Raw genomic sequence first — 115,204 nt, 5'->3', positions numbered from 1 at the left:
CTACCCTCCCCCATAGCAGGGAGAAGGGCTGGTGTCAAAAGCAGCAGCTGAAATCCTGACTCAGAGATGCCCGCACCCTTGGCGCCGCCTCATAGCCTAATATCAGAGGCCCCCTGGTGGCCACAGGCTGCTAGTGCAATGAGGAGAACCAGCAGCAAGGACAGCTGCAGTGAGGAAGGACCTGGACACCGGAAGGGTGGGCAGGCACAGCTGCCGGTCCTCACAGCAGCCCACAGGGCACCAGCTCCATCTCTTCCTCCAGACTTGGAGAAGAAGGCCCTTTCCCAGGAGGGAGGGGGAGGAAGAAGGCTGCCCAGGGAGGAAAGGGTGCCCTCCCCAGCCCCCCTGGGCTGCCTCGGGGTTTGTGCCTCCGTGGCCCTCTGACCAGCTCCTCAGGACACCCCTAGAGGTTTAGGCTACAAGCTGGCTTCCAGAGGGACTGGTTTGGGCAGAGCTCTACCTGATGAAATGACCAATGTGCCCGGACACTCAGTTGACTGGTTGACTTGAGTTGCCCTCCCCTCGCCCTGCCCCTGGGTAGGTGATGCTGGTGGTGGGGGTGCTGACTGACCGGTGATGGTGGTGATCGTGATGGTGATGGAATGGCACTGGTTGGGGGTAATGGTGATAGTCACGGAGAGAACAGTGTGGGGATGGGTGCTGACATTGAGATTGAGAACGGTGACAATGATTGTGAATTAATGTTTGACAGTGACAGTGATGAGACCCTGATGGAGCCTCCTGCTGAGTCTGAGAAAAGCAGACAGTTGGACCAAATGTTGGCCTGGGCAACAAAGACATTAGTGGACTGCTAAGATGATCCGTGTGTAAAATATTGGCTATTCAGGCAGAGGCAAAGAGGATCTTACATTCAGAGTAGACCACAAGTTATTAAAAAGGAGCAAGGGGTGAAAGACCAAAGCATCCTAGTAGAGAAGGACCCTGAAGTAATTTGCCTGAGGCCATTCTCCAGATTCTAGATTTCATTCCAGAGAAGCCCCCGTAGCTATCTAGCCAAAGGTCTAGAAGAACAGGGACTGTGAATACTTGAAGATGAAAGGTGAAGCCGCTAAAGGGGCCATCTCCATCAGCTTCTAGAAAACAAAATCCAAATATGGGACGGGAGTGTCCTCACTGTCACCAAGTCAGAGGATAGCAGAAGACGAGGACGGGGAGGAGGTGACTGAGGAGAGCTACGTAGGGCAAATTGGTAGGCTAGACCTCACTTTCAAACCCACCTCCTCTTGGCTCTTCTCCCAAGCCCCTCCCTCAGTGTCTCTCAGGAGTCCCCCTGAGGAAGGACTGGGCAAACCCAATGTGGGCAGCTCTAGTTGGTCCTTCCCACCCCTACCAACCTCTGACCCTCTTGAATGGGGTCCGTGGCCCTCAACTCATGCCATGCATCCATTTATGCACCCGCCTGTCCTGTCCATCCTCACTGCCTCTTTCCTCCATCCATCCCCCACCCTCCATTCAACACCCCAGGCATCTGTCCATCCATCCATCCTCCTGCACACCCCTTCCATCCACACCTACTTACCTCATCCATCCTTCCACCCATCCCATCCTCCCATGCACCTATATTGTCTATGCACGACACCCTGTAACTTCCCTCCATCCATCTGCTGTCTGTCCATCCACCCATCGTCCAGCCAGCAGGCAGCCTCTCCTCGGCTCCTGTAAGAAGCAGAGAGCAGAGCCCCAACTCCTGGCTTCCCTGTTGCCTGGGGCAGGAGCCGGGCTTTCCTCGGCGTGCGCGCGTGTGTGCATTTTATCCGCCCCCCCCACCCCGCGCCCTTATCTCGCTCCCCTCCCCCACACCCGTCCCCCGCTCGCGCTCCCCTCTAATGTGTGATCTGGAAGCTGTATAAAGCCTGATGTAATCCGTAATGCGGTCTCTGGCTCCCGATTCGGGATCCAGTTTCAGAGAGCGAGAGATTGGGGAGCGCCGGCAGCCCGGCGGGGGAAGCAGCTCGCCTCTTTCCCCTCCTCCTTCTCCCGGTCCTCGGCCTCCTCCTCCTCGCGCCGCCCCGCCCCCGGCTCGGCTTGGCTCGCCCCCCCTCCCCCCTCAGGAAGGGGAAAAAAGGCGAGAGGAGCGGGGCAGGCGAGAGGAGCGGCGCGGCGGCGGCGGCGGCCGGAGAGGGAGCGGCGGGCGCAGGCGGCGTTGGCGGCGGCCCCAGCGGAACGAGCGCGGAGCCGGCGAGTCCGGGGCACAGTCGGCCGCGCCGCGTCCTGGCCGGGCCCGCGCGCTCCGCATCGCCCGGAGCCGGGGCGTACGGACCTTCCCGGCGCCGGGGGGTCTCCAGCAGGCGGGGGGAGGAGAGGGGGCCTGCGTGCACCAGCGGGAGCGCTCCAGGGGGCGTCCCGCTAGGCCTGGAGCGGGCCGGGGGCGGCAGCGGCAAAAGGAGCTCCCCCACTCCGGTCGGCCGGCCGCCGGCGACGCGGGGCGCTCCTGGGGATTTGCAACTCGTCGGATCAAGTCTTCACCAGCGTGGCCGCTGCTGCTGGAGAAGGTAAGGAAGGCTTGGGCTGGGGGCTGGGGGAGCGGTGAGAGGGGGCGCAGCTGGGGGGGCGGGGGAGGAGCGGGCGCCCGGACTTCCTAACTTCGCCGTTTGGGGCTTCGCAGCTCCGAGGTTTGCGCTCGGAGCTCGGGAGTTTGGACCCCATCACCACCACCACCACCACCACCACCACCGCCGCCGCCGCCGCCCCCTGGCTCCTCCAGCGGCGGCGACGGAATCTGGCAGGTCTCCGCGAGCCCACACCGGGCGGGCTGAGGAGGGGGCGACCCAGGATGTGGGAGAGGCCCCTAACACTGCTCACCTCCCCAAATCTACTCGCACGCAGCCTGGCCAGGCTGGCAGGCTGGGCTGGGGGAGGCGCCCCTTCCCATCACATGCACAGACCCAAGGCAGGCTAGGGAAGGCGTTCCCGTGATGTCCCCAACACATACAGACGCTGGCAGGGGTCTTTGAGAGCCCCAGCTGTGATCCCCACAGTCACACGTAGACCCAGGTGGGCTGAGGAGAGACACCCCAGCGTGTCCCCCTTCCCCTAAATCACACCAAGAGCCCCTAAAGACATTTTGGAGGCTGAGGTGGCCTTCCCCCACGGACAGAGCCCCAGGGCTGCTCGAGAAGCCCCCGGTTTCCCCCTGGCAGCCCTCACCCATGGATCCAGCATTGTAGGTGGAGACTCCCCAGAGGTTCTCTTACCCCAAATTGGGAGAAGGGCTACCCTAGCGACACACACACACACACACACACACACACACACGCACACACGCACACACAAACGCCCTGGCTGTTCCTTTCTCGTATTCTTTTCCACTGGGTCGGATAGGCCGCGCGGATAAGCCGCTTCGAACTTTGGGTCGGCCCTGGGCCCTCTCCGCGCCCAGCATTGAGGCCAGGCGCCGGGCGCCCCTCGGTCTCCATTCTCAGCGGGCAGAGGCCGCCGGCCCTCCGCTGCCACTGCGCTCATTCGGAGCAGCCTAGAGGAATGGACATGGCCCCGCCGCCTCCCGGGGAGGCTGAGGGCTCTGGCTCAGCCAGGCACCCTCTAGCCCGGTCCTCGCGGACCCCTGAGCAGGGCAGAGCGCACCTCGGGCCTGCCTCGCGAGGGAGCAGCAGAGCTGAAAATCGCTGCTCGGAGGCTGCGGCTCCGAGCCCAGGTCTCTCCGCGGGGCCGCGGAGGCTCCTACTGGGTCACTTCCCAGGCCGCCCAGAGAGAGCGCCCAGCCTGACACCCAGACCCCGGGCGCTGGGCACCCATCCCTTTTTACTTTTATTTTGGGCTTGCAAGTTTCCCGGACCGCAGGGACCAAGGATGGAACCGCAAGAGTCCTATCCCACCCGTCCTCCAGTACCCTTTCCCTCCGTGCGCTCCCCATCACGTCCCATTCCCCCGGGTCTAGTGCGAGGATTCCTTAGCCGCAACTCCCTACGAGTTGAAAGGTGTGAAGGCGTGTGGGTGGGCAGGGGGCGCGCACTCTCGCCCGCGAGGAGCCGCTTGGCATGTGTGTTGGGGAGGGGGCTGTGAGGTCTGCGCTCCCACCCCACCCTCGGGATCCAAGGAAACCTACGGCGCCCTCCCCCACGGACACAAACACACGCCCCCTCGGAGCAAGAGCCTCCGCCCGGGACCAGCAGCAGCCGCGCGGGTGGGGGTGGGGGGATGCGAGGCTGGGGTCCCTTTTCACATCTTGGAGGTGATATACGATGTGTGGGGTCTGGGAAGGCGGCCATCGAGTCTTCTAGAGCCCTGAGCCATCACATTCCTTTGCGACCCCCGCAGCGGAGGAGGCAGCGAGGGAGGTAGAAGGAGAGAGCCGCTCCCTCCTGACCGCAGGCGGCAGCGAAACTCTGAGCCCGGACGCCCGGGTGCCGCGGGGTCCGGCTTTGAGTATCCTAGCAAGGTCAAGCAAGCGTAGGAGGGGGCGGCGGCTCCTGGGCGCGTCCCCGCCCTCGCGGAGCAGGAGCCTTGGGAGCGGGTGTGGACCGCCCGCGGAGTCAGCCCCCTGCACCCAGGTCCCTGGAAGCGGACATGGCGTGTGTTCGGGGATCCTGGAGCGCCCCGCGCCGGGCCCGGCGCCTTCCCTCTCGGCTCCACGGCTGCTCCTGGGCGCTGCTTTCAGACTTGTTGCGCCTGAATCTGGGGGGGCGGAGGCCGGCCTGGAGCTCTGCAGCCCGGGCGGCGGGGACCGAGCCCCGAAGCGTGCGGGAATGCGCCAGGGGGGCGCGCGGCTCCGCGGACGGGCATGGTGCGCGGGGCTCGAGCCGGGAGTTTGCCGCCTCGGATTCTGGAGAAGGGCGCTTGTCGCCGCCGCGCACCCGCGCGGGGGCGGATAAGGCGATGCGTTGCTCTGGGTATCACGCCGCACTCCCCCGGACCCCGGGCCGGGTAGGGGACGCAGCCAAGTTGCCGAGCCCTTCCAGTCCCTTCCCTTGCCCGCAGACTACGGCCCCTGGCGGACCTCGGTGGTCGCATCCGTGAAATCCGGGCGCGGGATATGCTCTCGGAGTCCTTCCGGCCCAGGCCCTCGTCCCGGGATCCAATGTACTGGGCCCACAGCATGCTGGGCCTGCAGAGTCCCGGCCGGCAAGGTCCCGAGGCAACTCGGGACCTGCAGACACGGCCGCGGGACCGGGCGAGCGGCCTGGGTTGCGGGCCGCCTCTCGTAGCACCCTCGCCCCGCGGCTGGCCGGCCCGGCCCCGCCTCCTGGAGCGGGCCCTGGGGGCCCCGAGCCCGCCCCCTGGGAAAGTCTCCGGCTCCGGGTACTAGCCGCTGGCGCCGGGCTGCGGTGGCAGAGGGCGGAGGGCGGCGCGCTGCCTCGGATGCGCGGGAGAGGGCGCCCGCGCTCGCTCGCCGCCCTGCCCGCCCCTTCCGCCCCTTCCGTCTCTCCTCCGCGGCCTGTGGCGCTCGCCCCAGCGTGGGCAGCCCCAGCTGCTTGCCGGTCCCTCTGCTCCCCTGTCAAGTCCGGTCACTCGCGGCTCAACCCAAGCCTCGGTCACCCATCTCTTCCCAAACTCTCCTGGCCCCGTGCATTGTGCACAGGCGTGAGGGAGCGTGTTTGTGTACATGTGTGCATGAGTACATGTGTGCCAGGCACGCACATGCGTGTCCAGCCACAGGCTGCGCGCATGTGTGTGCAGGCGTACAAACTGCCATATGTGTGTGCGTGGCGAGATACAGGTCTTGTGTGAATGGCAGTGTTTAGTAGAACCGCGTTTTCCCTGAGGGCAGCTCCTGTGTCCAAGCTGTGTTGTCTGTGAGATGGACCCCTGGGAGTGAAACTCTAACCCCCCATGAAGACCCCAGAGCCTGGAGGGTTTTGTTAACTCCATCCGTGCCCGCAAACCCCCTCTCTCCTTTGTCCTCTGGTACCCTCCAGCCTCACTGCTGCAGCTGGGCCATGGGGCAGAGCTGTGATTTCTGGGTAAATGGAGGACTCCGGGATCCCTGTGCACAGCCTGCGTGCACATACACACTAAACGTGTGGGTGCCCAGGTGTACACACTCCGAAGGGTGCACTGCACTCAAGGCTGAGGGTGTGGTCCCCCCACCCGCAAGGCTGGTGGGAATATGGGAGCAAAGAAGCCCTGATAAGCTCTGTGAATGGACTCAAGGGGTCGAGGACAGCCACCTGCAGGAGTGCAGAGGTGGTGCTCCTGAGAGGCTTCCACAGGGAAGCGGCAGCTCAACCGGGACCCACAGAGCCGTGGGTGGGGGGTGGGGCTAAAGCGGTCAGGAGGTTCATGGAGGGAACAGCCATGCAAAGGCCTGTGGCCGGTGAGAGCGCAGATTTGAGGAGCAGACAGGAGTTGGAGAGGAGAGTGGCTGGCAGGACGGGGCTTCGGAGGGAGCTGGCACAGACCTCAGAGCCCCGTAGGCTCCGGGCGATGTCCTGGGAGCCATGGGAGGGTCTTAAACAGGAGCTGATGGACAGGCCAGAGAAATGATGGGTGCTCCTGGGGCAGCAGGATCGCAGGGGGCAGAATGCCCAGGGGCCTGCCCCACCCACAGCTGCACTGCACTGCACACTATTCACCCTAACAGAATGGCCACCTGCCCTCCCCACCCCCCATCAGTGTGGCACACGAGCAGACGCACAGTGCAGCACACGTGCCCCATGAAGAAGAGGGAGGCAGTCATTGCATGACAGTGAGCCACTGCCCAGATCTGGGCCCCTGCAGAGGTCCACCTCTGTGGGATGTCAGGCCTGGCGAGGCATGGGAGGGCCCCTCCTCCCACCACTGCCCATTACAGTTACTGGGATAAGCAAGGCCTGAGAGGTAGGAGCTTCATTGGGAACTCTGATGCCTGGAACTCAGTACGTGCAGGTGCAAGGGGTGTGAACCCCCTCCCCCACAGGAGACCCTAAAATCCACAGATGCAGCTAAAAGTAAACCCTGGGTGCAGATCTCGGTTCTGGCAGGAGATCTCCCGGCACCTTCCCTGCACCTGTCTCCTCGGCTGTGGGTGGGGACGCTGTCTGCTGTCTGGGGTACACAGGACTACAGCTGGGGGTAAAGTAGAAAGAGGCTAGGAAGGGCCCTTTATGTCCTGCTCTGCGCCCCCATCCCCACCCGCCTTTTTCAGACGAACTCGTTTCTATTAATTGAAAAAGTGGCAAGTGCTGGGGTTGGCACCAAAGGGTTAGAGTGCAGAAGGAGTCCCCTTCCACCCTAGACCCCAGACCCCCCATCCTGTATCACCCTGTTACTGGTGCCCTTGTCCTTCCAGAATGTTCTGTGCCTCCACAAGCACAATCCTGTGTGTCTGTCCTGTAAGTGGTTTAGACAAATGGAAGTGTTCTGTTTACCCATGGGCACCTGGCTCACCCCACCCCACCCCACCCCACCCCAACCCCCTATGTCATCTCACCCCCACCCCCATGGCCCCCCAGCACCCTCCACCACCCCCTTGGCATCCCTATCATCCTCATCGTTATGCTGGTCCCACCGCCGTCTTCCTGCCCATGTGGCTCTGTGGGCGTCCTTGAGGGCTCGTTCAGAGGGGTGCACATGGGGTCCCTGTGGCCTGCTTGGCCCTGGTGGGTCACTGTGGGATCCCAGCCCACCACTGCCAGAGGCCAGGAGAGGCCCCCAGGACAGGCGGCCAGAGTCGGGCTCTGAGGCTGGTTTGGGGGGTGCTGACTTGGCTGAGAAGTGAGCTGAGGCTCCCTCGGGTGGTGAAGAGGCAGGGGAATGGAGGGGAGGGGAGGACCCTGCAGTGAGGGGCAGCAGGGCCTTGGAGATCTGCAGGGTCATACAGAGGTAGCGTGGCCCTGCCACTGAGCCAAACCTGGGTGGGGGTGGAGGGAGTACACAAAGCCCCTGGCCCCACCCCCGAAAGTCTGTCCGCCACCCATTAATACTGACTCACTCTCCCGGGGCCCAGAGCCCCCACACCCCCCACCCCCAGACCGACAGGAACCTCCCTCCTGCCTGGCAAGGTGACGTTGACCAGCGACTGGGTGATACTTGGGGTCCTTCTGCCCTGCCTGAGTGTGCCCTGAACCAGAGAGTGCCGCGTCTGTGGGGGATGTGCTGTGGAGAGCAAGTCTTCGTGAGGACCCAGTTTGGCTGGGCGGACATCCTGTCCCCTGAGGAATGTGTGACTTCAGAACCTGAGTGGAAAAGAGCAGGACTCAGTGAGAGGGAGAGAGCGCCCTCTGCCACCGCACTGCCCTGTCCCCAGGCCGTACCTTCTTCTCCACAACAGCACACACACTCGCACATGTGCACACTGGCCACTCACAGGCTGCATGTGCCCACAATCCCACAGACACACTCGTCCTGGGACACTTACACTCGCTCCTACACTGCACGTGCACACGCCCACAGTCCTCCGTGCCCAGCCTGTCCCACCATGGGCTCCGCAGTCCTGCCCTGGGTCGAGGCTGGCTGCCCACCCCATCTCCGCTCAGAACAAGGGGTGGGGTTGGCAGTAGGCCTGAGACCGAGCGCCGTACTCCGTTGTTCCCCTCTTCTCAGCCATCCCAGACAGAGGCACTCCGTGGGTTTTGGGAGGCCTAGGTTGGGGCCTGCTCCCCAAGGGACAGCCTCCAGCTGGGGAGCCTCCATTCCTCTGAAGACTGGGACAGCATGCCTGCCCTCCCTCCCTCTTAGGATGGTCAGTCCTGCCACAGCCGAGGGTGCTGCTGGGGGCATCGGGACCCAGGGGACCTGGCTTCCATGACACACATCCATCCTCAGTAGTGCCTGTCTGTTCTCATCTCTGCCCACGCTGTCAGGACCTTGCTGTCTCTATCCTCCAGGCCTAACCAATCAGTGTGGCACATGAACAGTGTGATGTCCTGCCCCTGGGACCTCATCCCTCCCAGGGCAGCCCCAGGGCCCAGCCAAGTAGCCGGACCCCTTCCTGATGGCTTCTTCCGATCTTGTCTCCATGCCTTCTCCATGTGACCTTGGGCAGGTGACCTTGGACGAGCCCCTCCTCCTGGGGACCTCAGATCCTGGTGTGGTGTGGTGTGTGGCTGGGGGCGTCTCATGGGCTGGCAGCTGGGCAAGCACTGCAGCAGAGCCTCTGTCTTAGGGCACCATACGGGGGGACATGAGAGGAAAGCTCAATGACAGGTGACACCCAGATTCCAGAAGCCTCCCCTCCTCCTGAGTCCCATGGGACTAACCCTATCACTGTCCCCACTTGGGGCTCTTCCCAGGGGAGTGTGTCTGCATGTGAGTGTGTCGTGTGCATGGCTGCAAGCACGCATTGCACGTATAGAAATGCATGCGTGTGCACGCATTCTTGGGATGCAGGACACAGTGGGAGCACCGGGAGGGCACGTCCTCGCTTGGGAGTCCCTGCAGGCTTGGGAAGGCTCTCTCGGGCAGCGCCTTGCCCTGTGTCCTGAGATGAGTGAGTGTGTGCCAGGCAGTGGCAGCAGAGGCAGCCCAACGAGGGGCATGGCTGAACCAAAGGCCCAGGAGCTGGAGCGTCTTCAAGGCCTGCAGGTGGTTTGGGGTAACCAGGTCCTGGGCGAGAGGAGGTGTGAGGAGGCTTAGAGCCTCCGAGGCCCATCAGAGAGCTGGCCATTGACCCCAGGGCCAGGTGGTCTGGGGCAATGGGGTGGCAGTCTCTCAGTCTGTCTGCCTCCTTTGTGAAGTAGAGGTGATACCAAGCTTGCTGTCTGTGGGTGGGGGAGCAGGTGAGGGTCTGAGCAGGGCGGCCTGGAACAGAGCCAGCCCCGGACAAGGCACCTCCCCCTAGCCCCCAGCAGTGTACTTTCCAGGGGTCTCCTCCTAGGCAGTTCTGTCTGGCTTCTGGCCAGATTGCCCCAGCGGCCCCTGGGCTCAGGCAGGCAGAAGGAGGCCCTCCATGGGGCTAGGCCTGGCAGGTGTGGTGGGCAAGTGCCCCTCTCAGGAGCCTGATGGTAACCCAACCCTTCCCGGGGTTCCCTGCCAGCTCCAAGGGACACCTCATTGGTCCTCACCCAGGTCTTTGCTGTAAGTGGAATAAGACCCGGGGGCTCTTTAGGGCCAGCCCAAGATGCCCCACAGCCAGCCACAGTGGTCACTGGGGCGTGGTTGGCAGGCGCTAAGGGTGGGGCTAGATAGTGGCCACAGGGAGGGGAGGCTGGCTCTCCCAGGGCCCGCCTGGCTCTGTGCTCACGGAAGGAGGCCTGCCCAGCTCTCATGACCTCTTCTTGTGGCCCCAAGCCCCTGAGACCACTCAGGGGTCCGTGTGTCAGGGGTCCCTGCCGGAACTGCCTCTGCCTACCAGGCTGCCCAACCTGCCACAGCCCAGGAGGCATCTGTGTGGCCCATGGGGCACCCTGAGCCGGGAGGGCAGGCTGCCATGGGCTGTGGTGGTCGGGTACCCCAGGCGGCCTCTCCTTGCTCTCCCAGCCCCCACCCGCCCACCAGCCCCTGGGCTGTCCTCGGTGCCACGGGTGCCCACCGCGCCCCTCCCCCAGTGCAGCCTTTTCCCAGGACACACAGGCGGGCACTGTTCAGAGGGCCAGGCGGGACAACAGAGCGCCTTTTGTGGCTGGTGTCTGGGGATGCCATTGGTGGCCTGGGGTGGGTGGGGAGGGGACGTGGAGGCTGAGCCTGGGGAGGAGGCTCAGACGGCATCACTGAGGTGAGGCTGGAGCACGAGGGGCAGCCCCAGCCCCTGCCTTTCGTTGTCAGCAGGGAAACCGAGGCACCAGGGCTTCTGACTGGGGGGCAAGGGTACAGCAGTCCGCATGTGCGTGGATGCGTCTGGGACAGGTGGGAGGTGGGCACAGCATCCCTCAGCTGCTGGTGACTCTGCGAGCCATGATGTGGGGCCGTGAGATGAACAAGGCGTGGGGTGGGGGTCTCAAAAGATCTCAGACCCGTTCCTGGTGTGCGGTCAGCGGTCAGTAAATGACAGTTATTGTCACCCTTTCTCTTTAACGTCACTCCCAGCTCCTCGTCCCCACCTGGCGTGGCTGGCACTCAGGTCCCCCACCTCCACTGTCACCCCGTCCTGTCTCTGGTGGCCTCCACCCGTCACCATGCTCACTGCCCCCACCCCTCACCTAAAGGCCAGTCTGCAGGCTGTGGGAAGCCGTGTGGCAGGAACGGAGTGACACTGGCCAAAGGCATGGGGGCAGGACACCAGGAAGAATTTCCTGGAAGCAAGGGCAGTTTGGCCCTGAGGAGGTGAAAGGAGAGGCGGGTCCCCAGGGAGCTTGGGCGCGCATTATCCTTGGGAGCTTAAGACGGGCAGTGGCCGTGGAAAGCTGCAATGACCCAGACCAGGGTATGGGGAACCAACCACCAGACAAGCAGCCTGTGGTTTGGGAGAGGAGAGTCACCCTGTGAGAACTGATGGGGGAATGAGCAGTGACTCATGGACCCCCAGCACCGGGGTCAGCATCCACCAGCCTCTTGCAGCCCTCACCTTTGGCGAGCAGGTGCGGAGAGTTCTGACCCCCAGCGGAGGCCTTGGTGCTGGCTGTGGCTGAGGGGAGCCAACCCGCGGAGCCAAGCACACAGGGCACCTGGGATGCAGCCTGCCACCCACTTGGCCAGGACCTCCTCCTCTGAGGCCCTGCCGTGGGCTCCTCGGGGCTCCAGCCTGGCCACTGGGCTCTCCCTGAATGGTCCTCTCCAGCAGGGCCGCCTCTCCCAACCCTGGTCCCTGTCCCACTGCCCCCCACATCCCTGCACAGCTAAGCCTGGCTCTCCTTCTGCCGTGTGACCTTGAACAAACATGCTACACATGTATTTGCACACACAGACACATGTGCATGCGCACACACATATATACACACAAAGGCACACGCATGGACATACATGGGCTGTGCACACATGTGCACTCCCCCTACCTCAGTGAGGGCGCCCGCCACCCATCAACCACTTGTCCACGCTGGAAGTCTGTTTTCTCCAAGATGCTGTCTCCTCTCTAACCGCCTTCCTGACCCAGATGCCACGTCCTCCCAGCTCTCCCCACCTGCCTGCACCCCCAGCAGTCAGAGGGACCCTGCCCCCCAATCCTAAGACCCCTTCCAGGCACTGCCCCCTCCAGGAGACCACCCGGGTGCCAATTAGGGTCAGGACCTCCTCTGCATGCCCCTTCCCCATCTCGGATCCAATCGCCCAGGCCTGGGATAGACTCCACACTGATCGGCCTCCCCCAGGGCTGCGTGACCTGGGGCCTCACACTGATGTACCCCTGGCCCGCCCAGCTCTCTGCCCACCTGAGCCTGCCTCGGTGGTGAGAAGGCCCAGAGCAGCCTCTGAGCCGCTGATCCAAGGCCTTTCTGGAGGGTCTCAGGCGAACAGTTCCTGGGGGTGAAGGAGCCTCAGCGCGCTGCAGGGGACCTGTGGGTCTGTGGGGGCAGGGGCGTGGGGTGTGGGCAGGTGGAGGCGGAGTGACTGCTGGCAGGTGGAGGAACCGTCTGCACTGACAATCTGGGCCTCCAGCCCAGTTCTGCTCTGTGACCCAGCCAGAAGAGGCAGGGCTAGGCCAGCTCCGTGGTGCTCAGGGTCGTGGCTGGGACAGTCTCTGGCCAGCAGGGCCAGGGCATGGCTGTGGTTCAAGTCAGAAACGTCCTCGAGGGTGCCAGGAAGTCAGCTCAGTCCTACTGTTCCCCTCCCACACCTGGCTCCCTGGTGGACCTGGTGGTCTCCCCAGTGGGACTCCAGGGCTCCAAAGAACCCTGTATGAGAACCCCAGCAGTGGGCACTTGTAGGCTGTCTTCTGGCCCCAGAAGCCTGTTGGAGGCTCACTCCAGAGCCTTGGTCTCCGTTTGACAGGTGGGGAAACTGAGGCTGGGAGGCAAGGGACTTACCCGAGGCCACGCAGCCATGAGGGGCAGCCGGAGTCCAGGCCTCCAAGCTCGGCCTGCGGAGCTCCCTGCTCCGTCTCCAAGGCCCACACAGCAAGGACGCTGGGAGGGGACTGCAGAGCAGTGACCTACGTTGTGTCGCCGGCCAGCTGGGCCCAGGCAGCAGGAAGCGGCGAGTCCCTGTGGGCAGGCGGCTGCTGTGTGCACGGTCAGCAGAGCGGAGGCCCTGGCACCAGGAGGCCAGGCGGCTCTGGGCGCTGGCGGCCGCTCTCTCCTGGCCGGCCAGCTCAGCTGCTGCGGGTCGGGATAGATGCACTGGCTTGGGAGGCCTGGGCGCCTCCATGTCCCTGCTTACCACGGGCCCGAGTGGCCTTCCTGTCCCCGGGGTGTGTGCAGCAGGAGCAGGGAGTGATGCCAGTGGCACAAGGTTGGGGTCAGTCTGAGGCTTTACATGTCGGTTCTCCAGCCCCCGCACTGTGACCTTGGGTAAGTCCTTACCGCCTCTGAGCCTCAGTTTTCCCATCCTGAAATAGGCGTGGGGGGTAATAGCTCCAGCCTCGCAAACGAGGGGTCAGTGCAGGCCCAGCTGGACTCTGGCGGCTCCAGGACACTCCATGCCCCCGCCCTCCCCACTTGGAGGTGCAGGGCCTGAGAGGCCAGGGGATCCCCAGCACAAAAGGCAGGGAGCATGGCTGGGGGTGGGGGGGCTGAGAGGCTGCAGTGACAGGTGGGGACCAAGGAGGAGGTGGGTGGATGTCTGTTACAGCCTAGGACCGGGGTCGGACCCCCACCCCCACCTCTCAAAGAACTGGGCAGTCCTGCTTTGAGGAGGGGTCTCTGCTCCCGACCCTGGGCGAGGCTTAGAGGTGCTGCAGGACCGCCAGAGGCTGGGAGATGGCTGCAGTGACCTTGCTCCTCTGCTCCCTGTGTCCCACTTCCCTTCTTGTCAGGTCTGCAGGGGGCGCAGGAGAGGGGGAGGTCGTAGAGAAAGGTGACTGAGGTAAGGGCAGGGCCGGGAGAGAGAACCAGGCCTCCTTCCCCCCAGAGGCTCATAGACAGTTACGGAGGTCCAAGGGGATGGGTGGCCACTATGGCCGAGACGGGGTGAGTGGGCAGGCAGCAGGCCCAGAGCCCGCAGGAGCCATGCCAGGCTGCTGGCCAGACAGGCACAGCCAGGGTCCCTGTGGCATGTGCCCTGGCCTGGCGCTGCCCAGCAAACCCTGCTCAGGCCTGAGTGAAGGAGGGGTCTCCCGTCCCCCTGGCTGGGCCCCTGCAGGTGGCTGATGGACAGGTGGACAGGGCAGGTGCCTGGGAGCAGTGCCAGGGCCCGTGTCAGCTGCCCAAAGCCCAGGGTGGGCAGTGCCCCAGCGTGCCCACAGTCCCAGTCTCCCCGAGGGGGCTCACACGTCTCCCATTCTGCTTTCTCTTTCAGCTGCTGCCAGTGGCCACAGGCTGGTGGTAGGGCCCTGGACGTTAGGAGCCCCCGTCACTCTCTCGGTCGTCTGAAGGCCTTTCCTCCTGCCCTCACTCAGAGATCCTGTCCTCTGGTCCCGGCCCCTGGCCTGGCCCACTTGACGCTGGACCCTGGCATGTCCAGGCCTGGTGGGAGTCTGCCTGCCCAGCCCGCGGAACCCCGGCGGCCCCGCGAGCTAGGATGAGGGGCCAGGCCCCCGCCCTGAGCCCCCGCTGGACCCTGGGCCCATTGCTGCTGTTGCTGCTGCTGGGGCGCCGGGCGCGGGCGGCCTCGGGGGCCGACTCAGGACCAGGGGCTGAGCCGTGTGCCACGGTGGTGCAGGGCAAGTTCTTTGGGTACTTCTCGGCGGCCGCCGTGTTCCCGGCCAACGCCTCACGCTGCTCCTGGACCCTGCGCAACCCGGACCCTCGGCGCTACACGTTGTACCTGAAGGTGGCCAAGGCGCCCACGCCCTGCGGCGGCCCCAGCCGCGTCCGCACCTACCAATTCGACTCATTCCTGGAGTCCACGCGCACCTACCTGGGCATGGAGAGCTTCGACGAGGTGCTGCGGCTGTGTGACCCGGCGGCACCCCTGGCCTTCCTCCAGGCCAGCAAGCAGTTCCTGCAGATGTTACGCCAGCAGCCGCCCCTGGAGGACGTCCCCAGGCCCCTGGGCCCCAGCCATGACTTCTCCGTGGAGTACCTGGTCGTGGGCAACCGCAACCCCAGCCGGGCCGCCTGCCAGATGCTGTGCCGCTGGCTGGACGCCTGTCTGGCCGGCAGCCACAGCTCACACCCCTGTGGCATCATGCAGACCCCCTGTGCCTGCCTGGGCGGGGACACCAGCGACCCTGGCTCCAGCCCCTTGGTTCCCCGAGGGGACGTCTGCCTGAGGGATGGAGTGGCTGGTGGCCCTGAGAACTGCCTCACCAGCCTGACCCAGGACCGGGGCGGGGATGGCGCTCCAGGTGAGTGACAGCCGGGAGAGGACCCAGGGGTGGCTCTCTGGGCAGAGGGTCTTCTCTTAAGGGCTGTCCTGGCTGCCCACCCCCTGAGCACACCTTCAGGGAAGCCAATGCGTAGAGATAAGCTAGCTACAGGTGGCTCAGGACTGGTGGCCTGAGTGCTGGCCACTAGCCCCTAGGAACCAGTATGTGCCCAGGACATGGGAGGTGCCCAGGGAATGGAGAAAGGAAGGAATGAAGAACAGGTCTGATCTCTCTCCGGTGATGTGGTTTTAAATTCCTGGCTGGGGAGCCTCCTTACTTTTTCTCAGGCAGGACAATCTAACGGGCCAGCAGGCTGGGGTCTACAGGGGCCTCTTGGGATGCATGCTGGAGAAAATGTGAGCAGACAGGTGTTTGGACATGTCTGGGGAGATGACATTTGGGGATTGAGTGTGGTGTAGCCGTGGAAATCTTTTGTCCAGCAGTTAGTGACTGAGTGCCTGCAGGTGTGTTCCAGGTACCACGGAGAAGGCAGTGACAACCCACAGCCCAGCCCCGCCCTCAGGGAGTTGTGGGGCTACGGGAGCTGGCAAGGAAGGCCCTATGTTGGGGACAGTACGAGGGAAAGGTCGCCGGTGCCTGAGGTCAGAGGTGCAGGAGAAGCCCGCGGGTGTCAGGACGCACTGCAGGCCCAGGGCAGGGCAAAGGCTGGAAGTGGGCATGTGCTCGCGCCAGCAGAGAGGGCCGGGGCCTGGGCAGGAGGATGCCATTAGCGGGATGGGACATGGGGTGAGGCTCCACAGGCAGTGGGGTCAGGAGGCGCCCCCCACCCCCATTGCAGGATGCCCAGGATGTCCTGGGAGCATCTGTGAGGCTGGAGCAATGGCTGGCGGAGGGACAGCAGCAGGGGTCAGCTTGAGACACCAGGCAGGCAGCTGAACACACGTGCCTTGCATCCAGGGGCCAGGCCAGACTGGGTGTCCATGCTGAGCTGGTCACTGTGGGGCCAGATTACATTGTCCACGCCCGATGAACTACTTCTCAGAATAACATCTTTAAAGGCATAAAATAAGCATGTGGGGTATAAAGGAACCCAGTTATCCTGGAATCCAGTTCTATTCATGGCCCCTGGGGCCTGGATCCCAGGTTAAATGCCTCTGTGAGCTGTGAGCAGAGCTGGAAAGGAGTGGGGGAGAAAAGGGAGGTGACGGGCAGAACCTCCAAGAAGTGGGGGTAGGTGGGGTGTCCAGAAAACCAGCAGAAAATGCCCCATCAAGATGGGGAGACCTCAGTTGCGTCAGCCCCCAGCAGTGGGGTAGTTTTCTGGGAGCGCTGACCTTGGGGCATGGCAAGGTAGAGGTCACTGTGACCTTGGCTTGGATAGCTTCTGAGGAGCAGAGAAGTGGGCAGAGCTGGTTTGAGAGTGAGGAAGGCACAGGAGGATGCATCCTGCTCGGCCACTCCCCAGTGGTCACCTGTCCCCTGAGCCTCGGTTTCCTCCTCTGTGAAGTGCTGACTGCTTTGCAGGACCATGCTGTCACATCGGAGCTGATGGCCCTGGGGCCGGGCCCACGTTGGCACCCAGGATGTAAGAGCTGGTCTCTGTGAGCGTTGTGGACCAGCGGCCATGCTGGGAAATGCCCAGTGCTGCTCAGAGCCGCGTGGAGATGCCAGAAGGAGAAGGTCAAGAGGACAGGGCTGGCATCCGTGCCAGAGTTTGTGTGCCGGATGGAGCTAAAGCCCCACTCCCCACGGAGCACCTACTTTGTGCCGTGCCGAGGCAGGAGCTGGGGTGCCAGGGGGAACAGGCCTGCTCTCCCCGGAGAGCAGAAGGGTTGGGGGCGAGAGCCTTAAGCAGAAGAGTGCGGTTATTTGAGCTGTAACTGCAGAAGGGTGTGGCCCAGAGGGGATTATTCCTGGACAGGGAGGGGCGACTGCAGGCCTCCAGGAGGGGCTGACAGGAAGGAGGAGGGTCTCGGGTGGAGCTGATGGACTTGCTGATGCAAAGATGTGGGTGAGGAGAAAGGACGTCACCAGACCACTCTGGATTTCTGGCCTAGAATAAGGTCGTTCACCCAGGTATCCAGTGAGGATGCAGTGGGGAGGAACAGGCGGGGGAGGAAGACCCAGAGGTCAGAGTGGGACTTGAGCATGAGATGCTCGTGGGTCATTCCGCTGGGAATGTCCTGTGAGCAGGGCGATCGGGCGCAGGACCAGGTTAGGTTCAAGTCCCAACTCACTGGCCCCCAGCTGCTCCCATCTGCTCTTTCATCCCCTCAGGCCCCTCATCTTTAAAATGGAAAGAGTAATACCTGCCTTCCTTGGTTGCTGGGAGGAATGAGAAGTGGGGTGACAGTTAGTGGTGACCCCAATACGTTCATTGACTGGAGAGTTTGGGGGGCAGAGACAGTGCAGGTACTGGCAGTTGGGTGGGGCAGTGGGGGCCTTCGTGGAGATTCTGAGGGGAGAGTGGCTGGTGGTGGGGACAGAAGAGGGTAGGGAGGTGTGTGTGTGGGTGCGTGTGTGTCCATGTATGTGTGCACGTGAGCGTACATGTGTGCAGTACCTAGAGTCCGTGTGCATGCATGCATGTGTGTACACATGTGTGCTTTGAGGCTGGGTTCTGTGCAGGGCCACCTTTGGCGATTTTGACCAAGCACAGTGTAAGGGCCATGGCAGGGACAGGTGGCCTTGTAGGAAGGCAGTTGGTCTGCACTGGGCAGGAGGGAGGGACCATGTCGTCCAGGCCCAGAGATGGCTGACCCCAGTGCCTGTGTCCTGGACGCAGACTGCGTCTGGGACCCGGGGCCTGAAATGATCTCAGTAGTTGTGACAGCAGCCATGTTTGGCGTGTTTACTTTGTGCCCAAAGCATCCACATATGCACTGGTTTGCTCTTCCCAGCAGCCCCTGAGGCTGGCTCTCCACCCGGGCACCCTCCTGCCACAGGTGTTCCCTGTCTAGGAACGCTCTTCCCCAGACCCCAAAGAGCTGCCTACCTCAAATCCTCGCTCAGCCATCCCTCCTCCGTGAGGCTCACCCAGACCGTGCTGGTTCAGGTGGAAAGAGCCTCAGCCCCAGCTCTCCACCCCACACGCTGTCTGTTTTCCTCTTTCCATCTAGGTATCTATCACCTGTGAACACACTGGATAACTTCCGGTATTGGTGGGGTTCCTTCCTCATTCTCTGTCCCTGCTAGGCATGGGTGTTTGCCCACTCCCTGAAGTAGCCCCCAGTGTGTGCAACAGTACCTGGCATACAGCGGGTGCTCATAAATGCTTGTTGAGTGGAATGAGGCATAGAGGCATTAAGGCAGTAGCTAGGGTCACAAAGCTGGTGAGGAGTAGACTGACAGCAGAGCCAGCTCTTGGCCACCTGGCAGTACCCCCTGCACTGAGTTCTGCTGGGAGGGTCCTGTGCACACGTGTGTGCATGGGGATGAGGCACGCATGCACCAGAGAGGCCCAGCAATCATTCAGAAGACACATGGCAGAGCTGGGCCAGGCACCAGACTCCAGATCGTGCCTGCTGAGCCCTGTGCCCAGTGAGCTTCACTGGCCAGGGGAGGCTGGGACAAACACATCCCTCCGTGTCCTCCCCAGGAAGGCTGTGTGCAGCCAAGCCAGGGATCGAGCAGGCGGCCCAGGCCAGCCTGTGGCCCATTTACAGCCCTGCGCCCCGCCTGGCCTGTCCAAACGCCACATGGCCACGTCACGCGCCGCCTGGGCCAGCATTCCTCAGGCCAGAGCAACTGTTCCCTTGCCACTGCGTGGCCGCCTGGCTGACCCTCTCAGGCGCACCCCCACCAGGGGTCTGTGCGTGTGTCTCTGTCCCATGCATAGTCTCTCTGTGCATCTTTCTGCCTCTGGTGAGATGGGGCCACTTCTCTCAGGGGTTGTTTTAAATATTCATGTTTTAATTAAAGAATTTTATTGCAGAAGTGACATGTAAGATAATGAAAAAGCAGTGTCCTGGGGGCTGGAAGCAACTGTGTGTGTGTCTGTGTGTGTCCCTGACTCTGTGTCTGCCCCCTTGGGCGGCACGGGGTGGGGAATGGGGCTGAGCTAGAGCCTGAGCAAGTGAAGGACGTCTGGGCATGTGGGTCTGGAGGGCTGTGAGGCTGTGATGCTGGGCTCAGGGGCTGTGACCCATCCAGGACCACACAGCTGCTGAGGGAGGGGATAAGTCCCCACCCTGCCTCCGGGCCTGGCACCACTGAGCGGGTGGCCCCTGCCCTGACACACACACCCCTGCAGGGCGTGGAGAGGTCCCCCTGGAAGCAGTGTCTGCAGGGTGTGGAGAGAGGCTGGGCCTGGAGTGTGTGGGGGAGTTCCAAGTGGGAGGGCTATGTCTCTGAGCCCTTGGGGGGGGTGCACGGGGAGAACGGGAGGGGCCCCCCCGCCAGGGACTTTGGTCTGATCATGTCAGCCACAGATGCTGCTCTTTTTGCACAAGGACCAATTTAGAAAAGTCTGGAAAACAAAGTGTCCACTGGCGACAAGGCTCACTGCAGATAGCAGGTTATGGCCCCAGGACCGTGACGTGCACATGTATGCCGTCACCCACAGTTCCCCACGTGAGGCAGTGACCCCATGCTGCCCGGCTGCCAGAGACCCTGCTTGGGTTCCATGTCCCAGAAAGATGGGAGAAGGGATGTCAGCCGTATGGTGGAGGCCCAGCGAAGGGAGGGGACTTGCCCAGGTCAGCCAGGGCCGAAGGGCAGAGCCAGGGTGGGGCCTGGGCCTTCATGCTTATAATAGGACACCATTCTTGATGGGGAGCACCTGCCCGAGGAGGAAAGGAGCCAAGGACAAAGCGAATGACCTTGCAGACAGGACCAAGTAAGCTAGGTCGGCAAGCCTGTTTCCCGTCTGTGAAGTGGGATGGGACAGGCCTGCTCACGTGGTCTACCCGAGGTTGAGGGCGATGCAGACACAGGTGTGGGAGGAGCTTTCCTTGTCCCCCTCACCTGGAGGTGGCCCGTGGCGGTGGGCGCGGCTCCCTCGGCCCATCCTGAGATCCCTTGTCACCTGCTACAGCTGGGCAGGCTGCTGCCGGTTCCTCCAGGCTGAGAGTGGGAGCTGCAGGCCCCCTGGAGGAAGGGCAACGCCAGGGCCTGCGGGGGCGGGGGGGGGGGGGGAAATGGGGGGGGAGCCGGGGGCAGGCCCTGTGGAGCCCGTGGTCTGGTGGAGGAGGGTTTCAGGAAGCCGGCCTAGCTCCTTTGGTCTCCATTTGCACATTCATGCAGGAGGTTCAGAGGAGGAGCCTGGGTGCTCTGGGACAGGCCTTAAGTTGGTGGGGGTGGGGTAGGGGTCTTCACAGGAGCTGGACTCCGCAGTGGGTGCCTGGGGAGCCCCGCCGGGCAGGCCTGTGGGAATGGGCAGGTGCTTGGAGACCTGCTGGACTGGGGAGACCTCTGCTGGACGAGATGGAAAGTGCACAGTTCCCTCCTCCAAACGGGACCACCAAACACCCCAAAGCCCAGCAGGGGCAGGGCCTCCCCCAGCGCCCCCATCCCAGCCAACTTGGGGCACAGGGGCCTGAGAGGTCACAGCCTCCAGGCGCCAGGGTGGGAAGGAGGCCAGTAGACCCCTCTTCGTGAGCCCCCTCTTCTGGGTGGCCAGGCTGCCTAGAGGCCATTAATTGGTTCTATTCATCCTGTAATGAGATGGAAATGAGGCTTCCACACAGAGGGGGCATTGAGCTGGGTAAGAATGGCGGTTTCTTTCTGGACCTGGAGGGGCATCCCACCCCCGGCCTTGCCCACGCCTCTGCTGCCCCCTCGAAGCCCACCCAGCCCAGGAGCCCCTTGGCCACCCAGCAGAGGGCAGCCTGAGCGTCTCCAGGCCCCGCACTTCGGGCCCTGGGAGTCCTTCCTGGGTGATTCCCCCCGTCATGGACACACATTTATCAAGTGTCAGCTGTGTGGGGACACACATTAAAAATACAAACGATAACAAAAATAGCAGCTCCCGTTTCCTGAGTGCTCGTTAGTGGCGGGAGTGTGGCCGAGGTCGGGCATCAGTCTGTGAGGGGATCAGGGCTCAGTATATGCAGAGAATCAGGGATCCTGGCCCCGGATCAGAAGGCCGACTAAGGAGAGGAGCCAGCTCAGGATGTGACCAGGGTCAGGGACAGGGCTGGGGGCAGTCTGTCCCCTGAGCCCGTGGCCCCCTCCTCCTCCTCTCCCCCTCTACATCCTCACCACCTGGGTCACCAAGGTAACCAGCCCTGAAATCGTGGGTGTTTTGGCAGCTGAGGCCTAACCTGAGTCTACCCTGAAAGACGGAGCTCTGCAGCAGTTGCCATGGGAACCGAGTGGCATCCTCCGATTAGCCTGGCTTGGACACCCTCTCTCTCCCACCCACCACTGGTTTCCACGTCACTCAGGCTTCCGTGTGGGGGCTGGGCTGGGACAGCAAGGGGCAACAGGCAGGACATGCCCACCCTGACCCCACCAGGTCTGTGTCCCTAGACTCCGGCCCTCTCTGTTCCTTTGTCTCGGTGTCACGGGATGTGGTGGCTTTGGCGGGTGAGACCACTGAGGCCTGGAACACTGGGCTGGGGCCTGTGGTTGGTCACAGAAGGTGGCGTTAGTGGGGGGTGGGTGCAGGGAGAGCATTTGGAATCTCACCGTGGCTTCCAGTGCCCGCTCCTCTCCTTGCCAGCCCTAGGTAACTTGGCCTCCCTTTCTGCACCTGTGAAATGGCCGTGGTTCTGGGCCAAGATCACCCGAGTGAAGGCATGTGAAGTGCAGCAGCAAAGGCCCACTCTGGGCAGCCTGGGCTGTCACACCTGCCCTGTCCGTGCAGGTGGACACATGGAGGCCGTGCTCGGGGCCTCTTTGGGGTGCTTCCATGGTAACTGCAGTATAAGACAAAATGGTATTTATGTAGTACCCTCCGTATTTATAGTTCTGACTCAGCGGTCCTCTTCACCCCTCGGTGCCAGCTCCAGGGCAGACCCGCCTGGGCATGGCCTTACTCCCAGCCCCTGGCTGTCTGGACCACCCCTCTTTGAGCCTGTTTCCTCCACTGTAAATGGGATGAAAATGCTGCCTCCGGGGTGGATGAGACTTGAGGTTCCTGTGTGCTGAGGTGCCTGGCACAGAGCAGGGCCAGCTGGGGGCAGGGGAGGGTGAGAACACCTCTGCCCGAGATACCCCCAGGAGGGCTGGGCCGGGAGTGGGGGACAGACAGGCTGTGCAATCCTGCTCAACCTCTTCCTAGCTGGGGGCACGGGCACTCCTTCACCTGGGCTGCCTCAGTCTTCTCATCTGAACAGTGGGAGCAGAGAGGGCTCCCTGTGGTAACACGATGACTGCCAGATGAAGGCGTCACGCCCAGACCCAGGAGGGGCTCAGAGCCAGGTCTCCACCCCAGAGGAAGGGTCCGTGTAGAGAGCAGCCCTGCCCCCGCTCTGTGGCTCTGGCAAGCCCCTCCCTGGGCCTCGCGCACATGGGAGATGCATGTGAGTGAGAGACAGAGCAGGGTCCCCACCCAACAACTGAGGGACAGCCACCTGGCTGGGCACAGAGGACAGGAGGCATGGCTGCTATGTGCCCTTGGCAGAGGTGCCCTGCCTCTCTGGGCCCCGCGGGAGGGTGGGCTCTATGAGGGAAGGGAGAGGAGAAGGTTCCACAACAGGCTCCCCTTCTCATGCTGTGCACCCAGGCCAGCGGCTCACATCGGGGAGGTTCCTTCCGGTCCGTGCCTCCCATTCCTTGGCCGCCGGCGCCCCCTGCTGTCGGTTCCCAGCAGCTGCACAGGGGTGATGAGGCGGGAACTCCGGCACCGCGGAGTGAAGGTGCCCCTCCACAGAACAGAGTCACGGGACACTGAATTTGCTGCAAATCAAAGTGGGTTCTCTGGAGTCAACTCTGACCCCAGTGACCACCCCCATACCCGTCCTTTCTGAGCCTGTTCTTGCCATTTGGCCTCAGTCCTGGGACAATGCTCCATATCCTCAGAAGAGGGGCGTGAGGTCAGGACGACATGGACTTGACCATCCCACAGCTGGTGGGTGGTGGGGCCAGTATGTGAACCTGTTTGGGGGCCCACCCTCTGGGATCTCCCAAAACCCTCATTCTCACCCCGCAGTGGGGTGCACTCCCGCAAGCCACAGGCAAGCCGGAGCTCCCAGATGCACTAGAGACCCTTCTCATAGGCCCTTTGCGACCTGCCCTTGACCAGCCTGGCACCCCTGCTCCAGCCTCGGTTGAGCAGGACTTGGGGGGCAATGGCCCAGCTCTAGGGCGGACCCTTGTGCTGAACTTTGGCAGTCCTCCTGGCTGCCTCGCTCGTGGGCGCAGAGTTGTGTGCTTGTGCAGGATGCCCACCGCCCATAGGTGCTGGTGAGGCTGCCCGCCGCGGCAGAGTGCACCCTGGCCTGCGTTGCTGGGAGTGCAGGGGCCTGGGTGTCCCCCAGGACAAACAGGATGGCAGCAGCTGGAGTTCCTCGCAGTGGGAGCCACCTGGGCAGCCTTAAGCATGGTGTTTGAACAGAAGGCCTGGACAAGCGGCCCCTTGGCCCATCAGTGCAGCCACCAGGCTCTGGCCCGGTGACCTCCCTGCTCCTCATCCCTCAGTGTCTTCCCTACTTTGAGGCTGTCCTGCTCAGTGTCCTTGTGGTACTAGGGTTACCAAGGGCTAATTGTTGGGGGGACAGGATGGAGGAAGATCCATGAGGGGCTGAAAGGGGGCAGCTGGGGTCAGGCAGGGGTGGCTGGAGGGGCCTGGAGGCCCAGGTAGAGGCCTTTGTCGCCAGGCACCCTCAGCAGCCAGTGGCCAGTTTTACCAGGTCTGGGGAGGTGTGGGGGAGCTCAGCCTGGCTGGGCCCTGAGTTTGAGGCCCCCCTGGGCCACCAGGTGTGGTGTTCATACCTGGGTGGGGGATGATGAAGAAACAGGCTCAGGGAACTGGACTGAGAACCACGGGGGGCCTTCCGGCAGGGCTAGAGGAGCTGCGCCCAGGAATGAGACTCGTCAAAGGGCCCTCTCTGCCCTCAGCCCATCTCTAGGACCTTATAATGCAGCCGCTGAGGTGGGCATGGGTGTCATTCATTCATTCATTCATTCATTCTTCAGACCCCTCTGGGGCTCCAGCTTTGTCCCAGCCCCCACGCTAGGGACCTGGATTCAGAGCCAGGAGAGACCCTAGCACAGATGCCTGTGGACAGAGAGCCCAGAGTACTGGGGGCAGGGACCAGCCGAGGAAAAGGCCCAGAGGGGATCAGAGGGAGTGGGGTGGGCACCGCACAGCCAAGGCTCTCCCTGGTCAGACCCTTCCCCTGCACCTCTACCTCCCCACCACCTACCCCACGCAGGCCCACACTTGGCCTCCCAGCTGACCTCCATTGTGCTGGTTCCCAGGCTGGCCCTCACAGTTCGGGTCTCTCCGCGTGGGCCGCTGTGGCCCCATCCCTGCCTGGGAGACCCTCCAGAGGTCACTCTGAAAGGCACCCTATCTCTTTGTCCCCATCCCTGGCTCTGACCCCTGCCCTCTGGTTCCCACCAGGCGGCTGGAAGCTGTGGTCGCTGTGGGGCGAGTGCACGCGAGACTGCGGAGGAGGCTTACAGACACGGACGCGCACCTGCCTGCCTGCAGCTGGCATGGAGGGTGGCGGCTGCGAGGGCGTGCTGGAGGAGGGCCGCCTGTGCAACCGCAAAGCCTGCGGCCGTGAGTGCAGGGGTGGACGGGCGGCCAGTGGAGGGAAGGGTCTGGGGTGGGGCCAGGTCAGGAGAGGAAGGGGCGCGGGTCGAGTGGAGGGAGGGACGCAGGTTGGGGCCGGGTGGAGGGAATGGATTTGGTCTGGGCAGGATGAAGGCAGGAATCCAGGACTAGCCAGGTCAGGAGCGGAAGGGGGCACCCATGTCAGGGCCAGGCCAGGTGAGGGAGGAGACGGAGAAGAAGGATGGCCTTGGGGCAAAGCCTGGAAAAGGCAGGCGGGTCACCTGTGCTATGAGGGGCGGGACCTGATGCGAGGGCCGGCCACAGGGTAGAGCCTGGCCAAGGGGGTGGCCAGGCCTGGTCCTGGGGGCGGGGACCAGCCGAGGAAAAGGCCCAGGAGGAGAGGTGGGACGCAGAGGTAGGGGGGACTGCATGGGACTTTCTTCTCATCTGTGGATTGATAATTTTGAGGTGCTCGCTCCCACTGCCCCCTAGTCCTGGCCAGACCTTCCTGCCCCAGGCCAATCCTGCCTCCAGAACGTATTTCTCTAATAAGACTCCCTAATGACTTCATGTATATTTTAGCTGCTTCCATAAAGTTAAATCAAGTTATAATGAGACTGTCATTCTTTGGGTTGCTTATTTCCTTGATGAACTTTCCTGGGAGAGGAGCTCATCTCAAAAGACTAGGGAGGGTGTGTGTGTGGGGGGGGGGGGTCCAGGCCACAGGAGGCAGGGGAGCTGTGGGATGCTGAGCAGGGGAGGGCAGCTGAGCATGGGAGGGCAGCAGCCACTGAAACGTGCTGTCCCGCAGGTGCAGACCCTGGAGGAAGAGAGGCAGAAGGGCAGGGTGGGGGAGATGATACCCACAGGAATGGGCCAGACGGGTTGGCGCCAGATCGGGGTGCCCTGGTCCCAGGTTTCCCAATTGTCCAGTGGGGTCAAGCAGCCCTGGTGCTGTGAAGCCCCGCCCCACTCTGGCGGGGGACAGAGGGACCCAGGGCCCAGAGCAAGGCTCTTGAGCACCACAGCCCAGGCGCTGACCTGAGCCCGTCTGCAGCAGCCGGACGCAGCAACTCCAGGAGCCAGTCCCTGAGGTCCACTGACGCTCGGCGGCGTGAGGAGCTGGGAGACGAGCTTCAGCAGTTTGGGTTCCCGTCCCCACAGACAGGTGAGCTGCAGGGCTGGATGGGACTGACATGTGAGGACAAAAACGCTGTAGAGTGGGGAAGGTCGGTTTCACGGGACTAGGTCTTTGGGCAAATATTTTAAGTTGTTAACTGCTAATTATAAGAAATAACATTGATAACTACCACAATTAGACTATATCTTCTCTGGTGCCAGGCTCTCCTCTCCAGGCCAAATGGCTTTAGGGAAACTAGAGCCCAGGGCCCCGGAGACCCAGCCCCATAGCCTTGCAGGGGAGGGCAGGTCCTGAGATCAGCCCGGCTTCCAGCCCTGCGAGCTAAAGGCCTCACAACCACCAACGGCTGCTCAGCACCGCGGCCCTGCTCCTGGGCGTCCCCCTGAGGGTCTGACCGCAGTCCTGGCAGAGAGGCAGCGGCAGGCCTGTAACGCTGTAGGTCTGGGCCCATAGGTGACCCCGCGGCAGAGGAGTGGTCCCCGTGGAGTGTGTGCTCCAGCACGTGCGGTGAGGGCTGGCAGACCCGCACGCGCTTCTGCGTGTCCTCCTCCTACAGCACGCAGTGCAGTGGGCCCCTGCGCGAGCAGCGGCTATGCAACAACTCGGCGGTGTGTCCAGGTAGGCGTGCGCGGTGGGGCTGGGCGGCTGAGCGGGACAGCCGGGCGGGAAGGGGGTGGAGGCGGAGCATCAGAAGCAGGGGTGGGACGTCTGAGGGCGGGGCAACCAAGGCCTAGGGGAGCAGGGGTGGGGGCGGAGCATGGAGCGAGGGCGGGGCATCAGGAGCGGGCCTGAGCATCATGAGCGCAGGTGGGGTAGCCAGACTCGGGGCCAGGGAGCCGGGAGCCCTGAGCGGGATATTAAGGTCCAGGGGTCGCAGAGTTCAGCAGCGCCCTCCTGTCCCTCCACAGTGCACGGCGCCTGGGACGAGTGGTCGCCCTGGAGCCTGTGCTCCAGCACGTGCGGCCGCGGCTTCCGGGACCGCACACGCACCTGCAGGCCCCCCCAGTTTGGAGGCAACCCCTGTGAGGGCCCCGAGAAGCAAACCAAGTTCTGCAATATCGCCCTGTGCCCTGGTAGGTGAGAGGGAGGGCGCTGGGGGCACATAGGGAGGGAGGGGATGGGGAAGGGTCCAGTGGGTCACTGGCCAGCCCCAGGAGTCCAGCTTTGCCCACCCAGAGACACCTGCTTGGGCACTCAGAGCTTGGAACCTCAGGCTATGATCAGGCTGGAGGTTGGAGGCCCTGGGGAATTATCATCCCTGTACCCTTGGTGCTGGAGTGGTGGCCCCCAGGCCATTCACACTTGTGGCCCAGCCTTCATGGTGGGATGGTGGCCCCTGGGGGTGTTTATACTGCATCTCAGGCTAGGTGTGGGACCCTGGGTGTTCACGCTGGTTCCTGTCCCCTTCCTCCCCTGGGCCGGGCAGTGGATGGAAACTGGAACGAGTGGTCAAGCTGGAGCACCTGCTCTGCCAGCTGCTCCCAGGGCCGGCAGCAGCGCACACGGGAGTGCAACGGGCCCTCATATGGCGGTGCCGAGTGCCAGGGCCACTGGGTGGAGAGCAGAGACTGCTTCCTGCAGCAGTGCCCAGGTCAGTGCCACACGTGGGGACTGTGGGTGGGGACCTGGCAGACGTGACCCATAGAGGAAGGGCGAGGCCTGTGGGGGTTAACTGTGAACCCTGGCATGTGGCCACCAGGGCGTAGGGGGATGGTGGGATGTGAAGGCAGTCTTGAGGGGGGCTCAGTGGGATGGGGGGCGGTCCTGGAGGGGTCTGTGGGATTGGGGCGGTCCTGGAGGACAGTGGGATGGGGGCGGTCCTGGGAGACAGTGCATGTGAGGCACTTGGTTTTCTGTATCAAGTTGATCTCTGCTTTCTCCATCTGTGGTCTCAATTTCTTTTCTTCTCATGGCTTACTGCTCCTACCTCCTTGGTCCCCGCGGCTCTGTGTGTCTGGCCCTTCCTGTTTTCTGCGTCTCCATGGCCCTGTGTGTCTGAACTTTGGTTCCTACTGGACCTGTACCCTCCTTGTCCCCGGCCCTGTGCCTTCATACCTGGCTTGCCCTGCAGTGGATGGGAAGTGGCAGGCCTGGGCGTCGTGGGGCGGCTGCAGTGTCACGTGTGGGGGTGGCACGCAGCGGCGGGAGCGTATCTGCTCGGGGCCCTTCTTTGGGGGAGCAGCCTGCCAGGGCCCTCAGGATGAGTTCCGCCAATGCAGTGCCCAGCGGTGTCCGGGTGAGTGTTCTCCCTCCCCCCACAGCTGGGCTCCAGGAGGGCACCCTGAGTAACTGGGGGGGCTTGGGGCTGAGCTGGCTGGGGAATGTCTTCCTCTTATGACGGTGGATGTCCTGGGGAATCTCGGCCCCCTGACCTTACTGCCAGGTCTTGGCACCCCTTCGCAGATCTTGCCTCCACTCACCATCTCTGACCCCTTGGCAGAGCCCCATGAGATCTGTGATGAGGACAACTTTGGCACTGTGATCTGGAAGGAGACCCCAGCAGGAGAGGTGGCTGCAGTCCGCTGTCCCCGGAACGCCACAGGTGAGGGCTGGCAGGCAGCCGGTGTGGGGGGGCTCCTGTGCTGTCCTCACAGAGCTGTATGTGGGGCAGTGAGATGCCCACACAGGCTCGCCCCGAGGGGCTGTCAGAGCAAGGGGCGTGTCCGTTTCTGGTTCATGCCTCCTGTTGGGTAACAGGATTGTGTCAGTTCTCTATTGTCATCAGCACTGTGTACTCACAGCTGTGCCTTGTTCCCTGACTATTTCCTGGCAGTAGGCTCTGGGTCACAGGTGTGCCTGTGTTTAAGGCTGTCACTGCCTGATACCAAATGGTCCCAAAGGCTGCCCAGTGTCTCCCACCATGGGTGGGGCTGAGGTGGGGCCGAGGCTGTGGGCTCTGGGTGGGGAAATGCTCTAGGAGAGGCCCCAGGCTGAGCCTGAAGCCCCCCACTCCACCAAGGACTCTGCCCCATGCAGGTGGGTCCCTGAAGGTTTGGCCTCTGCCAGGTCACTGCAGCAGCCACTCAGAAATGTTCTGAAGGAAAGAGAGCGGGGAGGCCTGGCCCCCGTGCCAGAGGGAGGCTGTGGGCGAGTCTCTGCTTCTGAGGCTGAGGGTCCCATCCAGAGGGGCTCGGGCCTGGGAGTTGTGGGTGGGATTCCCGCACCAGAGGTGGGCATCCAGCTGGGAAGTAGGAGGCAGAGCTGCCCCCTGCCTCCCCAGGCCTCATCCTGCGACGCTGTGAGCTGGATGAGGAAGGCATCGCCTACTGGGAGCCCCCCACCTATATCCGCTGCGTCTCCATCGACTATCGAAACATCCAGATGATGGTGAGGACTGGTCCTGGGTCTCCTGCCCAGCCTATCACTCGAGGACACTCCTCTGCCCTATGTCCTTAGGCATAACCCTGTGTCCTCAGTGACATGCCCTGTGGACACAAGTCAGCTGTGGCCACTGGCTGGGGGCTGCAGAGGGTCCCGTAGGTGTGGGAGGTTCTTGGTACCTGCTGTGACATATCCTGCAGGATCATGGCACCCAACCCTCCCCATCTCTCCAGACCCGGGAACACCTGGCAAAGGCTCAGCGTGGGCTGCCCGGGGAAGGGGTGTCGGAGGTCATCCAGACATTGGTGGAGATCTCCCAGGATGGGACTAGCTACAGCGGGGACCTGCTCTCTACCATCGATGTCCTAAGGAACATGACCGAGATCTTCAGAAGGGCGTACTACAGCCCCACCCCTGGGGACGTGCAGGTGGGCTCCCAGGAGGGTGACCCAGGGGAGGGGCACCTGGGGAAGTAGACGGGGGGCAGTGCTGGACCCCAGCCTCCACTGAGCCCAGACCTGGCCATAGGCTGGGCCATGACCTCAACCTTACAGTGAGCACCAAAGGCTGCCCAGTGTCTGCCCCTGGCCACATACTGAGTACTGACCCTGGTCACACACTGAGCCGTGATCCTGGTCACAGGCTGAGCCCTGACCCTGGTCACAGGTGAGCCCTGACACTAGTGCCTTGCTCTCTGCTCACTGGTCCTTTCTCTTCGTTCCAGAACTTTGTCCAGATCATCAGCAACCTGCTGGCAGAGGAGAACCGGGACAAATGGGAGGAGGCCCAGCTGGTAAGGGCAGCAGTCAGGGGTCGCCATTGTCGGAGCAGCAGGACGGGCACTGGCATCCACGCTGCCTCCCTAAGTCCCAGGCAGCCCCAGGTGGGGCCCTGGATTCAAATCCCAGCCCAGCCTCCGCCTATTGTGTGACTCTGAGGAAGGCACTTAACCTTCTCAGCCTCAGTTTCCCCATCCATCAGAGGATGGCTGGATGTGGCAAAACGTGTTGGCTGCGTGGTGCTTGTCAGGATGACCCGGATGTGGTGGTTCTTTCTCATCTGAAATAAGGGTCCCTCCCTTCCTCCCAGACTGACCTGGAACCTGCCATTGTTTCTGTCCCCCGGGCAGTACCCAGTGTGGGGACAGTGGATACCCAGAGACCCCTGCCCTCCTCCATAGCCTGGACCCCTGATCCTGTGCCACGGGCTGTAGCACAGTGTCTGGGCTCAGTGTTCTCGTCTACGCATGGCGCTGTGCCCTCAGAGGTTCTGACCCGCTTCCCATCAGGTCCAGGGCCTGTAGTGCTAGGGAGTGACCCAGACACAGAGGGGACAGATGAGGAAGGGGGTGGGAGGAAGCAGAGAAACGAGAAGGCCTGTCCCCGACTGGGGGTGCAGGGTCCTTTGGTGACACCCTCATTTAGCTCTGGCGTTCCTGACGGGGCCGCTCCCCACCGGCTCCGAGGCTCCCTGACCCCACCCCTACCTGCCCCCAGATGGGCCCCAACGCGAAGGAGCTCTTCCGGCTGGTGGAGGACTTTGTGGACGTCATTGGCTTCCGGATGAAGGACTTACGGGACGCGTACCAGGTGACAGACAACCTGGGTAAGCCCACGCCCCGCTCCTCTGAACCCCCCACCACCGTGCCCCTGCTCTGCAGCTCTGGGCAGGGCCTTCCTGCCTCAGTTTCCTCGTCTATATACACAGGTAGCGGCCAGAGCCTCTCCAGGGCAGCCTGTTTGTCCAGGTGCACAGACCTGAGAGTCTTGGTGGCTGGGGTCTGACCTGACCCTGGGAGGGGTCAGCATAGGCCCGCTGAGACGCAGACATGAGCCCGGAACACCCCAGGAGCCCCAGTGCACAGCCAGCCCCTCGGGGGTACCTCCCTGGGGCCCAGGTCCTACTTTGACTTGTCAGCCCCGGTGCCCTCTCTGAGATTTGAAGGCAGGGCTGTACAGCACCCCCTGCTCTGCCCTCCACTCCCAGAAGCGTCATGTCAGAGGGGACTGGACCCCACCCAGCTCCCTGCATTGACCGAATGTGTAACATGAGATGGTGACAGCTCACCTCACGGGGACGAGAAGGGTAAATGGGCCAGAGACCTGGGGGTCAGTGCCTGCACACTTACACCGAAGGCCTATTCCCGGTGTGCCCGTCGTGGCTCTCACGGGACACACAGCCTCCCTGTTTGGGACACCTCCCCAGACTCTGTCCACACACCCCTCATACACCCCACACACCCCACAGCCTGCACACCCTGTTCCTGCAACACCTGCCCCAAGAATCCAAGCAGCCCAATCCCCTCCAGGCCTTTATTCAGTCGCCTCCCTGGGGAGGACTCCAGACCACCGTGTTGGGAAGTGCGCCCCCATCTCCCGCAGCCCAGCCCTGTGGTTGGCACCGCCTGTCATTCTCCCCCACTCACTGACAAGGCCAGGAGTTGTCTCTTTGGTACTGCCACACTTCAGCACTGGGACACCTGGCATACAGTAGGTGCTCAGCGTATGTGTTGAGGGCATGACTTGGTTCCCTATTCTCTCATTGGTGGAGGACTTAGGGTTGGTCACTCAGAGAGCAGGGGCCTGTCCCTGTCCCCAGGGCCTCTCGTAGGGGACATGCCATGGTCCCCAGTGCTGACCACACACGGAGGGCATGGCCGGTAAGCCAGGCACAGAGCCGCACTGACCTGTGTGGTGGGTTTCTCTTGGAAAGAGGCCCCAGAGCCGGGCGAAGGCCAGGTAGCAGCCAGGCAGGTGGAGGCTGATTCCTTGGCCCCTCCCCCTTTCACCCCACACCTAATGTACCCCTCATGTAGACCTCAACCCAGTCTGTGGGGTGCTGGTAAAGGGAGCACAGTGTTTGCCTGGGTGGGTGGGCTGGAAATGAAGGGGACTCAGGGGGCCAACCCCCCCACACCCAAGTCCTGTCCCCCCAGGCCTCTGTCTGCCATTTGTCCACGCGATGCCCGTGGTTGGGGGTCTTCAAACGTGAGCTTGGCTGGGGCCCAGGTGGGGCTGTGGGTCTTCAAGATGCTGGCCAGACCCCAGGGCCAGGTTCCCACAGGGAGAGGCTGAGAGGAAAGGCTATTGGTACCAGCAACTGTCCCCGAAACCAGCTTCTCTCCAGAGGCTGCATCCCCCTTCCCCGCACCCCGCACCTTCCTTCCAGGTCACCCCTCCCACCCAGCCCATCTGTTGTCTCCTTACCATCCTCGGCCTGGGAGGTGGGGTCTGTCCCTGTCCCTTTTTTAGAGCCAGGGTGAAGGGGAAGCTAGGGGGGTGCCAAGGTGGAGCGCAGTGGCTCTGGGATGCAGCCGACCCAAAAAGCCTATCCAGGGGCAGTGCATATGGGAAGGGCAGTTGGTCTGCAGCTTGGGGCCAGGGGCCTGGCAGAGAGGCCCAGAAGGCAGGCGCCAGGCCCTGGGCCTCACCAAGCAATGCCTCCTGTCCCTCTGAGCCGTGAGTGTCCCGAGTGGTAGTCCTGGACTCCTGGGCCCACTGTGGCGTCCCAGGGCTGAGGCTGCAGGTCGTGTAACCACTGTCCCTGTCTCTGCTCCCTCTTGCCCGCTGCCCCCACCGCAGTCCTGAGCATCCATAAGCTCCCGGCCAGTGGGGCCACGGACATCAGCTTCCCCATGAAAGGATGGCGGGCCACAGGCGACGGGGCCAAGGTGCCAGAGGACAGGGTCACTGTGTCCAAGAGCGTGTTCTCCACGGGGCTGGCAGGTGAGGAGCCCCGGGGCAGGGGAGGGGCCCTCACTGGAGACTCGGGTGTGTGAGGGTCCAGCCCCTGAGAAGGTCCTTCTGGAGCCTAGCCTGCTGCCCCAAGGACCAGGCGGCACCCATGTTTCTTCTCAGTGTTCCCAAGGTCTCCCCTTCCTCCAGGAAGCCCTCCCTGCCCTCTCTGTGATGAGAAGCTCCCAGGCCATCTTCGTTGAATAGACAAATGGACCTTCTCCTCACAGGGAGGGACAGGATCTCACCTGGATTCACACAGCAGGCGACAGGTTCCCAGGGAGTAAAGCCCTTCCCTGCCTGCCCCCGACTCTTGGAAGTCACTCAGGGGACCCTAGGCAGTCACCCCCGCACTCCACCTGCCAGGCTGCATCTGTGGTGGGGGTGGATATGACCACGGAGCCTGGGCCTCCCCCCAGGGACACAGGCTAGAGCAGGGCCCAGGCTTGGGGGCGGTCAGGAGGGTGACTGGCCCACTCTCTTGCAGAGGCTGATGACTCGTCTGTGTTTGTGGTGGGCACCGTGCTCTACCGGAACCTGGGCAGCTTCCTGGCCCTGCAGAGGTGGGCACCGTGGGGCTATGGGGGGAGGCCAGGTCTGGGGGAGATGGGGATGCTGGGCATGGAGGCCACAGGGGTACAGGGGTGTCAGTGGGTGTTCAGGAAAGGGGTCCAGAGGTGGGCCTGTGCCTGCAGGAGGGGCGGCTCCTGGGTACCTGACGTGGCCTGCTGGCACTCCCCAGGAACACCACCGTCCTGAACTCCAAGGTCATCTCGGTGACGGTGAAGCCACCCCCTCGCTCCCTGCTCACACCCTTGGAGATCGAGTTTGCCCACATGTACAACGTGAGTGCCCTCTGCCTGTGCTTGTGCACGTCCGTGTGTACGTGGCTTCCCATCTGACCACGCATGGGGCTGTGTGCTCTGGGGTCTCACCTCAGCCTTGCAAGAGAGCTGCTTACATCCCCGAATGTCGGTGGGGAAACTGAGGCTCAGAGAGGTACCATGACTTGCCTAGGGTCACACAGCAAGGTGATGTGGGAGACAAAATTCAACCCCCGTCTGACACCACTGCAGTGCTAGCCACATCGGCCTGGTTGCTCCCTGAGGAAGACAGAGCCACCCCTCTGAGAACCGAGCCTGCCCTGGGTCCCAGGCCCTCCATGCCCTGAGCCTTGAGGCTCTCTGTTGGGCCTCGGGAGAGCTGGGCCGAGATGCGCTGTGGACCAGCTGAGAGCCAGGAGCCCAGGGGTCACCCAGCCAGGACAAGGCAGCGCCAGGCCTCGAACGCCAGCCCTGCTCCTTCCTTCTGCGTGGCCTTGGGCGAGTTGCTCAACCTCTCTGTGCCATGGCTCCCTCCCTTATCAAATGTGAACTACAAGGTTGTGCGAGGACTAAGTAATTCCTACCAGCGTTTAAAGCAGCTTCCCCCATGAGTGCAGGAAACTGCCTTCATTACCTCTCCTATCGCCCCAGTGCTGGTAAACACAGGTCAGGGGTGTTTGCTGAGGCCCTCCCTCTGCCCACCTGACCCCTGCTCACTTACCCCCCAGGGCTCGCCAGGAGGGGTCTCCCTGCTGCCCCATCTTACGTTAAGCTGGTCCGGCCATCTGGGCATCCAGAGATGTGCTTCAGCCGCCTATGCCCAGCTGTGCTCAGCGGGGCCGGGGAAGTCTGAGGCCACACAGCAGTGGGGCGGGTGCTGGGCCAGTCCCTTCCCTGCTCTGGGCCTCAGCTGCCTCCTCAAACACCTTCTCTCGGAGGAACAGGTGTAGGCAGAGCACCTGGCACACCTGTGGGTGGATCCTGGCAGTGACCCTGGGGCGGGGCTCAGGGGGCCGACGTGGCTCTGACTCCTCTCCCCTCTCTCCAGGGCACCACCAACCAGACCTGTATCCTGTGGGACGAGACAGATGTGTAAGTCCATCCAGGCTTTGTGGCCTGGGGCCTCCAGGGTGGGCTCGCAAGGAGGCTGCGCCCGTGGGGGAGGGGCCATTTCTTGTTCCGGGCCGCTGTGTCTTGCATGGTCCCTTGCCCAGGTCTGGCTCTGAGGTAGCATGCCACCCACCCAGGGAAGGCCACTGGGGTGAGGAGATGGGCATAGAGGTCCAGCCCTGGGCTGGGTGCTAGGCTTGCCACACCCCATGGAGCAGACAGACCCCTGCAGTTTAGGGGTGCGGGAACGAGGGGAGCACTGTGCAGCCCAGGGCAGCTCCATGGGATTGGACACCCAGAGTGAGCCAACGGGAAGCTGCGGCAGGAGCTCCTGGGGTCGCGTGCCCACGGCCTCGTCCGCACCCGCCAGTGCCTCCCGCGCCGTGTGCTGTGGCACAGCGAGAACAAGCCAGTGCCTGCTCCGCGCCTGGCAGGGGATGGAGCTGGAGTGTGCAGGCTGTGATGGGGGGTCACAGGGCCCTGCGTGGTCACCCCACAGGAGGGTGTCCCCCGAATCCCAGGGAGGCAGAAGCCTCATTTAGTCACAGGGAAGAGTTTGTGCAAAGGCGCTAAAGCGGGAGCAGCTCCCAGAGGAGAGGAGGGTCAGAATTTGGGAAGACAAGGACAGGAGTGAGCTTGGCAGCTCGATCCCAATGGGCCTGGTGGGCCTGGTGGGGGCTGGGCCTTCCTCCCAAGGGGTTTGGTGTGCATTGGGGAGTTTGGTCAGTGGGCAGCTGGGTGTCATTGTCACTACCTGCCCACCTCAGCCCTGGTGAGGCCCTCAGGCCTCCCTGCGCCCCTTCCCCAGGCTGGCGGTCGGGAGGGTGAGTGTGCTCAGCTCAGCCCCCTGGTCCTGGAGGTACAGGCAGCACGTCCCTGCCCATGCTCTGGGCCCCGCAGTGACAAATGTGTGCCTTGGGAGGCTGGGAAGGGCTCTGGAGTGGGCAACACTGGAGGAGAAGTTTGCCTGGCAGAGAAGGGGAGGAAGGGGTTTCAGGCAGAGGCGCAGCTTGAGCAGGGGTGCAGGGGGGAGGCTGCAAGGGGTGTGGGGACAGTTTATGGGGGCTGCGTGTCAGGAGCTATGGCAGTTGTTTGGGGGGTGGGATCATTATCCATCCAGCCACCCACCCACCAGCCCATCCTTTAGTGATCACTGCTGTCCGCCGTCCTGATGCTCAGCCTCCACTTCCCCAGTGAGGACAGACAGCCACGCATAGACAGATCCGTGTGGAAAGGTCAGGTCATTGCACATGCCCAGAGTGGAGCCAAATGGATCTGGTGGCCGGGGGGTGAGGCGCCTTTGGAGCAGATGCACAGAAGCCTCTCTGCGGAGCTGGTGTTCGAGCAGAGGTGGCACAGCGCTGCACGTGGGCATCTGGGGACGAGGCAGTGCGAAGTCCCTGTGTTGTGTGTGTGCAGGGCCACACGGCTGCCCACACCAGCCTTGACCGCTCGGGGGCTGAGGCCAAGGCTGGCCTGGGGGGTGCTGGGTGGACCCCACAGCCCTGGAAAATGTCTCCTCTGACTTTGGTTGCTGTCAACTGCTTTTCTCTGGGTTTTGCAAGTGGCGCACACTCTTTGTACAAAATGGAGCATCAGAAAAGGAGACAAAGCCCACGCGCTCACAGCACCCAGGCCTGCCCTTCTGCCCTGAGGGGGTGTCTCAGTTTTGCCTTTTCAGGGTTGCAGGTCCACCCTGTCTGGCACAAGCCCTTCCCGGCAGCCCAGAACCCCCCCACCCCCCGCCAGAGGCTCTTCAGAGGCTGCCTACAGCTGCAGGGGCCCCTGGTCCACCCAACAACCTTCCTGCTTTCTCATTCCGCAGCGTCACCAGGGTCCTCGCTTGGGCAGCTCTGCCACATTTCCCATTGTTTCCTTGGCATCGTTTCCCCAGACAGTTTTAAGCTCTTGGCAGTAAATTGCTTTCCAGAAAGACGGGCCCCTTTCCCTCTGCCCCCTGGGGGCAGCAGGCACGGAGAGGACTGTCCAGGACACTCAGGGACCCAGGCTGTGGCCCTCTGGCCCCGTGGCCTGGGGCACATCACGCCCTCCTGAGCCCGCCCCCTTGTGGGGAGAGGATGACGGCCAGGTCTGCGGGCTGCTCCGCCTGCCCTTCCCCTCCCAGTGCTGCAGTGCCCAGTGCCCACCTCTGGACCGTTCAGGTCTCTACACCTGGGGCCCAGAGTCCTGAGGAGAGCAGGAAGGTGCCAACAGCTGTGCTGTTTGAGGCGTGCCCTGGGCAGCATGATGCATACAAGCTCCCTGTTTGGTCCTGGGCATGGCCCTGGGGGCATGGCAGCACTGTGCCTGTTATCTGTGAGGCTCCCAGAGGCCTTTGGTCCAGCTGGAAGGTCAGAAGCGGGAACTGAGGCATCTGGTCCAGAGCTGGGCAGCCCGGGATCCACAGGGAAGGGAGGCTGACTGAGACGGGGCAGGGAGGGCCCCCCTTTCACCCTCACTCCCCTGCTCTATGCTGGACGGCTCCTCCTTCCATGGCTGGTTGGCGCTGCTCCTCAGAGGAGCCAAGGATTTCGCAGGTGGCCTGATGGGGTCCAGGTCTGCTTCCACCAGTGCGCCCAGGGGCAGGTCTGTGTGGAGTGGACCTGTATTTGTGTGTGCGCTTGGAAAAGAAAGGGTCTCACATGTCTGCAGGATCCTGTGTGTGCGATGGGTGGGAGCCAGCAGTGACCGTCCACTGAACTAGTGACCGTATGACCCATGACTGCGACCCACACCTGAACCCTGGTCGTGGTCACAGACGGAGCCAAGCTCTCCATCTCCCTGAGCCCTGACCCGGTGCGTGTTCACACACAATGACGCATGTGTCAAGCTTGCAGGGCTGTCTCCTCTTCCAAACACACGCAATAGTCAAGGATGCACCATGCTCCTCTGGGAAAGAATGAGTCAGAGGCTTCCTCCCACAGTGCAGACCCTCCACCGGCCTCACCCCGTTACACACACACACACACACACACACACACACACACACAAGGGCTCGACTTCCACACTGGAGGCATCAGCTCATGCTCTATGAACAGTGGGTCCTGACAGCCCCTGGAGTCCCCCTCGCCCCAGGAGCCTGTTATGTAACCGGATTCCATCCTCTCGGCCCAAAGACACCAGGTCACCCACTCCTGAACCTCATTGCTCAGAACCTTCCACCATACCCCGCACCATCCTGGCCAGGGACATTGAGGGTCTGGGGAGCATGGGTATTAGTGGGGGAAAGGGAGGTCCTTGCAGAGTTCCCAAATGTTCAGGACAGATGGGGGGGTGGATGGAAGAAGTGTGGATGGATGGATGGATGGATGGATGGATGGATGGATGGATGAGGGGTGGGGGGATGGATGGATGGATGGATGGTGGGGGGATGGATGGATGGATGGATGGTGGATGGATGGATGGATGGATGGATGAGGGGTGGATGGATGGATGGATGGATGGATGGTGGGGGGATGGATGGATGGATGGATGAAGGATGAGTGGGATGGGTGGGGGACGATGGGTGGGGGATGGAGGATGGGGTGGGTGAGTACATGATCGGCCGTGAAAGGTTGGGCTGGTGAGTGACAGGGTTGTTGAAGGTCAGGAGCACGGCCTGGGAATTAAGTTCTGTGGTTCTGAAAGGACAGCTCCCTGGGTCTCCCACTTACGGGAAGTTGCAAATGTTTTGCAGTCTCCTTTTTAAAAACGAACCCAGAGTTACATGGGGTATAAAAGTCAGAGCTGGCAAGATCGTCAGAGATCGTCTGCTCTGCCTCACTTGAAAGTGGTGCAACTGAGGCCCAGCATGGGGGTGTTAGTATAGACTAGGCTGGTGGCCAGACAACCTCCACTGTGCTCCTCCTGCTGTGCCAGTGTTTGGGGGCGGGGCCTCGGGAGGGCTCCAGGAAGGGCAGGGTTCCATGCCCACCACATAATGTGCTCCTGGATCTCCCCATGTGTCCACCATAAAGGCTCTGAGAAGTCCCGCAGCAGGCCCCTGTTCACCCAGGCTGGGAGTTTCCCTGACTAGTGGGCTCTCAGCATTCTTACTCTCTGACACTGGGACAGCTGGCACAGGGTGTGGTGTGTGAAGGGTGGTGTTCCTGCACATTCTGTGAGCCCCTTTCTGGAAGCCTGACTCCCCACCAGGCACCTTTAGATCCGCCTGGTTTGTTCACACAAGCCTTCTCAGTGTGGCTGAGAAGACAGGCCCTGAGTGCTCTCCAACAAGCCCAGGGGCACCCGGCTGCAGCTGTTCTGGGAGACGCTCTGGACCCAGGCCCAGCCCCCTCCCTGGGGCTCCTGCTCAAGTACACATCCTGGTCCCTTTAAGAGCCTTGCCCCCCATCCTTGGTCTCCTTGGAGAGGGCAGTGAAGGGGCTGGCCAAGGGGGGTGAGCGGAAGGGAGACTTGGCCGAGTCCCCAGGCTGCTGTCAGCGGCCGGTTCCCAGCCCGATCTCTCCCACGCCGGCTGGTCCCTGATGGAGGCAGGGACCGGAGGGGGACGGGCCCAAACAGAAAGCCCGTTCAGTGAGCTTTGGGAGGACGTGCTCTGCTTCCCCCCACCTGGGGGGGAGCCAGGGCTGGGGGAGGGGTGAGTAATGATGCTGGAGACGAGGTCACCTACCCATCCTAGACACTTCCCTTCTCCCTGGCACCCCTCCCTTCTCTGACTTACTCCCATTATGTCCCTGGGGGGCTGCAGGGCTGGCAGAGGCCTGCTGGGGACCTGCCCTCTCCTTAAGGGGCTTCTGAGCGAGGCCTGCCTGTCTCCTTGCAGGGTGTGAGAGCTGAAGGGAACAGACAGGATAAAAGGTCAGGGCCACAGGTACTGCTGTGCTCTGAACCTGGGGTGGGGCAATGAGTGTCCCCTGTCCTGCCCTCCACCAGCTGGATCACTCGGACCTGTCTGCCCCTGGCCCCTGTGCCCTCTTCTCCTCTGGCCCGAACTCCACCTGCTCAAGGAGACCTTCCTGCCCGTTCTCCTGCACCCCCACCCCTGGTTACGTCTTCCCAGTTTCGACCCAGTTTGTGGGAAGTACTCAGATCTGTGTGTTCCCTGTTTCCACTCTCCCGGGCAGAATGTGAGCCCGCCCGAGGGCAGGGCCTGGGTCCACACCTGGCACACAGTGAGCCCTCAGGACGTGAACAGAGATCTCTGGGAAGCACCCCAGCTGAGGGGCCCTAGCTCTGTCCATGCTGCCTATGGAAGCCGCAGCCTCAGTTTTCTCGGCTGTGTGATGGGACAAGATGAGTGCCCACCATCTCCCAGTGTAGGAAGGTGCCACACAGCCCCTGACCCCCACCTGGCTCCCACAGGCCACTCAGAGGATGGGGCTGTCAGTGCAGGCCCAGAGTTGTCCCCCCCCACCCTGCTGCCCTTCCCCTCCTGCTCCCTCCCCTGCTCTCCTGTTTGCTAGAAAAAGCTGCTACTTGGCCTGTGACAGCCCTGGTGAAGCATGTCTGAGGAGGGGGCTTCCACAGTGAAGGGGGGTCGGTGTCCTGTGCCAGGAGTACAGTGCAGGTGTCACAGACAGAAACTTGAGGCTCTACATGTGTTGGTGTAGCAGGGGGAGTCTTGGTGTGGGGAGTTTTCCTGGATGGAGGGTCAGGGCACATGAGCCTCCCACTGGGCTGTGTCCAGCTGTGTGTGGTCCCTGGACCTTTTCACCTCTGTGGGCTCCCCCATGTCTGGGTGTCCCTGTGGGTGGCTGGCTGTGTGCTGAGATCGCCAGGCAGTGCCAGGAAGTGGGGGAGGGGGGCGGTGTAGTTACGAGCTCAGCCAGTGTGTGCTTTGGTATATATGGAGGGGGTACATGTGGGGACAGAGCAGGGCACACTTGGAAAGGACCTGGGCCTGGCTGGCACACAGCGGTGCTTCAGAGTGCCCCTGCCAGGGGGTTCACCCGTCCATCCATTTGTCCATCCATTTGCGATGTACCAGAGCTCTGTGCATTCATGGCGAAGCTCTGCCATGTCGAGCACTAGCCATGCCTGGTACTTTGGCTCTGCTTCATCCTCCCAGGAGGAGCGATCAGTAGTGGGCTGCCTCCTGCCCAAAACTGTATCTGTTTCAGCAGGGATGCACAGCTGGCTCATGGGCCTGAGCCCAGGTTGAACGATCCTGCACTGCCCACCAGGCTCCTTCACTCAGATGGCCCCAGTGACCTTGAAGAGGCATGGGAGGGCAGGGCGTGGCTGCAGGGATCTGAGTCACAGGGATATGCCTGGAAGGCATGCCGGGAGCCCTCCTTGCTCACAATACTTGCTTCCCTCTGCCAGGTGTGCCGTTACTTGTTTCCCACCGTATAAAAGTCTTCATCTAGGCCCCAAGTCCCCAGGCAGCTTTGTGCCCTTGCTGGTGGTTGGGAGGACTGGACTAGCTGTCCTCAGCTCTGCCCGGAGCCAACGGGGACATGGGCGGGCTGGGGGTGGGGTGGACTCAGGGAGGACTTCCAGGTTGGCAGGGAGGGCAGTGTGATCGTGGGTGTCCAGACTCCTTTCTTGGCTTTGGTACAGAGGCAACCGGAAGCAGGGGGATGGTGGAATGACCTTAAGGCCACTGAGGTGACTGGGACTTGGAGAGTAAGGTGAACTGGGAGATGCCTGGAGGGTGGGCAGGTGTAATGGACAAGGGTGATGGTGTGGCTGCCTGAGTTCCCTCATCACGGCTGATGGAGATGGTGGTGAGACCTCCTCCTAGACGGGCTGTGCCTGTACAGTGCCTTGGACATGGCAGGTGCTGAGTAAATGCTTGTTGATGATGGTGGTAGTGGTGTGCTGTTGCTACTAGCAATGGTGGGAACAATAGTGGTGTTGATGATATTGAGGGTGTTGGTGGTGGTGATGGTCGTATTACTGACTGTTATAGATGATGGTGGTAGTGGTGTTAGTGACAATCCTGACGGTAGTGACGTGGTGGTAATGGTATTGCTGGTGGTGCTGGTGGTGCTGGTGGTACCAGCATGATTGTGTCATTCTTGATGATGCTGACAGTGACGTGATGGCACTGTAGATAATGATGGTGTCACTCTTGACGGCGGTGGTGGTGGTGATGGTGGTGGTGATGCTGCTGACAGGATTGGTTACGGTGATGATGGCGGGGGTGTTGACAGCATAATGGAAGTGGTGATGATAGTATTGTTGATGTTAATGGTGTTGTTATTGAAGTTGGTGGTGGTTTCGGTGACAGTTATAGAGGTGGAGGTGTGGTGACAGTCAAAGTGGTGTTGCTGGTGGGCTCAGCTCTTAGGGGACCTGAGGCCCCCTCCCCATGGTAACCAGGACACACTCATGGCTCAGTTAATGAGCCAGACTGCAGCAGACTTGACGTGACACCAGCCACCATAGAGGAGAGGACCGCAGGGGAGAGCAGAGGGAAGAGCCTGGAGGAGACAAGGTTGGGCTGGCTGTGATTGGTGGTGAAGTTGGGGGTCTGCTAGAACCAGGGGCGTGTCCATGGGGGTGCCCAGTGCCCAGCACAGGGGCTGGCACAGGCAGGCCAGGGAGGCACTTGCTGAGTGAATGAGTGAGCATACCAGCCAGACCCCCCAGCTGTACCAGTGGGTATGGGTGTTGGGGCAGTGGCCGCTCGATGGGTGGGAATGAGTGACAGCCAGGCAGAGCTGGGCTGGAGGTGCACCAGGCGAAGTTCTGAGCGAGGGGCAAAGGGCTCGGGTAGGATCCCTGGGTGTGGGTCTCTGAGCTGGGAGGAGCCAGCAGGTGAACTGACATCAGTAGGACCCCAGCCCTCCGAGGCCACATCACTTCCTTATGGGGCCGGGGAGCCCAGGCTCTCACCCTCTCCAACAGTGCCCGTCTGCCTGGCAGTCTGCCCTGGGCCTCTGTGGCCTTGCCCAGTCGGGTGGGGTGGGACAGAAGAAGAGCGGCTGGACCCCGGGGAGGGCCAGGTTTCCAGTCCTGGCACAGGCCTGAGGCTGAAAGCCCTGACCCAGAGTGTGGCCAGCGCCGGGAGCCAGGAGTAAGAGATTGGCATCTTGGATTGTGGGCATATGAGAAGCCCTGGCGGTCCCGGCCACAGACCCAGGGATGCTGAGCGAGGCTCAGGCGCTGGCAGCACTGGGAAGGACACAGGCCTGAGGGGCATGGGTCTCACCTGGCAGCTCCGTCAGGCAGGTGCCCATCCCCCAGGATCCCCTGGTCACAGGCATCGCTCCCAGGCCCTGAACCAAGAGAGGATGGAGCTGCTCCAGGCCAGGCCCTGGGGAAGCTGACATGGCCTGCCTGGGGGGTTCTCATAAACTGGTGACCAGATGGGCTGGGCATGGAGAGAGAGGCTGAGGGCTTCCTGGAGGCGGCAGTCACTCTGGAGAGCCCTGAAGGATGAGGCTGAGTCAGAGGACAGGAGGTCAGGAGGAGAGGCAGGAGCGGTGCCTGTGTTCTGGGTCACCTGTGTGTCCATCGGAGATTGTCTGTGCAGACGGGGTTGCCATGGCCACGGGGGCTGGGAGTCCCGATGAGCTCCGGCTGCTGGGTGAGGTAGCACCCGGGGAGGGGAGCCCAGCGCAGCAGCAGGGCACGGTCTCTGGCGGGGTCAGATGCAGTACTCAGGGACTCGTGGGTTATCTGGGCAGGCTCCCTGGAGGAGGAGACCCAACACCAGCCTTGATCTATGGCTCAGAAGTCAATAGGCAGCGGTGTGAGGTGGGCACTCCCAATGAGTGAAGCATAATTTAGTGGAACTTGGACCTGGGATGGTTGGTTTAGGGAACACAAGTGGAGGCCAACCCACCAAGGGTCATGAAGGACAGGCTGAGATGTTTTGAGGTCTCCTAGAAGCCCTTCCCTGCAGACACCTTGCCCACTCCCTGTTCCCCCATTGGGGAGCGCTCTGCCCACTCCAGCTTCTTTCTGGTGTGTAGGAGGACACTTATGAGTCATTCACACTCCAGTGCGAATTAGCCCATCAAACCCCAAGGGACCCTGGTGGGTATAGTCCCATAATAGCACCTGCTTTGTGGGGGAATGCAGAAGGCATGGCTCAGTGGCTGGGCGGGGGCTGTCGGTGGGCCCTGTGTGACTGGGCCCTGCCATGGGCACTGTGGTCTTCCTGAACAACGTGTGGGTGAGGATTTGAGCCCACCACACCGGGGCAGCAGCTCAGCACCAAGTGGCCAGGAGGGATTTGTGCCCAGGGCGAGTACAGGCCTCAGCTGCCCAGTTCCCTTTCTAGGGCTGGGCTGGGTGAGCATTGTCTGGGCACTGGCCAGGTGGCAGGAGGGCAGAGGTGCTGAAAGGCTGAGCCTCCTCCCAGGGCCTCCCAGGGTCCTTGGCTCCCACCCTTCTGGTGCCTTCGGTAAGCTGCCTGAGAAGGGGTGGGGCCCAGGCCCGCTCCCCTCTAACCATCCAGTGATGGGCACTAGGCTGCCTTCTCTGAGCCACTCTCACTGGGGACATGGGGCCAAGGCTGTGGCACTGCAGTGGGTGACGAGGTGGTGGTCTGCGCCAGGCCAGGAGCAGTTGGATGGGGGCTGCAGGGAGCTGCGACTCACAGCCTGAATGTGGCCCGAGGGGGTGGAGAGGTGAGGTCCGGAAGGGGGGGCCTGTCCCCAGGGACCCTGTGGGTCCTTGAGCATGGCCTCTGCTCTGAACGAAGAAGGAGCTGTGGGAGGGTCTTGAGCAGAGGATGACGTGGCCTGGCATGTTTCAAATGCTGGCAGTGGCATTGTGTGGAGGGTGAGTGGAGGCTAGCAAGGCAGTGGCCTCGGTGGCCAGGGGAATGCTGGCGGGGGTCCCACCAGGCTGGTGGCCACGGCTTGGACTCTCAGTGTATTTCAAAAGGAAGGCCCCTCAGATTTGCTGATGGGTCAGCTGTCCGTGTGAGAGGGAGGAAAGGGGGAGACCTTGAGGTTGCTGGTAGGCAGTGGGAGCTTAGAAGGGCAGAGGGGGCTGCTGCTAAGTCTTGGCTGAGCACCCCACCCCCACTGGTGTGCTGGCAGCTGGTGAGCAAGCCAGGCCCAGTCCTGCCCTCCCAGGGGAGAACGCAGAGCAGGACCTGGAAACCATGAGCAGAACATACCCGTGGTAGAAGAACCAGGCAGGAGACCACAGGACTCACAGAGGGTGGAGGCTACGGATCAGGACGGCAGGAGCCTGGGAGCTAACTGTGGCCTGTGGCCAAGGAGGTGGAGCCAGCCAGGCCAGGCCCAGCAGGTCAGCTGGTCTGACAGGGGAGGCACCGCTCTGTCCTAAGAGCTCTGATCTGACGAGGGAGGCATGGCCCAGCCCTTAGCGCCCTCTCTCAGAGAGGGGACACTGCCCTGCCCTGGGAGCTCTGGTCTGATGGGGATGGCATAGCTCTGCTCTGGAAGCCCCGGGGAAATCTGGAATGTGAGGGGCCCAGGTCCCCCCTCAACATCCCCTGAACTCAGGCAGCGAGGGACTTCTGCTCTAACCCTCAGGCACCCTGCCCTCCTGGTTTTGGGAGGTGACACTATCCCAGCTCCCCTCACCGTGGATCTAGTGAAGGAGAAGCAGGTGTCACTGACCCAGATTCCTCAGGCCTGGGCCCGGGCGATGGGGGCTGGCTCCATGACCCAGATATTCCAAGTTTGTGAAGCTCAGACAAGCGGTGGCAAGTGGTCTCCCACGTGTGGAGCGGTCACTGCGCAAGAAGAGGAAATGGCCTGTCTGTGTTGCAGAGATGGGAACAGGTGTTTCCTGCAGCAGGGAGAATTTTGGTCACATGTGGGGAAAGACTTCCAGATGTTGTGGGTAGAACTGGGTGTGTCCTATGGTCTTGTTGGAAGGAAGGCTGAGAATTCCCTGGCTGATCCCAGGTGACGGTGTTCCTAGGACACAGGCAAAGGTCGTCAGGTCAGGGACCACCCATCCCCATGTCCTACTCAAGGCCAAGCCCTGGCTGACGTCAAGTGCAGTACAGAAGGCTCAGCGACCCCGCTGTGAAACCTCCACTGACCGAGTGCTTTTCCTGGCTTGGGATGGGGCCTTGGGCAGGTCACCCCTCTGCCTGGGCTGGTCTCAGCTTGAGGGTCTTTCTCAGATCTGTTCTTCAGAGTCCAGTGGTTCAGATGTTATAGGCCTGGCGGCGGGGAGGGGTATAGTCAGGTGAAAACTGGAACCCTGGCCCTCTTGCTATCTTGCTGTGTGGCCTTGGGCAATCTCCCCACCTCTCTGAGTCTCAGTTTCTTTATCTACACAGTTGAGCTGAGGGTTATTGCGAATATTAAATAATAAAAAGCCCAGGAAGAGGTTTCGTATTGAGGTGGGGGAAGAGGCAAGGAGAGGGCCCCCGTGCCTGTGCCACATGTCAGGAGCCTGAGCATTCTCCCGATACAAGCCACCAAGAGGACCCTGGTGTCAGGAGAGGCTGAGGCCAGGGAGCCTGCACTGCAGTCCTGCAGGATCTGGGTGAGCCCCACCCCCAGGTCCAGGCAGCTTCGAGAGTGACCAGCAGCTGCCCACCTCCTGGGCTGTCAGCCTGGCCAGCTGGTCCTCTGGACCGGGGCAGGTGCCTCCTCATGCCCTCTATAGCCTGAGGCTGCAGAGGCAGGCCCTAGCCAGACCTCTCAGCAGAGTGGGTAGCCACCCTCACGCTCCCCTCCCCTGGGAGACTGATAAGCTAATTAGTGCCCACAGCAGGAGCCCTGTGGGGCCAGCCACCGGCCTAGGCTGGCATTCTCCCAGGTGGTGGCCGGCAGCTGTCTGCCTGGCGCCCTGCAGACCCGCCAGTGCTGGCTGGGAACCTGCCAGGCTGCTGGTCCTAGCCAGCCTGTGCCCCTCACCCCCTGGGCCCGAGGGTGCTGTCCCCTCCCCGTCTTCCCAGCAGCCCTCAGGCAGGCAGGAGACCTGGGTTCTTGTTCCTCTCGCCACTCAGAGGAGGTGGGTGGAGGCAGTGTTCATGCCTGGATCGTTAGCAGAGCTGAGATTTGAACCCAGGACCAGCTGGCCACAGAGGCCTGCTCTTAAGAGCAGCCATCGCCAATGTCAACAATAGGCTGGTCAACTTGGGAGAGAGAGGGATTCTGTGTCCAGCCGGGAATGGCCTGAAGGACTGTCTGGGAACGTACTGTTCTGGCCTGTGCTGCGTTGGCCTCCTGGTGTGTGGTCGGCGGCTTGTACATGCAGGGCTGCAGGTGAATGCACACCCAGTGTGAGGACAGGGCACTCCCAGTGGGAGGGAGGGACGGAGGGTGGTGGTGGGCGCCGCATGGCTCTGCAGAATGAAGTGAGACGGCAAGCGGGGCGTGCCCGGGGCGGCCGAGTGAGGCCTTGATAAACCTCTGGCCCACGGTGCAGGAAGGACCAGGCTGGACCAGGGGTGCCACTGGGAGCTCCAGGACCCCCCAGTCCTTACCTGTTCCTTTCACCGCCCAGGTCTTGTTTCTGGTTCTGTGGTTAATGCTGTTTTCCCTTCTCCTGAGGAAGGGAGGAAGGGAGGGAGGGAGGAAGGAGGGAAGGAGGGAAGGAAAGGGAGAAGGGGTCTCTGCTGGGGGTTTAATAGGCTTGGACCTTCGTTCCACTCTGTGCTGGGGACACACAGCCTGCGGGGTGGCAGACTGGGGCCTGGGGCACACAGGCAGCAGGGCCCCTGGCCTCCACCCCAGTGGCCCTTCCCTGCCTCTGCTGTGTGGCCAGGCACACCTCAGCTCCTCCCAGGCCTCCCAGGAGAGCAGAGGCTGGAAGGCTCAGGCAGAGATGTCCCCTAGCCCCCCAGGGAGCCAGAGGCAGAAGCCTCTGTGGCTAATGCCAACTTCTGCTTTCTTTTTTATGCAGAAAAATGGATGAGCTTCAAGCCCCCCAAACCCTGGACCCCATGAACTCAGGGCACACTGCCCATGAGAGGGACATACCCTCCTCTCACTGCACTTCAGAGATGAGCAGACAGACTGGAGGGTGGAGGGGCTTCCGGGGTCACAGAGCCTGAGCCCTGCAGAACCTGGCTACCTCCTGGGCTTTGAAGCAGCTTTGCCTTGCTATCACCTTGGGCATGTCTTGCCCCACCCCACCCCCACCTCAGTTTTCCTCCTCTGTGAAATGGGGCAGGTCTTTCCCCATGGGAGGACAATCAAGAGAGAGAAAAGCAGATAGGAGGGTGTTTGGCTTGGCCCAGAATGTGTCCCTTCTCCCCTGGAGCCTGAAGCTCAGAGATTGTGTAACATAAATTCAACGGAAACCACGCGGGGCCTCTCAGATACCAGGAACTGGCATCGAACATTCCCAAAGATGCTAACACGCACGCGTGCATGCACGTACTGTGCTGAGCCTTTAATGGGTGTCTGACCCCCTCCCCATTTTAGAGATGAGGAAACTAAAACTGGTGTGAGGGATTAGGTAAGTTCCCAAGGTGAACAGCGAGGAGGTAGCCAAGGCTGGTGGTTTGCAAACCCAGGTGATGGCAAAGATAACAGTCTGTGTGTGCGGTCTTGGGTCACAGCTCCTCTGGGCAGGGCACTGGGCAGGCAGCAGCCCAGCCTCCAGCCCACCTTTGACACAGAGGGGTCGCGATGGGGGAGGTGAGCCGAGGGCTCTGGAAGGTACCTTGCAGCTCCATCACCCTTGGCCCAGGAATGGGTGAAACTTTAGCATGGGGCAGGCCTGGGAAGACCCTTGCTCCAGACACCTGAGATTTTCTCCTGAGGCCCTGGGGCAGGTGCCAGTTCAGAAGGGGGCCACTCCTGCTGGGGCTGGTGATGGGCAGTTTCAGCCTTGTCTTCAGGCAGCCTGGGGGCCCCCCACAGCCGGCAGGCCCAGCGCCCTGTGGTGAGCACGCCGTGGACCCCCGCAGGCTGAAGGGAGGCAGGCCCAGCCCAGGGCTGGACATTCCCATGTTCCTGGATGTGGGGGCTGGCCGTGAAAGGTGGGGGGACTTGGATCGGCAAGGACGGGTTTGCAAGCCGTTCAGCCCAGGGTCCCTGAGACCCTCAGGAGCCCTTGTGTTTCAGTGGAAAGCGCAATCACGGGCCTATAGACAGCAGGAGGGACCTGGGTCACAGCCGCGGGGGGCTTGCTGACTGCTTCCCGTCTGGGAAGGGCAGACTGTTCCTGTCCCAGGAGAGGAGCAGCAGACCCCAGGGGCGGCAAGGCCTGGGGGAGGTGGATGTTGGGGATGGGAGGGTCCCAAGATCACCAAAGGGAGCGCCCTGGATGTGGGGCCAAGGGGCACAGCCACCCCTCCCCTGCTCCAGCGCCCCCGGCAGCCGTGCCCCCCCAACCCTGTCCAAGTGCGCCCAGCGCCACCCCCGCAGCCTGGCTGGCCGCCCCCTCGGCTCCAGGCGGCGCTGGGGCGGTGCGGCGGGCGGGGCGCTCTCTGGCTCGGCCCGCGCTCCCGCGAGTCGCTCTCCCGTGGCTCCGCGGCGGCGGCCATGGGGCGCGGGGCTCCAGGGGCCGGCGGCGGGGCGGGCGCGCGGCCGTGGGCGCAGGTGCAGGTGCGCGGCAGGGACGGGACCCGAGGCGGGGACGGGCGGGGCGGGGGCCGCCGCTCACGCTGCCCTGTCTCCCCCAGACCCTCCTCCCCCGCCCCCCCACAGCTCGGGCCCTGGTCGTGGCGTGGCTGCCGCACGGTGCCCCTCGACGCCCTCCGGACGCGCTGCCTCTGTGACCGGCTCTCCACCTTCGCCATCTTAGCCCAGCTCAGCGCCGACGCGGTGAGACCCCGGCGGGATGCGAGGGCGGGAGGGGGCGCAGAGGGGGCTTCCGGACGGACAGTCGCCTCCGGGCCGGCGCGCGCACAGAGGGCGGAACTGGCGACTAGCTGGGAGGGGTCGGTGTGCCCGGCAGGCCCCGGGGCCTGGCCACAGGGCCTGGGCCTCTGGAGAGGGTGGGTGAGAGCTGAGTGGGTGGCAATGTGGGGTTGGGGACTGGCGGGCGGAACCGGGCTGGGACCCCAGGAATGACTGATGGGTGAGTCTCTCCCTCTCTCCTTGGGGGCCTGGGACTTGGAGGGAGCTGGTCCTCAGAGGAGCCAGGCAGGCTGGGCCCCAGGCTCTCCCGGCTGGGGGAGGGCAGTGCCTGGCAGAGCCTGGCAGACCCTTTCATTTGCTTGGGGTCCCTGTCAGCGGGTGGCAGGGTTCTGGCCTGTCCGGGAGAAGGGGCCATAAGCTGCTACCTCTTTCTGAGCCCTTTCCCACCCCCCCTGTGGACCCCGGCCTGTGGAGGCGGCTGTGTCCCAGGTCGGAGACTTGGAGGGGCCTGGGTGCTGAGTCTGGCCCAGGTCCACAGGCTCCCCAGGAAGGCCCCATATCTCAGGGGCCTCCTTTTTTGTTCCCTGATTCTTGTGGGGGCTGCCAGTTTCTATGGCAACGGCATGTGGGGCCAGCTGGCTGGCTGGAGCCCTGGGTGCTGAGCCAGGCCCACTGGGGCTGGTGGGCTCTCTTGCCCATCCAGGCTGCACTCACCGGTCAAGAAGGCCCAGGCCCCAATCACTGGTCTCCTCCAGGATGGAAGAGCTGGGGTCTTTGCTCACTAAGCCCCTCTGCCCAGGCCTGGTGTGGGCAGCAGACACGGAGGACAGACTGGGGAGAGGGACATGGCTTTCCTGGGTGCTTGGGGTGCTGGCTGGAGTGGTACAGCTCTCCTGTCACGGAACCCCAGGTTCAATGTGAAAGATGGCTCCAGGCCTCTCTGAGAACGTTCTGCCCACCCTCTTCTCCTTTGGGATATGGGTAGGGAGGCGATATTGTCAGCTGGGGTCCCCTGCAGGGTCAGAGCTGGACAGGACTTTAGAGCTAATTGACACTAAACCTCTCTGTTGACAGGCAGGGAAACTGAGGCTTGAGTAGGGGGCTTTACCCAAGGCCTTAAGGGGAATCTGGATGGACAGGGATCTGTGGTCTTGGCCCTGGTCCAGTGTGCCCTCCCCCATCAGGCTGTCTCGGTGACAGGCTGTCCCTGCTGATCTTGCTGGTTCTGGGGGCAGGGCCATCCTGGGGGCTCCCTGAAAGAGGCGGCTTTTTGCGTAGATGGTCATTGGCACTAAAGCAGCAGGCTCCACTGTACAGGGGCACAGCCAATGGGGCGGGGGCTTCCTGGTTCCACCCAGAGGCCCGAGCAAGCCAGGCAGGGCCCCCCGCAGGTCCCTGGGTGTGAGGAGGACCAGGGCAGGGACGGCCTCTGCAGTGGGGTGCGTGCCCCAGCTCCCTTTTCCCCATGTCCCTTACACACGGTGACCCTGGGCTGGCCTCAGTCCCTCTGTGCCTCAGTTTCTTCCCCTGTGCAGTGTAAATGGTCCTGTGCTGCTCTGGGTAGCAGTGAGGAATAAAGCAGCTGGTGGGGGCAGCAGGGCACTCCTGGAGCAGGGCCCGAGCATCCAGCAGGCAACACCTTTCTCCCGGGCAGGGGCCGAGCTCATGCAGGCCTGGCGTGGAGAGCGTGCTGGGTGAGAGGCAGTGCATGGGAGTGTGTGGGGGGGGAAGGCTGTGCTGGTGAAACTCCACGAGTGAAGGGACTTGATGCCAAGGGGGGCTTTCTAGGAAAAGCCGACCTGTGCCAGGTGCCTGCAAGGCCGAGCAGCAAGGCCGCACTGCACAGGGGAGGGACAGAAAGAATGCAGGGCTTTGCTCAGTGAAGGGTGTGAGGCGCTGTGTGGCAGGAGAGTCAGGGGGGCTTGTGGCATCAACATGACCTGCCATGTCGGCGTATACGAACAGGGGACATGGGCAGTGGGTCCGGCACCCCGTCCCCATATTCCAGAAGACGCAGCTGAGGCCTGGGGTATAGGAGCTTCCAGCGCCCTCAGAGCCACCCCTGCCATGGGACTGAGAGCAGACTGCCTGGCTGCTCTGAGCCTCAGTTTCCTCCTCTGTAAGATGGCGTAGTAGTCAGCTCTCCCAGATTCTGTGACCCCTTCAAGGGCGTGGGTGTGAGCTCAGAGCGAGAGTGCGGAAGGACCCAGGGTGGGCAGGCCACCTGCCATGCGGCCCATCATTGCCTTCCTCTGGCCCCAGTGACAGGTGACCCCACAGATGCTGGGCAAAGATGAGACGGCTGTCACGCAGCCCACTGTACTAGTGACCCCTCTGAGTGCCTGGGGCTGAAGCCTGTGCTGGACTTCAGGCCTGCCCTCTAGGGCCCCGGGGTCTGATGGGAGAAGCAGACGTGTCTTCAGACAGGCCTGGGGCAGCCTCGGCTGGGGACAGGCAGGTGCTATGCTCCCAGGGCACCCTTCCCTCCTGGGGGGTTATTTGGGAGATGTGCACGAGGAGGAGATTTGGAGTGGGGCCCTGAGGGTGAGCAGGAGTTCACCAGCCACGCTTAGTGGGGAGGAGTGACAAAGGGCCAGAAGCAAATAGGAGAGGGGGTGGGGCTCAGGGGGCAGGCCCGGGTACAGAAGAGCTTGACCTGTACCCCAAGGGCAGTGGGAAGCTAGGTGGCTGGGAGGTGAGGGAGGATGGTGATGGGATTGGGGGGACCTGAAGGGACCCCGGCAGGAGTGAGGGCAGAGTAGCCCAGTGGCAAGTGGGGTGGTGGCAGAGGTGAGCTGGGCTGGGCGTGGGGAAGGACGGGGTGGTGTCTGCGTCTGCTGCAGGGGTTGCACGGTGCATTGGGTGTGAGAATTTAGGTCTGAGCAGGCGGAGGCTACAGGCATCCTAGGGTCTGGAGTGGCTTCGAGGGACGGGGGTCCAGAACAAGGGCCCCAGAGATGGTGGTAATGATGGGATGCTGCGGTCACACCCCCGGAGCAGAGCGGGCTGCGCTAGATCTCAGGCGGGGGCGTGCAGTGAAGAGGCAAGACGGAGGCGCCAGAGCGTCAGATCATGGCTGTGCCCCTGCTGGCGTGCTCTGAGTCACACCTGCGAGGGGGACGGTGCCACCTGCCTCAGAGCTGTGGTGGGGATTGAACGAGGTGAGCTATTCACAGCACAGGACACAGCCTGGCATGGAGTAAACAGTCTGTATGCACAGGTGTTGTTAGTGTTGTTTCTGTGAAGTGCCTGAAACTGTTACTAGTCTGACCATGGTTGGGGCTCAGCGAGTGACCAGGATTGGGACTCAGCCTGTGACCAGGGTCAGGGCTCAGCCTGTGACCAGGGTCAGGGCTCAACCTGTGACCGGGATCAGGGCTCAGCCTGTGAGCAGGGTCAGGGCTCAGCCTGTGACCAGGGTCAGGGCTCAGCCTATGCTGTAGTCAGGGCTTATTTCTGTGGGTAGCTGTGAGCCATGGTTGGTGTTGGAGCAATACCAGGACAAAGGTGGTGCTATAGGAAGGAAATCAGTGTTCAGGGTGCATAAGTACGTAGACTCTTTGGGAGAAGACTGGAAGTAGGGAGTTGGCATGGTAGAACTGACATAACTATGTAAACAAAAACAAAAGCCCTGGGTGGCCGGGGACGATACCCTAGAGGGGCTCAGTACAAGGTGCTGGGGCAGAGACACAAGGGAGGGCCCCTGTGAGGTGGTGACATCTCAGCTGAGAGAAGCAGCAGCCGTGTGAAGGTCAGGGGAAGAGCGCTGGGCAGAGAGAGCAGCATGTGCAAAGGCCCGGGAGCAGCACTGAGCTTGGCAAGGGAGCTGGTCTCCTGCAGGAGGTCGCCTGCGTCTGCCTGCTCTGTGTCAGTTGGGTCAGTCTCTCGCCCCGGAGGACTCCAGTCCAGCCCTCCCAACAAGGCCTGGAGTTTGCTGATAGCCCTGCCCACCTATTCTGTGACCTGTCTCCTCTCCACATGGTCCAGAACCTGCCAGACCAGAAGTGTCAGGAGTGACAGAGAGGAGGGCTGGGTGGGCAGGTGGGATTGCTGATGGGTGTGTGACTGCCAGGCCTAATGAGGGCAGGTGGAAGCAGATGGCCTTGGAGCTCGGGCCGGAGCCAGCCATGGAGCCGGCGTGAGCCACTTACTCGGCTACCCGTGACCCGTGTGGCTGGTTGTGGGCCAGCCCAGTGTCCTAGAAACGTTTGCTGGGGTCACCCTGCCCCCCACCTGTCCCTCTAGCCTCCTCCCTGCCCTGGTCCTCAGGGTCTCCATGGGTCAGTGATGTGGTGATGGGACTTTGATCCCTCTGGGCCCCTGCCTTGGGGTCTGAGCTCTGTGGGGACAGTGGCACTTTCCCCTCCTCACTCACAGAGTGCAGTCTGGAACAACTGCCGTGGGCAAGGCCACCGGCTCACCTGGGGTAATCAGGGTCTGCTAGGAGGAGGCTTCCCAGCTGAGCCTCATGGGTCAGAAGTGGCATTCCTGCGACAGTGAGAGCACATGTACCAGCAAGCACAAGGCCCGGCGGGGCGCCAGGGCGGGGGGCATGGCGTGGCGTGTGTGTGCCAGGCATGCACGCCTGCAGCACTGGAGCTGGCGCCCCAGCTGGGCCGCCTCATGCCTCACTTTGACCTGGGAGAGGAGAGGGAGCAGCGGGAGAGGACATGGAACAGTCCTGAAGGGAAGAAGCAAGTGGGGAATCACAGCAGGGCCTCTGGTCCCCCTCCACACTGGCGCTGGCAGGAGCTCAGAGGTCACACCCATGCCCGGTATGGTGTGGCCAGGGCCCGAGGCTTCCCAACAGGCTGGGAGCCGATGAGAGGCCAGCAGACGGCCAAGCCTTATGGGGGCAAGAGACCAAAGGTGCCATGGGTAGTGGTGGAGGCGACACTTGTGTGCTGGCAGGCGGGAGGACAGGCTGATGCTGGGTGCCTCGGGGACTCAGTCCTCCCTCCTGCACCCTCGTCCTCCCTGCCTGGGGGTGGCAACTAGGACAGCCAATAGCGCCCCGAGGGTGGGGCTCTAAGGTTTCCTCCCACACACAAGTTCAGGGCCAGCCAGGCCCAGAGCCGGGGTGCTGGCCGTGGTCCTGAGCCCCTTTCCCTGGGGCCTGCCGGTTCCCCCGTGTGGAAACACAGACATTTGTCTTGCTCCTTGGCCATGACCCCAGGAGCAGGAAGGTGTCAGCTTCCTGGTGGGGAACTGTAAGAAGCCCCTCCTCCTCCGGCCATGCTTTCCCCACCATCTCCCCGACTCCTCTTTCCTGGAGCCAGGCTGCAGCAGGCTGGGGAGGAGCCACAGAGCTAGTCTGCAGTCCCAACTTGTCTGGGTTCTGGGTGCAGCTGGGCCCCGATCTTCATCAACCAGGACATGCTGTTCTCCTGCCATGTGCCCTCCTGCAGGCCCAGGGCACTAGTACAGCGTGGCCCCCGACGTGGCCTGTGGGTCATGCAGTCACACAGGATGAGCACATGGGTCGTAAGCAGGGGCCAGAGGCACTAGCTGTATAACAGCTGGGAAGGTGTCCCAGGCAGAGGGAATGGGTGCTGCTGCACAGGCCGTGAGGTGGGAGCAAGAAGGCAGGCCAGGCCCAGGGGCCTTCACAAAGCCAGGAGGGCATTTGGACACTGCTTAGGACGCGGAGGCTGGGGGGCAGGGCTGGAAGGGAGGGGACCTCGGGTGGCATTTTATAAAATTCTTTGACTGCTGCTTGGAGAAGAGCTTGAGGGGGCTGGGCCCAGAGGGGCAGAGGGCAGAGGCCCTGCCCCTGCCCGGGGTCTCGTCTGCACGTCTGCCCAGCCCCTGCCCGCCTCACTCTGTTCTCTCCCCTGGACTCGCCAGAACATGGAGAAGGTGGCCGTGCCGTCGGTGACGCTCATCGTGGGCTGCGGCGTGTCGTCCCTGACCTTGCTCATGCTCATCATCATCTACGTCTCCGTGTGGAGGTGGGTGTCCTGGAGCGGCGGGCGGGCGCTGGTCCGGGGCGGCCGGTGCTTCCCAGGAAGGAGACAGCAGGGTCCTGTCTCACTCCTCCTCCTCTGAGGGTGCCATGGGGGGGGTGGCCCAGAGTCCCCTTCCTTCTCTCCTTCCCAGCCAGCAGCACCTGTCACCTGAGTCCCCACCCTCCCCTGCCCATCCATCACTGATGGATCCCATGGATGGATCACAGCTCTCCCACCTCTCCCTCTGCCACCCCTCACCCCTCCACCCCCCACACACACCCCTACTGCCTGCTGCCTGTTCCAGGTTCCTGACTGACGGCTGCTCCAGGGACAGTGATGGGGGTGCATTGCAGGGGGCGGGGGGACACGGGCACATACCTGCTGCTCCTTCCTCACACTGGGACCATACTTCCTCCTGCCCTCTAAACGCTTTCCCTGGCAGATGCCAGCCAAGCCTGCTCCCCAGCTCAGCACCCTGCCCTTGAGCACTGGGGCCCCCAAGACCTGACATCTCTGTCTGTACTGTCACCTGGACATGCAAGGCCATGGCCTTCCCGGAGCCCAAGGTCAGGTTGCAGGTTGGGAACCTTCACTCGCTCCCCTGCCTCGCACTCACTGCCCCCAGGCCCTGAGTGCTGTCTGTCTGGTTTTGGCCTGTGGGGTGTAGGGCAGTGCAGGGGCGAGGCATGCCATGAGGACTCCTGTCTGAGCTGGTCACCAGCCTTGGGTGAGGGACCTATGTGCGCAGGTGCGGGTCTGAGCTAGGCCCAGGCGCCCACAGATGTGTGTGAGAGCGTGTGAATGCAGGCACGGGCTGTCTCCCTGCCCACAGTGCCCCACTTTGAGCCCCACTGAGCAGAGGTTTGGGACAGGGAGGGTGAAGTCAAGGTCAGCCGCCTACCCAGCAGCTGCCCGGCGGGCCCGGCCAGGACTCCCAGTGTGTCTGACTCCGTGGGCAGTGCAACATCAGCCAATAATTGAACTGACACCACACCCTGAGGCCAGCAAGGAGAGGTCAGTGTGGCCAGTGGGAGGGGCCACCTGCGCTTTCCTGGTGACTGGGTGCCCATGAGCAGCGGGCCTCTGTCCTGCCCTAGGGTGGAGGTGCAAGAGGGTCAGCATCCAGGGCCCCTCCCACTGGGCCCACATGCCCCCCGACCCTCAGGGAACAAGTTTGGCCCTGGGCTTAGCCCTTTTTTTGAGGCCTCAGTTTCCCCAGACCTCTGGGGAAGGGGCACGGGGCAGCCCTCTCAGCTCTGCCATGCTGCGGCTCTGACATTCTTGTCCACGGTTTGCAAAGTGCCTCCTTCCTGCGCTCTGCTGGCCATCACTGCCCTTGTGAGCTGCAGTCAGGACCCCACTCCAATGGTCCCCGTCAGGAAGTGGAGACCTAGAGGGGACATGACCCACCCCCATCACAGGCCACATCAGGCCCCAGGTTCTTTCTTGGACCCTCAGGCCACCTGCCTGGATCTCAGCCCCCACAGGCCTCTGGGGTGCTGTGTTGGGAAACGGGAGCAGAGGGATAGTGGCTGACACTTTGTGTCCGAGCTCTTGAATTTCGGCCAGCCCTGAGCAGCAGGCTGTTACCCCCAATCCATCTCAGAGAGGGAAAAACAGACACAAGGGTTGGGTCAGTTGCCCAGGGTTACACAGCCACAGGCTCTGCAGCCCCCACTCAGGACCACTCCACATTCTTGCCTCAAAGTCAGGATCAGACCTGGAGGGTGGGCCTTGGGAGACGGGTGCTGCTGGGGTGAAAGCTAGGAGCAGGCAGACAGTGAGACCCCAAGAATGAGCTGTGTCTGGGGGGAGGAGTGACAGGGAGAGGATCTTACATGACAAGGAGAAGCATTTTTAAGGATGAGTCATCCCCAGCAGGAGGGGGCAGCTGTGCTCAGTGACTCCACAGGGCTCTCCCTGGCACCTGACTGTTGGAATTTGGTATGCAGTGGAGTGGAAGTGGAGATGGCGGTGGTGGTGACGGTGATGGCGATGGTGGTGGTGACAGTGATGGTGGTGATGGTTGTGGTGGATGTGGTGATGGTGGTGGTGATGGCGATGGTGGTGGTGGGGGTGGTGGGGGTGGTGGTGGGAATGGTGATGATGGTGGCAGCAGTGTTTGTGGGGAGAAAGTGGCGCCCTGGTTTGGTGCGGCCACAGCAGCCCAGTTCTTGTGAAGTGAGGCCCTCTTGGGCACTGACCACGGGCCTCCCACCCTCTCCCACAGGTACATCCGCTCAGAGCGGTCCGTCATCCTCATTAACTTCTGCTTGTCCATCATCTCCTCCAACGCCCTCATCCTCATCGGGCAGACCCAAACCCGCAACAAGGTAGGTGCCTCACACACATCCCAGTGTCCCCGGGTGGGGTTGGTGGTGGTGGTGACGGTGATGACCCCGGCAGAGACCTGGACCCTGGGTCCCCAGGAAGCTTAGGGAGGAGGAGACCAGACTGCCTGGAGTTCTTGGCTCCTCCTCTGGCCACGGCAACCATGTGGCTCCGGCCCGAGGGAAGCTGTCCCCTTGCCAGGATGGCAGGGTGGGAAGGGGGACTGGGTGTCTGGTCTCCAGCTGGACTGGCAGTTTGGGATGAGCCAGCTGAAGGCCTTGTCCCCAGCCCACGGTTGGGCACCAGGCTCTGTCTGACCTTGTCTGGGCCTTGCCACATGGCCCTGCAGATGACCTGCCCTCCCTGGGCCTCGGGGTCACCACCTACCAAACAGGTGGGCTTGCACTGGGGCTCTTGAGTGGGCTCCTGGCCAGCATTTGGTGCACGTATGAAGGGGTGGTGAGGAGGTGTGTCTGTGCCTGGCAGTTCGTGGGCAGGGTCCCGCAAGCACCCACCGGGGGCTGAGGTGTTTCATAGCCCACCTTGGGTTGTTTCCTGCCTGGGGATTTGTCCTGCTCATTGCCATGGTTACTGGGCCTCTCACCTGGGCAGTCGCGGGGCCCGAGGAGCGGGAGCCTGCCCAGCTTCCCCACCCGCCCACCTGCCCACCCAGGTGGTGTGCACGTTGGTGGCCGCCTTCCTGCATTTCTTCTTCCTGTCCTCCTTCTGCTGGGTGCTCACCGAGGCCTGGCAGTCCTACATGGCCGTGACAGGCCACCTCCGGAACCGCCTCATCCGAAAGCGCTTCCTCTGCCTGGGCTGGGGTGAGTGGCCGCCCACCCTGGCCTCTGGGCGCTGTCCAGGCCCAGCTGCTCGTCCCTGCCCCTTGCGTCCCCTCCCCTCTCCCCCCCGCTCCGTCCCTGGTGTCTGCCCTTCCACTGGATTGCCAGATAGATTACTAATGCCAACTTCAGTTTGAATTTCAGGTAGTGAATAACTTTTCCGTGTAAGTACATCCTAGTCAACGTTTGGGATATACTTACACCAAAAAATGTTTCATTCTTTATCTGAAATTCAAAGGTGACTGGATGTCCTGTGTTTTCCTTGCTAACCTGGCAGCCCTGCCCCTAGTTCTGTGGGTCATCATGCCTGTCCACCTCCTGTCCCTTCTCACATGCTCAATGTCACCCTCTGTTCGGGGGCTTCAAAGTCACATCCCTGGCAACCCTGCCCCCCTCCCGCGTGGCTGGAGGGAGGCGGGGGGTGGGCAGGGTCTTGGACGGTGGGGGACCAACTCCCCCTCCTTGTGGTCCTTCCCTAGGGCTCCCTGCACTGGTCGTGGCCATTTCCGTGGGATTTACCAAGGCCAAAGGGTACAGCACCATGAACTAGTGAGTTGGGGCCGGGTGGGGGGAATGGGGGAGGCCCTGGGAGGTGAGGGCTGGCTGGGCCCCCATCTCACAGAAGAGAAAGCCAAAGCTGGGAGAGGAGCTGGACACCAGGCCCCTCCCCGCAGCCAGCTCTTCCCCGCAGTAGGCAGCGGAACCAAGAGAGGTGGTCTTGGGGAGCCTCCCAGCTTGTCCTTGGACAGACCAGTTAACCTCTCAGAGCCCCAGTTTCCCCATCTGTTAGGGTGTCCACCCCTGCACCAATGGGACTGTGGGGAAACCCTGAGGTGGGCAGTGCAGGGGAGAGCCTCTTTCCCAGATGAAGTCACTGAGGTCCTGAAGCATCAGTGGGCCAGGGCCATGGGCCTTGAATGCCAAGCCAGGAAGCTTGGGGCTCTCCTAGCCGTAGTGTGACCTCCCACGCTGCGGGGGGGAAACAAGGCCTGCAGGGCCGTGGGTACAGGGATGCGGAAGAAGGGGGCAGGTGGGAGAGGCAGGAGGAGGGGCTGGTCCTGGCTGCTCAGGCTTGGCTCACTGTGGAGCCCCGAGGGGACAGGACGTGGCCACGCCCTGGGCAGTGGGAGGCAGTGGACACAAATGAGGAACCCAGTTACTGGAAGCCCCAGTGGGGTGAGTGCTGGGAGGCTCACGGGTGGATCAGGGGTCATTGAAGGGTTCTGAAGCATGGAAAGAAGTTCGTTAGGCAGCACGGAGTGGAACACTCGGGACAGAAGGAACAGCACGTGAAGTGTGCAGAGTCCTCCCTGAGCTCAAGGCTCCTGTGGGCCACTGTGGGTGGTGCCCAGGAGATTCCGGGAAGTTTGGGGTGAGGAAGGGCCAGGCTGGGGACCCTGCGCCGTGTTTGGGTATCATGTCAGGAAGAAGGGTCTGTGTGTGAGATGGGGGAGTAAGTGTCTAGGAGGACGGGACAGGCAGGCCTGGGTAGGGGACAGTCGGGGAGGGGGCTGGCAGGGCACCTGGCCCTCTGCTATGCGGTTCTGTGTAGGGGCTCCCCTACTCTGGACCTGCTCCTCCATCTGTAATTGGGGGTGACAGTGCCACCTGGAGCCCCTGAGGGCTCTGAAGCTAAGGATGAGCATGCAGGTCCGGCATGCCGGAGGCACTGTGCACCTGCTGGGTTCCTCCCGCCCTTCTCAGCGTCTCCCCTGCCTGGCCGCTAACCTACCGCTCTCCGTCCCCAGCTGCTGGCTCTCCCTGGAGGGGGGACTGCTATATGCCTTCGTGGGACCAGCCGCGGCCGTCGTGCTGGTATGGACCCCACCCAGTGGTCCTGGGCCGGGGCTTGGGCTGCACCTACTGCCCCATCAGGTCTCCCCGGCCACCAGGGCATGGGCGGCACCCTCAGTCCCCTGACTTGCCCTCGACCTGCGGAGGTGCAGAGGCTGGGCTGAGGTAGCCACCTCTTGTTTCTGTGAGCACAGCTTGCCTGATTCTTGGGCACTGGCTGTGTACCTGCCAGATCTGTGTGCATTTGCCAAGAGAGTGGGTGAGTGGGGACAGGTGGACAGATGGAAGACTGGGGCAGCAGGGAGTGTGGGCTAGGCCTGGGCAGTGGGCTGTCAGAGCCAGAGGCTGGGTGGGCCTCCAGCCGTCACCCCCTGGAGGAAGGAAGCACCTCCCCTTACCTGACCCTCTGATTTTTTTTCCTCACACCCTTGCTCCTCTGAATGCCCTTTTGGTGAGGGACGAGGGACAGCCCCATGTGGCACCAGGGCCATTGTCCATGGGTTATAGATGAGCAGGAGAGGCTGGGGGCCTACCTGGCTTGGAGCCCATCTCACCCTCCTTCCTACCCCAGGAGAGGGCATCAGACACTGTCTTGCTGCTACAGAGTTCTCTGAACAGGGCCATGCCACCTTGTGGGAGCACCCAAGCTCGGGCACAGGCTAGACGTGGCTGAGGAAAGTGCAGCCCTGGGCATCCAGGGGGAGGCTGAGTCCATAGGAGACGAGTTGGGGGAGCCTGGGGTGGGTTGGTGGAGGCGGTGAGCAGCATCTGTGAGCAGGCCCAGGCCCCTCCCCACAGCCCAGCCTGGCTCCCAGCCCCTTTATTCCTGGAAGGCACAGGCAGGGAGAGGCTGCGTGCTGGGCTTGTCAATGCAGCAAGTCAATGGCCAGGGCCATTGAAGGGCAGGCGCCCCAGAACGAGTGGGAGACAGGAGCCCTGTCCCACCCATGGCCCTTCCTGGACTGCATCTGGAGGATGGGCTGGTCCTGACCCACTATGGGACCCCCGCCCTGGAGCCCCACTGGAAGTGGGGATGTGCAGCTACAGAAAGGCTGAACACAGAGCCTGCTGCAGGCAGGGTGGAGCGGCTGATATCCTGCCCTCTTCTGCCCTGGCCATGACAGAAAAGAAGGTTGCCGGGAAATTCGCCTCCACCCAGATTGGCCGAAGAGCATTTGGTGCCCATGCCCTGGGAACTTTGTGTTCCCAGGGCCCGGGCAGCCACAATGTGTGGAGTCAGCCTCCCTGGAGTCTGGGCCCAGGTCCCAGGATCCACAGAGTCCCAGGGTCCCCGAGCCACAGGAGCTCAGCTGGGGTCAGGCAGCCCCTCTGCAGGGTAGGAGCAAAGGGGAGGGCATTCAGAGGAGCAAGGGTGTGAGCTGGCCCCCCACCACCACCAGCAGGAGGCCAAAGGAGAGGGGAGACCCCAGGGTCTCCAGGGCTGTAGAGGGAGCTGACGAAGGCGCCCTGGTGACACTTCTCTCTCAGGTGGTAGCTGGGCAGCAGCCTGAGAGACTTGTCCTAGCACTAAGAAACGGGCCAGGGGCTGTCAGGAAAGACGCCTGGTGGCAGGACTGGTCCTGAATTAAGGTCTGTAAAGGGCTGCCCAGGACAGAGAGCACGGAAGCAGTGTGGCCCAGGCAGAGCCAGCCAGGACAGCAGTCTCTGGTGGCAGTGCGCTTCCCGTTGTGGCGGGGACACCAGGTGGAGGAGTACGGGCGAGCCTGGGAACGGGTGGCAGCTGGGCTGGAGGTCACCGGAGGTCCCTTCGTGCTCTGAGCATGCTTACCTGGTCAGCCCCACTCTGGGCAGGGACAGGCTCATCCCGGCCCCAGCTGCCCTCTGACCTCTGGACAGATGGCACCCGTTTCACAAACTGTCGCTGAGCACAGGGGGGGTGGGTCGGCCTCTGGGCTGCCCAGCTCTGCCCACCCCGGGGCCTGGCGCAGGGTGTGGGAGCAGTGCCCAACGCCCTCTGAGGCCCAGCTGGGTTAGCCTGGCTCCCTCCTGATGTCCACCCGCCCACCTGGGCTCCCGGTCCTGGCGGAGCCCGTCAGGTGGGAGGGTCACATGGGAGGCTCAATGCCCAGCCCTGTGGGGTGGGGGTGGGGGCGGGTGCCATCTGGCACAGAGGACCCCACCTAACAGCTGGAGGAGACAGTGGGGTGAAGGGGGCATGAGCGCGGACCAGGCTGGCAGAGCTCGCTCCCGTGGCTTTGCCTCTTCCCTGGAGCCCGTCGCTGACCGGGGAGTGGGAGGCACAGCTGGGCCCCATATGAAGCCCTGGCCTGTGCACGTGCAGGCACCCCACGCCCCCCTCTTGCCTGGCAGGTAAACATGGCCATTGGGATCCTGGTGTTCAACAAGCTCGTGTCCAAAGACGGCATCACAGACAAGAAGCTAAAGGAGCGGGCAGGGTAGGACCCAGAGCTCACCACCCCTGAGCCCCAGTGCAGGTGGGGAAACCGAGGCACAGAGGTCTGCGCACAGCCAGCCCTTGCTTTGCTCTGTGCTGCAGTTTGTCCATCTGGCCCGTGACAGGGTGGGGGCCCTATGAGGTCCACAGAAACAGTGAAACTGATTGCTTTCAGAGACCCCGCCCCTGCCAGGCCTGCCCCTTCCCCACCTCGGCGTTAGCTGCTCCCTGAGCGGGCATGTGGCCGGCCCGGCCTGTGGTGCCTTCAACATGGGAGGTGCAGTGGATGGCATGGGATGCCCCCCTACCTAAGAAACATTAGCCCACAGAGGGCACATGGCACTTCTGGTGGTCCTGAGGGCTGGCCATGCCCAGCAGCGTGGGGGCGTGTTCTTGGGAGGGTACTGTGCCTTCAGCCTGCCAGGGGACGGGAGCCCCAGGTCATGGCGTGGCTGACTGCCGGTCTGGACAGGCCCCCTCTGTCGTGCCCCGGCCCTCAGAGCCCTCCTCCCCTGCCTGTGCCAGCTGTTCTGTCTGTGTGGGGTCCTCACCCCTCTTGCCCTCCCCGCCGTGCCAGTCTTGCTCGCCTGTCTGTCTCCCTGTCTCTCTCTCTCTCCTCCCTTCCCCCTGTTTTCTTCTTCCTCCTGCTTGCTTCAGTGAACAAATGCTTCAGGAAACTTTTTCCTTGGGTGACTGGTGGGTTCTGGTTGGTTAGAAACCGGCCTTGAGGGAGGCGTGTGACTGTGGAGTGCCCACAGGGGCTGGGAGCCTGGTCTGTGGCCTGGGACGTGGGCACTGGCAGACCTGCCCCAGCCGTCCCCGGAGCGCAGCCACCCACACATGCTCTGTGGACAGTGACCACAGCCAGGAGGCCGCAGGGCTGCACACACCACGAGTCACGCTGGGGCGCCCACCCTGTGCTGGGCGCCATCTGTCTGCATCCTACCGTCACCCTTGAGGCAGACTCTCTCATGTCCCCATATGACAGCTGAGCAGACTGAGCCTTAGACGGGGGCGTGGCTGGTGGAGTGGGGCTCGAGCCGTGTGCTCCAGCACTGCCTGCCTGGGTCAGAAGCAGCCCTGACTCTCCAGGTACCAGCCTGTCCTCCTGGTCCCAGGCTCTGGGTGCGTCAGATGGAAAGAGGCCCCAAAGACACCGCTCCCCACCTGCCCCTAGGACCTTATGCCCTCAAAATCCCATCCCCACGCCCCTCGGGCGTGCCTTCACATGTGTGGGGCCCTCTCTGTGGCCCACGCCACCTCCGAAGTGGCCAGTAACACCATGTTAGCGCCCACCCACCTGCCTGCCAGGCTCTGCTCTCCTCTGAGTCACATTTTGCTTGTTTTAAGCTTTTTCTGTCATTTCTGTCATCTCTTCTGTCACACTGGGGCTCGTAGGCATCCTCTGCCCGGCCTCTCACACTGACCACTCGTTCCCTGCCCTCCCCCACCTCTGCTCCCCACTGGCCCCCTCAGCTCTTCCCCAAGGCCTCTTGGTGCCAGAGACCAGAGGGCAGGGTGTCCCCACAGGCAGGGTGGCCGTGGGCATGCTGGGACCTGAGCCAGCACTCTGAATGTGTGTGTGTGTGAGTGTGTGTGCGAGTGGCTATTAGTGTGTTCACATCTGTGTGCCTGTGAATGTCCGTGTGTGTGACCGTGTGTGAGAGTCACTGGCAGTCGCTGCCATGGAAGCAGGTGGGCGGACTCAGGGCCAGCACCCTGATTGGCTGACCCCGGGTGCCACCAGGCTGTGAGCAGGGCAGCCGGTGTGGGCCAGGGTCCCGGATTGAGGCTGAATCTGGAGGGAGCAGCTCAGTGACTCCAGAGCACTTGGGTCGTCTTGTCTCCAGACACACACGTTTTTGGGACCCTCTTGTGTTCGCTCCCTGAGCTGGGCACTGGGGCCCAGGGTTGCAGGAGCCTGTGCAGAGGGCAGTCCTGGCTATGGACACACGTTCAGGGCAGGTTGGTCCGGTTGAGCCAGAAGCCTCAGGGAGTGGAGGGGGACTTGAGGGAGAAGGATGCTTCTTCGTGCCGGGTCCACACCAGCCAGAACACAGGGCACACCTCAGGGTACAGTGCCCTTTGGATTCAGGCATGGCCCTGTGTTTGTTTCACACACCAGTCCCCATGGGGTGGAGGGCAGCACCTTGGCCCGGGATGTGGGGCCTGTACCAAGAGCCTGGGGGGGATGTGACCTGTGAGGTCACGCAGCTGGTTGGAGACAGTGGCCCTGTCCACCCCAGTCCATGCTCAGAGCCCCCCGCCCCCACCTAGGGACATCTGACTTTGCAAAGGGGATGGATGGCATGACTGCCCCCCTGGCTCCTCTCCCCCCGATCATGCCGGGACCTGCAGAGGCTGGGCTTTGGGACTCTGGGTAGTTTCCAGGTCCCCAAGCCTGGCCATCTGCGAGCCACAGGCTGCGACTCAGGCTTCGGGCCCAAGGGAAGATGCCGCAGGATGCGGAGTTCGGGGCAGGGGGCGCTGTGCCCCACCTGCTCAGAACATGGGGTGAGGGCTCATCCATGGGTCCCTGCTAGGGAAGGTCTGCTTTGGAAGGGAGGAGAGAGGCTACGGGGCCCCACCTGCCATGCTGAGGAAACTCAGGCCCAGAGGTAGGAGGAGACAGTCAGACACCAGCAGGTGTGCGCACAGCAGGCCTGGGGGAGGCAGAGCACCCGAGTAGGAAGGAAAGGCTGCGTGTGTGTGCAGTGCTCACCCCACCTGGCCTGCCCCTCCTCGGAGCCAGGGGTGCGCCAGGGCCCTGGACGGGTTTGGGTCTTGTGCCTCAGGCAGGGCTGCCATTTAGGAAAGACCCATGGAGGGGGGCCTGTGAGGAGACCCCAAGTTTGTCTAGGGTGGGGAGGTGAAGAAGGGTCCATGAGGTCCAGTTCTGGAGCTCATATTGTGCCTGGGGAAAAGGGGGGGCCTCAGGGTGAGTCCTGGCTCCGGCCTGAACCCCCAGGTGGGTGGCCAAGGAGCCATCCCTGAGCTGGGGAAGGCCTTTGGTGGGGCGGAACCTGGGGCTGGAGACCTGGGTCCCAGAGACAGGCCGAGGAGGAGCTGGAGGGGCGGGGAGCTGCCCCAGTCCCGCACAGAGGTCCAGAGGTGAGTACGGAGCTGTCCCGGCCTTTGGGACCGGGCCCCTTGCAGGTCCTGGGCCGCACAGCAGAGGGTGCCATCTGGGGGGAGCTGCTGCCCCGGCCAAAGCCACCCTGACTTGGGGGTCCTTGTCCTGGCCAGCCTCTCCCCCCAGCCCTGTGTCCCCAGCCTTTTCCTAGTGGCCCTGCCCCACACTCCCTGTCCTGACCCCCTGCCCTACTTAATCTGCTCATCCTGACAGGGAGGAGGCGAGCAAGTGGTCTGGACACCAGCCCCCACCCCTGGGGACCATGACACTGGCCCCAGCAGCCCCTGAGTCCCTGCAGGCATTCACCCAGCCATGGGGGCAGAGCTCACCCTGGCTGGGTCCTCAGGCCACAGTAGCCCTGAGGGGCCTGAGAGTGACCAGAACTGGCCAGGCGTCCTGCTGATGCCCTTTCTGTCCCCGCAGCAGCCCCTTGAGGTGGCAGAGTGTCCCCCTGTATGATCCAGGAGGCAGGCCCAGAGTGGCCACACAGGGAGCCCGTGCTGGTGCAGGGCGGGGTCTGGGCGAGATGCTCCTGAAGGAGGGCGAGGGTTGTGGGGCAGAAGCAGCCGCTCCCCTGGGCCGGGCAGAGCAGGGCCCACCAGGAGGAGGAAGCGAATGTCACCCTGTTCCTGTCTGTCTGTCTGCCCTGGTCCCCTGCCTGCCTCGTCTGTCCTGTTGCCTCCCCACAGATTTTCTCCTTCCTCCTCCCTGAGTATTCTAGTTCTCTCCTTATCTTCCTCTCTCCCTCCCGCCCTCTCTCTGTCCAGAGCTCAGAGGCCTGGCCAAGCACCCCTCCCCTGCCATCTTGCAGTTCGGGCCCTGGACCCCTGACTGGGACCTCCTACCCTCCTTGTGGCCTCCTGGACAGCCAGGGACCTGGTGTCCCAGAGAGCTCCCTCCCTGACCCGGGACCACCCTCCCGGGTCCCCAGCTCCCCTGGAAGCCCTCAGACTTGGCAGGACTCAGGCTGGTCAGGGGAGAGAGCCTCTACAGAGGACGGGGAGGGGTGGACAGCCCCAGGGAGAGGACACAGCCCAGGCGTGGGAGGCCCAGCGGGGACCCCATGGGAGACTCTCCCTGGTGGGAAGGGTGGCCTGGCCCGGCCCCTGGGAGGGAGACGGGGGCTGAGGCCAGGTCCCGGGTGGGGCACGGGCACGGGCCTGGGCAGCCCTGATGCCGCCGTGTCTGCAGGGCCTCGCTGTGGAGCTCCTGCGTGGTGCTGCCGCTTCTGGCACTGACCTGGATGTCAGCAGTGCTTGCCGTCACCGACCGCCGCTCCGCCCTCTTCCAGATCCTCTTCGCTGTCTTCGACTCGCTGGAGGGTTTTGTCATTGTGATGGTGCACTGCATCTTGCGGAGAGAGGTGGGCGGCTGGTGGGGCAGGTGGGGCTGGCACCCACCAGACACCTGCAGGTTTCCCGGGGCTTCTGGGCATCAGCCTGGCCCAGGCGCTGAGATGCCCCTGTGCCCTGTGTTGGCTCAGACAGGGTGGGGGCAGGGGCTCCATCCTCCTGGGGCCCCTGGGAGCCACTAGAGATGTGAGCAGCTTTCATGGCAGCTGAGACTCCTAGTCTGGCATTTTCTGGACCTCTCCAGAAGGTAGTAGAGAAGATTTTTACCAAACCAGGTCCCGACTGCCACTGGCTGGTAGCAACATGTAAGGTGATGTGCTGCTATCTTAGAGGGGCTGAAATGTGGAAAAACACGCATTTTGATGTCAGTGGACTTGGGGCCTTCTTCAGGGTCAGACGGAGAGCAGTGCAGGATTGCAGAGGACATCAGCGGGGGCTGAAGGGGCTGAATGGGCAGGCAGACAGCCAGACTACCTCTGCTCCCCCCGGAACCTCCTAGAAAGACAGCAAGGGGAACTTTTAAAGCACATGGATTTCAAAGGACAGAGAAAACAGGAGCGGACTGACAGTGACAAAACCTGGGAGTCGGAAGCAGAACAGCCCAGCACACAGCCGGCGGTGGGAGGCTCGAAGCGGCCGGCCCACACCGCTGAGGCCTGGGAGCTTTGGGAAGTGGGGCCACCAGGGCCCTCTGGATGCCGAGGGATGGCCAGGACTGGTTCTCTGTCTGCTTAGGGAGCAGCTTCGATCCCCCTGGGCTGAGGGAACCTCTGCAGCTGAAGATGGGGGTACCATTACCATACTGAGAATGTACAGGGGAAATGTACATGCTGACCTCAGTCACCCCGTCAGCAGAGACCCCCAGCCCAGCCCATACCTGCTGGGGAGATGTGAACACCCCTCTCCAGGGGTCTTGACTGTACGGAAAGACAGGAAGATGAAGACCTGAAGTTTCTGCCATTGAAACAGGCCCAGTCGGTCCTGAGGGTTCCCTCTGAAATCCCGAGGACCTAAGGAGAGGCTGCAATGGAAAAGCTACGATGCACCCAGTGGGCCACAAACAGCCCAGAGGGAAGACACGTCACAGGCCCCGCAGTGACGTCCCCAGAAAACATCCACCTGTCCCCGTGATCTCACAACAGCCCCTTCTGCAGATGGGGCAGCTGCAGGCCAGCACAGGGCAGTCACCTTGCATGGGTTTGAGCCCAGGTGGTCACACGCTGACCAAGCTCTAAGGCCACACTCTTGGCCCTCGGTGGCCTGGCTTCTGTGAAATGAGAACTACGGAAAAGGAACATCCGAGAATGGAAAGCGAGCACATAGGAATTAAAAATATGAGCGCACTTCTGAGAAGCTGAGTGGGTGGGTAAGACCGCCTACGGCCCACCCAGGAGAGAGGGCCGCCTGACGGATGGAGCTCTTTACTGTCTCCTCCTAAAGAGTCCCTGGCTGTAGTGGGCCTGGCTCCCCCACAGACACGTGGTCTCACCCTGGGCCCTTGTGGGCGCTCAGAGGGGCATCTCCTGAGGGAGTGAGAGTCAGGCCCTCGGTTTGTCCCGACAGAGAAGTAGAGGCCGTGGTGACGCAGGACAGGTCTGGACACCACGCCTGCCTTGGCCCGATGTCCGGTTCTTACCACATTTGGCCAGGAGGGCCCACAGCACATTCTTGGGGGCTCCACACTTTTGAGTTCACACTGTGAAGGGCACAGAGAGAGTGTCAGAGAAGAGGCTGGGCCCGCACTGGGCCTGAGGGGGTCAGGAGAGACCTTGCAGTCCAGCATCGCTCCTGAGGCAGTCTTCCATGGCGGGGCTCGCCGTTGACCACCTGTGCTCTCCCTCCCCAGGTCCAGGATGCTGTGAAGTGCCGCGTGGTAGACCGCCAGGAGGAGGGCAATGGGGACTCGGGGGGCTCCTTCCAGAACGGCCACGCCCAGCTCATGGTAGGGCCCGGAGCCCATGGCAGGCTGCCGCTGAGATTTTCTGGGCCCCGTTAGGATGTCTGAGCCCAGTTCAAGGTTGGGGAAACTGAGGCTCCCCAGGGCGAAATCCCTGGTCCAGGATTTGGGGGCAGGCAGGGTCAAATTGACGAGAGTCTGGGTGGGGCTGATGTCCACCCCAGGCCCACCCTTGGTACCAGCAGTGCCCATTGGTCAGACCCCACCCTCTGGGTGCCCCAGCCCTTGTCTCAGCTCCTGCCCTCCCCTCAAGCTCAGCCAGGAATAGAACTTGGCTTACGTGGCTTCTCCCCGGGGAACCGCCTGGCCTGTCCACTCACCCCGACCCTGCTGTGGCCTTGTCCCCTCAGGACCAGACTCCCTAGCGCCGCACGCAGTCGGACCCAGGTGCTGCCCTTTGTACACCCCACCCTCTTGTGCTGCCCACCTCACAGGTGTCCACTGAGATGCCACCTTCTCCCAGAAGCCCTCCCTACGTCCCCATCAGGCCGCCCCTTCAGGCCCTGGTAGTGCCCTGGGTGAATTCTCAATGTCATGTTGCACCTGCTGCCCACAGAGGTGCCCCTGATCTATCTTCAAGGTGGTTGGTTGTGGTCACAGGCAGGGCTCAGCAGATGCCAGTGGCCAGCCAGGGGTAGGCCGCTGGTGTCGTCGGGAGCAAGGGTGGGTCCTGGACCCCTGACACTGCTCCTGGCCTGACCTCTGACCTCAGGCTTTGTGGTCTTCCCGCCAACCTGACCTCTGCGCTTCAAGGAAGGATCCTCCAGGTTTGAGGTGAAGGGCCCGGCGGCCCCCTGGGGCCCACCGCCCCTGGAGAAGGCCACTGACCTGGCGTGGCCTGAGCCACTTCCCCAGCTCCTAGCCTGGGATGGGGCCAGTGCTGTGGCAGAGACCATGGCCAGTGCTTAAGGGGCAGCTGGTGCCCTCCCTGGCACCAGACATCTGCATCCCGACTCTGCTCTGCCTCTCCCCGACTGGCCGACCTCTGTTTCCTGATTCTCAGGGCTGTGGCAGTGACTAAAGAGGTGCCATGGGGCAGGCCTCCATGCCCCACATGTCAGCAGGTGGTGGCCTGGGCTCAGGGGCTCTGGTGTGGGGCCCTCTGTGCCCCATTGGAGGGGTGTGAGGGACAGTGCTGGAGGCCCAGGGGCAAAGGGGGCAGGAGAGAGTGAAGCCAGGGGGCAAGAAGGTGAGTGAGCTGTGGCAGGACCCGACTCCCACTTCCCAGCTAATGCACGGATACCCTGGAGGGATAACGTGCTCACACGCGTGTGCACACTTGCACACATGTGTATGTACATGCACAGGCGAGCATGCAGGGTGTGGCCGCCCTCCAGGAGTTCACTTTGTGTGAACACACGGGCACCCTTGAACGTGTGGACCCCCTTAACCCTCAGGAGCCTGCACGTGCGTACATACACACACACCCCTCCCAGGTGCGGCTGCTTTTCCAGTGTGGCCCTTTCCCACCAGCCTACAGGCATCATGGCTCTTGGGGCAGCACCCCAGCCCTGCCCACTGGCCCACGGGCCCTCACCCTGCCCTGTCTCTGTCTTGCAGACAGACTTTGAGAAGGACGTGGATCTGGCCTGTAGATCAGGTGAGCGCCTGACAGGTGAGAGCGACAGGTGGCCCTCGCCAGGGCCCACTTGTTTCTTTTTCTTTCCTTTGTGCATCTGTTCATTTGTCTGTCCTTTCCCGCCCCTGCCTCCTACTCCCACACTGGGGCTGGGTCAGGTCCACCCAGGCCCAGGGGACGCTGCCCGGAGCCCTGGTCTGAGCAGGGAGACGGCCCTCCCCTGGCCTGGGCTGAACACAGACCTTGGCTTGCCCCAGCTGCCTGCATGCCTCCCACACCCACCCACCCCCGAGGCCTCAGGCAGGGTCTGGAGGGCATGAGCTGAAGAAGCCTCCAGAAAACTGTCCTGGAGCTCAGGCTCTGCAGGTGCAGGGACATCTGTTTTGGCAGAGTTCTTAGCCCTGGAGAGGACCGCCTGGGGCCTCCCTGCCCAGCCCCGGCCCTCTCCCCATCGTGCCCCACTCCTCAGCACCCACACACACTGCCGAGCTGTGACCTTACCCTCCTGGTAGGGACAATGAGGCTGAACAGGCTCTGCATGAGACCCGGAGTTGCCCTGCCCCCCGCCCCACCCACACCTGTCACTCACCCCTGCCTGCCCTCCCACGAGGGCCCATATTCTGTGTTGCCTTCATCTCTTCATTGTTAGTCCAACCATGGAGGAGGGGCGGGAGCAGGAGGGAAACAGGGCCAAGGACCCACCGCTGATCCCTAGGCTAGCACTGAGCTTCCTGGAAGGGAGGGCAAGAAGGGAATCACTTGCCCGATAAAAGGAAGCCTGCCAGAGGCTTGTGTGAGCCAGAGGTCTGGGGCAGTGACCAGCAGTGACCAACTGCTCACGCGACCTCTGGCCTGTCAGGTATTTGAGGAGCACCTTCTCCAGAGACAGCCATGGGGAGGGACTGGGACAGCCCCACGTAGGGAGTGTCAGATGCGGCCAGGTAGACCCAGGGGGCCTTCCTCAAGGAGGGGACCTCCGGGTTGGGCTGAACAGGAGCTGGAGCCCTTTAGTCTCATGTGGTCTAGCCAATCTCATTGGGAGGTGACCCCTAGACTTGGGAGCCTTTAGGAGCTTGGCCCAGCCCCGTTGGGTGGCACCAGCCTCTCTGAGCCTCCCATCTGTTCCTCATTAGTAAGATGGCCCGGCCTGGCCGTGGCTGGTGGCTGTGGGTTGGGGATGGCGGGGAGGAGGTGTCATAAACACGGCCAAGCGCTGAGTGTGTGGGAGCAGGCCCCCGCCCAGGCAGACACGGGGTGAAGTGGGCGCCCCAGCGAGGGCCTGGGGTCTGGAAGGAGTTTGGGTTGTCTGCCTAGTGCATGGGAGGCACACAGCCCAGACCACGAGGCTCAACGCTCGCTCTGAGGTGGGCTGGGAAACCTCCAGGGAGGCACGTGCAGGGGGAGACAGTGAGGGACGGGCCCTTCCTGACGCTGGGGGGCCACAGGCTTGGTGGAGAAGATGATGGGCCCCTGTTGGGCCACATGGAGTGGGTGCAGGGTGTCGGTGGCCAGAGGGTGGAGAAGACAAGGGGCAAAGAGGGCAGCGTGAAAGGCTCTGACCTAAAGCCAGTGACTGACCGTCGGCCTGGGCAGCTTGGAGGGCGTGTGCTGATGAGGTGGGATGCAGGGGAGAGCTGACAGGCGCTGCTGCCTGGGGGCTGGACAGAGGTGTGGCCAGCAGGGGGAGGGCGCTGCAGTCAGAGCAGGCGTCCTGAGGAGGGGCCCTGAGGGGGCTGGATGGGCAGCTGGACCTGGCAGCATCAGGCTCTGTGAGGGCCAGTGGAGGGTGAATTGACTGGTAGGAACCGGGTGGGGGGGTGTAGGCAAGCTGGAACCCAGGCCAGAGGTCATGGCAGCCAGCCTGGTTTCCGTGCAGCTGAACAGGAGGGGCGACTGGGCCCCCAGGAACAGGCCGTCTTGCCTGCAGCAAGGAGCTGTGTCCCTGCACTTGTGGGCACTGTGGGCTACCTCCAGGGCCAATGGGCCACCCGGCTACTGGAAGAGCAGTGTAGGTGGTGGTCATCTCTTATGGGGGAGACAGAGGGGCAGCCCGTGTCCCAGCCTTATTTAAAAGAGCAAAAGGAACCCCAGCTTTGCAGCACCAAACATAGCAGGGGGTGTGCCCGGGGGGCCTGGCCGGACCCCCGGAGGCCGCCCTGACCCCCCACCTGCCCCTCAGTGCTGAACAAAGACATCGCTGCCTGCCGCACGGCCACCATCACGGGCACGCTCAAGCGGCCGTCGCTGCCCGAAGAGGAGAAGCTGAAACTGGCTCACGCCAAGGCGCCACCCCCCAACTTCAACAGCCTGCCGGCCAACGTGTCCAAGCTGCACCTGCACGGCTCGCCCCGCTGCCCCGGCGGTCCCCTGCCCGACTTCCCCAACCACTCACTGACCCTCAAGAAGGACCGGGTACCCAAGTCCTCCTTTGTGGGGGATGGGGACATCTTCAAGAAGCTGGATTCAGAGCTGAGCCGGGCGCAGGAGAAGGCCCTGGACACGAGCTACGTCATCCTGCCCACGGCCACAGCCACGCTGCGGCCCAAGCCCCCGGAGGAGCCAAAGCACAGCATTCACATTGACCAGATGCCCCAGACACGCCTCATCCACCTCAACATGGCGCCCGACACTGGCCTGTCCGCCCGCAGCCCGCCCTCCCGCCAGCCCCCTGAGGCGCCCCCCGCCCAGCCCCCGCCACCCCCACCCCCGCCACCCCCACCCCCCCAGCAACCCCTGCCCCCACCACCCACGCTGGAGCCCGTGCCCCCCGGCCTGGGGGAGCCTGGGGAGCCCATTGCCCACGCAGGGCCCAGCATGGGGACTGGGACCAAGAATGAGAACGTGTCCACCCTGTCCGTGAGCTCCCTGGAGGTGAGGGCCGCCCAGGGGCTCGGGGTGGGGGGCCTTAGCCAGCAAAGGAGGGGTGTGCGTCCTGGGCACCTTGGGTTGAGGCTGGCAGCCAGTGTCAGGGAGGCTCACCGTGCTGGAAGCATCCCTTTGGTAAGAAGGGAGACAGGCCTGTGCTGGCAAGTGGCCTGGCCTGGCGTACGACCAAGGTGTCCTCAATCTTACGCAAAGGCAACAGCATCTGTCTGTCCTCCAGCCACAGCCCTCAGCCCTCCTGGACCCTCATAACAGGGAGCTCGCTGGCGGGATCCACCTCTCGTCGGGTGGTTCCCCAACCTGGTGGTCTCACCCATTGCACGGGGCTCACGCACGGGCCCACAGCCTGGACCCACTGAGCTGGACTTGAATCTTGCTTGGGTCTGGCCCCTTCTGTGGTTGGGTGGTCACCACAGCAAGTCCCTCCCTTAGTCCAGCCTGAAACCTAGAGTTAACCCCCAAGGCCCTCCCAGCCTATAGGACATGGGATCAGAAATGAGAGGGGTGGGAGCAGCCAGGCCCAGCACCTCGGGGAGCCTCACGCTCCCTAGGACCCAGTTCCCTGTGGCGCCCAGCTGTGCCATAGCCCTACGTCAAGGTCTTGGCCCTGGGAGTGTGTCCTGGGCACACTGAGCCAGACACCCTTGCCCAGCTCTGGGACTGGCCTCAAGGTAGGAGACAGCCCTGGGGGCAGTTCGGCCCCTTTATGCTGGGGCAGAAGGTGAATGCTGATCCATTCCAGTTCTGGACTGTAACACGAGCTTCAGACAGTCTAGGGAAGAGGGACCTCATGACTTTCCCACCAGCCCGTCAGTGCCCACTCTGTCCCCGCAGAACCCCAGGCTGGCCCCACCCCCACCCCCATCCCCAGTGTCTCTGGGCCCTGGTGGCCTGTGAGGGCCCTGGACACTGAGAACCATAGTGCACCCAGAGGTGTGGCCCAGATCCAAGGGCAGGCATGGGGTGAGCGGGTCCTGCTACCCCATCCTCAGGCAAGGAGAGGCCAGGGCTGGTGACCTGGGAGGCGGCTTTAGGGAACTGGTTGTAAATGCACACAAACCCCTTCTCCCCACAGCGGCGGAAATCGCGGTACGCAGAACTGGACTTTGAGGTGCGTCCTGGTGTCCCCTTCCCCAGACACCTGCTGCCAGATGTGCTCTGAGCCCCAGGCCTGACAGGCTGGTCCAACAGGCCAGGAGAGGGTTGGGGAGGAGGACCTGGCCCTGACCTGGGAGACCAGGTTTCCCGGAGTCAGCCCACAGGTGGGTGGAGGGCAGGGCAGCCCCTTCCGGCTCAGGACTCTCTGCCCTTCTGCCCCCTGCAGAAAATCATGCACACGCGGAAACGGCACCAGGACATGTTCCAGGACCTGAACCGGAAGTTGCAGCATGCAGAGAAGGACAAGGAGGTGCTGGGCCCCGAGAGCAAGGTCTGGGGGGCGCAGGGCCTCAGGGCGGTGGGGCGGGGCCTGGGTGGTGGGTGGGGCCTCAGGGCGGTGGGCGGGGCCTGGGTGGTGGGTGGGGCCTCATGGCGGTGGGGCGGGGCCTGGGCTGGTGGCAGGACCATGGGCAGCAAGGTGGGGCGGGCTTGGGGCGCGCCCTTCGGTAAGTTTGCCTTCTCCCTCCTTCGACTCCATTCAACTCCGTTCATTCGTTTAACCTTTCCTGAGGACTGGCCTGACCCAGCCCATGCTAGACCCTGGAGGGACTGGGCAGATGGATGGGTCTGTCCCAGGGCTCCTGTCTGCAAGGGTAGGCAGTGCACTGGGCTGCAGTGGGGGCCAGGGCAGCCTGAGCAAGGCTGCCTCTCAGAGAAGGGAACAGCCAAGCGAGGGGTACTGAGCAGGCAGAGGCCTCCATCTGCCCTTTTCTGCAAGCCACCTCCAGACCCTGACCCAGTGGAGGGGACCACGGCCGTGTGCAGTCGGGAAAGGCTCTGCTACTCCCTTCCCCTTCTGTGCCAAGGCCTCTTGCACTCACCCCGCACCTTTCTGGTCCCTTCCTCACTCTTCTGACTCTTGTCTGCATCCTTTTCTCACCTCCCCATCTGTTCTTGCTCCGTCTCTCCATCTCGGCTCCCACCCCACCCACCGCCCGCTGCCCAGCAGCCAGAAAAGCAGCAGACGCCCAACAAGCGGCCATGGGAGAGCCTCCGGAAAGCGCACGGGACGCCCGCGTGGGTGAAAAAGGAGCTGGAGCCGCTGCCGCCGTGCCCGCTGGAGCTGCGGAGCGTGGAGTGGGAGAAGTCGGGGGCCACCATCCCCCTGGTGGGCCAGGACGTCATCGACCTCCAGACTGAGGTCTGAGCGGGTGGGCGGCGGCCACGCACGGGGCCACGGAGGAGGGCTGCTGCCCTGCCCGCTCCTGCTGCAGGACGGGCACAGACACGCGCTCGGGCGGCGGCCAGGCCCGCGCCCGGCCTCAGGGCACTCGGACGGCAGCCAGGCAGAGGCTCGCAGTGCTGGGACCAGAGCCAGACGGGACAGGAGGTGATGGAGGCCCCAGTGGCACAGGGCTCCAGAGGCCAGAAGGTGCCTCAGACTCTGCCCTCCTCGGACCCAGCCCCAGCGGTCAGGCAGGCGGCTGCGGACAATGGCCAGGCAGGGTGCGGCCAGCACCCCCGGGAGGCCTGCCTGAGCCGCAGCAACACAGGACCAGCCTGCTTGGCCCGGCCAGCCTGGCACCGTTTTTTAGATACCCCCACTCCTTGGGAAGCAGCCAGCCCCCCCACCCCCTTCCAGGGCCTGGGGGCCCCTCCCCAAACCCAGGCACAGCCCTCTCACCTGCGTTGCCCCCAGGGGCAGGACTAGGACGAAGCAGCAGTGGGCAATCTATTTTTTCTCTCCTTTTCTTTTCTTCAATAAAAAGAGTTAAAAACCCACATCCGCTCTGTGTCACCTTCCTCCAGGCTGCTGACCAGCCTTGGTCCCTCCACCCTGTCAAGGCTGGTGAGGCCTGCTGGGCACCGCAGCTTCACCCTGTCCTGTGCCCTGCGAGGCTATTAGGACCTCTCCTCCCGCCCCCATGTGGGCCCAGGCAGGGGCTCGTCTCCCAGGGGGGCTGTGAGGGAACCTGATGGGGACCCCAGGGTGCTGGGGGCCCCTGCCCCCCTCCCCTCCTCAGACTTTGAGACCCACAGGGGCAGGTGTTTGACTTCCCTGGGCCTTGACTCATTGCAGGAGGGACACGCAGTGCTTTTAAAGAACAATCTGAGGGCGGACGGGTGGCTCAGTTGGTTAGAGCACGAGCTCTGAGCAATGGGGCTGCTGGTTCGATTCCCACATGGGCCAGCGAGCTGCGCCCTCCGCAACTAGAATGAAGTCAATGAGCTATCGCTCAGCTCCCGGGTGGCCAGATGGCACGGTTGGTTGGGCCACAAGTTTGCTGATTTGACTCCTCCGCTCCTGCAAGGGTTGGTGGGCAGTGCCCCCTGCAATTAAGATTGAACACAGCACCTTGAGCTGAGCTGCCGCTGAGCTCCCGGATGGCTCAGTTGGTTGGAGCGCGTCCTCTCAACCACAAGGCTGCCAGCTTGACTCCCACAAGGGATGGTGGGCTGTGCCCCCTACAACTAGAAACGGTAACTGGACCTGGAGCTGAGCTGCGCCCTCCACAACTAAGATTGAAAGGACAACTTGACTTGGAAAAGTCCCGGAAGTACACACTGTTCCCCAATCAAGTCCTGTTCCCCTTTCCCAATAAAACAAAAATCTTTAAAGAACAATCTGAGACAATAAAGGAAATGCAAGGTGGAGGAGATGGAGAGAGAGACGGAGACTCGGGCCTGGGACTGCCCCTCCTGGCTGGCCGTGGTGGGCCCTTCGATCTCCAGCAGAGCCTCTTCCCTCCTCTGCATCACCCCTGTCACGCTTGCCTCCCCCCTCAGTCCTGGGGCAGTCCCGGGGCAGGCTGGACTTGGGGGCACATTCAAGAATGGTCCCACTGTCAAGGGGTCAGGTGTGAGGGACAAATGTGACCACACTCAGAGCTACCGCCCTACACCTGGGTGCGGGGTACATGCCTGGTGCCCCTCTCCATCCCGCCCAGTCCTTGACCACTTCCCACCTCAGCTCACTGACCACGTCCCCTGCCCATTTTCTGAACATGAGCAGAGTGAAAAATTTGGGATCTGTCTCTTCTCCGTGCTTCCAGCAGGGGGCAGCCTGAGTCTCTGCAGGGAGCCTGCTGGGAAGCTCGGAGGCTGGGAGGCCTCCTCCCCCAGGCTGTGCTCCCCACCACAGGAGCCGCCAGGCCTCAGGCAGCCAGGGGACCTCAATGAGCCCCCAGAGGCAGCGGACAGAGGCCCCAACCCAAAGAGGGGGTGTGCAGGTGGGCCATTTGGAGGCCTCATCCATGTTCACTGCTGTTCAATGCTCCGCGACCACCCAGCCCAGGGACTAAGTACAGAAATTGCTGCCCCCTCCCTGGCTATCAGTGCAGGGATCCTGCCAGGAATGTCCCCACAGGATTTGTCAGTACCCTTGGGCCCTGCTTGGGTCGGTCCCCGGTCACCTTGTCGTGGTGAGCCCTATGCTGGGCAGTGCTCTGGCCTGATGCTAGTTGTGGTCAAGGAAACAGACGTGCAGCGTGGCAAAGTGGTGCTGCCAGAATCCCATGGATCGTCAGTCTGAACGCAGCTCTCCTGGCTCATCCTGGAAACTCCCCTTTACGGGCGGGTGACCCCAGGGCAGCCGTGGCATCCCCATCTCCCCTTGCTGCCACCAGAAACCACCAGAGACATCTTCCTGCCTTGTGTTCCCTTAATCGTCTTGGCATCTTTGTACAAGTGTCATTCTTCTTGGCAACCTGTGACCAGTGAAGCTAAGACCACCTCCTCTGCCTCCCTTCAGCTGCCATGAGCAGCACTGCCGTGTCCTAGGAGGCGTGGGGCTGAGGACGGCAGGGATCACCTTGATGGGGAGAGTGCCAAGGCCCTGCCTGGAGCTGCCGCCAGACCTGGAGCTCAGTGGTTGGAGGGGGGCCACAGAGACCCCCACCTACATCCCTGACCTGCCGCCTACTGCCTATGGCCCAGGGAGGACTCGGACCCCCTACAGAGGGGTTGCTTTCTGCAGTCTCCTCCCTGCAGATCCTTCTGAGATGGTGGGGGTGTTTCTGGCCCTTGGAAGACACCCTCATACAACGTCCCCCCGCCCCTGGTGCCCCAACACCCGCTGGGGCATCCCTGTACCCTAGACTGGGTCTGCTCAGAGCAGCCACACAGGGGCCCAAAGATGAGCAAGACCCTGGCACCAGGTAAGCTGATTGTGGCCTCTGGACCCTGCTCCATGGCAGCAGGGCCGGCGGGAGGAAGGAGGCCTTGATCTGGGTCAACACCTTCCCCTCTGGGCCTCAGGTTCCCTCTGTCAGAGCAGCATTGGGTGACCGAGAGCCCTTCCAGGCCAGCAGTCTGGGACTCCACACTTCTCCAGGCATGGGGAACAGCGGGCTCCCAGAGTACTTTTTCAGGCCCTAAAAATAAGCAGGAGGGGAGGGATGTCTGTGAATAGCTGGTGAATGTGCCAGTCACCGCGCCAAGTGAGCGGAACCACCTCCAAATAAGGCCTTGGCAGAGCCGGAAGCAAGTACAGGGGAGGAACCAGTCCCGCTCATGTCAGCCTCCCAGCTGGGTGGCTCCAGAACCTTCCCTCGTGGCAGGTGCTTTGTCCTCCCCCAGAGGGCCATTGGCCTGGCGCAGGTGTGGCGAACAGCCTGGGTGAGCCAGGCTCAGACTGGGTGCCTAGGGGGGGACAGCACGTCCTGAACAAAGAGCATGGAGGCCCCAGAGTTTAGGGTTATGAGACGGACGATTTACTAGACTAGAAACTTGCATTAACATGTGTCATCTCAGGACAAATTCAGACCCCTCTCCAAATCCCAGGGGACATGAAGGCAGGGCCTCCCTGGGAGGGGAGGGTGGGCTTCCTGCGTGCCCTCTCCCAGCACCCCAAGCCTGGCCTCCCAGCAAGTGAGACCCCAACTGGGGACGGGGCCAGCCGCAGGGCGAGGGCGGATCCCCACCATCCGGGAAGGAGGAGGAGGTGTTGCTGGGCTCAATATGGCTCTCCGGGAACACCATATGTACCCCGCCAGGGAAGGGGGTCTGGAGGCAGGAGGCAGCACCCCCATCCACTCCCTCCTCCCGCTCCATCACTGGGAGTTCCTTGGGGGGCCTGGGAGCAGGGGTTCCAGGGCAGCTCAGCTACCTGTGGCCTCTGGGGCCCTGTTCCCTCTCTGTCTTCCTCCACCTCTCCCCTCGTGTCCTTGCTGATTCCTCCCAGACCCTGTCCCCTGGAGGGGAAGCAGCTGACAGACTGTTGGATGGATGCAGGAGGGCAGGACCTGGGACTCCAGGACAGGCAAGAGGAAGAATGGAGCGATGCTTTGCAGGAGGAGAGGAGGGAGACAGCCTGCTGGTGGGACCCTGAGAGGTGGCAGGGGAGCCGAAGCAGGGAGATGCCCCTCCACCCAACGCTTCCTGGAGGAGGGGCCTGGGCTGAGGCTGGAGGTGGGGGGATGGATAACTGGGCATCCAGGTGGGCTGCCTGGAGGCGTGAGTGCCCAGCTGGAGCAGAGGATGATGGTGCAAGCAGGGTGCCTTTGGAAGGCCTGCCTGCTGGCAAGAGGAGAGAGGTTCTACTCTCAGGCCCCACCCCTGGGGGGAGGCAGGTAGTTTTGGGGCTCAGAGAGGACTCTGGCTCATCCTACTTCACCAGCAAGTCTCCAGGAGGGAGGTGTGGCCTGGACTGCTGCTTGGGCAGCCCTAGAGCCCCTGAGTCCCAGCCCCCACCCCGTGGCAGCCCCACCCCTGGCTCTGGGCAGGCTTTGGCCTGGGGGTCTGGTACCCTTCAGGACAGGGGCCACCAGGCATGCACAAAGGGTCTGCTCTTCTGAGAGCTGGGTGGACTTAGAGGGGAAGCAGGCCCACCAGAGCTGGGGGAAGGGCCGGCCCTCTGCTTACAGGGAAAGGCTCTGGAGGACGGCACAGGCTCCTCTCCTGCCCAACACCCCCACCAGCCCTGTGCCACCAGCCACGCAGGTCTAGCCCCCAGGCGGGCATTCTCAGCTTCCCAGCTTATCCCCCTGCCCTCCGGCGGGCCCTCCCCATATCCGCCCTCTTGGACCCCTAGGTGTCGGTCAGGCCTCTCCCCTTGCTCAGCCAGCACCTCCTGCCCTCCCAGCCTGTCCTGCCCCCAGCCCTGGTGATGCCTGCCAGATGTGCTCCAGCATGCCCTTCCCCAGGAGGCTCCCCGCCCCTCCCGGCAGGAGGGGAAGTCTGGGCGACTTCGGGGGCCTCTGACATGGCCTGTCACATACTCCCTGGATGGCTGTCTGACAGCACCTGTGCTTCTCCCCTAAGAGGGCCCATGATGCCTCGTGAGGGCAAGGGCCTCGTCGCGGTCCTCATCCTCATGACTGCATTGGATTCACACGCAACAGTGATTAGCACGTGCCGGAACATTCTGAGCAGCTGCAGGTGCCGTCCCCAAAGCAGTCCCTGGGAGCAAGGGGGCTGTGGCCACAGTGAGGGGCCATCAGCAGGGCCTGGGGTGGGGGCTGATGTCCATGCTGGAAACGCCCGGGCACTGCCCAGCCGGGGGCAGAGGCAGCGAGGACAGATCCTGGAGTGTCTCAGGCCCATGTGCCAGATTTAAACACGATCTGAGGGCAGGACAGGCGTGGGCTGGAATGTGCATTTAGAAAGCTCTGCTCAGGCAGAGGCTCAGAGAAGGGATGGTTAGGAGGGCAGCTGGGGGGCCTGGACCAGGGCGGGCACGTGGGAAGATTCTAGATGCTGGGGAGGAGGGATCACAGGATCTGGGAAGGCCTGGGAAGGCTGGGGAGCGGCCTCAGTGATGAGCCCCGAGTCTCTGGGCCAGCCCAGGGCCAGTGGCTGACTTTGGGCCTTGTGCTGGCCCAAGGAGACACCCTTCAGGTCCGCTCTTCAGGCCCAGATGGCCTCCCGAGAAGGTGGCACTGGGAGGGTGAGCGAGAGGCAGAGAGAGCCCAGGAGGCCAGGGGGAACTCTGTCATGTTTAATAGAGAGAATTGCACAATACGACACAACTACAAGCGGCACAGCAGGCAGCCAGGGCTCAGTGGGCTACGTTCTGGAACAGTTCGATGACGTTGTCCAAGTGGTTCTGGTAGAACTTGCGGCAGATGGAGTCCTGCTCCTGCTTGAGGACCTCGAATTCTGCAGCACAGACCCAAGGGTCTGACCACACGGCCACTCCAGCAGGGCAGGGCAGGGGCACTGGGGCCAGGGGCCGGGGGCCGGGGGCCGGGGCGGGCAGCCCGTGTGGGTGCGGAAGGGAGATCCAGATGGGCTCTGCGCTCACGTTTCCTGAGGATTTTCACGTCGCCCGTCTTTAAGGAGAAGCAGAGGTTGCTGTAGTAGTCTTGCAGTATCCCTCCTGCACAGCAGGAAGGTGATGAGTGGCAGGAGACCAGAGCCTGGCTGCTGGGACCAATGGTGCCCAGCCTGGGCCCAGCCCACTGCCCCTGCTGGAGCAGACCCCAGGGCGCTGGCACTCGCAGTCCAATGCAGCCGCTCTGGCAGCGGGCAGTGTGGGGGTGGGAGAGCAAGGCCCCTGGGCCACCACCTACCGATGAACTTCATGGCTGTCATCTTCAGGTGCCTGTGGGGGCTGCTCAGGTAAACCAAGGCCTGCATGAGAAACTTGTGGTAGCTGGCGAAGTTGCTCTCCACCTGCGGAGGGGGCAGAGATGGCGGTGGGTGGGGACAGCTGCCAAGCAGGGCTCCCTGGTCCAGGCGCATGGTGGGGGTGGTCTCCCACATGGCCCAGCTGGGAGGCCTGAGCCGACTGCTGAGAGACCACGCTGCCCACCTGAGGTACAGAGCAGGCACTCAACTGACAGGCACACAGCCGAGGCAGACGTCCCCGAGGGGTTCCCAGCATCATCCCACCCCCATGTGGATGCCCTTCAGAGGGTGCTGGGGTGAGCCGATTCCTGGAGGACCCTGACTGCACACAGCCCATCTCCACGTCCCTGGCCTCCCTGCCCCTGCTTGGGGAGGCGCCGGCATCTTACCATGTAGACAAAAATATCATTCTCGGCACTCTGGCCATGACCCCACGCCAATTTACTGAACAGCTCCTTCCGAAACTGCCACTTAAGCAAGATGGCGCAGCGTAGGAAGGTGGACTTTGTCTTCTGCGGGTGGGAAGAGAGTGAGAGAGAGAGAGACCCACACAGGTAACAGCCTCCCATTTCCACCCCCTTTAGGAAGACTGCCCTCAGGAGGGGGCCCCTGGAGAGGATATTCCAGCAGATTAGAGGCGCCTCCCAAAAGCATGAGCTAGGAAGCCTTGGGGCCTGTGAAATGGCTGGTAGCAACAGGGTCACCCCATAACCTCCATGGGGGCAGGTGCCCTGGAGCAGGCATGGTATGCACCCAACCCCAAATGCCAGGCTCCCAAGGCTGATGGGGGGGCTATCTGAAGCCAGGGGAGGCTCTCAGGGTCCTGGATAAAGCCGGGGTGAACCTGGAGACAGGCAGGGCCGAGGGAACCATCACCCTGGATGAGTTCTCTCCTGTTCTCCCTCGGCACGTTTCCTGGCAAGGTCATGCGGCCTCTCCAGAATGGCAACCTCGCCCTGGTCTCCACTTACTGGGGCTCAGTCCTCCTAAGCTGCCCGACTGAGCCGTAGGCAGGTGGGGCCTTCCCCATCCCACTTCCAGACCAGCGCAGGCCTCTCTGGAGCACGCCGTCCTGCCAGAGGCATGGCCGGGACACTCACCCTGACCACTGCAGGGCAGGAGTCAGCCAGGTGGAAGAGCAGGGGCACCAGAGACCAGAAGGCGTGCTTCCTGAGCATCTGCTGATGCTTCTTACCACCGCTGTAGATGACATTGCCGTACAGGAAGATGGCCCCTCCACGCACGTCTTCCCGTTCCTGCCGGCAGCGGGCAGGCCTCCCCTCAGGCAAGTTGCATGCTGGCGCCCTCAGCCCCTACACCACCGCCTCCCTGCCGGCCACCACCCCATCCCACCCCTTGCTGTCTGGCCCAGTGACCTGCAGTGGCCAGTGTTTGCCCTCTCATCCACCCCTCTTCAGCTCAGGGCCAGCAGACTTCACCCCTCTCCCCCACTGACGCTGCTGTTCACCTGACACCCCAGCCTGTCACACCAGGAGCTGCCTTCTCTCCTGGTTGCCCCTGTGCCCCTTGCCACCCCCTCCAATGGCTGCGGCCTCCTCCGGGATTGGCCTCTTCCCCCTGGCTTCCGTCCTCTGCGATTTCTGTGGGGACCTCAGGCTGACAACAGTCACACTTCCGACTCCCAGACAGGCCAGTGTGGGGGTTACAGCACAGACCCTGGTGCCAGATCTGTCACTTCCCAGCTCTGTGACCCTGGGCAAGGCTCCTTCAGTGTGTGACTCAGTTTCACCTTCTATAAGAAGGGGCCAAAAAGAGTGCCCTTGCCCTGGGGACGTGGTGGTGACTGCGTCTGGCCATCTGCTGCTCCATCCCCGCCTCCACAGCCTCACGCAACAGCCTTGGGACAGCAGCACCAGGGGTCTCCAGGACCCCTTCACAAAAGGCAGCACCATCTGACCCCCACCTGGCTCCACCTCCCTCTTCCTCACCTCCAGGAACCAAAGCACCTATCTCCCACTTGCACACCCCTACTGGGGCTCACCCCACCCTACACTCTGCCCACTCCCCTCAATGTGCCTTCCATCCCTGAGGTTCACCTGCAGCTTGTCTGCCTGTCTTGGCTTAAGCCTCACCACCTGACCTCTCCTGACTTACTCAGAACACCTGAAATCATTAACCCCGCCTGGGGTGGCAGCCATCCCACCCATTCTCTACGTGGCTGCGCCAAGTGTCTTTCTGAAGACAAACTGCCGCTGCCTTGCCCTCTCCTCAACCCGAGCCAGCCACCATCATGACCAGTGTCCGCTGAGCGAGGGGTGTATGTGATTTGGAATGGTTATTTCCGTGACAGCCTGGAGCCCTTGAGAAACCTTTCTTTCCTGGGACCAGCTTCTCTCCTGACTCCTCCACCAGCTGGAGGACTTAACCCACAAGCCTGGGGGACGGGGCCCGCAGCCGCTTCGGCTGTTGTGATTGGCAGGCTGGGGTGAGGCGTTGTGCAAACGTGGGGTCTCACATCGTCAAACAGCTTCCGCAGGTGCTGGGCTATCTTGAGGCTGACGGCACCGACGCCGTGCAGGCCCAGGTGGTGCAGGATGTCACCCACGACCTCCATCAGGCCCAGCAGGTTCTGGGGCTCAGGCCTCAGGAAGCTGTCCAGCACCCTGGCCAGCCGGCTCTGGAGCAAGTCCACCTGCGGGGAGACGTAGCCCCACCACAGCTGCCATACTTCCTCCGAAATGCCCTCCCGATGCTCCACCGGCAACTTCATGCTCAACAGGGGCCCTCAGTCCCAGCCCTCAGCCCCCATCACGGGCACGGACATGTACTGGGAGGCCCAGGGCAGGAGACGGAAGGACGCCCCCAACCAGCGAGGTCTGAGTCTTCCATATACTGGGTGGAGCATGAACCCGACTACCTGGCAGGTGTGCTGTCGGTAAGGGATTCCCACCTGGAAAGGAGGCCAAAGTCGCTGACCTCAGAGCTCCCTTCAGCTCCAAATTTCCAGAATCCTCAGGCCTGTGCAGTACAGCAGGGTCCCCTCCAAACACTCCGACCCTCTCCTGCCCCAGGCCTAACTTCACCGTCCACCCCTTCCAATTCCACCTGTCACGGAGGCTCTTTTCAAATGCCTCCTCCTCCCGGAAGTCTTCCTGGGACAGAAGTGGGCGTGTCCTCCTCTCACCTTCTTAGGGTGCATGAGGACACTTCTGAGCCCCTGCAGGCTCATGGCCCGCACCAGCTGGTTGGGGTTGTTCAGGCCCAGGCTCAGGAAGTTGTCCACAGATTTCCGAGACACGTGCTGGGTGAGATTGTGACTGTTGAGAAACTGAGCAGGTTCTTACCATCAGACCACCATTTCGGCTACCAGGGAAAACCAGCCTATAGCACAGCATGAGATCGTGGGGTGAGACGCAAGGAAGCACTTCCAGACAGCAAGGAGGTCTGACGTGGAAGGCACAAGTTAGGATGGCATTATGCTGGAGGGTAGAATGGAAGTCCAGTTCGCCAGCCTCCTCCTCACCAGGGCCAGAGGGCACCGGTGAGGAGCGAGCAGGGACTGACCTCTGTGATGACGACGATAGCCACGATGTTGTCCCGTGCCTCGGAGCCCGTCAGTAAGATGACTGACTGTCCAAAGACAGCCTTGATCTCACAGTCATACTGGGCCATGGTCCTGTCAGATGGCAGAGGCGCACACGGGAGCCCTGAGGGCTCCATCCTTGGCTAGGGGGACCCTCCTCTCCCCACAGACCTCACTGACTCGGGGAGATGGCCCAGGTGACTGAGTCTGAAGTGCGGGGTCCCAGTGTGGGGTGCAGGAGGGGGTGCCCTTCCCAGGCTTGGTGCTTACTTGGCCAAGAGGGTCACCCCCTCTGTGTAGGTCGCCAAGTGCTCAAAGAGCTCCCAGGCCTGCAGCAGCTTGAGGTCGGCAAACACCTCCCAGTGGTTGGTAGTCCAGAAAAGACCCTTCAGTGCCTCCAGGCACGTCCTAGGGGCAAGTGTGGGTGTTCAGAGGTGAGTCGGGAGGGGCTCAGCGCGCCACCTGGAGCGGAAGGTGGCTCTGGCTTTCTCCCGGACCCGCTCTCCCATCTGGGCCTGGGCAAGCTGTCACCTTCTAGCTTGCCCCCTTCTTAGGATCCTAAGTCCTGATAGCTGTAGGCGGCTCTACCCCCTGCTTCCCACACTGAACCACAGCCCCTAGGTGGGGCCAGAGCTCCTTCCTGCCCCAGCTCCTAGCCCAGGGCCTATGCCCACCAGGCGTTCTGTGGATGTGTGAGAGGAACCAGAGAGAGGGGGCTGGGCGCCGAGGCCGGTCACACATGTCACCTGCAGGGGCTGAGGGGTGTCATCTCCAGGACGTCCTCCTGGTAGTCTGTGATGCCGTCGACCATGCCCAGCTCAAACAGGTAGTGGAGCTGCGTGAGCAGGCCCAGGAGGATCCCCGCAAAGGCCCAGTGCACTGTGGCCTTATACTCCCGCATGTAGAGGAGCTCGTAAATGGTGTCCAGGGCCTGCAGGGGGCGACAGAGCAGTGCCCCGAGGGCCGCCACCCTTGGTGCTTGCAAGGGGCCTGGTGCAGTGAGCAGAGGAGCTGAGAGCTGCAGCTACAGGGCTGCCCTGTCCCCAGGCCCCGCTGCCCTCGCCTGGTGGGACCCGGAGAGTCCCAGGGGCTCTGGCTCCACCTGGGACACAGCGTCCAGAGCCCTTGGCTCCTCTTGGTGAGACCCTGGCATCCCATAGGGCCCTTGAATGAGAGGCCATTGCAGGGGGGCAGGGAGGGGCCCCGGGCAGGTGTGGTGCTGCTCACCAGCAGGGAAGTCAGCTGCACCTGCTCTGAGAACCTGAGGAGCTCCTTGGGTGGCCGCTGCTTCAATTTCAGGTAAAGCAGAGTGACGACCTTGCGGGCCAGCAGGTCATTGGTGGCCAGGGCCTTCCACAGCGGTGTGACCTGCCTGGGGAGGCAGGGAGTCCAGTCCCACCAGCCAGCTGGCCACACTGGACAGAGGGGCAGGCGGGACGCAACCCCTGGACAGCAGGATGGCCTGTGGACCTGTTGAAGTGGAGACTGTGGCTTAAGCCCTCGAGAAGGGTGCGCCTGTCATGGTGTGGGGTGTCCAGGAGGCTGTATTCTGCTGACCAGCAGGGCTGGGGCCCCTGCCCGAAGCTCTGAGTGCGGCTAGCCTCCCCTACCCTGGGCGCTTGCTCCCGCTCACACCCCCTTCCTGTGTGGCCCTGAGCAAACCCCACTCTTTCCCCAGCCTGTCTCCTCACCCTAATAAACCTTTCCTCAAATTAAAGAGAACTGCATTTTTTCTCTCTAATGTGTCTGGGCGCGGGAAACAAGGTGGCAAGGCATGTGCCAAGGCCAAGAAAGTGGGCTCACACCCCAGCAGGGCTCACCCCTCGGGCGGCCTGACAGGTGCTCCCGGATCCAGGTCCCTGAGAACGCCCTGTGGCCCCCGACAGATGATGGTCCCAGGGCACCATGGTCCCTCCGTCCTCTCTGACTTAGCGGGGCACACACACCACTGCGCTGGCGAGGCTATGCTTCTGACTCAGCAGGGACAGCCAGCTGACACCGCATTTCTAACGTGCTCCGTGTTGCAGACCTTGGCTGGGGGCCCAGTGGCTCTCAGCCCAGAGGGTTGACTGGGACCATGTGTGCCTGGGGCCGGGGTCAGCAGGCGGGAGCTATTTGGGGGCTGAGTAGTTTCTTCATGTCACCCAGCTCACCTCTGGCCCCTCTGCAGGTTGGCGTGTGGAGCTCTCCAAGTCTGAGGGATATTTCTGTGTAGAAATCCCCCTCCTGGCATTGCTGGAGCCTCAGCCTGGCACCCTCAGCTTGGCACTCTACCTTCGGGGACCCTACTGGCCCCGTTCTGGAGTTTAGGAAGGGGGCGGAGTCATGCCAAAGCTTGTGAGTGCTTCTGCCTTTCCAGGACCAGTTTCCATCCAGGCAGTGACCATGGACTAGGAGGGCGAACCCCAGAGGGTGGCCACGTGCTCAATTCGGTTCATACATACATGTGACCTACCTCTCTGAGGGGTGGCACAGGGACAGCATGACCTCCACTGTCTCCTGGGTATGCTGGGCCCCCAGAACTGCCACCACCTTCATCATGGTCTGCAGGATGTTGTTAAACAGGATGCCAGGCAGCTCCTGGAACAGGCCTTGCAAGACCTCAGCCACCTGCATGGGGAGGGGCAGGCGGCAGGGGCCTCAGTGCAGTCCCTCCAGCTGCTGCCCCTGTACCCTGCTGGCCCAGGGCCACCTCCTCCACGCAGGTATCTGGACAGCCTGATGAGGCGTCTGGACCAGGGCCCAATGGGGATAGCAGGTGGGAGCAGCCTCTCACCTCACAGCTGCTGAAAATGGGAATCAACCCCAAAGGGCTGGGGGTTGACCAGGCCCGAGAAGGGGCTGAAGACAAGCTTGGCCAAGCTAGGCGGGAGACAATCAAATCCTGGGGTGGGGGAACCATTTCTCTCTCCTGATGAACAAGTCTGTGAACAAGGCAGGGCCCTGGGACCTTGAGGGGATCCAGCAGGAAAGGAGGGTAAAGCAGGGACCCTGGGGTATCACTGAGGCTCAGCCCTGCTATCAGTTAGGGCCATGCTGCTTCAGGCAGCTGGAGGCAGGGCTGGCCGCTGCCAACTGCCAGGAGCATCCTTGGGACCCACTGCCTCCTTTGGCTCGGGAGGTTTCCATGAAGAGGGGTGGTGAGGTGGCACACGCACACGGGCAGCCCTGGACACGTGGCCGTTGTGCACCCCATCCCCCCGAGCTGCCCTACCAGGTCCTCCGGTGCCTGCACAAGGCACACTGCGCATGGCCAGAGAGGGGCTGTGGCCGCCTGGCCCAGGCGCCCACCTGCTCCTGCTTGATGCTGTGGTCCTCAGAGACCATGAGGAGGAGCTGCAAGGCGAGGTCGCACTGCGGGAGGCTGTGGCTGCAGAGCCCGTGCAGGAGCGTGAGCACAAGCTGCGTGTGCTGGGCCACGCTCAGGTTCTTGTCCAAGGCCTGTGCCAAAGGGGCTTGGCTGAGGGCCACAGCGTCAGCAGTCATCCAGCTCTCCCAGGGCTGGGGGCTCTGCTCTTACCCACAGACGGACCAAATACCAGGGACGTGGCCTTGCAGGCAACGAAGAAGGGCCCCGCTTGACCCCCTGCCCCGAACAGGCTGTTGGCGCCCTGCCCAGCTGGCCTTAGGAGGCCACGGGCCACCACCGGCAGCTGGAAGTCTGGCTGCTACAGGCTCCCAGCTGCCCCTTCTCTGGAGAATTGCTCTGGGGACGACAGCAGCGAGCAGCCTTGCCCAGGTCAGGCACCCCCGCCCCGCGGCCTGCAGCCCATAAACAGTCACTGACACGGGCTACGGAAGCCCACCCCCAGCCGCAAGGTGGGACCAACTGCTGGTGCAGGTCGAGCCGCAGCACTCCTCGTGGTCAGGCCGAGACCATACCCTGCTCAGCTCCTCCCTGCCCTGTCCTGCCTCCCTCACTCCCTTCTCCTGAGAACCCCACCAGAAGTCCTGTCCCAGGTTCTGTTTCTGGGGGACCCACCCCAACACCAGGCTTCCAAACCCAGGCCTCCCTGGGAGGGATTCCCGGGGGCGCCCATTTGCACAGAGGGGTCACCACTCCCACAACAGCCTGTCCTGAGAGCAGGCTGGATGTCCGGCTCAGGGACCCTCACTGGAAGATGGAGAAACTGAGGCCCGGAGAGTTTGACTGACCCATCCAAGGCCACCTGGTCAGTTAGGCACAGAGCGTGGACTCAAACCCAAACCCTCAACTCCCAGTCCAACGAGAAGGGAGGGCCGAGCCCAAGACAGCAGATGGGGAGGGTGGACAGAGAAATGGGAGGCCAGCCATCCTGCTTGCCTGGCGCTAAGGGGAAGTGCAAAGACCAGGACAGTCCCGACAAACTGAGATGGGATGTCACAAAGGAGAGGCCAGAAGGAGACAGGGTGCTGAGAAGACAGGTTTTGAAGATGTCAATGAGACCTTAGAATCTGCAGTTCCCAATGGGCCCAGCCACACATCCAGGTTACAGGTGGGTGGGGTCAGGCGGGATTGAAGGCGAAGGGAGCTGTCACTTTCCTGGAAAGAGCACCAAACTCCTGGCTCTGCCTAACCCGCCCCCTCGCACAGGTCGTCGGAGGCCTCTACTGGCCCCATCTGTAAACTGCTCAGGGGAGGTGGTTTAGGCAGTGTGGGGTTTCTGTGGGCGCACCCGGCCAGCTGTCAGCCCCTCCCTGCCCCAGCGCTGACAGGCCCCACCTTCACCAAATGGTAGAACACCTCCGATTCTCTGCAGGCCCTGGCTTCAAAAGTCTTCATTTCATGCAAATGCATGCACTCCTCCATGTGCCCTGTTGGAGGACACTCCGTCAGGAGACCTGACCTGCTGAAGCCCAGAAAGTGACACCGTCCTCTCCAGACCACACGCGAAGCCCAGAGAAACCAAGGAGCCTGGCCGGTTCCACAGGAAAGAGTGGGCGCTGGCCTCTGCCAACGTCTCCTACCCCCTCCCTCCTCACAGCTCACCCTTCTGCTGGATTAGAAGCTGCAGGAGGAGGCACACACACTGGCGGGAGTGGGTCCAGGTGACCTCGTCCTTGTCTCGACATAGCAGCATCAGCAGGCCTATCTGGTGACCCAGCACAGAGGGCATGGCCTCTTCCTGCGGAGGGCGGGCAGTGAGCAAAGCCAAGCCGAGCTTCTTGGTGTCACTTCCACCATCCCTCCCAACTTTCCAGCTCTCTCAATCCACTGCTGTGCTCAGGACTTGTGGGCAAGGCACCAGCTCAGCATCTGAGAAGAAGCTCTCTTTCCAGCTCCAGGACAGCCCTTACCTCCCGACTCCAGCTTCCTCGTCTATAAAAGGTGGCATTGCATTGGTTCGGATGAAAAGTTACTGGTATTCTTATTATTTCCCTATATGCATGCATATGTGTGTATGTGTGTTTGTTCTGGCTGCTTTAAGATTTTTTTTTCTACTTATCATTGTTTTTCAGCAATTTTCATTGTGATATGCTTTGGTGTGGTTTTCTTTGTGTTTATCCTGCTTGGGGTTTATTGACATTCTTGGACCTATGGATTTATATTTTTCATTAAATTTGAAAATTTGCATCCATCCTATCTTCAACGATTTCTTTCTGTCCCAATCCTCTCACTTCTCCTTCTGGGACTCCGGTTATACTTGACAGTGTTCCCCAGTCACTGAGGCTTTATTTTTCATCTAGCCTCTCTTTTTTCTCTATGTGCTTCAGTTTCAATAGGTTCTGTTGAAAGTTCATCCTCTCTTCAAGTTCACTGATACTTTCCTCTGCAGGGCTCAATCTTCTGTAAACCAATACAGTGAATTTTTCATTTCAGATAGTGTATTTTGCAATTTCTAAAATTTCCATTTGGCTCTTTTTTATAGTTACTTGACATGTAGTTTTCTTGATACTCTTTATCTATTCGTTCATTGTGTTTATATTTTCCTTTAAATTCTTGAACATATTTATAATAGCTGTCTTCATGTTTTGTTTCCTCATTCCATCGTCTCTGTCATTTCTGGGTCTGCTTCTGTTGACTAGATTTTCTTCTAATCACGGGCCACTGTTCCTGCTTCTTTCCCACATCAAATAAGTTTTCAGTGTTTGCTGGACATTGTGAGTGTTCTATTGAATTTTGTTCTGACAGGCAGTTAATTGATCCTTTGGAGGTTTAGGGGTTTTGATGTTGTTGTTGTTCTTAGGGCACACCGATGGTATTTTTTATGGATATATGTTTTCATTTCTTTTGAGTAAATACTAAGAGTGGAACTCAGCATTGTTCCAGGACTGGCAGGGGTTAACTTGGTAAAAACTGCTGAACGCTCTCCCAAGTGGCTGTACTGGTCTGCACTTGCACCAACAATGGCTCCACATCCCTGTCCACACTTGGTATGGTCCGTCCTTTTCATTTTAGCCTTCCAGTGGTAAGCGATGATGTCCTATTGTGGCTTTAATTTGCATTACCTTATGACAGATTATGTTGAGCCCATTCGTTTTCATGTACTTTATAAAATGCCTGCTTAACTTCTGCTTGTTTTAAAACTGGGCTGTTTAGCTTTCGATTGCATTGTAGAAATTCACTTAACCTTCTGGATGCACATCTTTTGCTAGAGACATACACACTACAGATATTTTCTCCTGTCCACATCTTGACGCTTGGGTCCCTTAATAGTGTCTTGTGATGTACAGAAATTTCCAATTTTGGTGAAGTCCATTTTAGCCATATTTTTTATTTACAATTGTTGCCCTCTACATTCTGTCTAGGAAATCTTTGCCTATCCCAAGTTTGTAGGAAAATTCTGTTTTCTCCTAGAAACTACATTTCGTGCTGTGATTCATCTTGAATGATTTTTGTGGTGTGTGAGATCGGGGTTGAGGTTTGTTTCCTGTTTTTCCCTGTTTGGGCCTCTGTTTGTTTCACCACTTTTGTGGAAAGTACTTTCCTTTCCCCATTCAATAGCTTTGATGCCTTTGTTGAAAATCAATGGACTGTACAAGTGGGGTCCTAGTTTTTGACCCGCTCTTCTTTTTGGTCAATCTATTGGTCTATCTTTACTCCGCCACGTGGTCATGGTTCCCACTAAGTCCTGAAATCCAGCAGTAGCAGTCCACTCATTCCTTTCCCAAGATTGTTTTGGCTGCTCTGGATCCTTTGCACATGTGGAGCTCCCCTCTGGACCTCAGCTGGACACTTTGCTCCTGGCTAGCCCCCTGGCTTTCCTCCCTCCCTTCCTTCAAGCCTTGCTCACAGGCAACGTTGCCAGGAGACCTCATGAAGACAGCGTGTGTGCCTTGTCTCCAGCGCCGTGCCTACCAGTCCAGATGTTCAGTGAATGCTGACTGCACGAGTCAGAAGGCGGCTGGGAGGTGAGCTCCACATCAAGGCAGAGCGTCACGGGGTGCCCTGCCCCCCATTTGCTCGGGCCTGCCTGCCTGGCCACCTCCCGCAGGTGGGGGCTGTCAGAAGACTCACAGTGAGCACCACACAGTCCAGCACGTACTTCAGGAGCAGGAAGATGGACTGTACCACCCGCTTGCGCTCATAGCTCTTGTCCGACTTCAGCCAGGGCTCTGTGTGCTGGGATGGAGACAGGAGAGCTGAGGAGACAGGTTTACCCCACAGGTCACCCTCACCACCCAGTTCAGACCTGGCCTAGGGCACAGCCACTTGCACATGGGTGATGGGAGGGGTGGCTGGAGCTGGTCCTGCTCCACCAGATGTTTCCCCCTTCTCTGCCCATCCATCAGCCCAGCTCCCTCAGGAGAGCCTGGGTCTGGGGCCACATGACAGACTCCAGAATGCTCAGGAAAGCCCTGGGCTGTGGGAGCTCTGGAGCTAAGCAGTGTCTGGCAGATATCTGGGTTTGTCTCAGTAGCCTCAGGGCTGCAACAGTTGTGGAGGCTGGTGGATCAGAGGGAAGCCAGGGTGTTTGAAGGAGAGCATCTCCAGGCTGTGGGAACCCTCAGACTATTCCTGAGACTGGTCCTTTCTCCAGGGGCACTGGAAGGTAAGCTCAATGAGTCATTCTGTTCCTCACAGGGTCTTTGACTCTTCTGAAACACCCACCACAGCCCTTACAAGAGGTGACAGCCCCCGGCACTTGGGCCAGGGTGCAGGGCAAGCCTGCCAAACTGGGACCCACGTTGAGTGGACCATGGAGAAGCCGAGGCCAAGACTGGGGTGGGCACTGGAAGCCCTTGGTTCTACACCAAATGCTGCCCACAACCCTCACCTGCAGGAGGAAGCAGACCTCATCCATGGTCTTGTTCTCAGAGATGAAGGTCTGGAGGAGCAGGTCAAGTGCCTGCATGGACTTCTGGTACAGCACCTACTGGGGCAGATGGCCACCTGGTGTTGCATGGCTGGGGTTGGCCTGCCAGCCCTGTGTCCCTCCCTGGCCAACAACCTTGTCCAGTCCTTACTAGGTGCTTGGGGAACTGTCCCAGGTGAGGGCTTGGCCAATCCTCCCTGCAGGGCCCCAGGTAGACAATAACATGTGCCCCAGCTGACTGATGAGCCCTGGAGGAGGAGGACAGCCTCCTTGGAAACAACCCCCAGGGTGCCTCCCACCACTGCGGCATCCCACAGGTCACTTCTGCTGCTCATGTCCTTTGTTTGCCTTAAACACCTCCATCCCTCAAGGGTTAGTCCCGTCCTCTTTCCTCTTCACCCTCCTGGTCCTTCCTAGGAACATTTTTGGCATAGATATTCAGAACTCTGGTTGAAAGCCACGCACCGACCTGCTCGCCATGGAGGCGGATGGCAGACCAGCACAGCACTTGGCACTAGGAGTTGCTCGATGATTGTTGAATGAATAAGTAAATACATTAATATTATGTGATGCTGCAGATTGTGGGAGTATGGCATGCACCTAACAGATACTGGTTAAGTGAATGACTCTCAGTGTTCCTCTGCATGGTAGTGCTATAACCTGCCCCCTTGACCACCTAAGGATCAGAGATTGCTCAAGTTCAGAGGACACATATATGCCATAAATGCAAAAGAAGACAGTGAATACAATTGACATCCTTTTAATGATGATTCACTAGCCATAAATTCACTCTCTCCTTCAATGGATATTTGTTGAGCACATCCGATACATCCCACCTGTGGGGAGATGTAGAGTAGGAAATAAGCCTGGCTCCTGACCTTGAGAAGATCTCAGTCCCATTGGAGAGAGGCAAGAACACATTGTAAAAATTGAATAAGAATAGAGATAAATGTCTAATCACCTCACACCTGTTAGAATGGCTATTATCAACAAGACAAGTAGTAACAAGTGTTGGAGAGGTTGCAGAGAAAAAGAAACCCTCATACATTGCTGGTGAGAATGTAAACTGGAAAGCAGTAAGGAGGTTTCTCAAAAAATTAAGATAGGGGCGGCTGGATGGCTCAGTTGGTTAGAGTGCAAGCTCTGAACAACAGGGTTGACAGTTCAATTCCTGCATGGGATGGTGGCCTTTGCCCCCTGCAACTAAAGATTGAAAACATTGGCTAGACTCGGAGCTGAGCTGTGCCCTCCACAACTAAATTGGAGGACCACAACTGATGGATCCTGGAAAAACACACTGTTCCCCAATATTCCCCAATAAAAATTTTTTAAAAAATTAAGAATAGAGTTACCATATGACCTCACAATCCCTCTTCTGGGTGTCTACCTGAAAAATTTGAAAGCATTCATTTGTAAAGATGTATGTACTCCGGTGTTCACTGCAGCATTATTCACAGTGGGCAAGACATGGAAACAACCAAAGTGTTGTGCTAGTGTTTGGAAACAACCAAAGTGATAAAGAGGATGTGGTACATATACACAATAGAATATTACTCTGCCATAAGAAAAGATGAAATTCTGCCATTGGAGACAACATGGATGGATCTTGAGATTATCATACTAAGCAAATTAATTCAGACAGAAAAAGTTGAGAACCATATGGTTTCACTCATATGTAGAATATAAAACTGAAAGTAACAAATGAACAAACAAAAACTCAGACACAGTACAGTGGTTACCAGAGGGAAAGGGAGTTGGGAGGAGGTAGAAAGTGTAAAGGGGGTCACATATATAGTGAGGGAAGGAGATTTGACTTTGGGTGGTGAACACCCAATGCAACATACAGATGATGTATTATAGAATTGTACACTTGAAACCTATATAATTTTATTAACCAATGTCATCCCAATGAATTTAATAAATGTTTTTTAAAAAAATTAACATCTAAGCAAGTTTGAGATTGTGTGTTGCTATTTAAGTGCCATGGAAAAGGAGAGTCATCAAAGACATGGTGGAGAGCCACTCCCCTCTGATCCAACAGTGAGTACGCACTCACGCCAGACGTGCAGATCCTGCCCTCTCCTCCCACCCCCCTCCCATCTGTGGAATGCTGCTGGAGGCCAAGGTAACTGGAGTTCACAGGACAGAGACCTGGAGCAGAGAGAGAGGCATGGAGAAAACACTGGACATCTACAGAGGGGCCCTCCTTGAGTCTTCAGCTGAGTGCTGATCAGTGCATGTGTGTGGGAGTCACTTGAGGCCAAAGAAAGTGCTAACTTTCAAAAAGAATCTGTCAACATAGAATTCTATACCCAACGAAAATGTCTTTTTGTAAACAAAAGTTAAATAAAGACCTTTCCAGACACACGAAAGCCAAGGTACCAGAACAGTTAAGAACAAGTACAGGATATCCTGTAGGCAAAGGACATTGATACAGGATGGCAACATGAGCCCACAGAAAAGAACGAGAGCTGCAGAGATGGTCACCGTGTTGGTGACTGTGAGACTCTTTTTTCCTTATTGTCTACGTCTAGTTAAAAGACAACTGGCTGTTTAAAGCAGAAATAATAGCAATGTCTGTGTAACATGTGTAGAATTGAAGTGGATGACAATAGCAATGCAACACCAGGGAAGGCCATCATAGGCTAAGGATGTTTCCTATGAGCTTTAAACAACTAGTAAGGTAATATAACAAAGTGGTCTTGCTAATAGAAAAAGCACATCAAATGGAATCATCAAGAAGTTCAGTTAATTCAAAAGAAAGCAGAAAGAAAGGAAAAGAGGAACAAAGAATCGACAGGACAAATAGGAAACAAACAGTAAGATGGTAACATAGCCCCAATTACCTGAGTGTGAGGAGCTAGAATCCCCCTCCCCTAATTAAAATGCAGAGCTTGTCAGACTGGATAGAAAAGCAAGATCCAATGATATGCTTCCAAAAAAGACAAAAACACTCTAAATACGATGACACAAATACGTTAAACATAAAATGATGGAGAGAGGCCGCCTGTACCAACACTTGTCAGAAGACAGCTGGACTAAATGCATTAGTATCCGAAAAAGCAGATTTCAGAGCAAACAATAGTCCCAGCAATAAAGACGGTCATCTCATAATGGTACTAGACTCAATTCATCAAGAGGACATTGACACCTACGTGTTTATGGATCTAAGAACAGAGCACCAACGTAAATGAAGCAGAACCTGGTACAACTGCCAGATATAGAGACAAATCCACACCTGTACAGGGATTTCCACACCCCTCTTTCATCACTGATAGGAGAGCCGACAGAAAATCGGTGAGTACATAGCTCTCTCTGCTCCCCTCTGCTCCCCTCACTCACATACATGGCAAAGGCTTAGTAAACTGGTCCAGCACCCAGAACTGGCCTCCCCGGGGGACAGGCAGGCCCCAGGACCAGGGCAGTCACCATGACATCTGGGACTGACTCCTTCGGAGGTAAACAGTTTTTCAGCATCTCCGTGGGTGGGAGCTTGTACAAGCTCTCCAGGCAGGTTTGCAGGATCCTGGATTTGACCATGGGCTTGAGACTGGGCCGCAGACTGCTGGAAGAAACACACAGAGGATTCTGGATTTCTTCGCACAGCCCACTATCCTGGGAATGAAAGGCCTGGCTGAAGCAGGTTCCCAGCGGGGAGAGCTTATGTAACTTAAAATGTGCAAGTGGGCCTGGATTACAAACAGGCCTTAGACTGTGGCATGGAGTAGGGCACGGTGGGATTGCAAGAGCTCATTTGGACTGGCAGGGGCTAGCCCAGCTCATTCACTCTCTTCTCTTGGGTTTATTGACATGTATTTGTAAGAAAACTTAGGGATTATTCTGGGGTCAGTGTCAACACTGTGAATGAGATCAGGCGTCAATATGTGGGAAAGGTCAGGCCCTAGTCTGTGACCAGGGTTAGGGCTCAGCGTGTGACCAGGGTAAGGGATCAGCGTGTGACCAGGGTCAGGGCTCAGCGTGTGACCAGGGTAAGGGATCAGCCTGTGACCAGGGTCGGGGCTCAGCGTGCGACCAGGGTCGGGGCTCAGCCTGTGACCAGGGTCGGGGCTCAGCCTGTGACCAGGGTCAGGGCTCAGCGTGCGACCAGGGTCGGGGCTCAGCCTGTGACCAGGGTCGGTGCTCAGCGTGCGACCAGGATCGGGGCTCAGCATGTGACCGGGATCAGGGCTGTGTATATATCCAGGACGAGGGCTGAGTCTGTGTCAATGTTAACACGTTGCGTACGGCGGGGTTTAAATCCCTCGTGAAGATTCTCATGATCCGTACGCAACGTGTTAACAGCCTACCTTGGACAAGAAACAAAGTCTAACTCTCCCTGTAGAACGTGGTGGCCCCCGGCTTCAGCTTGTCCATCAGCTTTAGTCCCTGGCGTCAGCCTCACCGACTCTGGCCCTTATTCACAGCCTTTCATCTCCTCACACATAGACCCTCACCCCACACTCAGAGGACCTGGCCTGTCTTCATTCCTGGACCCTGAGCGGGAGTTACCTGAGCCCCACAATGACCAATATGATCTTCTGCCGGAACAGGGTGGCCAGGAAGTTGGGCTCTTTCTGAAGGATACCCTGGAAGGACAGAGAGAGAAGGCATGGTGGCGGTGCCGGGCCCTGCCCACTCAGCCTCCTCTCCCCTGATGGCCCCTGCAGGGGTCACTCACCAGGAGACAGTGGATCAGCTCTGGTATCTGAGTGAACTTGTAGCTCTGGGTGCTGTTCTCCCACCTGAGAGCTCTCATGAGCATGATGGTCGCCGAAAGGAAACTCCTTTTGAGGGTATTATCCTGTCGGTGCACAGACGGACAAGTGGGAGGAGCCACGGGTCACCTGTGATGCATCAGCACACAGCCCGTGCCCACCCGTCGGGGGCGCCCCGGGCAGGGCTCACGTCGCTGCTGCATGAGTAGTAGTACACCATCCTGGAGACGAGGTTGTCCACCCAGGGCAGGACACGCTCCCCGGCGTGTGTGGCCATCTGCCCATAGCAGAGCAGGGACATGCTGCCCACCCATTTCCAGTGCGTGTTGGGGTCCGGCTGCTGCAGGCAGGGAGGGCGCTGGGGAGCGGGGCCCGCAGAGGCTGCCAGACTCTCCGACCGGCCATGGGAGAGTGGACTCGCGGGAGGGTCAGTCCTGTGCTCAGGCCCAGGGCTGTGTTCCCAGACCCAGTGCCAGCCCCTCCTCCAGAAAGCCCCTCTGCCCCCCAGCCCCTCTCGCTGGACCCGCTCCTTCTCCAGGCAGCACCCCTCCTCCAAGCGTCCCTGTGGTGCATCTGCTCCTCCCAGCCAGGTGCCCGGGACAGCGGCTGGCTAACAAAATGGAGCAGCTCAACCTATCCATCCCCCAGGTCAGGTGCACAGGTAAGGAAACTGGGGCCCAGGCCACACACAGCAGGCAGGCCCCACAGCCCCTGACGGTCAGCCCTGATGGAAGCTCTGGCCCCCAGGCTTGGGGCTCTGGGGACCAGGCTCACGTCTGCAGTGTCACAGTGAGTTCAGAGGCCTGAGTCTCACACGCTCTCCCCTCAGGGAGCTGGGATGGGCAGGGGTCACCCCTTTGTTCCCAGTGAGCAAAGGAGGCTCAGAGAAGGCAAGTGACGCTCTCCAGGCCACCGGCCCCTCCCGTCCCCATTCACTCTCTCTACCTGGCTGTCCGGGGATGTGAAGGATGACGTCAGGGACCTGGTGCGACCCAGGTGCTCCAGCATGGACCACACCACCTCCATGTGCGCGGAGGACATGATGCCAATGGCCAGTGCAATATCCTGTGGGCCAGAGAAGCCCGTGAACTGGTCCGGAGCGGCAGCGCCTGACGTGGCCTTCTCTCTCCTGCCCACCCCTGCCCTGAGCAGCGTGCACCCCAGGGGGCCACCAGGCTAGGATGGAGCCAGGATACAGCCAGCCAGGTCCCATGGCCCCTCTGGATCAGCGCCTGCACCAGGGACCCCCACGCTTACTGACAAAGTGAGTGCCGGGTGCTGTGCGAGTGGCAGGCGCATGACAGGAAGGGTGGGAGGGCAAGGGCCAAGAAGCAGCCAGGCCACCTGCTCCCGAGGGGCTGTGTGAGCCACAGGGGGTGGTCCCAGGGCTGCGGACCCACCTCCTGTTGGCTGGACGACTGCTGGGACAGCTCGAGGAGGCCGGCCAGGTGCTTCTTCACCAGCTCCACACTGGGACACTCTCTGAGGACCAGCCCGTAGATATAGAAGAGGAGGGTCTGGAGAAGGATGGAGCAGCTGTCAGGCCAGGGGGGCACAGGAAAGCGGCAGCGTCACCACCGGTGATGGGGGAGTGAAGTCTGGGAACCCCCACCCCAGGCCCCACACCACCGCTGCCGCCCCTGGACCAGGCTGTCTGTGAGGCTGAGTCAAGCGGGGGACACCAAAGCCCCTCCCACCCCACATGGCTTTCGTGCTGGTCCTGGGGCTCCGAACTTTGTGGTTCCTGTGGGGTGGCACCCAGACCCTGCATTTAGAGCCTCAGCCATTCCCCCTAACCCCAACCCCCGGGCTGGGCCGCAGCTTGTCCTGTGCCCCCCCAGGACACCAAGCCCCCTGACCACCCCCCTGCAGCCTTGGCTTCAGACCTCTCTGGCCACAGCTGACTTCCCAGCCCACTCCCCTCGGCACCCAGGAGGAGCCATGACGCTCTGCACCCCAACCACCGCTCACATGGCACAGGAGGCCACACTCAGAATCTTCTAGAATTCCCCTTTGTTTTTCCCTCGATGGAAATTTGTAGTTTCTACACTGGGCAGAACAACTTGAATGGAACACATTTCCCTACTTTCATTGCTGATATCTCTGTCCTGTGTGTCTCCGTGCTAGAGGGTTAGGCCCATGAGGGCAGGCACTGCTGTCCCAGCCACTGTCCACTGTCCACTGCCACGCCCCCCAGCCCAGAACAGGGCCTGCCCGGCTGGTGCTCAATGCTCAGTAAATATGCTGAGGGAGGGAACAGTGGAATTGGCGCTCCTGAGACCACTGTCGCCTCCAGGCCTCGCCCACCTGATTGGATCTGAGTGTCCTAGAGCGACCAAGGTGTGAGCAGAGCCCCCTCGTGGCTGCAGCACCCCTCATGCCTTTCTGGCACTTTTCATGCACTGGGAGCTTCAGGTCATGTCAGTCACTTGGGGAGGGGAGGGGAAGGCAGGGGAGGGGAGGAGCCTGAGCTGGCACAGCTTCTCCAGCCTCTCCAGCTTGCTCCATGGACAGCCTGGGGCAGCCCTGCCCAGGTACTGACCTTCTCTAAAGGCTGCTTGAGGTCCAGGTTCAAGGACACCAGGAGCTCCTGGACGCAGGCATCTGACACCTCCTCCTTGATGAGTTATGGACAGAGAGCACAGAGCTCAAGCCCCGCCAGCTCTATCAGGTCAGCGGTCAAAGCCCAGAGTGCCCAGGACAGCAGGACAGACAGGGCCCTGCCAGGGCTCACTCTAGGCGTGTTTCTGGCCATGCCCACCTCTGCTTGACCCCAGAGCAACCCCCTACCCATAGCATAGACACTGAATCCCTTAATGTGGCTGGTGAGCCTGTGATGCCTGGCCTTGCTGGCATCCTCTGAGCGTGCTCCCTCCCTCTCGTGGTGCCATCTTGCTGGCCTCAGGGCCTTTGCACGGGCTGTTGCTGCTGCTGCATGGCTCTTCTCCCACCCCCGGGCCAGGATCTCCATGTCTGGGTCAGCTATGGGCCAGGTTCCCAGCCCCCAAAGCCCAGCCGTCCATGTGCTTGGATCCCGTTTCCCTCCATAGGCACATGTGCAATGCTGTGATCCCTCCCTCTCGGTCCTGTCTGTCAGCCCCGGACCCTCTGAGAATCTGAAGCAGGAATGTGAAGGAGAGGGTCCACGACAGCCTCCACCCCACCAGGAGCTCAACCACCTTCACACTGGACAGAGGGCCAGAGCACATGGGGCATCAGGGGAGAGCTGGGCTGGGTCCCCCATGCTGGTTTGAGAGCAGTCAGAGGAGGCCCCCACAGGTGGGGACATCCTGGGGGGCAGCGGTGGGTCCTTGAGAGTCCCCGAGGCCCCGGGGAGGCAGGGTGAACATGTGGCTGATGGGCACCGACAGTGACGTCTTGGCAGCAGGTGGGGGGGTCTGTGCCCCACCTGGCCCTCCACACGCGCATGCCAGGCCAGCGGCTTCGGGCAGTGCAGCGGCTGCTGGGAGCCAAGGAGCGGTGTGGACCCACCGCCCCCAGTGAGCCCTGGAGAAGCAGAGGGTGGCGGGTGAGCCAGGGGTCTCCCAGGGTCCCACCTGGTCATGCTCCTGGATGTGATGGCAGATGGCCTCCAACAACAGGCTCTTCTCCGTGGCCGACATGACCCCGACTCTGTCCATGAGCGCTTTCTCCCAGGGTGGGCGGTCGCTCAGGGGCTTCACCGTGATTGCCCTGCCTGGGTGGCCTGCTGGACAGAGAAGCAGAGAGGCCGCGCTGGGACCCTGCAGCCTGTGCTGGGGCACCAAGGAGAAGCCCCAGGCCTTCCAGCTTCCGGCCCGCCTGCGACCCTACATCACTGGCCCAAACTGCCTTCTTTACAAAGCATTTGCAGGAAAAATAGTGTGAAAGTAGCCGGGAAACTGCGAACACAGAGGGCACACACCCCCTGGACACTGAGACAGGCGAGGGGCATGGTGACTAGCCAGAGGACAGCATTCAGACCCCAGCCCAGGAAAGGGGACACGCAGGGGACATGAAACCTCAGCCCAAGAGGAGAACAGGGTGCCAAAGGAACGGCTCATCGTTTGGGACAAAAAAACCAACCTGGGTCCCTACCGTTGTCCTTGCACTAAAATAAATAGCACACACAACGTTTGACTCTCCCAGCTGCAGCTGTAAGCATACTGAGCCAATGGTGAGTTTTGTTTGACTATGGCTTAAAGACAAACACCAAGGAGGGTTCTTTGGGGGTTGGAGACGTGGGCGTGGGGCACAGAACCAAGCCTGGGAGCTATATGATAGCGGTGACTTCGAAATTCTCTAACATTTTTACAAGGGTAATTGATACTTCTTTGATCAGAGAAAAGAAAAAGCTGCGAACCAGCATCCCATTGGGAATGGAAACAAAGTCGTGTCCCAGCGTGGGTCAGGCCCTGCCCTGCTTGCAGACAGGGAGCCACCCCCTCCGGGTCCAGCTCATCTCCTTGCTCCTGTGCATGTCGTAAAAGGGAACCTGCCGTGGGCATCTCAGCGTATCCCACACCCGAGCCAGTGACGGCGGATATGAGGGGCCGCTCTGGGAACCCCCAGCGGACACCCACAGCCAGGGCCACGTCACGCAGCGAATGCAAGGCCCAGGCTTGTTAGGCCACCTCACTGATGACACAGCTGGAGCCAGGCATTCACGCACGCACTCAAAGCGGTTAGAGAAGCCAGTACGTGCCAGGCACTGGAACCAGTGGGACCACAAATAAACTCAGAATGCCTGTTGTTAGCGCTCTCCAGGGGTTCTGTGTCCCCAGGCAGCCTGGTTGAGGGGTGATAGGAGACGCCCCCCTGCCCCACCACAGGGGATGGGGGATGCCAGCTGTCCCCCGGGAGAGCTGTGGAGCCCGAGTTCTTGAGCACGGGGATGGCTGTGGCCTTCAGCATGCTGAAAGCGGGGTGCAGAAGACTGAGGCCACCACAGTAAACCTCGCCTGCCTTGTAAGGCTGTGGAAGGATGGCCCTGGTCTGTGCTGGTTCACTAAGCCCTTCTGGAAGTTTCTGTCTGCCTGCTGCCCCCGACAGTGTCAGGGGAGGATCCGGGGTTGGGGAGGGGGTGTGGATAGCCGTCCCTCCACCCAGGCCACCTCCCTCAGGGCAGCCCACGCCGCCTGCACTCCTCAGGCACAGAGCACACACTTAGAACCTGTGCCTAGAAACAAAGGCCCCCAAAGAGCGACCCGCTCAGAGCCGGGACCAGGGGTGTGTGGGCGCCCACTGGCCCGCTCACCAACATCCAGCTCCTCCTGCTCTTCTTCCTCAGTGGGAGACAGGAGGCTGGACCTCCAGTGGGGACGGTGGAAGCCATCACTGGGTGCGGCTACCATGGGGAGCGGCGCCTCCTGCAGAGACCCAGGGCAGCGTCAGTCACGCCTGCCGGGGCAGGGCCCAGGCCACACCAGGCCCCACCTCAGTCAGTCACCCACCCTTACCAAGTCCCCGGTCAGTCACGCAGCTCTGACGGCTCTCTGGGGACCTAGGGGAGGGGCTAGGAGGAGGACCCTAACTTGACTGACATTCGCAGCCCCAGGCGCTGCCCATGCCCTAAGGCCCCTGGGCCCCAGCCTGTCCCTCCAGGCTCCCCTCCCCAGAGGCTCTGTGCGTCTGTGTCCTGAGTTACGTGGCAGCGGCCGCCCTGGCTTCCCACTATCCCTCCAGCCACAGCTCAGGCAGGGCCAGTGCGCACGGCATCCAGCCACACGAGGCAGCGCAGACCAGCCAAGCAGGGGACCGGCCACGTGCTCTGAGAGGCCCTGCTGTACCCTCGGCCTTCCCTGGACCGTCCACCCCAGCCTGCTTCCACCGGTTCCCCACAGGAGGGGACCACAGGGCCCTCCAGGGGCTGGACCAGGTAGCACTTGCAGGTGTGCCCCTCACGGCCTCCCCTCCTCCCCCGGGGGATGGCAGCCTGGATACCACCAGCCACACCAGGGCTCTGACCTCCCTATGACCCCTCCTGCCCCATCCCCCGACCGTAGGTCATAATGACTCCCCAGGGCCGCCCACTCCACCGGCCCCACTGCCCTCCTCTTTCCCCAACCCACTTCCAGAAATTTAATCTATGGAAAAAATGAGAAATGCATAAAAAAATTCACGGCTCAAGGATTCTTCACGAGTTTAAAATAGCCATACATGCTCAGAAATAGAGGAGGAAGGGGCAGTGGGTAAAAATCCTGTTTTTGAAGACTATTTAATGACGTGGGAAATTGCCCAGGATCCCACATGCAATCAAAAGGCATGTGATTCTAATTTAAAATTAAGAGTTATCTCTGGGTGCTGGGATTACGGATGATTTTTTTTTTCCTGTACCCTTTCCAAAAATATCCAATTTGTCTGCAATGAGCATGGATTGCCTTTAGAAAAAAGAGCACTTATTTAAAACCAAAGATGATGTGAGGCTTAAAAGAAGGGTAAGAAAATGCCAGCCAGCTCTACCTTAGGCCCGAGGGAGGGGAGCCGGCATGAGGGAGCTCGGCCCAGTTCCGACGGCTGCTGGTCTTGGGGACCTGAGGAGCAGACAGGAAGGAGTCAGGCCTCAGGGCCTGGAGGGTAGGGGTCTGAGCAGGCCTAGAGGGGCCCAGAGTAGGTGGAGGTTCACGTGGTGGGGGTGGACACCAGCCCCTCTGGCTTGTGGGCAAACTCAAGGGGTGTCTTTTCAATATCTGGGGTCAAGGAGGTAGTGCTGGCCCGAGGTCACTCAGCAACTCCGCAGGGTGGCCTGAGTCCAGCTGGCCCAGGACAGTCCCCCCAGGCACAGGACAGCAAGTTATTCTCCGAGAAAGCCGCCCGTGAACGGCCGCAGCCAGAGGGGATTTTGAGGACATGGGTGAGTTCCCAAGGATGGGAGCCAAGTCAGGCTGAGATGACCCAGGACAGCCTGGCTCCCCACCGGCCCAAGTGTGCCAGGCTTTTCTCAATGTCATCTGGAGGTCAGCAGACGCCTGTGAACTTCGGGGAGACTGAGGAGAAAGCAGGCAGACCAGAGATCACAGTCAGTCTCCAATGTTGGCTGAAGTGGGCCCTGAGGGGTGAGGAGGGCGCCACTCTGGGTGCAGCTGTCAGTCCAGGAGGAGCTGCCAAGGCAGCATGTGGAAGGGACAGTGGAGTGGTGCTGGCTCCCCAGGAGGGCTCAGCTCCCAGCAGGGAGGAGTGGGTACCTCCTGAGAGTCCTCTGCAAGTGAGTCCTATCCCCAGGGCTCCCTGGGAATTTGGTGCCTGAAATTGCAGTTACCTGGCTGGCCCTGTCCCCAACAGCCACCTGACCCCAAAATTCCATCCTCCAACTGATGCACCGGCAGTTGAGGGAGCTCCCAGGCACGTGACCATCGGTTTGGTTCTCTGGATGCTGTGATTAGCCCCTGTCCCTGCTTTGCCACCTGGCCCCTGACCCAGACAGGTCCTCAGACAGGGGTGTGACCATGGCTGTTGCAGCGCCCGAAGGCAGGCCTTGCCGCTACCCGGAAGACTCCCTCAGCCTCTGCTAGGCCTCAGTTTGGGGGATCTTCTGAGGCACTCCTGACCTCCACTAGGAAGACCCTTGAGGATAGGTGTCCCCTGACAGGGCATGTGTCCCCAACACCACCACTGGGGTGTTGTGTGCCGGAGTTCATTCCACAGGTTTGGGCTCGCTGGGTCATTCCAGAACCATGGTTCCTCGTGTCCCTGAGCCCCGGCTACTCTGCTCTCAGCTCCCACTGCCCAGGCCGTGCTTCTAAGAGCCCGGAAAATATAAATGGGTGTGGATGCCAGGGGGACGCAGCTGCCCTGAGGACAAGGGCATTTTCATTGGAATTCTTTCTTCACAAGTCACAACTGACCAGAGGGCAGCTAGGGGCGTGGCGAAGCCAGCTGCCACCCTCAGCTTGAGGGGCCTCAGGGGAACCTGCGCCCTCCCTAGAAAGTGGATCTGAGAAATTAGCAGTAAATCCGACAAGGGCATTCTGCAACCCAAAGCCACCTCTGGCCTGGGCAGATCAGCCGGTCCCCTTCCTGGCAACTGCCCCATGGGGAGAACTGGGAGCACTACGGGAGGTTTGCAGCCTCGCGTGCATGGAGCAGGTACTCAGTCCTCAGAGGTCAGCTGCTCACACTCAGCTGGGCTGAGCCCAGGCAGGGCTTCCCAGACACCTCCCAGCCCAGCCCAGCGCGCTCTGGAGAGTGACGGCAGGAAGGAAGGAGTGTGGAAGAGCCAGGTGGGGAGGGACAGGGAGGCTGTGGGGGGGCCCTGGGCAAGCCCTCCCTCCTGGGGGCGAATGACAGACATGGTGTCACTGACTGCAGCATCCCCTGCATGGCTGACAGAATGGTGGGTGCTGTGCCTGAGCTCACCTCCGGGCCCAATGTCACCCATGGGTGCTGAGTCTATCGAACGATTGATGTGTGCATGGCACCTACCAACAGTCAGCCACATGGAAGGAGCGAACGAATGTATGAATGAGGGAGTAGACAGGTGGTGAGGAAGGAGCAGTCAGAGCTGGTTTGTGCCTGGCCGCTGTGTGCCTGGCCTGGCACCTAGGAGGAGCCTCGGGGGGCCAGATCCCAGTAGGCAGGCCCCACTCAGGTCACTCCAGGAGCCCTTGGCAGCAAGCTGGAGAGCCCCTAGACTTCCCACCGTCTACGCTGACCAAGCACCGTCCTGTCAGCACCTGGTCACACACCTGTGACATAACTTCTCAGAGCCTGGGAGCCTGGGGTGAGCCGGCAGCGGGTGGGGGGCGGGCACCTCCAGCAACACCCCTGAGGCTGGTGCAGGAGTACCCACCACCTGCTCATCACACTGCAGCAAGGGGGTCGCCGGGTCACCTTTCCTGTAGTGATGAAGAGCCATAGCCCATTGAGGGGCAGAGACCCCACTCCCCGGAGGGATCCCACTTGCAGGTCCTGTAGCCACAGCGGAGAGGCTGGCAGCTGTGTCTGTTGGCAAACCTGGTCTCCTTCCTCCAGGTGGGTGGGCAAGGGGCTGCAAGCGATCAACTCATAGGTTTCTGTACAAACTCGATCTGCCCTGACCACGTAGGGATGGTGTGTGACTGTGTGTGTGAGCATGTGTGTGCACGTGTGAGTGCATGCGTGTGTGGCTGTCCTGGCCTCCTCGTGCAGGTGCTCGCACGCTCCAGGGCATGTCCTGTGTGGGGGGGCAGGAGCGGGGGTCATTGCTCTCTCTGGGGAAGACCCTCTCACGCTGCTGCCTCTTTAAAAGGAAGTCCCAGTCTCAGGTCTGTGTCCCCAGGAGGCCAAGCAGGGCACAGGTCCCGTCATGATTTTGGAAGGGCACCTCTCTAGGAATAAGCGTGGAACTGGCCTCAGGTACTAGAAGCCATTGCGGCCAGGAGAGGGGGTGGCCTGGGTCGCAGCCTGTCCCCCCACCCCTGTGGTGTCCTCAGTCACTCTCTGACAATAACTGCTTGTGGCCTGAAGGCTGTAGAGCAGCAGCTCCTTCGTGGTGACTCAGGCCATCTCAGACTCTGGGCAGAGCCTTTCCCAGAGCACGGAGCCCTCTGGGGCCCCCAGGGCTGCCCGGTGGATCAGCAAGCCAGCCCCTGCCTTCTTCCCCTGGGCCTCCCCTGGAGGGCCCTGCCCCTGCACTCTTGGAAGGAAGCTCCTCCCTTCCCTGGGCATGGCAGGCAGCACCAGATAGCAAAAATAGAATGAGCCGCAAATGCCACTTGAATTTCCTAGTGGCCACACAAAATAAAGAGATGAAATTAATTTTAACCACATATTTTATTTAACTTGATATATCCAAAGTATTACTCAGTGCAGGAAGTATTACTCTGGGCAGGGTGGGGGGAGAGGAGAGGGTCAGGATGGCCCCTTGTCAGGAGTAGAGCTGAGGAAGAAAACATGACTCATGGCACATGGCAGGGGGCGAGTCCCTGCCCTGTCTGAGGGGGCAGCCATGGCCCTACCCTGGGAGCCCGGTCTGGGGGGCCCCAGGGCTCTGCTATGGGATGAATCCGTCTACTTTCTGGCTCTTCAGAGCCTACCCAGTCCCAGTGGGCTGCTTCCAGGCCAGGCTGAGAGAAGTGTGGTGGCTTCAGGAAGGCCCAGCCCCCCTGAGGCTCTCCTCCCACCCACACAGCTCATTGGGACTCCGGGCACGGAGCTCCCAGGTGGGCGGGAGGCCGGAAGACAGGCAGGATTTCTGTCAGCGCTGCCGGCACAGAGCCTGGAGCTGCCACTGCAGAGCCGCTCTGCCCTCCCCTCTCTACCCGCTCCGCTCCACCGTGGGAGCCCCTCTCCCCGGGGCTCCCCCCAAGTCCAGCACCAATTTGACAAAGGCCCAGGTGCTGCCATTGCAGAGATGGGGAAACCAAGGTGGGAGGAGGGGTGCCAAGGGGACAGCAAGGACTTGTCCTCAGGGAGTCTGCCCTGAGTGTGATCATGCCCGAGGCCTGCAGCTGCCGTCACCCTGTGTTAGTTCTGGGGAGCCTGGGGCCCAGCATGGTGACATGAGCTCCTGAAGCTGCATGAGGAACAAGGCTGAATTCACTCGGCAGTGCCCAGCCCTGCCCAGAAGTCAAGGGGAGGCAAAAGGGGAGTGACAGCAGCAAGGGCAGTGGGGACAGGGTTGAGGGCCACTGCAATGGCCTTCCTGGACAGTGATGACCAGGCTGATGTCAACCAGGGTCAGAATGGCGACAGCCCAGGTTGGGGTTCCCATGAGGAAAGGGAAGATGGCAGGGACAGTGTTCTACCACGGCGGGGATGCTGCAATGCCTTAAGGGTGTGGTTTCTAATCATCGCCTCCCCTCTCTGGACCTCCTGACCTCGATCATGAAACCCCAGGGCCACACACACACATTCGAATGCACAGAGACGCACAGACACACACACACAGGTGCCTCTGAGACCTGTCCATCAAGGATGCTGTAGGTACCACAGCCTAAAGCCTGGTTCCCATAGCAACACCTAGATGGTGGGGAAGGGAGAGGAGTGGAAATGCAAGGAGGCAGTAAATAAAGACCAACAACATCAGAAATGAGCATCGGGGAGAGATAACCACGCAGGGAAGGCCCAGCCCTGCACTGAGGGAGCCCCTGTCCGTTGCTCACTGAAACACACACTGGTCTTCGCTGCTACAGAACGGCACTGCAGGCAGAGGACAGACCCATGCAGGGTGACTGAGTCTGTCATGGGGGTGGCCAGGCCCGTGTGTGGGAGATATTAGCTGTTTGTTCCTGGGGCCCAAGTGCCAGCCTGGGGGGCCTTCTCTTGTCCTTGGGGTGGGGAGACTTGCAGGGATGGGAGCAGGGCTGTGATGCGGGCCATTTGTCGGCTGACTCTTTCGCTAAGGCTCACCTGAAGGAGAGCAAGCCCATGGGTGGGCCTCCTGGGGGAGAAGCCTGTGTGCCACCCGCAGACAACGGAACAGGCTGGCCAGGGGAAGGTGTGGCCAGGCTAAGCCACTGGGGAGTGTGTGGGAGTCCCATGTGTGGCCTGCCACGGGGGCAGGGGACGGGAGCGCAGGTGAAGGGCCTTGAAAGCCGGGCTGAGGGGAGCCAAAGGAGGCTTGGGAACAGAGGAACCAACCTCAGGAGGCGGATTTGAGGGGAGGCACTTTGATCTGGGGCCGGGAAACTGGAGTCCTGGGTGGATTCCGGCCTCAGATTCTCAGGCGTGCCACCTGCCCCACCCTGGCTGAAGGGCTTCATTCCACGCCCCCCTCCCCCTTCCACAGGCGCCTGTCTCCAGCAAAGGAAGGACTGAGAAGTCCGGCCTGCAGCGTGGACGCCCACACCCCATCTGTGCTTAATGAGGAAGCCCCGCACAGCCACGGGCTATCCGCACTTGCTAAACAGAGCAAGCCACAGTTAGGGTCTCCTCACAGGCTTCCACAGGCGATGGAGGGGTCTGAGTGGACCACAAACTCTTGCTTTGTCCAGGGACCAGAGGAGAGCAGCGTTTCTGCTCCCAAGGCCAGGTCTGAGTTCTCACTGACGAGAATTCATTGCGTGGCTGGTTTCAATGCACCTCTTCCTCCAGCCAGGCACTGTTTCGAGGGCTGTGGGAGCACAAGGGGCGCTCAGTCTGGAGCCCCCAGCCACCGTCCCGTGCCCAGTCCCCTCTGGCTGGGAGGTGTCAGAACTTCCTGTAAGGCTCCCTGGTCTTCATTAAGTGGACGGACAGAGACCCCCGGGTGTGAGCAGAGGAAGGTCTTGGGTACCCCTCGTCCCTACTTCCCCTGAGTGTGGAGAGACAGACTGACATTTACTGGCAGAACCAAGCACCAGGGCAAAACAGAGACAAGATAATTACGGGGATAACAGAGGCTAAAAATAACCTCCTTCACACCCAGACTCCTGGCAGGGAAGACGCCAGACAAGCTGGCAGCAGGAGCCGGGAGCCCAGGGCCCTCTGAGGAGGGGAAGCCCCGGGCACACAGGGTGAGGCGGGGTGCAGGGCTGTCATGGGGGTCTCCGTCCTCAGGGAGCAGCAGACAGGTGCAAGACAGGGAGGGGTGGGGAGGGTGCACAGAGGTGACACCAAGCGTGGGGGTGCAGAACGATGTCTGTGGAGGAGAGAGAGACAAGAGCGGGGCTTTGGAGCATGAACAGGAGTTTGGCAGACAGCGACTCTTCCCTGTGGAAGGGGTGGAGGAGGGAGTAGCATGGGCGCCTCAGAGGCAGGCAAGGGTGGTGGCAGAGAGGGCCTCAGGGGCCCCTGGTCTGACCATCTCTCCAGAGCCGTTTGATTACTCCTCGGGCGAGGAGCTCACCCCCTCTTTTGTCTTTGGGAGCAGCCCCTAAGCCAGGCTTCCCTCCCTGGAGCTCCCCGAGCCACGGCTTGGTGTTCTCTGTTTGGGGCTGTGGCCGGAGACAGGACAGCGGCTGAGACCTGATCCTGCCCTTTCCAGCTGAGCCCCCAGCAGCCTCCAGGTTTCCTCCTTCTGGACAGAGTCCCGCTTGGGGCCCAGCCATGGGCATGGGAGGGGATTCAGGGAGGGACACCTGGCGGCCCTGGCCCTTTCTGGGGCTGCGTAGAGGAGGCTGTGCTCAGAGGTCACTACGGTGCAGTCTGTGCCAGAGGTCTAGGACTCCTCCAAGGAGGGCAGTCAGAGGGAGGAGGCGTTCTGGAACAGAGCGAGGTGGACAGAGGTGGGCGGCAGGAAAGCGCTGGTGACAGCCAAGCAGCTGCAGGGGTGTCTGGGAGAGAATGACTGAGGGGGTTTGCTGCTGAGGGATTCTGGAAAGACCGCGCTGGCAGGATGGGGAGGGGCCCAAGGGGGCTGCAGAGAGAGGCAGAGGTAGAGACAGTGGTGGGCGGGCATAGGAGCAGCGGGCCAAGGGGGTGGGGAGAGAGACCTGCAAAAGGGGTGGGCTTTCTCCCCCGCTGCTGCAGTGGGATGGGGGCATGTGGGGGAGCTGGGTGGATCCCCAGAAAGCTGGCTTGGAACTGGGGCTTTATCCAGTGGCAGTAGAGACACAGAGAGCTGGACCCAGGAGCTGCCTGATCAGCAATTTTATTTTCTCAAGATCTTTTATTTCAGGAAGAGGGCCTTGGGGAAACAAATCAACAAACACAAACCACACAGGGAAGCAGACCCCGTGGGATGGCCTGCGCGATGGCACCGCAGAGGGGGAACGAGTGTGGGGTGATGATACGGGAAATGAGCAATTTGAAATTCCAGGGAGAAACAAACATCATATAAGAAAGGAAATACAATGGCAGGCTGCTGCCCTGGAGGGAATTCAGGGCTGTGATAACTAAACACTGAATATTAAATTGACGAAAATGGTGATCTGGCCTCCGGGGAGAGGCAGGGAGAAAGGAGAAAATCCCGCTCCCTAGATGAGGTCGCTGGCACTGCACGAGGCTGGGGAGAGGCCACACAGCAGTGTTTAGGGGGTTATCTCTGGCAGCTGCATAAGAAACAGGGACCCTTGAGCCAGCCTGCCCTGAGGAGAAGGGGTGGGTAGGGAGGGTGGGAGGCCAGGCCTTTCCCAGGCTTCCAGCTGGGACTGCCAGCCATTATGAGACAGGGGTGAGGCTGCAGCTCTGGGAGGACAGTGGGTGCAGAGCGAAGAGCGGGACTGGCCAGCAGGAGTCGGGGGACTTGGTGAGAGCAAACCCTGCCCTGCCATGTGGGTCATGCCTCTGGCAAGGCCGCCCCACTTGGCCACACTGCAGCCCTGCGGTCTGGCTTCAGCCCCAGCCCTCAGGCTATGCCCCTCCTGAGGGGGTGTCCCCAGGTGGCCTGGGCCCAGTGTGAGTTATCCGGTTGTCTGGGTAGGGCTCTGTTTAGGGTGGCTAAGAAAGGGGAGCTTGTTTGGACGGATAGAGCAATGCCCACTTGGGCAGGAGAGGCCAGAGATGACAGGTGGGCCCCAGAGGACGGGGCTAAGGAGCACCAGCTGCCTGATCTGTGCCCACAGGTTCAGCCTGAGGCTTCCAGAAATGCAAAGGAGGCCGTTTGGTTCAGCTGGTGGCTCCCTGCCCGTCTCGGACCTCAGGTTCCCCATCCATAGGAGCTGCCGTTAGCGCTGAGGCGCCCTTAGAGAGCAGTGGTGGCTGAGGGTCAGAGAAGCCTGCACCTGCTGCCTGACCTCCAGGTCCCCCAGAACCAAGGGCTGGGCTGAGCAGCCTGGCCGCCCTCCTGGAGGAAGCAGGCTAATAATCTATGCCACCCCAGCTGCTGCAAGTAGGTTGCAAGCTGGGAACTCCTGCAGCGTGGGAGAGGCCCTCCCTCGGGGGTGCTGGGGGGAGGGGACCAGAAGAGAGAAAGAAGCACAGTGGGGACCGTTCTAATTCAGCTGGGTCAGGGATCAGGGGTCTTTGGGCAGCCAAGGCCAGGGGTCAGTGGGGACTGGATCCTGGTATCACACTGGGGGTTAGGATTCAACGTACGAGTTTGGGGGGACACATTCAGGCCATAGTAGCCTCTCCCTCTTGGCTATGTCTCCCCACACACTCCCCACCCTCAGGTCACTTGGCCCTCCCTCTCCCTCTCCCTCTCTTTCCCTCCCTCCCCTCTCGCTCGCTCCTCCTCCCTCCTCCACCCTGTAAGGGTGAAATTCGGTAAATCACGACGCAACTAGACTTAGCTCGTTTGCAGTGTGACCCACAGCGTAGCTGGCTATCTAGCCACCTGTGACCAGACTTAGTCTGCAGTTTGATCCATCCTGATATTCAGCTGTTTTCTCTTTGTTTCTCCCCTCACTGATCAACTGAAGAACTCTGTTCTGTTCCCTTTCTCAAGGCTACCCCTGCCCCGTGAATCCATTTAATTAACAAAATCCTAACCTGAAAAGAGCAATTTCTTAATCCTCAGGCACCTGGACCCCGGAATCCAATGTACAAATCCCCGGCAGTTTTCACTGGTGACACATCAAGTCCCAGGCCTCGGTGACCGAGTCCAAGTCCAGAGATAACATGGTCTTCAAACAGACCAGACCCCAGGAAGGGTGTCAGCCTTCAGACCTGCCTGACCAACGCCCCCTTTCCTACATAAGAAAAAGCTAACCCAAAGTTAGGGGCAGCTGTCTCTCTGAGACTCTGCCCCAGGCCACCCCACCCCCACCCCACCCCCCCGCCCCGCTGGTGTTTCTCTCTTTACTACCCAGCTGCCACTGGCTTCCTAACTTTAATAAAACCTTTTCTTGCTCTCCTGCTTTTCTGAGTCTTGTGAATGCTTTCACCTTCTGTGAACGACCAGGGGTTAATTCTACTCCAGAACACACCTCACTATGAGGGGGCCCACTGTCCCTGTGGACAACTAGTCTGCACACTCCTTGCCCCCCAAAGCCTCTCCTTGGCCACCCCTCCACTGAAAATGTGCACCCCGAGACTCAGCATGCCCTTGGGAGACGAGGTCGGTGGGAGCAGATTCTGGAGTGTGTGCTGTACGCTGGAGGGAGGGGCCGATCTCCAGACCCAAGGACTCACTTGGTGGGGAAGGTCTGGGGGTGGGGAGGGGCAGCCCGGAGCCAAGTCAAGCCCTCCAAGCCCCTCCGGCCTCCAGAAGCACCAGAGCCCAGGGCAGAAAGGCAGGGGCTCTGCTAGTGCCCAGCACTTCTTGTCCTCCGCTCTCTAAAACGCGCCCTCACTGCCCCTTGTTGGCCCTCTCTACTCCCTCATCCCCGTGCCTGCAGGATTCCCACCCACTCTGACTCCCCCTTCCACTGCTTGGCTCTGGAGGTAGGAGAGAGAGAGACAGAGGTGA

The 115,204-nt window shown here is 61.3% G+C and overlaps 2 protein-coding genes across 5 annotated transcripts; one reads left to right on the top strand and one right to left on the bottom strand.

Moving 5' to 3' along the window:
- The first annotated feature begins 1,893 nt into the window (after positions 1 to 1,893).
- Positions 1,894 to 76,753, top strand: ADGRB1 (adhesion G protein-coupled receptor B1). 4 transcript variants are annotated; one of them, XM_074317052.1, is made up of 31 exons: positions 1,894 to 2,513; positions 14,221 to 15,211; positions 24,705 to 24,866; positions 25,918 to 26,028; positions 26,455 to 26,619; positions 26,910 to 27,074; positions 27,428 to 27,592; positions 28,073 to 28,237; positions 28,442 to 28,543; positions 29,222 to 29,328; positions 29,556 to 29,750; positions 30,047 to 30,115; positions 30,819 to 30,927; positions 32,904 to 33,047; positions 33,544 to 33,619; positions 33,799 to 33,901; positions 34,929 to 34,972; positions 49,461 to 49,602; positions 55,486 to 55,589; positions 57,817 to 57,919; positions 58,591 to 58,741; positions 59,239 to 59,308; positions 60,508 to 60,574; positions 62,885 to 62,970; positions 67,294 to 67,465; positions 69,301 to 69,396; positions 70,972 to 71,026; positions 73,170 to 73,861; positions 74,949 to 74,984; positions 75,198 to 75,302; positions 75,978 to 76,753. In XM_074317052.1, exons 2-31 carry the CDS (start codon positions 14,443 to 14,445, stop codon positions 76,176 to 76,178), a joined length of 4,731 nt encoding a protein of 1,576 aa, XP_074173153.1. In that variant the 5' UTR covers positions 1,894 to 2,513; positions 14,221 to 14,442; the 3' UTR covers positions 76,179 to 76,753. The 4 variants fall into 4 exon arrangements, with proteins under 4 accessions (XP_074173153.1, XP_074173154.1, XP_074173156.1 ...); XM_074317053.1 differs by having other exon boundaries at positions 1,895 to 2,513; positions 70,972 to 71,011; positions 75,981 to 76,753; XM_074317055.1 differs by lacking the exons at positions 1,894 to 2,513; positions 14,221 to 15,211; positions 24,705 to 24,866; ... (12 more) ...; positions 33,799 to 33,901; positions 34,929 to 34,972 and adding an exon at positions 49,227 to 49,383 and having other exon boundaries at positions 70,972 to 71,011; positions 75,981 to 76,753.
- A 5,215-nt stretch (positions 76,754 to 81,968) lies between these two features.
- On the bottom strand, positions 81,969 to 107,392 carry LOC109434829 (maestro heat-like repeat family member 5). The gene is made up of 31 exons (XM_074316908.1): positions 107,371 to 107,392; positions 105,478 to 105,548; positions 104,273 to 104,384; positions 102,594 to 102,742; positions 102,446 to 102,543; positions 102,201 to 102,222; positions 101,579 to 101,653; positions 100,437 to 100,553; positions 99,982 to 100,101; positions 99,227 to 99,376; positions 99,000 to 99,122; positions 98,831 to 98,907; positions 97,751 to 97,883; positions 94,283 to 94,378; positions 93,523 to 93,627; positions 91,054 to 91,189; positions 90,787 to 90,878; positions 89,376 to 89,525; positions 88,540 to 88,694; positions 87,312 to 87,456; positions 86,831 to 87,015; positions 86,355 to 86,492; positions 86,066 to 86,177; positions 85,686 to 85,802; positions 85,017 to 85,193; positions 83,641 to 83,796; positions 82,930 to 83,052; positions 82,674 to 82,724; positions 82,483 to 82,585; positions 82,215 to 82,289; positions 81,969 to 82,069 (listed from the first exon to the last, which is right to left on the bottom strand). Exons 1-31 carry the CDS (start codon positions 107,390 to 107,392, stop codon positions 81,969 to 81,971), a joined length of 3,486 nt encoding a protein of 1,161 aa, XP_074173009.1.
- Between the last annotated feature and the right edge of the window lie 7,812 nt (positions 107,393 to 115,204).

This window comes from Rhinolophus sinicus, linkage group LG12, assembly GCF_036562045.2.
Source record: "Rhinolophus sinicus isolate RSC01 linkage group LG12, ASM3656204v1, whole genome shotgun sequence".
NCBI classification, from domain to species: domain Eukaryota; kingdom Metazoa; phylum Chordata; class Mammalia; order Chiroptera; family Rhinolophidae; genus Rhinolophus; species Rhinolophus sinicus.
Note: the sequence above shows the minus strand (reverse complement) of the source record. Positions and strands in the feature narration are given on the sequence as shown.

Coding starts and splice junctions, on each gene's coding strand:
- LOC109434829 (XM_074316908.1), bottom strand. CDS start 107,392: ATGGGTGACATTGGGCCCGGAG. Junction 101,654..102,200: donor TGAAGGTGGTTGAGCTCCTG/GTGGGGTGGAGG, acceptor TAACTCATCAAG/GAGGAGGTGTCAGATGCCTG. Junction 88,695..89,375: donor ACAGCATCAAGCAGGAGCAG/GTGGGCGCCTGG, acceptor CTCCCCATGCAG/GTGGCTGAGGTCTTGCAAGG.
- ADGRB1 (XM_074317052.1), top strand. CDS start 14,443: ATGAGGGGCCAGGCCCCCGCCCTGAGCCCCCGCTGGACCCTGGGCCCA. Junction 26,620..26,909: donor CAACTCGGCGGTGTGTCCAG/GTAGGCGTGCGC, acceptor GTCCCTCCACAG/TGCACGGCGCCTGGGACGAG. Junction 34,973..49,460: donor CTGTGGGACGAGACAGATGT/GTAAGTCCATCC, acceptor TGTCTCCCCCAG/ACCCTCCTCCCCCGCCCCCC.